The sequence below is a fragment of the Schistocerca serialis genome, chromosome 4 (assembly GCF_023864345.2).
Source record: "Schistocerca serialis cubense isolate TAMUIC-IGC-003099 chromosome 4, iqSchSeri2.2, whole genome shotgun sequence".
Lineage (NCBI taxonomy): Eukaryota > Metazoa > Arthropoda > Insecta > Orthoptera > Acrididae > Schistocerca > Schistocerca serialis.
The window spans coordinates 91319995-91464173 of record NC_064641.1 but is presented as its reverse complement, the minus strand read 5'-3'; the positions used below and the strand labels follow the sequence as shown (position 1 = coordinate 91464173).

The 144179-nt window shown below is 43.0% G+C and overlaps 2 protein-coding genes, 1 non-coding gene and 1 pseudogene across 5 annotated transcripts; 2 read left to right on the top strand and 2 right to left on the bottom strand.

The window, feature by feature from the left end:
- Positions 1–7522: 7522 nt before the first annotated feature.
- On the bottom strand, positions 7523–7594 carry Trnai-aau (transfer RNA isoleucine (anticodon AAU)). Its single transcript has one exon. It is a non-coding gene; the product is annotated as a tRNA-Ile (tRNA).
- A 32253-nt stretch (positions 7595–39847) lies between these two features.
- On the top strand, positions 39848–42706 carry LOC126473627 (cuticle protein 18.7-like). Its single transcript, XM_050100802.1, has 2 exons — positions 39848–39890; positions 42129–42706. The coding sequence occupies exons 1-2, from the start codon at positions 39879–39881 to the stop codon at positions 42579–42581; spliced, it is 465 nt and encodes a 154-aa protein (XP_049956759.1). The 5' UTR covers positions 39848–39878; the 3' UTR covers positions 42582–42706.
- A 9917-nt stretch (positions 42707–52623) lies between these two features.
- Positions 52624–52741, bottom strand: LOC126476034 (5S ribosomal RNA; annotated as a pseudogene).
- A 12308-nt stretch (positions 52742–65049) lies between these two features.
- Positions 65050–140246, top strand: LOC126473625 (cuticle protein 38-like). Of its 3 annotated transcripts, XM_050100799.1 has the most exons (3): positions 112003–112050; positions 113782–113935; positions 139799–140246. In XM_050100799.1, the coding sequence occupies exons 1-3, from the start codon at positions 112039–112041 to the stop codon at positions 140113–140115; spliced, it is 483 nt and encodes a 160-aa protein (XP_049956756.1). In that variant the 5' UTR covers positions 112003–112038; the 3' UTR covers positions 140116–140246. The 3 variants fall into 3 exon arrangements, with proteins under 3 accessions (XP_049956755.1, XP_049956756.1, XP_049956754.1); XM_050100798.1 differs by lacking the exons at positions 112003–112050; positions 139799–140246 and adding an exon at positions 65050–65063 and having other exon boundaries at positions 113782–114369; XM_050100797.1 differs by lacking the exons at positions 112003–112050; positions 113782–113935 and adding an exon at positions 137977–138065 and having other exon boundaries at positions 139645–140246.
- Positions 140247–144179: the final 3933 nt, after the last annotated feature.

The following is a 144179-nucleotide window of genomic DNA, read 5'->3' as shown; positions in this document are numbered from 1 at the left end:
TTTGTCCACGACTGTACTTTGTCTTCTCGAAGAAGACATGTAATGGTACTTCCTCAGCTGTGTCTGTGAATCGATCAGTCCTTGTGATTAATGAATTACTATTGCAGGCAAAAACGGCTAAGTCAGTATTTATTTAACTAAACTAATAATGTTTCTGGACTTAATACAGTCAAAATCACGATATATTTACATTTAGTAACAGGTTTAAGTTATACAACGATCTTCAGACCTATTTACTTTCTACGGTGAGACAGCCATTGTTGCTTGAACAAATGTATATTAATTTTTCGTTTCGGAGTCATTTGAAACAGCAAATTCCTCACAATATTGTCGGGCGGTTACGGGGTACGCTGAGAAAGGATATTTCAAAGAAAAACAGAAATATGGAACAATATAAAACGACCACACCACGTCTTGCATCACTTCCATGACTTGCGTAGTCTGCGACGTTTTAATCAGAATCTTTTTGACCATGTGTGTACTGGAAGTAAAAGCAAACCTTAATCGTGACATCAGTTCATTAGAGCCTGCTGTCTCTCCAGTCGTGACCGAGGTAGTGCGGATTGTGTTCGATATAAGTTTTTCAACCTTCGTCAGAAGTTTATTTGAAACTTTGACCGGGCGTGCGATGTCACTTTACGGTAAAAAGACTCGTCAGCACGAGAGGATGCTGAACTGCTGTTCACCTTCCGTGACGTCATTTAGCCGTTGTCGTGAGATACGAGACTCTGAATGCATATATGCCTCATAGTGCTCTCCCGAGCTCAACAATACTAGCTGGAGGCCGAAACACATAAATAACTGCTCATAAGTACCCCGCCGAGAATACAAAAACACTGCACGTTCTTTTTTGGAGGCAACTAGAAGGCTTGTATCAACCTAGGCAGTGCACAACCGACTTCAAATGGTCCATTTTAACTCTAGGTCTCCCTTACGAGACAGCAGCAATCCCCCAGCACAGTGGCCCGCAAAGACGGTAGGGAACATGGATCAACAGCACTGGTTCCTCGTCAGTAACGAGTGGAATATTTATCCGACTCCCGATTATTGTCAGAGATGGTTACTGCGGCGGACAGGAACCAATGCACGTGTCACGCTTGCAGCAGTTCTAGCTCAGAAGGGAGATGAGTAATGTTTAGGTCTGGTATCATTTACGTATGTAGTACGTATCTCATTATTATCGAGGGTAATGTGAGGGTGTAACAGAGCGGTTCTTTTTTCTCGTTACGTCGTTGTCACTATGCAGGCTGCAAATTAAAATCGACCAACCTCTGAACGGCGTCTGCTCGATGTCCATTACTCGGCAACGTAGATACTTACAAGATAATGTAAAAGCAGTGTTGATAAGAAACACCACCTAATATCTACAATTACTGAGCCCACACAACTTTAGCTATGAAAGAAAGTTCTGTAGAAAAACTGTCATTTAATTTTATCGGACAGTAAGAAAATGGATTGGTTCCTGGAAAATAATGTCGAAATTTCCACACAAAAATGTTTATTTTGTCCTTGATAGCAAAAACAAGATACTATTCAGTCCAAATTTAAACTATTGGCTATTTTCTTCCAGTTCACAACTCGTACACACATTTCACACGCACAGCATCCATAAATCTGTCCAAACCCGACTCTAATTAAACAACATTTTCACAGTAATTAATTTTACCACTAATTTAAGTTATTACATTCGGTCTTTCTTGTGAATTTCTAAAAAAGAAACTGCTCGCCAAAAATGCTAAGTGGTTGAATACTGAAACATGCCATGCGGATTCTATGAAGGCCGATATGTCACACGCTAATATTTGTCCAACATATTTAGTCAAAATCTCTGAAATTTCGCCAAGCAGTCCTCAAAAGCAAATGCTGTCGACTTAGCTCACCAATATCTCAAACACTAAGACATTCTTGATCCTACACATAATGTTGACTGGCACTAGTAACATGGCCGCCTGCGGTCAAAGCCAGCAAGGGAATTTCTTCTTCCAGCCTCTTTCCCAGTATCAGGTAACGAGCGGGAACCGTCTCAATTATGATTGGCTGACATACTCGCTGCCAATTAGAATGCTTGCTCATGATCATAATAGCGCCAAAACTGGCCTGTACCAATCCTTCCAATAATTCTGGAAATATTCTTTAGATACAGATTATACTCCAGCTGACTTTCTAGCTGCTCTGTTACAATATCAATCACACCTAGACATACGTCATCAGCACAGTGAGTAAATTCCCTAGTATCATTTTCCCACGACAGGCTTGCGTAACTCTTGCAAGTTACTTAAGACGGTATATAATGCAACACTGAAATTAAACGGATGTCCCACATACACACTCTCATTTACTCACATTTACTCCCACAACCATATTAGACACAAATAATAACTTTGTCTAACTTTTATATTACGAAAACGAAAAAAATAAAAGTTTTAATATGAAAATCTCAATTAATTATTTCTGCACACTGAGAGTTCGGTTTATGTTTTCCAATTATACCAGAAGATAAACTATAATGTTTCCTAACTGAATTTAGTTCCCTACGTGTCGTTTTTTTTTACTTTTTAGTAATTTTTTTATCTCCGAAACTATGATAGTTACAATGCTGAAATTTTTATACAATCTTCTCCTGAATAACAAAAGGTAGTTTACCGATTTTGAAAATGATTGAATAATATATAATATCATTTATTTAGGTTCTTATACGTAATAAATGTACGCGTCCAGTAAGAGACCTTGAATACCTTTCCCACGGCAGGCAGACAGATGCAAGTGTGTCTCCCGGGTAGGCCGCTAGATGTCAGCCTCTGTAGTTACATGCAGCAAGCTATCCTAAGACAAACGTTCGCTCGGAACAACTTGCGACGCTACAAGGGATTCGCAGTATTGGGACAATATCCTCTAACTCTTGTCCAGACCCACTGTCTACATTAAGGTCCGTCGTTCAGAACAATAATTCAGAAGCTCACCAACCCCACATACCGTATATCTTTCTCTTGCAGGCAGAGATCAACAGAATGTAATGTCCTGTTGACATGAACTTGACTGAGCTTAATCCGAACCACTACAACTTGTTTTCCGTCGTCGCGAGAGACCCTCTACAGCGCATTGGATGTCCTCAGGAGGGCTGCGGACTGGCTTCTACACTTACATCTCCACAGACACTCCGCAAACCAACGTGCGGTGCGTGGCGGAGTGCACCCTGTACCATTAGGTATCATTTCCTTTTCTATTCCACTACCAAATAGAGCGAGAGAAAAACGAATGTCTGTATGCCTGCTAATTTCTCGCATCTTCGTGGTCCTTACATCTACATGGTTACACTGCAATTCACACTTAAGCGCCTGGCATAGTGCTCATCGAACCATTTTCATACTACTGCTCTTCCATTCCACTCTCGAATGGCGCGTGGGAAAAAGGAACACTTAAGTCTTTCCGTTCCAGCTCTGATTTCTCTTATTTTATTATGAAGATCATTTCTTCCTACGTAGATGGGTGTCAACTAAATGTTTTCGCATTCGGAAGACAAAGTTGGTGATTGAAATTTCGTAAATAGGTCTCACCGCAAAGCAAACCGCCTTTGTTTCAGTGACTGCCACCCCAACTCGCGTATCATATCAGTGACTCTCTCACTCCTATTGCGCGATGACACGAAACTAGCTGCTTTTATTTGCACTTTTTCGATGTCCTCCGTCAATCCTACCTGGTAAGTATCCCACACCGCACAGCAATATTCCAGCAGAGGACGGACAAGTATAATGTGGGATGTCTCTTTAATGGGTTTGTCGCATCTTCTAAGTGTTCTTCCAACAAAGCGGAGTCTTTGTTTCCCTTTCCCCACAATATTCCAATTTAAATTGCTCGTAATTGTAATCCCTAGGTATTTAGTCAATTGATAGCCCTTAGATTTGTGAGATTTATCGTAGACCAAACATTTATCGGATTCCTTTTAGTAGTCATGTGGATGACCTCGCACTCTCTAGATCATTTTGTAATTAGATTGATCGTCTGTTGATTTTGCTGGATGGTAAATTACAGCGTCACCTGCAAACAATCTGAGGGGGCCAGATTACCACCTAGATCATTTATGTAAATCAGGAACAGCAGAGGGACTATGACACTAACATGCGGAATGCCGGATATCACTTCTGTTCCACTGGATGATTTAAAGTCTATCACTACGAACTGTGACCTCTCTGAGAGGAAATCACGAAACCAGTCATACAACTGAGACGATACTCCATATCCACGCAATTTGATTAATAGTCTCTTGTGAGGAGCCTTCTGGAAATCTAGGAATATGGAATCGATCTAAGATCCCTTGTCGACATCACTCATTACTTCATGGGAATAAAGGGCTAGCTGAGTTGCACAAGAACGATATTTTCTGAATCGGTATTGGTTTTGTATCAGCAAGTCATTTTCTTCTAGGTGATTAATAATGTTCGAGTACAGTATATGCTCCAAAATCCTACTGCAAATTGAGGTCAATGATATGGGTCTTTAATTCAAAGGGTTACTCCTAATTCCTTTCTGAATATTGGTGTGACCCGTGCTACTTCTAGTCTTCAGGAACAGACCTTTCGTCAAGTGAGCGGTTGCATATGATTGCTAAGATAGGCGCTATTGTGTCTGCACACTGTGAAAGGAACACGATTTGTATACCATCTGGACCGGAAGACTTGCCTCTCTTAATGTACGTTGGCGGCAGTAGAATCGTTCGGCAGTCAACTTCAAATTTCGGTTCTCTAAACTTTCTCAATAGTGTTTCCCTCCAGGGATTGCCATTTGAGTTCCAGAAGCATCTTCGTAACACGTATTGTCGAACCTACCGCTAACAAATCTAGCAGCCGGCTACTGAAGTGCTTTGATGTCTTCCTTCAGTTCAGCCTGGTACGGATCCAAAACACTCAAGCAGTACTCAAGAACAGGTCGCACGAGTGCCACATATGCTGTCTCTTTTACAGATGAACCACTCTTTCCTACAATTCTCCCAAGAAACCCGAAATCGACCATTCGCCTTCCTTACCACAGCTCTCACATGCTCATCCCACCTGACGCCGCTTTACAACGTTACGCCCAGATATTTAAACAACTTTACTGTGCCAAGCAGGACACCAGCAATACTCTTCCGTACATTACGGGTCTGATCTTCCTACTCGTCAGTATTAACTTACATTTTCGCACATTTAGAGCTAACTGCCATTCATCGCATCAACTGGAAAGTTTGTCTAAGTCGTCTTATATCTTCCTACACCTTAACATTCACAACGGCATAATCAGAAAACAACCGAAGATTGCTGCGCAACTTGTCTGCCAAATCATTTATGTATGTAGACGACAACAGCTGTCCTACCACAGTTTCCTGGCGCACTTCTGACGACACACTTATCGCTGATGAAGACTTGCTATCGAGAACAGCATACGGAGTCTATTATTTAAGAAGTCTTAGAGCCGCTCACATATCTGTGTACTTATTGCAGGTTTTAACAGCCTGCAATGGGGCACCGTATGATATGCTTTCCGGAAATCTAGAAATACGGAATCTGCCTGTAGCTCGTCATCCATATCATGAGGGAAAAGGACATGTTGAGTTTCGCACGAGCGTTGCTTTTTAAAACCTTGCCGATTCGTGAACATAAGCTTCTCAGTTTCAAGAAGGTTTATTATTCTCTAGACGGCTGGAGTGGCCGAGCGGTTCTAGGCGCTACAGTCTGGAACCGCGCGACCGCTGCGGTCGCAGGTTTGAATCCTGCCTCGGGCATGGATGTGTGTGATGTCCTTAGGTTAGTTATGTTTAAGTAGTTTTAAGTTCTAGGGGACTGATGACTTCAGAAGCCCCATAGTACTCAGAGCCAATTGAACCACTTTTATTATTCTCTAACTGAGAATATGGTCAAGGATTCTACAGCAAACGAAAGTTAGAGATATCTGTCTGTAATCTTGTGGGTCCGTTCTTTTGCCCTTCTTATATACTGAAGTCACCTGCGCTTTTTTCCAGTCGCTTGGGACTTTGTGCTGTGCGACATATTCATGATAAAAGCGAACTAAGAGAAGGACGAATCCCGTAGAGTACTCTCTGTAAAATCGAACTGGGATTCCATCCGGACCCGGTGATTTATTTGCTCTCTAATCTTTCAGTTACCTGCACGTAAGCTTAAGTTCGCCTTAACATCAGTATGAGTAGTTTCAGTAATAACATGAATAGTAATAGTAGTAAATTATTTATGAAAATAATCATTAGACAGTGATATAAGAGCTTTCAGTTTAATTAGGGAAAACAGAAGACAGATATACAGACGTATGGATACACACATTTGTTCAATGAGGACAGAACAGCCTTGTGGAAGGAAACCATCCAGGCGTTTGTTTAAAGCAGTTTTACAGATACCATAGAAAAATTAAATCGGTATGGCTGCACACATCATCTGTCTTCCCTAAGAGGCAAGTATCCTAACAAATCTACTACGGTTATTTTTCTGTTGAACACACTTGGAACAAGTTAGTTTAACAATATGAAAGATAATATTGTGTCGAAATAGTTTTACGTGCAGTCACTTTCAACTCAAATTTTGTGGTCTATGGTCAGGGATGGGATTGTTTGGGGGAAGAAACCAAACAGCGAGGTCATCGGTCTCATCGGATTAGGGAAGGACGGGGAAGGAATTCGGCCGTGTCCTTTTAAAGGAACCATACCGGCATTTCCTGGAGCGATTTAGGGAAATCACGGAAAACCTAAATCAGGATGGCCGGACGCGGGATTGAACCCTCGTCCTCCCGAATGCGAGTTCAGTGTGCTAACCACTGCGCCACATCGCTCGGTCTACAGTCAGGGTGGTTCGCGGTGTGTTCACCACCCGAATGGCTAGCAGTTGCGTGTATATCAACTGTAGCCATTACTTACACCATACTACTCGTTACAGAGCTTAATAATGGACAATCTGCCCCTAAGCTTGCTGCACAATAGAGCTTCAAATACACTGTCTCCACAAAGTATGATCACTCATTTAATCTAACTTATGGAACCTGTTTAAATTAGCGAAAGGTATAATGAGCATGGAGTATGGACTGAGAGGGAAATACAAAAGTAAAGAAATACAAAAGCAAAGAATAACAACAAGAATGAGATCAACTATAAATTTAGCATCGGAACTACTGGAAATTACAAAGTACGCTAAGGGAATGAACTATGCGCCCTTGGATGCAATATGTTGCATGGCGAACGAAGCAAGATGGATAGAGGACACGTACTAGCAAAGGAGACAAGGGGGTTCCTCAGAAAAGAAGTGTATTTTTTTTTTAAATTTTGTTCGATATAGTTCGTTGCCTTTGGTCTGGGTGGACGTCACAAGACATCCGTTCAAGTTGATCGTTGATTTCTTGACTCACTTTTTTTGTTACAGAGAGCACGCAGCACTCTGACCGAACATGCTAAGCTACCGTGCCGGCTCTGTTCTTATTAACCACAGGCCTTAAATTCAGGAAGAAATGCACTACAACGTTGGAAGCTGAAGAAGTGAATTGAAATTTATGCTGCGGCCGGGATTCGAACCGGGTCTTCTTGCTTATTAGGCAGATATGCTTACCATTACACCACCACAGCATTATCGTCAATATAGCTGCACGAACTGCCCAAGTCGAATACCCTCCCTAACACCAGTTACACATCTCCCCTGATATTGTCACTATTACCAGGGCTCTCCTGCATTTGAATAGCAAACCAGCATTGGACGTAATGGAGAAGTGCTGTATCACATGTGATTGTATAGATCTTAAATTAAATTTTCCCTGAGACATTTAAGTCTCTAATTTATGTACGATAACGTTGGAAGCTGGTTTGCTACTCCAATGTCGGAGAGCCCTGGTAATAGTGACAGTATAATGGGAGGGTATTCGACTTGGGTAATTCGTGCAGCTATATTGACCATAATGCTGTTGTAGTATAATGGGAAGCATATCTCCGCAGGAAGCAAGTAAGACACGAGTTCGAGTCCCGACCGCAGTACAAATTTAAATTCACTTCTTCAGCTTCCAACGTTATCGTAGATAAATTAGAGACTTAAATGTCTCAGGGAAAATTTAATTTAAGTGTCACAAAGTGACTCATAGATTGTGGAAAAACAAGAAAAGACGAGAATGTATGTGTGTAAGATGTGATAGAAGAACGCAGGAAATTAAGTGCTTTGTTAGCCAGAGAATCAACGCGGAAAGGAATATGTGAAATGAACTTAACGTGAAGAAGGGATCGAGTGATAGGCCATGCATTAAGACTTCAGGGAACAAATTCCACTGTTGCAGAGGGAAAAAGCTGTAGGGGAAGGAGGAGATGTGGAGCACAGTGTGACCAAAAAGTCCACTGACGTTTGAAAATGCACCGACTCACGGAAGTATGTAGGTATGCTTAAAATGCCATCGACTTTTATTGAAACCACTAACGAGTGCAAAAACCGGCCAACAGGCAGCGCTGGACAGCAACAGGTCAGCGATGCCGCGTGAGACTCGCGCGTAGAACAAGCTGTAATGAGATAAGAATACGAGCACTTCGTTTGGTGAGGATCGTGTGGTGAGCCGCCACTTTGGTCATTCTTGTCCTCCCAGGTCCGTGGGCCTCAATCGGCTTGGTTAATTATTGGTTGCAGGGTTAGATAAAGACGCAAGTCTACCGCGATCGTCCGACCTCTTTACGGACGCTAAAAGACATCAGACGGAAATTTCTCACCACACCTAATGATATGCTGTACAGTGCTCTTCACATCACTTTTCTCGACAGGTACGTTGATGAATAACAAATGACACGTTTAGTATTTCTTATAAACACATCGACTTCGCTAAAAATCATATGTTATGCTAATGATTGCATATTTATCATATGATGAGCTATCTGTTGGTCTTGAAACTTGAAACTTCCTGGCAGATTAAAACTGTGTGCTGGACCGAGACTTGATCTCGGGACCTTTGCCTTTCGCGGGCAAGTGCTCTAACAACTGAGCTACCCAAGCATGACTCACGATCCGTCCTCCCAATTGTACTTCCACCAGTACCTCGTCTCCTACCTTCCAAACTTCACAGAAGTTCTCTTCCGAAACTTGCAGGACTATCACTACAGGAAGAAAGGATATTGCGGAGACATGGCTTAGCCACAGCCTGGGGGATGTTTCCAAAATGAAGCACTTGCCCGCGAATGGCAAAGGTCCCGAGTTCGAGTCTCAGTCCAGCGCACAGTTTTAATCTGCCAGGAAGTTTGAAAATGAGCGCACACTCCGCTGCAGAGTGAAAATGTCACTCTGGAAATATCTGTTGGTCATTTTGTGAATTTTTTTTTTTTTTTGCTTTCGGTTAAACTCCATGTCATTTCAAGCATGTGTGCCAATTTTTTCTTCCTAACTACATTATTCCGTGAAATATTAAATTTTCAAATGTTAACGTACTTTGGGTTGCCCTGTACTTGGTTCAAATGGCTCTGAGCACTATGGGACTTAACATCTTAGGTCATCAGTCCCCTAGAACTTAGAACTACTTAAACCTAACTAACTTAAGAACATCACACACATCCATGCCCGACGCAGGATTCGAACCTGCGACCGTAGCAGTCCCGCGGTTCCGGACTGCAGCGCATAGAACCGCATGCCCACCGCGGCCGGCTGCCCTGTACTGTATATCCAACAAATAATCAGAATGTTGGGAACGATGTCGTGCCGGATCAAATCAAACCTACCAGATTACTGATGACAAAGTAAAGAAACCAAGAAGAAGGTAGAAGAAGATATCGGGGCGACGGAAGACTAGCGATCAACAGACAGTACCAGTATCCCAGTATGCTTACGTCATTCTAAAAAACATCTACATATCACATTGTGCTTAAGTATGCGGCACTGACTGTTTGCGATGAACTCTCTATGAGATGACGTACGTGTCCGTAGCAGGAGAACAGACTGCTGGCCGTTAAAACTGCTGCATCAGGAAGGATGTAAAATAACGAACATTTACTAGATCTGCGTATACAGTGTAATACGAAGAACAAAATATCATATTTATAGGTGGCTTTAGAATATACAGGCAGATACAGGTGCTCTATCGTGGCTGGATGTGGAGCCTGACTTAGCTTGGATGACAGATGTGGGTACATCTGTCCTTACTACTTCATCTCTAGTCCAAAATTCATAAACTATACTGAGTACCGAGTGGTGGCGTCAAACTCTCGACAGTACATGACAAAATTTTTCACTGAGTGAGAGAAGAGGACAGTATGCTGGACAGTAAAGTACTGATGCAGATCAAGGTAGCATGACGAACAAGCGTTCTGGCGATATCTTTCAAAGGTAACTTCACAGAAAAATTCGACAAAATGTACGGACACTACTACGAAAGCAGAGTACATCAAACTGTATTCTACCCCGCGCCCACTGTTGTTCAAGATAGTGCAACAACGCAATAATTTCGCATTCAGTGCACGGTTATGATTTTCTGTACCAGTTCCCTTTACACAGTGCATTAACATGTTGCGATGGAATGCGAGGATGTGTTCAACTATTTCTCTCAGTAAGCTCTCTTCATCACGCAGTAAATGATGTCGTTCAACTACCCCTCTCTTGCTGTAAGGAGAGAAAGGATTGCATCTCCCTGTGAGGTCGCTCAGTTTGCTCTGCTCTGCGTATGAATTCCAGGTGTCTTGGTTCGAATCTCGCTTCGTCAACTAATTTCACATAGTCAGAATTGCGTTCTTTCATCGGTTTCCTTATCAGTGTTTCTTACTTTACATTCGTTTGCGAGTGTTTTGCGTGGGGTGCGTTGCGTAAGCTAGAAAGTAGAGCTAACGTCCAAGGAAGACGTGGAGGGAAGGACACCCGCTAGTACTTTCACGCTAGAGCGGCGCTCGACTACGGTATAAATAGTGCGTGCTCGCAGTCAGTAGGCAGAGTTCAGCAGCTGCAACAGCCGTCAACCCTCACCGCCGACGATGAAGTCCCTGGTGAGTGTCAGTGGATACCCTAGTGTTCGCAGGTTTTCTGGATACGCGGTCACTAGGACGTCGTAAACCAAATCGTGTGGTTTTCTACAGTCTCGAACTCTTAGGAAGTGCGGTCGTGACATACAGCAGTATGGATTGTAGTGAGGGGATACTACGGCAACTTGAAGTTATGTGTCTGTTCGTGAGGCGTGCAGGACTGGCCACACACTAACATCGAAAGGAAGCTGAGTCTAATCTTGAACGAATATTCTGTAAGGATTACCACTGTCACAGAAAAATATAGCATTTGCTCTACAAACTACTACTTGGTAGGGAGTGACAACCCCTCATTACACTACTACTCACCAATGCTAGATATAGAAAATTGGGTTTTCACCTGGTGTTTGTCATTACTACTTAGCAGATTGAAAAAAAAGTTGTGGAAGGTACGGAGTAGAGATTTGTCATATCGTATTAAGAACGAAAGAGAGTGAAGTATAGCTTACCTGTGCTCTCGTTTACATTATCATCGTAGTGGAATGTGAATTCTGACTTGCAAGTGACCGCATAAACAAACAGTTTTTTGCTCAAGTTCTGATAGGAAAATTGCTCTTTACCTGATCAGACAGTAGAGGTATATAGCGCTACTTGTATACAACTGTTCGGTTGATAATTCACTAACAATAACTTCCCACACAGGCAATTTTGGTTGTCTAGAGGTGCTAGGTTGTTTACTGAATGTACTGCGTCTGCATGCTCCCCTGTCTGGTCTCACGGGTGGCATGATCCACCCACAGAGGGCTTCAGTTGCCACACACAGATAGTTCCCATTTAATTTGTGCCTCGAAAAGCCCTCTGTGGAACGGCCTTGCCGCAGTGGATACACCGGATCCCGTGAGATCACCGAAGTTAAGCGCTGTCGGGCGTGGTCGGCACTTGGATGGGTGACCATCCGGGCCGCCGTGCGCTGTTGCCATTTTTAGGGATGCACTCAGCGTCGTCATGACAATTGAGGAGCTACTCGGCCGAATAGTAGCGGCTTCGGTTAAGAATACCATCTTACGACCGGGAGAGCGGTGTGCTGATCACACGTCCCTCCTATCCGCATCTTCCACTGAGGATGACACGGCGGTCGGATGGTCCCGGTAGGCCACTCGCGGCATGAAGACAGAGTGCTTGAATAGCCCTCGGTGTTCATCTTTCAAATTGGTGGTGGTTGTCAAGGACGTACCCACTTTCAAATGGTTCAAATGGCTCTGAGCACTATGGGACTTATCATCTGATGTCATCAGTCCCCTAAAACTTAGAACTACTTAAACCTAACTAACCTAAGGACAGCACACACATCCATGCCGGAGGCAGGATTCGAACCTGCGACCGTAGCGCCTAGAACCGCTCAGCCACACTGGCCGGCGTACCCACTTTCGTTCCTGTAACTTATTTGAACACCAGCTTGATTGTTGATAATATGTAGCTCCAGGTAGAGATATCAGATACCTGGCGATGAAAAACTCTCATAAACGCATGTTACTGTTTTACTTACATATCTGACTTGAAATGAGAATGTTGCGCATGGCGGACTGTGTAGAACGTGTTGTTTCCTCAGATCATCCTGAGCGCGGTTCTCGCCGTGGCCGTGGCGAAGCCCGGCTTCCTGGGGGCTGGTCTGGCAGGCCCGGCCATCGCGGCGGCGCCGGCCATCGCAGCCGCCCCCATCGCCTTGGCGGCGGCACCGCAGCCCCCCGCCAACATCATCGTCGGACCTGGCGGCGTGCCCCTCGATACCCCTGAAGTGGCTGCAGCACGCGGAGCACACCTGGCCACCGTCGCCCAGACACGGGCCCGCGACGCCGTCGTCAACTCGGCCGCCATCCTGGCAGCCGCTGCCGCCCCCGCCGCCATCGCCGCCCCCGCCGCCGTCGTCGGCTCCCCCAACTATGCGGTCGGCCCCCCTGCGCTGATTAACGGCCTCGCTCCTTCCATCGCCGCTCTGGGACCACAGATCGCTGCCGCCGGCGCCGCCTCAGCCGCCTCAGCCGCCTCAGCCGCCGCTGCCGCCGGTGCCGCTATCGCCGCCGGCCCCGCTATCGCCGCCGCCCCCGCCGCCATCGCCGCCCCCGCTGCCGTCGTCGGCTCCCCCAACTATGCGGTCGGCCCCCCTGCGCTGATTAACGGCCTCGCTCCTTCGATCGCCGCTCTGGGACCACAGATCGCTGCCGCTGGCGCCGCCGGAGCCGCCGGTGCCGCCATCGCCGCCGCCCCCGCCATCGCCGCCGCCCCCGCCGTCGTCGCCGCCCCCGCCGCCATTGCCGCCGCTCCCGCCTACGCTGTCGGTCCCCCCGCGCTGGTCGGTGGCATCGCTCCCTCAATCGCCGCCCTGGGGCCAGCAGTGGCTGGTGCTCCTGGAGCCCTGGCTGCCGCCGCCCACCTGCACGCCAAGGCTGCCCTGCTGGGCTGAACTGCACTCAACAACGACCTCTGCTGTCCACCGACTGACCTTTTACAATCCATGTATTTTTCTCTTGGAGTGACAACACTGAGGTTACAGCAAATAATGTAGATACATATTTATAAATAAATGTGCCTTACTACTTTCACATCTGCTTATTCATAAACCTGTCCGCCCCCGGTAACTGAGTGGTCAGCGTGACAGATGTCAAACCTAAGGGTCCGGGTTCGATGCCCGTCTTGGTCGGAGATTTTCTTCGCTCAGGGACAGCCGGCACGGTAGCTCAGCGTGTTCGGTCAGAGAGCTGGTTGGCGTCTGTAATAAAAAACTGAGTGAAACGGTCAACAACGAACTTGAACGGATGTCATGTGACGTCCGCAACGACCAAACACAACGATCAACAAAGAATAAAATGATATAAAAGAAGAAGGACTGGGTGTTGTGTTGTCCTAATCATCATCATTTCATCCCCATCGACGAGCAAGTCGCCGAAGTGGCGTCAAATCGAAAGACTTGTACCAAGCCAACGGTTTACCCGACTGTAGGCCCTGGTCACACGACATTTTTTTATCAACATCCAACACAAAGTACAAACTTCGTCATCTGACGGTAAAAGGGTGGGTAGTTTGCATACAGTTCCACATACTTTTCGAGATATTACTCTCTCAGCTCAGTATACTCTGAAAGTTCTCAAAAAAATGGCTCTGAGCACTATGGAACTTAGCATCTGAGGTCATCAGTTCCCTAGAACTTAGAACTACTTAAACCTAATAACCTAAGGACATCACACACATCCATGCCCCAGGCAGGATTCGAACCTGTGACCGTAACGGTCACGCGGTTCCAGACTGAAGCACCTAGAACCGCACGGCCACACTGGCCGGCGAAAGTTCTCAGGTGGAGTCTTCACGCCCCTTCGCTCACCAGGATTGTCACTCTACGTGAGGAGACAAATACAGCCCTTCCCAAGAGGACGATTCGCCGTAAGGCTCGTCAACTATACAGTAAAGTGGACGCCCTTCGTGACACGGTCGCAGGACTCCAGACCATCGGCACCACAATTCCACGGCGCTGGCACCAACACCCCGTTCCTCTCACCATCCTGGAGGACTCGGATTCAGGCTATGACTGAGTATAGGCAAAATACGACCACGGTTTTCTGTCCATTTTCGTACAGTTACTAGCAGTGGCCTGTTCTCGTGCAGACCATAGAATTGGCACATTACTGCACCCCTCCTCTGTACATCCACGGTCGGAAGTTGGCACGGAACTTAAAGTTCCACCGCCACACCTTCAACGTGCTATGCTCGGCTGTTATTCAGCCGTTGCCTTGAGTCTCCTCTCACTTGTCCACCGAGACAGTTGGAGCGGACATGAACCGGTGACGCTGTGTGTTAGTAAACTGACAGAAAACAAAACGAAAAGTATACTCTGAAAAACGATCCTCTGACGGAAATATAACATTTGGATCATGCGTCATGCCAGAAGAATTCAGTGGGTAACTACACTGACTGTGTGATTGAGGATCTGTACTATGGAAAAATATGCACAAAGTAAGATGAAGTCTTATCGATTTTTATTTTCAGACATGCTGATCAGTATTTCTCCACGGTCCCCTTACGTTGACCATGTCAGATATTGTCGAACTCACTATCAGACTCATTTTAGATATGTGGATAATTTTAGAGGGAATCCTCACTTCTAAGACATTTTATTGAACAACTGAGAACTTAATGGAGTTGCTCTTTAATTGTACATAATGTGGTCTGGGGAGGGATAATTGACAAGTACGATGAAACGACATCGTGGAAGAACTGCGCAGTTTACCTTTCTTAGAATAAGACACATGCGTCGTGTGTAGTACAACGGTATAAACCACTTACTACGTTTTTAAGGGTAGTTTTGTACTCAGTGTTTCATGTATGTACAAAGACTTAAAATGGAGAAAGGTACATGTTATACAGCGTGCCTATCTGAACGTAACAACTAAATATCTCCGAAGATACGCATAATATGAAAAAAAAGTTCCAGATGGAAAGTTAATGGTTTCAAAGGTGACATTCATCTGTGCTAAAACTGGTTACCCCCTAACTCACGCCTCTCAATCACCCATGAGCAGGTGAACGCTTTTTTTCGGATGGGATCTCTTCGTTTTTCACTGCAGATACAAATTCTACGCAAAAAAAGCCTAGCGTTTATCTGGCACCATTTTTTCAGTTCGTGGTAGATGGGGCTATAAACGGTGCAGGAGTTACGACAGTTGGCAGGAAGAAGAACACACTGAAATAAGTCAGTCTGATCGCCAGATACGAGGCGACTCATCGAAATCAAGCATCCCGATGACGAGGGAACTCACCGAAATTAACAGAATTTTTAAATGATTAAAATGCTAAATTATGTACACATTACACAAGTTCTTAGATTTCTAAGTCCAATCTGTTGATCTAGTTGAACCCTTCAGGTGATGTTTGGTGGATGTCATTTATTGATCCCCCGAAGGCTCGTTTCGGGCATTCACCAACAATGTGATTTATTGTTTGCAGGGCAACTCCACAGTCACAATCTGGAGATGTTGGTTCAAATGGTTCAAATGGTTCTGATCACTATGGGACTTAACATCTGACGTCATCAGTCCCCTAGAACTTAGAACTACTTAAAGCTAACTAGCCTAAGGACATCCCACACATCCATGCCCGAGGCAGGATTCGAATCTGTGACTGTAGCGGTTGATCGGTTCCAGACTGAAGCGCCTGGAACCGCTCGACCACTGTGGCTGGCTTGGAGATGTTGCCCAGCCCCATTTGTGCTTTAGATATCCGCAGTTCGCTTGTCCTGTTCGGATGCGGTTGATAGTTCACCACCGGTGTCTGGGGAGTGTGAAATCTGGCACTCGCATTGTTGTGTACATAGTTCCGCGTAGTGAGCGCGTACACGACTTTCCCACTAGAGCGCGCCCCGCCAAGCACAACAGCGCAGGCGCAGCGCTCGTCCGTCTCCGCATTACGAGATGGCGCTGTCATAGAGACGGACCAAATTCAGCTTCCGCCGATCCGCGTATTAATTACATATTAATACGCGGATCGGCGGAAGCTGAATTTGGTCCGTCTCTATGACAGCGCCATCTCGTAATGCGGAGACGGACGCAGCCAATGAGATTGCTGCTAACGTAGAATATTTTCTCCTGCGGATCACACTCGCGCAGTGATACATGAACGCGCAAGGTATTATAATGAGTGTACAGACCTTCGATTAGTCAGTCAGGATTTGTCTGCACCAGTCTGTACCAGTCTGTACGAGTTCTACATTTGTCTGTACCAGTCTATAGTCAAGTTTCAGTCTGCGCCTAGTAAGATTACCATATTCCTGTACATAGCCATGAAGATAAATGTATAGACACTTTTGTCAAGTATCAGAGATATGTATGAGAATAACATTTACGTACCAATACCAAAGGAACTTCAGATTGTCAATTGTAAATAGCATCCAGAACCAAGTTAAGTAATTGTTATGCTTGTTATTATTGTAATAAATGTTTGTGAAAATTAATCAAGTTCTGTTTAAAGTTGGTCACCATCAATCTGCTACTCTAAGCAATTAAGTGGCATTTCTATCGTCTGACCTAACGGCAGAAGATAAACACGCCACGATAAGACCATGAGACATATTGCTGACTCTCGCCTACTTCGTTAGAGCGATAAGTCAAATAATCTGATGGTGTGTGTACTGAAGGAGTTACAGTACGCACACCACACGCATGCAAGGCTTTTCAAGAAGATAACCGATGAACACTGACGATTCTTCCCACTGACTTCTCCATACTTCGTTGATGTTCAAGTTGGAGGCTTCAAGATGTTTCGCAGTTCGCCGAGGTGGTTTCCTTGGCTTCAGACGCTGATGTTCTACTATCAATATATCGCTGTGTACGGGTAGCTGGGGTTCTTCTGAATGTTTCTCCAGATCTTCAGGAGAGCATCTGATCTTCGTATAGCCGGAGGTTGGATGTTACTTAAAGCTGGTAGCCATGCAGTTTGAGTGCTACGTATGCAGCCTGTCATAAGTTGCATCGTCTGGTTGAGTTGCACATCTATCTTGTTACAGTGAGCACTGGCCATCCAAGTTGGACAACAGTATTCAGCGACAGAGTATGATAGTGCCAAAGCAGTTGATCTTAGGGTCTGAGCGCTGCAACCCCAGGAGGTACTAGCAAGCTTGTGAATGATATTATTAAGGGTCTTCACTTTTCCGGCCACGTTGGACAGATGTTGTGGGAAAGTTAGGGACCGGTCGAGTGTTATTCCAAGGCACTTCGGTGTGCTCCAGTACTTCAAGGTGTGTCCTCGGAGTTTAACTTCTGGTTTATAAAAATGGTTCAAATGGCTCTGAGTACTATGGGACTCAACATCTTAGGTCATAAGTCCCCTAGAACTTAGAACTACTTAAACCTAAGTAACCTAAGGACATCACACACAACCATGCCCGAGGCAGGATTCAAACCTGCGACCGTATCAGTCCCGCGGTTCCGGACTGCAGCGCCAGAACCGCACGGCCACCGCGGCCGGCTCTGGTTTATAGCCAGAGGCTCCGTTCCGTAGGTGGAATGCTGAAGTAACAGTTTCTGAGGGCTTAGGCGGAGGCACCATTTACTGAAGTATGTGTCCAGGATTTCCATGTCGGCAGTTAATTGTGTACCTGTATTTTGTTTGTCATTTCTTACACTGCATACTCTTAAAATAATGTATTTGATCCAAGCTCTGTATCATCACACGATAAATAATAAAAAAAAAGTTTAAAAGTAAACGTTTTACCCAACAATTCAATTTCCAAAACTAAGTTTAATCTTTAACAATAATATCAGCTGTTTCGAAAATGTAAAGTAGAATCAAATGAGTCGGTTCTTCATTACAAAATACGAAAAATTGAGTTTCGTTGATATCAGCGCCGTCTACCACGGATGGAAAAATTTTTTTTAGGTATTTTTTGGCGTGGAATCCAAATCTGCAAAAAAAAAGAATGAGAGTTCCTGTTTGGAAATAGAAAGTTCACCTCTCCTTGGGGAGGATGGAAGGGGGGGTTTAGTTACGGCGTGGCCAGTTTTAAGACAAACAGATGTCACCCTTGAAGATATTAATTTTTTATCCGTAACACTTCTTGTACGATATGTGTTTTTCGAGATAGTTGGTTGTTCCAAGTTAAAAGAAAAACAACCTGTATAATACTTGTGCGGCGCGGGATTAGCCGAGCGGTCTAAGGCGCTGCAGTCATGGACTGTGCGGCTGGTCCCGGCGGAGGTTCGAGTCCTCCCTCGGGCATGGGTGTGTGTGTTTGTCCTTAGGATAATTTAGGCTGAGTAGTGTGTAAGCTTAGGGGCTGATGACCTTAGCAGTTAAGTCCCATATGATTTCACACACATTAGAACATTTTTTTATAATACTTGTTGTTAGATCTTTTGCAGGGGTGAAAATAGTAACCACGAGATGAGTTGTGAGAGGAATTCACTGGTAGTGTCGCGAACGACTGTCAAGAAGAGTCCATGCGAATGGCAGAGGGGCAAGATTAACAATGTACGACAATCCAGGATCCATGTCCTTCGGTATATATCCAAAAATGTCCAATCCCACTACACCCACACTCACCAGGTACTGGGTACCAGCCTCTATCCCCATTTTCAGCTTCTCTTTATCTTCGACTTTGGCAGGTTACATTGCGTTCTGTGCCATCCCGTAGATGAATTACTCTTGGAAAGAGGTATTGTGTGGCTCAAAGAATGTCGTGTTTTGCTGAATGGATTTAGAAACAATGAAATACTATCAGAAACCTACAGCTACACAAAAAATGTACACACAGATTTGCACTGTTTGTTCTTGTGCGTGTGAAAAACCGTTTTCTAAAGTACACAGCTGGGGACTGAAATTTCAGCTTCATGAAGGCGATATCCAACAAACGTTAAATGGATATTAAAGTTAGCGCATGCTTGGATATGGAAATGATCAGCGAATTTTCGTAAATGTAATAGACATCACCATTGTTACATTTTGATATCACGCAGTATTACTTGCCTATCCACTCCGCCTCCCATCTTCCTGTCCCCTTTACCCATCATCAATGACAAATGGATCTAATGAACGCCAAGTGTGATTATTAAGGTGCTGGACACAATTGAATTTAGTTGTATATCTGCTATACATATTTTCAGACTACATTATCTACTTAATCAGGTACAGTTTTATGAATTATACGTTTAAAGAATTTCGAATATTTTTTTAAAAAATATTCTTATTATTTGTTAATTAAGTGATCAAAATTACAAATGATTAGCATTTCGGAGAAACTGTAAAAATAGGTGAGAGTAAATCCAAGTACCTTCTGTGTATGATAAAAGGTTACGCCGAAACTTTCTTTTTGTGCGTTAATTAGGTTTTAATATAGCGTGGAAATTTACAATCATTATCAAAAGGAAAACCTTTACGAATTCTGTGGATCAGCCTTCCACTGCTTAACAGAATTGAGCAGTCATTTACACACAGGGTTTTTCTTTTAATATTTCCTGTTATTCTCCTTTGTTAAATTTTGTCAGGTCCACATAGGACAGGCCAAAGTGCAATGTTGGTCGGCAGTTCACTCGAGCAGGCCGGAGTGGCCGTGCGGCTCTGGGCGCTACAGTCTGGAGCCGAGCGACCGCTGCGGTCGCAGGTTCGAATCCTGCCTCGGGCATGGATGTGTGTGATGTCCTTAGGTTAGTTAGGTTTAATTAGTTCTAAGTGCTAGGCGACTGATGACCTCAGAAGTCGAGTTGCATAGTGCTCAGAGCCATTTGAACCATTTGAAGTTCACTTGATGGCACTTGACCGCGTGAGTGACTAATATTACTACACACGTATAAAATACTTTGCACACAAGATTATCGGACTTCGTTTAGAAAATGCAGATTCAGTTTAAAAAATAGAATATTTAACGATAAAGTACTAAAGGCGCCGGATTGTTGCGTCATCAACTGTGTCATCTCCAACTCAGTTTGAACGTTTCAGTCTCAAGAAATGTACACACATCAAAAAAAGGTTTGCATCACGTCGGTTCCGAGAGTTCCGGAACCTGTACAGCAAATTGGAATAGATATCACCACAAACATCATTTACACCATTTTTATTGCTCATGAAAACCACACATTATATGTAGTACCACCATACAGCGAGACCTTCAGAGATAGTGGCCCAGATTTCTGTACACACCGGTACCTCTAATACCCACCAGCACGTCCTCTTGCTTTGATACGTGGTTGTATTCATCATGACATACTATCCACAAGTTCATTAAGACACTGTTGGTCCAGATTGGCCCACTCCTCAACGGCGATTCGGCGTAGATCCCTCAGGGTGATTGGTGAGTCACGTCGTCAATAAACAGCCCTTATCAATCTATTCCAGCCATGTTCGACAGGATTCATGTCTGCAGAAGATGCCGGTCACTCTAGTCGAGAGACGTCGTTATTCTGAAGGAAGTCATTCACAAGATGTCCACCTTGGGAAACCGAATTTTCGTCCATGGAGATGAATGCCTGACCAATATGCTGCCGGTATGGTTGCACTGTCGGTCGGTGGATTGCATTGACGTGTCGTATAGCCGTTACGGCGCCTTCCATGATCACCAGTGGCGTAATTTGGCACCAAATAATGCCACTCCAAAACATCAGGTAAACTACACCTCGATGCACTCGCTGGACAGTGTGTCTAAGGCGTTCAGCCTGACCGGGTCGCCCCCAAACACGTCTCCGACGTTGTCTGGTTGAAGGCATATGCGACACTCATCGGTGAAGAGAACGTGATGCCAATCCTCAGCGGTTCCTTCGGCATGTTGTTGGGTCCATCTCTACCGCGCTTCATGGAGTCGTGGTTGTAAAGATGGACGTCGCCATGGACGTCAGAAGTGAACTGCGCATCATGCAGCCTACTGCGCACAGTTTGAATTGTAACATGACGTCCTGTGGCTGCACGAACCGCATTATTCAACAACTTGTGTATAGTATGTCACGACGAATACAGGCACGCATCAAAGAAAGAGGACGTGCTACTGGGTATTAGAAGTACCGGTGTGTACAGAAATCTGGGCCACCACCTCTGACGGTCTCGCTGTATGTTGGTGCAACATGCAATGTGTGGTTTTCATGAGCAATAAAATGGGCTGAGATGATGTTTATATTGATATCTATTCCAACTTGCTGTACAGATCCCGGAACTCTCGGAACCGAGGTGATACAAAACGTTTTTTGATGTGTGTGTATGCTGTTGGTCTGGCATATTACGGAATGAGTTTTTTTTTTTTTTTTTTAAAACGTTGAAATATTGCGTATTCGTTGCAAGCGCAGGCAGTCACTCTACAGCAGCAGCAATTATTGTGTAGAAGAAAAAACGAAATAAACTTTGTAACTTATATCCTGATATGTTTACTGTATTTTTGAACAGAAAAAATATGAATAAGCTGAAAGTCAGTGTACTGCTGTCAGTAAAATTTCAGTGTATTTTTGTAGCACATGAATATGTATTCGCTGGGTATAGAATAGACGTATATGTTCAAGCTGTCTGCTGGATGTGTTGTCCTTGCGCCGCAAAGTGGTCAAACTCGCTTCAAAACCTGGACAGAATAGAAAAAAATAATAAGGCACCTCTTCCGACTTTACTCTTGCGATATTTTGTTTAGATATCGATGGTTAGTATTTGTCTAAGGCTGCGGCGTCGTTCCAGTCTCCAGTCCATATGATTCGTGCCCTGACAGTTGATGGTAACCACTGACCGGGACAACACATTTTCTACTTTTGTTTGCGTGGCCTTTGTAATATACGACATCTACCCTGCCTAGCTGTCAGGCTAAAATAAGATGTGTATCACTCCTGAAGGTGTGTTTATGACATTCTTAATCGGTTTCACGACCTATATCGACTTAAAATTAAATTACCACCGATATTATCCGAAATCCTTGCCTCGTATATTTCCTCTTCATAGCACATATTTGTACGTTTTCAGTGGACGTTCATTTTTCTTCACTGCCGCAGTACTAATGAGTATTATATGCACAAAATATGTCACTCGGGTTTTCCGTAGAACTGTTGGGGAGCCAATCGGGATTGCGATCATAATTTTGCTTCTCAATTTGGTAAGTAACTTTGTACAAGATTAAAAGTCCCTCGTCAAAGTTCCACTATTCCAATTTTGTACAGAGGACTGTACAACTAAAACATATTTCTCGAAAGCATGGTACCAGCTCCACTTAACTCAGAATAATGCCCGATGCCGACATCAGTCCACATTCTTTTGATCCACGGATATGCCATAATCGAAGCTGCTCCGTTCCGGACTGGTTGACTATCTCAAGACGCGCAGGAAACTCAGAATACGGATATTCTGAGTTACCGAGGAGCTTTTATAAGCAAATATTCCCGTGAGAAAACGATGCATATCGTATTCCATCGGCATCTGGCCTTTTTGATACATTCATGTCGAGAGTTCAGGAAATGACAACTGAAGAAGATGAATAGATACCATTTGTGGTAAAAGTTCTGCTTTTCGATCCATCACCGAGTGTACAAGCCGCCAGCGACTCTTCTTAAAGCAGTAATGACACAAGTGACTATGATTTAGACTGCAAATTGTGAAATATCGAATAAAACATTCCAATTTGTCAGTTTCAACTTCTAATTCGTTACTGGCGACCTCACAATACTTTATACGCGAAGGTTTGCTCCAATCCGCTAAATTTATAATTTTCATTGCACCGATTAGGATCCACCATTTTCAGTTTACTAATTCCGACATCGGATTGCTAATCAGCGACCTAAAGAATCTGACAAGAACACAATGTTGTAGGATTTTATATCCATTTTTCTATTATACCCAGGTCTCGAAGCGAATTGGTCCACAGTGCGCCGTCTCAAGTGCAGTCCAACCAGTTTTCTCTAATACTTTATGAAAATGATTCAGACGAGAGACATTGTCTCCACATAGTTTCGGTAGGTTCAAATTCTGCTATGCTTCACTGTATTCTATTGCTTTTACTCGATGTATACTTGTCATACTTTATGCAATATTATTGCTCTGTTACTCATGTATGCTAGGTATTTTCTTATTGACGAAATACCGAAACGTATAAAGATAATAAAGAATTATCATCAAGACTTAAGTTTTATTCTCATGATTATCTATCTTTCTCATAGCTGGACGGCAGCAGGTGGTTGCGTCTATCGTCGAGTTTTCTGTGCCGTCATCTGTCCATCGAAACAACAAGAACCCATGTTGCACGTGTTGTTTTGACGTATTCTCCTACACAGCGGGTTTTCGACTGTCCAGCTAATTGTCCAGATCTATTAAACACTGTAAACATACGGTGACTGGTTGTTGACAGACTTCAACTTCATCACGCGGCGGCCAGTACAACCGAGGAAATTCGGCACGGAGTTGTAGCGTCGTTGAATGGTGTACTCGTAACTGTCGTTCAAGCTCCGTTAGGTCGACGTCAAGCCGGGTTAGAGGCCCTGTAGCTATCTGTATGCCCAAAAACCACACAGAAATGTGAGAAAGTATTTTTCCTTCCGTATTGCATAGCATAACTTGTAAAATTTAATATTTTTCTATCGTCAGTGGTGGAGCTATTTCATTGGTCAGCAATGTAATTTCCCGCAAGGGATATGTACGTCATTGAAAATTATCAAGTCAGTGGAAGCTACAAAATAATAAAACATCGAGAGAGTGCAGTGTAAGATTGCACGGGAGCTAGAAGGATATACACTAAAGTGACAAGTCATGGGATAGTGATATGCACGTATACAGATGTCGGCAGTCATTCAAGGGAAGGGAGAACGCATAAAATGTTCCTCCGAAATTTTCGATCTATCACCTTATTAGATCGGATATCAATTGAATATATAATTTAAGTATCGGGGAGTACCCTAATGTACTAGGCCGTCATTAACCGGCATATTTACGATTTGTTAATGAATCTCTAGTCTTCCAAACCACCGGCAAACAACACGAAACATTGCCTGCACCCAGACTTACATCAGTTCTACTCCCGGATACGCAACGCCATTTTTTCATCAAACCATTTACTTTAATGTACATATCATCTATAGTAAGAAACGCACCGAAACATAGATCCTCAGGACCACTAGGCTACAAGCTATCCTCCAGAAAATTTTTTCTTTAATTACACGAAAGTAATCCAAATGCGGTACGAATTTTTGAATGTACACAAAATGTTAGTCTTTTGCAGCACACAAACCAAAGTACTAAAGAGACACGTTGTAGTTGCCCACAGTATCGGCCAGCAACGTGCTTAAGTTACGATTTTAGGACGTATTCCAGAGCGGTAAACAATCACATACTAAGCCAAATACCCACTATACCAGGAGGCTGTAAGAAGAGTGCAATGTCACCAGTCATACGTCATCCATATTAACAACTTACACAGTCAAGGTAACCCTAGTTTGTTTCGAGGACACTGTGATGACATGGCTAATAACGAGATATTTCTTTTACTGCCTTGTACTCCTTAGATATACACTCCTGGAAATTGAAATAAGAACACCGTGAATTCATTGTCCCAGGAAGGGGAAACTTTATTGACACATTCCTGGGGTCAGATACATCACATGATCACACTGACAGAACCACAGGCACATAGACACAGCCAACAGAGCATGCACAATGTCGGCACTAGTACAGTGTATATCCACCTTCCGCAGCAATGCAGGCTGCTATTCTCCCATGGAGACGATCGTAGAGATGCTGGATGTAGTCCTGTGGAACGGCTTGCCATGCCATTTCCACCTGGCGCCTCAGTTGGACCAGCGTTCGTGCTGGACGTGCAGACCGCGTAAGACGACGCTTCATCCAGTCCCAAACATGCTCAATGGGGGACAGATCCGGAGATCTTGCTGGCCAGGGTAGTTGACTTACACCTTCTAGAGCACATTGGGTGGCAGGGGATACATGCGGACGTGCATTGTCCTGTTGGAACAGCAAGTTCCCTTGCCGGTCTAGGAATGGTAGAACGATGGGTTCGATGACGGTTTGGATGTACCTTGCACTATTCAGTGTCCCCTCGACGATCACCAGTGGTGTACGGCCAGTGTAGGAGATCGCTCCCCACACCATGATGCCGGGTGTTGGCCCTGTGTGCCTCGGTCGTATGCAGTCCTCATTGTGGCGCTCACCTGCACGGCGCCAAACACGCATACGACCATCATTGGCACCAAGGCAGAAGAGACTCTCATCGCTGAAGACGACACGTCTCCATTCGTCCCTCCATTCACGCCTGTCGCGACACCAATGGAGGCGGGCTGCACGATGTTGGGGCGTGAGCGGAAGACGGCCTAACGGTGTGCGGGACCGTAGCCCAGCTTCATGGAGATGGTTGCGAATGGTCCTCGCCGATACCCCAGGAGCAACAGTGTCCCTAATTTGCTGGGAAGTGGCGGTGCGGTCCCCTACGGCACTGCGTAGGATCCTACGGTCTGGCGTGCATCCGTGCGTCGCTGCGGTCCGGTCCCAGGTCGACGGGCACGTGCACCTTCCGCCGACCACTGGCGACAACATCGATGTACTGTGGAGACCTCACGCCCCACGTGTTGAGCAATTCGGTGGTACGTCCACCCGGACTCCCGCATGCCCACTATACGCCCTCGCTCAAAGTCCGTCAACTGCACATACGGTTCACGTCCACGCTGTCGCGGCATGCTACCAGTGTTAAAGACTGCGATGGAGCTCCGTATGCCACGGCAAACTGGCTGACACTGACGGCGGCGGTGCACAAATGCTGCGCAGCTGGTGTGTCCGCTGTGCCGTGCGTGTGATCATTGCTTGTACAGCCGTCTCGCAGTGTCCGGAGCAAGTATGGTGGGTCTGACACACCGGTGTCAATGTGTTCTTTTTTCCATTTCCAGGAGTGTATTTCTGATGACGTAGAATATTTTTCATTTGGTTCTATAGTAAAGAACATTAAGTATATGTGTTTACTGTGCTATTTTCTATACGAGTTCCTTGTGTAAAGATTTAGATTTTGTTTCTTGTGATCTTTCAAATAGTTTTATTGAATGTATCGTCTGAAACGGAATGCAGTGGGCAGTAGTTCTGTAAGAACTGTGGAGCCGGGTCGAACAGCGTGGCAGAGAGTGGCAGATGGCGCGTAAGCATGGCGGTACGGAAGCAAGTCCTGTGTGTAGTAATGGTGTGCGTTTAACGCGATATTAATACAGGAATTTCTTGTGTTCGAGCGGTTTGAAATTTGACTTTATGACGGATATTTTAATCGGAGGTTGTATTACGCAACCGCTGTTGGGTTTTGTAGAATGACGCTTGTGGAAGTGACAATGCACTCGTGAACAGACGGTATAGTCGCCGGTTTAGAATTGAGCTGCATTACATAATCTGTGAATTTAATATTGCTCATTGTCTTCACTACGCAGGAACTCCGAGTGTGGAAACTGTGAACCATGTTGCTACGTAAGTGACTGTTTTCGCGGGAACCGTGTTATTATGAACCATGAATATTAACAGTATATGCACTGTCTAACTTCGCAATTGGCAAGTTATAACTAATGGATTGTTAATTTAAACACGCCACATGGACTGTGCCAAAGTATCGTGTGTGAAAGTTGCAGTTCAGCTAATATGACCTTCAAGTATTGCATAAGCCGTTACTTCGTTGCGGCCTACGACAAATGGAAGCTACGCCACTTATTACCACCGTCAGCCGAATCAGGATGTAAGGAAAGAGGATATTTTAATGCCGAGGACACGACTACATCTACATCTACATCTACATCTTTCCGTACGGGCTCTGATTTTCATTATTTTAACGTGGTGATCGTTCCTCCCTATGTAGGTCGGTGTCAACAAAATACATTGGCATTCGGAGGAGAAAGTTGGTGATTGGAATTTCTTGAGAAGGTTCCGTCGCAACAAAAAACGCCTTTCTTTTAATGATGTCCAGCCCAAATCCTGTATCATTTCTGTGACAATCTCTCCCAAATTTCGCGATAATACAAAACATGCTGTCTTTCATTGAACTTTTTCGATGTACTCCATCAGTCCTATCTGGTAAGGATCCCACACCGTGCAACAGTATTCTAAAAGAGGACGGACAAGCGTAGTGTAGGCAGTCTTTCCCACAACATTTTCTAAGTGTTCCTTCCAATTTAAGCTGTTCGTAATTGTAATACCTAGGTATTTAGTTGAATTTACGGCTTTTAGATTAGAATGATTTATCGTGTAACCGAAGTTTAACGAGTTCCTTTTAGCACTCATGTGGATATCTCACACATTTCGTTATTTAGGGTCAACTGCCATTTTTCGAACCATTCAGATATCTTTTCTAAATCGTTTTACAGTTTGTTTTGGTCTTCTGATGACTTTATTAGTCGATAAACGACAGCGTCATCTGAAAACGACCTAAGACGGCCTCTCAGATTGTCTTCAAAATCATTAATATAGATAAGGAACAGCAAAGGGCCTACAACACTACGTTGGGCAACGCCAGAAATCATTTCTGTTTTACTCGATGACTTTCCGTCAATTACTACGAACTGTGACCTCTCTGACAGGAAATCACAAATCCAGTCGCATAAGTGAGACGATATTCCATAAGCACGCAATTTCATTACGAGCCGCTTGTGTGTTACAGTGTCAAAAGACTTCCGGAAATCCAGAAATACGGAATCGATCTGAAATCCCTTGTCAATATCACTCAACACTTCATGTGCATAAATAGCTAGTTGTGTTTCACAGGAACCATTTTTTCTAAACCCATGTTGACTGTGTGTGTCAATAGACCGTTTTCTTCGAGGTACTTCATATTGTTCGAACAGAATATGTGTTCTAAAATCCTGCTGCATATCGACGTTAACGATATGGGCCTGTAATTTAGTGGATTACTCCTACCTTTCTTGAATATTGGTGTGATCTGTGCAACTTTCCAGTCTTTGGGTGCGGATCTTTCGTCGAGCTAACGGTTGTATATGATTGTTAAGCATGGAGCTAATGCATCAGCATACTCCGAAAGGAACCTAATTGGTATACAGTCTGGACCAGAAGACTTGCTTTTATTAAGTGATTTAAGTTGCCTCACTACTCCGGGGACATTTACTTCTACATTACTTATGTTGGCAGCTGTTCTCGATTCGAATTCTGGAATATTTACTTCATCTTCTTTTGTGAAGGCATTTCGTGAGGCAGTGTTTAGTAACTCTGCTTTGGCAGCACTGTCTTCGATAGTATCTCCATTGCTGTCACGCAGAGAAGGCATTGATTGCTTCTTGCCGCTAACATACTTCACATACGACCAGAATCTCTTTGGATTTTCTGCCAGGTTTCGAGACAAAGTTTCGTTGTGGAAACTGTTATAGGCATCTCGCATTGAAGTCAGCGCTAAATATCGAGCTTCTGCAAAAGATCGCCAATCTTGGGGATTTTGCGTCTGTTTAAGTTTGGCATGTTTGGTTCGTTGTTTCTGCAACAGAGTTCTAACCCTTTTGTGTACCAAGGAGGATCAGCTCCGACGTTTGTTAATTTATTTGATGTAAATCTCTCAATTGCTGCCGATACCATTTCTTTGAATTTAAGGGGGGTAGGACGTCAAACGGGCCGACTTGAATCAGAGGAGGCAACTCAGGACATTTTAATTTCCAGTGCCTATACTTTTACAAATAAATTCATAAAACTTTGTCAGCATCAGCAGGAAGGATTCAGGATTCACACCCATTGCAGTGGAAGTTTAAAAACATGACAAAATTAATTTTTTTACGTGCGAAATTTAATCATTTTTTCACTTACTAATAGCATTTGTTGCTATAGGTACACTTTTCTTCATAAGTTAGAGAGATTCTTCGGTAAATTTTGCACAGCATATATACAATACTTACAGGTGTATGAAACTCTAAAATCTATTTAATTTATGAAAAAACGAATGAACTGTTATTTTTTAAACTTCATGTTTAGAAAAAACACAAATTTTATAGTTAATTACCTCAATTTTTACCACAGTTTTTAATATATTTGGAAAATTCTAGAGTTTCATACACCTTTAAATATGGTTTGTATGCTGTGCAAAATTCATCGAAGAATCTCTTTTTCTTATGAAGAAATGTGTACCTATAGCAACAAATGCTGCCATTAATAAGTGAAAAAAATGATGTAATTTCACACGTAAAAAAATTACTTCGTTATGTTTTAGAACTTCCACTGCTATGAGTGTAAATTCTGAATCCTTCCTGGTCATGCTGACAAAGTTTTATGAATTTATTTGTAAAAGTATAGACAGTGAAAATTGAAATGTCCTGTGGTGCCTCTCCTGCTCCAAGTCGGCCCGTTTGACGTCCTACCCCCCTTAAGTCACATCTGGTCAACAATTATTAATTTGGAATGAGTGGATGTTGTCTCTCAGGAAGGCGTCAAGTGAATTTTTATCTGCTTTTTTGAATAGGTATATTTTTCGCTTATTTTTCGAGGATTTGGGGATTACAGTATTCAATCTCGCTACGACAACCCTACGTTCACTAATCCCTGAATCGGTTTTAATGCTCATTATTAATTCAGGATTATTTGTTGCTAAGAGGTCAAGTGTGTTTTGACAACCGTTTATTATTCGAGTGGGCTCATGAACTAAGTGCTCGGAATAATTTTCAGAGATTGCGTTTAGCATACTTTCGGATGATATTTTACGCGTACCTCCGGAATTAAACATGAATTTTCGCCAACATATCGAGGGTAAATTAAAGTCACCACCAACTATTATCGTATGAGTCGGGTACGTGTTTGAAATCAGGCTCAAGTTTTCTTTGAACCTTTCAGCAACTGTACCATCTGAATTGGGAGGTCGGTAAAAGGATCCGATTATTATTTTATTCCGGTTGCCAACAATGACCTCTGCCAATACTACCTCACAGGAAGTATCTACGTATTTCAATTTCGCGACAAGTTAAACTACTTCTGACAGCAACAAACACGCCACCGCCAACCGTGTTTAGCCTATCCTTTGGGAACACCGTTAGATTACTCGCAAAAATTTCGGCTGAGCTTACATCCGGCCTTAGCCATCTTTCAGTGCGTATAACGATTTCAGCATCAGTGATATTAGCGCTTGGAGCTCTGGTACTTTCCCAACACAGCTAAGACAATTTACAACAGTTATTCCAATGGTTCCTGTATCTACGTTTTTCCTGTGTTCAGCCTGCACCCTTTGTGACTGAAGACCTTTTTGTGTTTTCTCGAGACCCTCTAACCTAAAAAACTACCCAGTCCACACCACACAGCCCCTGCTACCCGTGTAGTCGCCTCCTGCAAGTCGAGGAATCTGCAGCCTACACGGTCGCAGAGCCGTCTGAGCATCTGATTCAGACCCTCCATTCGGCTCCGTACCAGAGGTCCGCAATCGGTCTTGTCGATTAACCTGAAAATGGTCAGCTCTGCTTTCAAGCAAGACTGGCAGCCTCTACCACTTATGTTACCCGCTCGAAAGCAGAGAGAATCTCCTCTGATCCAAAGCGACACACATCATTGGTACCGACATGAGCAACCACCTGCAGTTGGCTGCACCCTGTATCTTCATGGCATCTGGGACGACCCTTTACACATCTGGAATGGCTCCACCCGGTAAGCACAAGTAGTTTACATAGGATTTCTTACCCTCCATGTCGGCCAGGTCCCTAAGGGGCCCCATAACGCGCCTAACGTTGGAGCTCCCAACTACCAATAATCCCACCCTCTGCGATTGCCTGGATCTTGCAGGCTGTTTCCTCAGAAACAGGACAGGCGACAGCATCCGGCTCAGCGACAGTGTCAGCCACAGACAGCACCTGGAACCTGTTTGTCAGACAAACCGTGGAGGCCTTACGTGCGGCCGCCTGGGAAGTCTTTCGCCGCCAGCTTCGCCCTGGGGCGACCTCCCACTCGACCACAGGTGAGGGGTCAGCCTCAGTGCCAGCAGTAACTGGGTTGGCCACCGGTGCTGGACGTCCGTTGGATTTCCACGCCCGGCCCACAACAGTGGTGCCCATCCAATGCAGCCTCAAGCTGTGTAACCGAAGCCATCACAGCCTGAAGCTGAGAGCAACTCGGAACGCATCCGCACACAACAATAGCAGTCCCTGTCCGTACTAAAGGTCGTGGAAAACTAAACTATGCAGATAAATGGACTATCGGCGCGTGCTGCATAACTCTACTGCAGACTCTGATGAAAACGCACGAATTGTGTGTAGTATAACGCAGATATTCAAAAACCTATCTACCGAAGCACTCAGGTGAAACTAAATAATTTGCCCCTGATTATGAACTTCTAATATGCCACAAAATCGGTTTACTTTCCGACGCAAACGAAAATTCGACAATTGTGGCTATTAGATATTAAATTTACACGTAGAAACACAAGAAACTGAGCCATTAAAGCACACAGATGGTATAATAAAATTCGCTCCTGGTTAGGAACTTGTTGTTGCTGTTGTGGTCTTCAGTCCTGAGACTGGTTTGATGCAGCTCTCCTTGCTACTCTTTCCTGTGCAAGCTTCTTCATCTCCCAGTACCTACTGCAATCTACATCCTTCTGAATCTGCTTAGTGTATTCATCTCTTGGTCTCCCTCTACGATTTTTACCCTCCACGCTGCCCTCCAATACTAAATTGGTGATCCCTTGATGCCTCAGAACATGTCCTACCAACCGATCCCGTCTTCTGGTCAAGTTGTGCCACAAACTTCTCTTCTCCCCAATCCTATTCAATACTTCCTCATTAGTTACGTAATCTCACCCATCTAATCTTCAGCATTCTTCTGTAGCACCACATTTCCTATGCTTCTATTCTCTTCTTGTCCAAACTATTTATCGTCCATGTTTCACTTTCATACATGGCTACACTCCATACAAATGCTTTCAGAAATGACTTCTTGACACTTAAATCTATACTCGATGTTAACAAATTTTTCTTCTTCAGAAAAACTTTCCTTGCCATTGCCAGTCTACATTTTATATCATCTCTACTTCGATCATCATCAGTTATTTTGCTCCCCAAATAGAAAAACTCCTTTACTACTTTAAGTGTCTCATTTCCTAATCTAATTCCCTCAGCATCACCCGACTTAATTCGACTACATTCCATTATCTTCGTTTAGCTTTTGTTGATGTTCATCTTATATCCTCCTTTCAAGACACTGTCCATTCCATTCAACTGCTCCTCCAAGTCATTTGCTGTCTCTGACAGAATTACAATGTCATCAGCGAACCTCAAAGTTTTTATTTCTTCTCCATGGATTTTAATACCTACTCCGAATTTTTCTTTTGTTTCCTTTACTGCTTGCTCAATATACAGATTGAACAACATCGGGGAGAGGCTACAACCCTGTCTTACTCCCTTCCCAACCACTGCTTCCCTTTCATGTCCCTCGACTCTTATAACTGCCATCTGGTTTCTGTACAAATTGTAAATAGCCTTTCGCTCCCTGTATTTTACCCCTGCCACCTTTAGAATTTGAAAGAGAGTATTCCAGTCAACATTGTCAAAAGCTTTCTCTAAGTCTACAAATGCTAGAAACGTAGGTTTGCCTTTCCCTAATCTTTCTTCTAAGATAAGTCGTAAGGTCAGTATTGCCTCACATGTTCCAGTGTTTCTACGAAATCCAAACTGATCTTCCCCGAGGTTGGCTTCTACTAGTTTTTCCATTCGTCTCTAAAGAATTCGTGTTAGTATTTTGGAGCTGTGACTTATTAAACTGATAGTTCGGTAATTTTCACATCTGTCAACACCTGCTTTCTTTGGGATTTGAATTATTATATTCTTCTTGAAGTCTGAGGGTGTTTCGCCTGTTTCATACATCTGTTTGGGACTTATAAGTGACAAAAGCCGTTCACTTCCCTGTTGCTGCGTCTGCCTTGGTCGGCTACTGCTGCCTGGATGAACGTATAAGATTCATATCAGTAACTTCAAACTGCTTCTACCACCGTCACCACATCACGCTGACCTAGAACAGATAATAATCAAAAACATTCCTTTCTTCGAGAAACACAATTGTAAGCAATTTAATTGCTTTATGCCTTGTTATGGACTATCTCTTAATTTTTCTCTCTGTAAATAAAAGTAGTGTATTGTGAAGACTGTTCACATTCAGTGATTTTTGACCCCACCCCTAACTGTTTTTATTGGTATCATTTATTCATTTTGCTTTTCATTGTATTAGTACAAGTCGTTGCATGCGTTGTATGTGTCTTTTGGAATGTGTATATTTTATGTGTTGCACTGCGAAATGTTGCCAAACGTGTAAGTTGTGTTATCCGCCATTGAAGTTATTTTCACTGACCATTTACAAATAAATAGCTTATTCGCCACTGGTTTAAGTTAACGTATTGGAGTGAGCTTTGAATCTGACAGTCGTCAAAGTACGCGATCTTTGTTTACATGCCACATAATGTCATACTCCCATTCATTCATGTTTATATCGAAATTTAACTGGTTTTAACTGTCACTGGCAAGCCAAATTACAGTACACTGTGTCATTATATATCAAATTAGCTTCAGATTGTTTCACTGTTTTCCAATATCAAAGTACTTTGTTATCAGGATTTAACAAGATTCGGAAATTTCTCATAAAGAGGTGTGCTTTTGAATTTTCCGGGAGTAAAACGGGTTCGTGGGGTTTACACAATATTAATTTTCTTCTTGCAGTTTTTCTTTAAACATTTTCTGATTACAAATTCACGGTCATAGTAAGTCTTCAGGAACCGTTTTCTTCACAGCAACCAACTTAACATTTATTTCCTCGACTTCCCAATTGCGTACGACAAAATGGAGTAACACAATCTTTGTTCTCGGTTGCAGTTTAAAAACTCAGTTGCTTAATCTCTAACAAATGTGTGCTCTCAAATCGATACTTAGGGGATTAAATTTAAAAGGGGTTAATGCATAGTTATCCCCTGTCAACCCTTTATACTCGTTGGCGGAGGACGGCTTTGAGGTTCACAATTCCTAAACTCTAAGCCGATTATGTAAAAGCTGTTTTAAATGAACACGAAAATCTATCCAAAGTGCTCCACGTCATTGGACAAAACCAACGGGATAGTGGTACAAATTTTAAATGTACAAAATGAATTTAATGTATATCAGTAGAGACACTTTCAACAAACTAGTTGGCATCCAAAGGCCACTAACAGGAAGTACACCTAGAGGCTCATCCACATGTAATGGGGCAGGCAACTGAAACAACAAATTAACAATTACCCGGGAAAATTTTCGTGAATACGGACCGTTTTTCATTAACTCCTATACACTACCGATTCCAGCATGTCGTCAAAATATACTCAATACCGTCAGCAGAAGTCAAAAGAACGGTAGCAGCAGTAGGACAGTTCACTTACGGACTCCATATTTTCGAGAAGCCGACTGACAACAAAGCGACAGCCCCGGCAATTGCGGCTTTGCTCGGTCGCATCCAGACCTCAGTTTGAGAATAATATATCTAAACGACACCTTCAACTTGTGAGCCGTGTGCGGCTCGCGTTGATGCCGTTCATTGCTTGGCAACTTTTAATAGCGATAGTAGCGTCTCGTTTTCTTAGTGTGTTCACTGGCGCCACTACGTTTGCTAGCCTTGTCTGTCAGTGAGTGGCAGCAGCAGCGCTTATCGGTAGCACGTACTGTTGTACCATCTTTGGAGCGGCCTCTAGTATTTCCGTGTCGTCGTGTGTTGATCAAGTAGAGTTGGGATGGAGCAGCAGTGAGGTCTGGACAGCCAGTACTCGCCCGATCGCTGGCGACACACATGCACTGTCCGACGGAAGGATGTGGTCGCGAGAGTGCACGATCACATCAAGGACCGGATTCAGCGAGTTTTAGTTAAATGGAGCGTGATATTCTAGTAGTGTTTGTGTGTGTTCGCCCGTCGAAGTGACGTCATGGCAATAAGTTGTCAGTCGACGATTTATACTGGGATCTTCCCCGTGCCTGACTTGAGCTGGGACGATCGTTGGTTGGTCCTTCGGTTGGTCGTCGCAAAGGACGACGTGTATTTGGTCTTCTCACCGCTTCTGGCTTCTTTGTGTTTGTGCCGACTTATAATTCGTCCGTGTTGTTTCACAGTGACTGATTTAGTAGTAAGAGTTGTTGCTGGAATTGTTTTCCCGGATCCGTGTGTATCTTGTGCTTTGATTGAGCAGCTATTTTAATGCTGTCTGCGTTCTGGATCTAAAAGGGGTTGCGAACAGACATGAGTTGGGGCTTCGGACGTAGCAGCGAGGAGGTCCGCAGCGTGAGGGCAGGCTGGGAGCGCTGGTGGCGTGCAGGCAGTGTCGGACTGAGGGGCTGTAGCCGACGACCGAACCCAGGACGTTTGAAGTTGAGTCAACCGTGTCCAGTACTGAAACCTCCACTGTTTGAGATCACGCTGTTGTTGGCATGTTGCTGCTCCCAGAGTCGGCGAGACCAACAGCAACTGGTGGAATAGGTCAGGTTGGCGGAAGTTATTAGCCACCTTCTACTCCTTGATGTTAGTTTGGATTTGGTATTATCCTTATTAGTGAAGTGCAACCATCGGTATTTTCTGCCTTGTGGCCGCTAACGCCCCAGTTACCTTCCCTGGAGGTTAGCGTACTTTCCCGTCAGTGTACCTTTCCTCGTCGTGTTGATGCTGTCCGACACAGTTTGTAGTTCGACAGCCTCTTGAATTGTACTGTGCATATGTTTTGGGAGGTCTACCTTGGTTCTAGTGTTTCCTTCGGTCTTGGGTGTGTTCCTGAAGACGTGGTGCTGTCCGTCTCTTTGCCCTTGCCTAAAAATATTCCGTCGTTGTACCGGTGATCGGACGTTAGGTGGATTGGTTAGTCGGTCTGTCGGCGCTTAAATGTTTGAGTTGCCATCCTGTTACGTGAGTACAACTTTTGGCTGCCTGTCTCACTGCTTACACAGCTGTAATCACCTTCCTCAGGTTGATCCAGGCAGCACTGTCTGCGGATCACTCCGTCTTATTTTGACAGGTTGTCATAATTGTTTAAAATTTACCCTAATGTTTAACATGTTATTGCCTTCCCAACTCGCAGGTTCGAATCCTGCCTCGGGCATGGATGTGTGTGATGTCTTTAGGTTAGTTAGGTTTAACTAGTTCTAAGTTCTAGGGGACTGATGACCTCAGAAGTTGAGTCCCATAGTGCTCAGAGCCATTTGAACCATTTGAACCTTCCCATCTGTGATTCCGGCCTTCAGCCGTTAATTGTTTGTAATACTGCTCGTGACCTTCAGCTGACAAATAATTTTCAATCTTGTTTTAGTGAGGCCTTCTGCCATCACTATAGCTTGTGACAAGTTATTAAGATTAATAGAAAGGGTTTTAGTATTTTGAAAAATGTAATTGTCCACCTTATTTGTAAATCAGGCCTTCAGCTCTTGTCTATTCTGATATTTCTTGTGGCTTTCAGCCCACGAATAATTTTCAAGCACCTTAAGCAGCCCTTCAGCAGTTGATTGTGTGTAACATTGTTTGTGGTCTTCAGACGATCAATAATTTACAATTTTTTCTTAATAAGGCCGTCAGTCATTACCATAGCTTGTTACCGTTTTGACTGTTAAGAAGAAAATATCTTAGTATTTGTTAATGTGTAACTGCCTTCCTCACCTGTAATTCAAACCTTCAGCCGTTGTGTTCTCTGAAATTGCTGCTGGCCTTCAGCCGTTAATTGTTTGTAACATTGCTTGTGGCTTTCAGCCGACAAATAGTTTCAGTTATGTCTTGATAAGGCCTTCGGCCGTGACTATAACGTGGTACGGTTATTAAGATTGTTAAGGGGTTTTTGGTATTTTTAAAGTGTAATTGTCCACCTTATTGGTAATACAGGCCTTCAGTCGTTGTGTATTTTTGAAATTGCTTCTGACCTTGACCCGACGAATAATTTTTGACCTTCTTAATCAGGCATTCAGCCGTTGATTGTGTGTAACATTGCTTGTGGCCTTCAGCCGACGATAACTTGCAATCCTTCTACTCTGTCAGCAGCCAGAGTAGTAAAATCTTTTAAAAATGATTGTTGAGAGTTTTGCTTTTACAAATAAAGTGTGTTTTCTTTGCACCCAACAGTAACTGATTAGGCCCCGTCAACACCTTCCCTGCTTTCCCTAAGTCCCACTTTTCAGCTAACTAAGGGTAAACACTAAACATTATTCAAACAAACTGCGGAAACGCTGCTGCGTGATGTCTTCGACACATGCCGATATTTCGATAGTTGAAGAACCCGTCACTTTAGAAGCACAGATACAAGAGAGAGCTGGGAAACTACATTTAACACCTCGGTATGCATGGGTACGCCGATCAAGAACTATAAACATTGGCCATCTTTGTTTACGTGGGGGCGCTAGCTTTTCACAGTGTGTGTGTGTGTGTGTGTGTGTTTGTGCGCGCGCGCGCGCGCGCGCGTGAGGGCGTGTGTGTGTGTGTGTGTGTGTGTGTGTGTGTGTGTGTGTGTTTGTGTGTGTGTGTGTACCTCGTCCTTCTCAATATGTCTCTACTGTAGTTCTTGGTCGGCGTAGCCACACATATGGGGGAAGTATGTTTTCTTGCACACAGTTCTCTCGTCGCATTTGTCCCTTGAAAATGATGGGGTGTTCACCTGACGAAATGTCAGCAGTTGTCTAAGAAATCGCACGGCTGCGTTCCCTTACATTGTTTCAGCATTTTATACTTGGGGAGAATTTCGAAGCACCCTTTTTCTATGAGTAGCATCTTTGATTCGTAATCAAAACGTTATGTTTCTGAAGTCTGAACTCAACCACCGCATAAGTTTTGAATAAAAATCAATCAGCAATGGCGGCCGTGGATTTTCGGCATTAGAAGTCACCACCACTCGGCCAACGACCTTGCAAAGTGGGTGTAGGAGAGGTCTCTCTTGACCCTTATGTGGGAAACTGCCACGAAAGGCGGGAGATTCAGCAATGAAGACGCAAAACACAATGGAAACCTCTACACAACCGTCGTATACTGTTCATCCACAGGACATGTGGCCTGTAATTGAAAAATGTAGTAATGATCTCTCCAGCGGGAAAATATTCCGGATTAGTACCACGTTTGGATCTCCGGGAGGGGACTGACAAGGGGGAGATGAGCATAAGGAAGAGATCTGATCATGCAAAATGGCTTCGAAACTCTTTACAGTGCTCTTAAGTTTTCATTCATAGCTATGCACGAGGTGGTGGTTTACACGTCATGGGAGTTGCTTGTAACGTAAAAATAAAAAAAAAAAAAAATTATAGCTTCTAGATTTGACATACGGTCTGAGACATTTGATGTCATTCGGCCCAATTCCTGAGGTACTTCATAATTGTTCGTGAAAGGCAAACTCATAATGCATTGGAGAGTACTAGATAGTCTGCATATGTTGCCCCAAAACTTAATGAAAGAAACTGTGCTGTTGATTTAATACCCTAAAGAGAGAATTTTTAAATGTTGTAGTCTTCAGTCTGATGACTGGTTCGATGCAGCTCTCCAGGCTAATCTATTCTGTACAGACTTCTTCATCTCCGCATAAATTCTGCAGTATACATCCATTTGAAGTTGCTTAGTGTGCTCAAGCTTTAGTCTCCCTCCAAAATTTGCCACCCCTCCCCCTCCCCCTCCCCACTTTCTTCCACTACCAGACTGACTATTCCTTGAAGACTCAGCCTGTGTCGTATTAAAAGATTCCTTCGTTTAGTTAAGCTGTGCCATATATTTCATTTCCCACATTAGAAATGCTTCTATTCTCTTCTTGCTGTGCTTCTTATCGTTTACTTTTGCACAAGGCTTCACTCTTACAAAAACTTTCAGAAAAGACCAATATTTAAATTTGTATTCGAAGTTTACAAATTTATCTGTTTTCCAAACGCGTTCCTTGCTAATGACGGTCTGCAGTGTAGTTGTCTCTCCTTCGACCATCGCCGGTATTTGGCTGCCAAATAGCAAAACTCATCTGCCTCGTGCCTCATTTTGTAATCGAATTTTAATAGAAGCACCTGATTTAATAAGATTATTTTCTATTATCCTTACTTTACCTTTGCTGATGTTCATTTTATAAACTATGTTCAGGACACTGTCCATTTCGTTGAACTCTGAAATTATTTATCTCTGGTATCTTGTATTCCTGAATTTCGCCAATGCAGAGAAAAATCACTCAAATCAGGGTACTACTGAAGCGTTAGCTCAGAATTCTTCTAACTGTATTTCTCCTATAGAAATATGGCGAAAAGCTATGGAAAGTATCTTCTACTAGCTATAAATAAATTCATTCATAGCTTATCATACGAGCAGCAACGACCTGGGTACCTTCGTCGCATGTAGGGTGTATTGCGTCAGCCGCAGTGCATAGTTAACGCCCAAGGAAGACGAGGCTGGAAGGACATTCGCAAGCACTTTCACGCCAGTGGGTCGCTGGACTAGGGTATAAATAGCGCGGGTGCGCTGCCCGTAGTCACAGTTCAGCAGCTGCAACAGACGACAAACCACAAAGCCTGCGATGAAGACCCTGGTGAGTGCAACTGTCTACCCTGATGTTCACAGAAGTTCCGGATGCGCCGCCTCTTGGATGTCGTCACCCATATCGTTATCACCTACATGGTGCTCATATCTGCAGTTTCGCTCCGGCGAGATGTGCTGCTGTATCCTGACAATAAATATGACTTCATTAAGCATCACAAAATACGATGGAGTTGCAATGTCGGTAGTTCACACTCTGTCCACAGTAGGACATAGAATACGACTTCTAATACTGACCACACCTATCTGATCCGAGGCATTCGTGGATTAATGTAATGCTGCTAAGTACACGGAAAGTTAGTACCTGGAAACAAAGGACGATGTGTATCCGAACTACAAATAAATAAGGTCCTTGGTCAAATGCAGCTCGAACTGATTTGCATTTAGATTTTCCAAGATTTAAGCTAATAGGAGAATGTAAAGGATTAATGCTACGAAAAGCGTAAGACAGAATAATTGCCCCCTTCTGATACCGCAAGACATCTGGTGATTTTTCCGGAAATCTGACATTAACACCAGCATCATAATTAAAGCTGCTACACCACGATGATGACGTGCTACGGACGCGAAATTTAAACGACAGGAAGAAGATGCTGTGATATGCAAATGATTAGCTTTTCAGAGCATTCACACAAGGCTGGCGCCGGTGCCAACACCTACAACGTGCTGTCATGAGGAAAGTTTCCAACCGATTTCTCATATACAAACAGCAGTTGACCGGCGTTGCTTGGTGAAACGTTGTTGTGATGCCTCGTGTAAGGAGGAGAAATGCGTACCATCACGTTTCCGACTTTGATAAAGGTCGGATTTTAGCCTATCGCGATTGCGGCTTATCACATCGCGATATTGCTGCTCGCGTTGGTCGAGATCCAATGACTGTTAGCAGAATATGGAGTCGGTGGGTTCACGAGGGTAATACGGAACGCAGTGCTGGATCCCAACGGCCTCGTATCACTAGCGGTCGAGATGACAGGCATCTTATCCGAATGGCTGTAACGGATCGTGCAGCCACGTCTCGATCCCTGAGTCTGTAGATGGGGACGTTTGCAAGACGACAACCATCTGCGCGAACAGTTCGACGATGTTTGCAGCAGCATGGACTATCAGCTCGGAGATTATGGCTGCGGTTACCCTTGATGCTGCGTCACAGACAGGACCGCCTGCGACGGTGTACTCAACGACGAACCTGGGTGCACGAATGGCAAAACGTCATTTTTTCGGATGAATCCAGGTTCTGTTTACAGCATCATGATGGTCGCATCCGTGTTTGTCGACATCGCGGTGAACGCACATTGGAAGCGTGTATTCGTCATCGCCATACTGGCGTATCACCCGGCGTGATGGTGTAGGGTGCCATTGGTTACACGTCTCTGTCACCTCTTGTTCGCATTGACGGCGCTTTGAACAGTGGACGTTACATTTCAGATGTGTTACGACCCGTGGCTCTACCCTTCATTCGATCCCTGCGAAACCCTACTTTTCAGCAGGATAATGCACGACCGCATGTTGCAGGTCCTGTACGGGCCTTTCTGGATACAGAAAATGTTCGACTGCTGCCCTGGCCAGCACATTCTCCAGATCTCTCACCAATTGAAAACGTCTGGTCAATGGTGGCCGGCAACTGGCTCGTCACAATACGCCAGTCACTATTCTTGATGAACTGTAGTATCGTGTTGCAGCTGCATGGGCAGCTGTACCTGTACACGCCATCCAAGCTGTGTTTGACTCAATGCCCAGGCGTACCAAGGCCGTTATTACGGCGAGAGGTGGTTGTTCTAGGTACTGGTTTGTCAGGATCCATGCACCCAAAGTGCGTGAAAATGTAATGACATGTCAGTTGTAGTATAATATATTTGTCCAATGAATACCCGTTTATCATCTGCATTTCTTCTTGGTGTAGCAATTTTAATAACCAGTAGTGTACTTCATTTCTAACTAGTTTCGAGGCTGCTAATGTCTGCATCAAAAATATATATCTACATGCTTCTCGCACATGTATTGTCGTGTAGATGTGAATTAAGTGCATAAAGCACACGAGGCCATTATTGAATGAGGCACTTCAGTCAGCAACATCTATCGAGTGTTATTATTAGTAGGCAAATAAATGTACGAGTGGAGTCAGTGGCATTGAAACACCAGAGATTAAAATGAAACAACTGGATTCATGACTACTGTGAATATAAATTAGTAACGATTCGTTCGTTTCAGATATATGTCTTTTTTCCTCCAGATCGTCCTGAGCGTGGTGTTGGCCGTGGCAGTGGCAAAGCCCGGCTACCTGGGCGCTGGACTGCTGGGTGCTGGTCTGGCAGCCCCGGCCATCGCAGCCGCCCCCATCGCCGTGCCGGCGATCCCGCAGCCCCCGGCCAACATCATCATCGGACCTGGCGGTGTGCCCCTGGACACCCCTGAAGTGGCTGCCGCGCGTGGCGCCCACCTGGCCACAGTCGCCCAGACACGGGCCCGCGACGCCATCGTCAACTCGGCCGCCATCCTCGCCGCCCCAGCCGCCATCGCCGCCCCCGCCGCCATTGCCGCCGCCCCCGCCTACGCGGTCGGTGCCCCCGCGCTGATCGGCGGCCTCGCCCCCTCGATCGCCGCTATCGGACCAGCGGTGGCTGGCGCCCCTGGAGCCCTGGCTGCTGCTGCCCACTTGCAGGCCAAGGCTGCCCTGCTGGGCTGAACTGCACTCTACAACGACCTGTCAGCAGAGTGACACTACGTATGTCACTGACCATTATTCTACACTCCAACACAGAGGCTACAGACATTAATGTACATATGTTTTATAAATAAACATGCAAAATTGCTTATCTATTTCATTTGACCATGAAACAGATTCCCATATGGACGCCATAATAACAATCGTACACGGCATACAGAAAGAACTGAAAGTTATGAAAGGAAATAATTCACCATGTCGGGATGGAATCCCTGTTCGATTTCAAAAAGAGTGCGCTATGGCATTGGCATTCATCACGACTATTTCGCCCAGCGAACAGTCCAAAGTGGCTGGAAAAAAGTACAAGTGACTCCTGCATAAGAGAAGAGTAGAAGTGTGTGTTTGTGCGTGCGTGTGCGTATGTGTATGTGTGTGTGTGAGTGTGTGTGTGTGTGTGTGTGTGTGTGTGTGTGTGTGTGTGTGTGTCTGTGTGTTTGTTTGGTGCTTGCCGAGCGGTCTGAGGCGCTGCAATGGACTGTGCGGCTGGTCCCGGCGAAGGTTGGAACCTCCCTCGGGCATGGCTGTGTGTGTCCTTGGATAATTTAGGTTACGTAGTGTGTAAACTTAGGGACTGATGACCTTAGCAGTTAAGTCCCATAAGATTTCACATACATTCGAACATTTTTTGTTTGGTGCTTACTGGCGCTCAACGGCGAGGTTATCAGCTCCCTTACTCCTATTCAAAGTAACGAATGTGACGGACGTAGTAAAATTTGACCATACACGTTAAGACAACGGGAAAGAAGAAACGATGCTTTACAGAAGGCTAAAACACAAGCGCCGGCCGTTGTGGCCCAGCGGTTCTAGGCGCTTCAGTCTGGAACTGCTCGACCGCTACGGTCGCAGGTTCGAATAGTGCCTCAGGTGGGGATGTATGTGATATCGTTAGGTTAGTTACTTTTAAGTAGTTCTAAGTTCTAGGGAACTCGTGACTTCATATGTTAAGTCCCATAGTGCTCACAGCCATTTGAACCATTTAAGACACAAGTAAAACGACAAAGGAGCTAAACTTAAGGCACAGGAAAATTTCACTGGCTGACCACTCAAATAAAAATGGGCGAGCCAGTTACCTCATGAACATATTAACACGAACTCCATAAAATCTTGGTAAGAACTTTGGACAGTTAACAAAACTTAAAAACTCGAACCACATTCATTTGATAATTATCGAAAATAGACAGTAGTTCCGTCAGCAAATCACCCGCTACCCGCTGGTCGGAAAATAAAATGCAGTCTCATAAAATGTGGCGCACGGTGATCCGTACGCCACGAGCGCCACACGTTGGAGGGTCCTCTTGCCGGAGCAAGAAGCAAATGCGTCATAGGGCTGTGAGCTATGCGAAGGCGAGTGAGGAGGACCTCGTCCCGTCGACGTGGCTTGAAGGAGGTATGCCGCGCTTTACGACACAGAGTTTATTGTTCGTTACTTCCAACCTCTCATCCTCCCACTGACGCAAGACTCTGGAGCTCAACAGTGAGGTCATAGCACGCAGGGGCATGGCGCACTGAAAGACCAGAGGCACGCTTCCTTGGCTGCTACATCCGCTCTTTCCTTACCCACAATTCACTGGTGCCCTGGTACGATGTAGAAAGATACCTCCTTCCCTGACTGTTGTAGGTGGAGGAGACCATCCTGGATAGTCTGAACTACTTCTGGGTACAAATGTTTCAGACTGAATGGTACTCAGAGAATCGGAACAGACAAGAATTTAACACTTGAGGAAAGTTTCATCTGCTCCAGTGCCCGCAAGGTTGCATACAATTTTGCATCAAAGACAGTAAAGATCTGAAGCAGTTTAACCTTGAGGACACAATCCGGAAAATCAACAGAGAAACCAACAGAATCCCCTGTTTCGACCCATCTGTAAAAACAGCGATATAGTCGTGGTGCTCAGATGATATGTCAGAGAATATTAAAAACGGAGGCAGGAGTGCTATCTTTCCTGTACCGCACCAAATCTAAAATCACTCTGGGCCTCCCCAATAACCTGGCCTGCACACTGTTAAAACCCTGGATCTGGAGTCGCACTGGCTCCAAACCGAGTGACTCCAGCACACGCTGCACGCCGATCCTAAACGGCATTGTGGCTCGTGGACGGTTGGAAAAAAGTGAAATCGGAAGTGCTAGGAACTTACACGACTGTTGCACCATGAGGAGCTGGCGCCAGGTGCTAAGTGGCGGTTCCCATGCGTCAGCACAGAGGCTGGGTGTGAGACTGGACCGATAAGAACCAGTGGCCAGCCGAATCCCCTCATGGCGGACAGCGTCAATGATTCGCAAGTAAGAGCGTCTCGCTGACCCACATACCGTGCGCTGGTAGTTCAGCCGTGAACGCACTAAAGCCCTATAAAGCTGGGGGAGACGCGCCCTGTTTGCTCCCCAAGGCCTGTGGCTAGGACACTTTAAGGTATTGAGGACCTTCAGGATTCTGACTTTCAGGTCTCGCAGGCAACCACGACAATCTGGAGACAAAAATGAGGCCCAGAAAACCACACTGTCTCTAAATGTAGGATGGTGTACACCACTTACAAGGCAGGTAAATTAAAAATACGACGAGAACGATTTAAATGAACACACAAACGCTTATCCACAGAAAACTGAAAACGCGTCTTTGCAGAGCACTCCTGTAACCGCCGCTCTGTAAGCTGTGGCAACTCTGGAGGAGGAACAGAAAGCAGCCAAATAAGGAGCACTATACAGGGCTCCCTACCGTACACCTGATACTGTTGATAGCTGTTGCAAAGAGGGTACCACTGAAAACACTGTCCTAAGGGATACCATTCTCATATTCGAATCGACTAACTCGGGTTCTAAAAATCCGGTGAGACAGGAAAGACCCCATGAAGATAGGGAGGTGACCACGAAAGTCCCATGCAATTGTGTGAGAATGCAGTCTCCATTCAGTATCAAATACCTTACAGTTATCAAAGAATGCACCGATGCAATGATGGTTGAGTAGGAAAGGCTGATGAATAGCCTCCTCTAGCGGGGTGGGTTGTTGACAGTGGACCGAAATCTCTGGAAGCCACACTGAGAGTGGCTAAGGAGTTGTCCGGTTTCTAACAACCACACCAGACAACGGTTAACCGTTCGCTCCAGCGTCTTTCCTACGCAGCTCGTTAAGGTGATTCTCCTGTAACGACTGGCAGACATACGGTCCTTTCCTGGCTTCAGTAGAGGTATCAGAACCGATTCCCTCCACGACTTCGGGTAGTTGCCTATCTGCCATATAAGATTGAAACGTTTGAGGAGGATTTCCTTTGACGCCGCTGCCAACTGGCGAAGCATGCAGTACCGTATTTGGTCGTGACCGAGTGCAGCATCACGAGGCTCAGACAGTGCTGATTCGAGCTCCCACACGGAGAAAGAAGACTTGTATGCCTCAGTACAGTTGGGTCTGAAGTCCAGCTTGCCCCACTCGACAGTTTCACGGTAGCGGCTAAATAAGGGTAGAACAACGCACCTGCAAAATTGCAGACCAATATCCGTAACATCGGTTAACTACAGAATCCCTGAACATATTCTCAGTTAGAATATAATAAATTTTCCTGAGACCGATAAGCTTATGTTCACGAATCAGCATGGTTTCAGAAAGCATCACTCGCGCGATGCTCGGTTTGCCCTTTTCTCACATTATGTACTGTGAACTATGAACGAACAGCCTCAGGCAGATTCCACATTTCTAGATTTCCGGAAAACATTTGACACGGTGCTCTATTGCAGGCTGCTAACGAAGATACGGACATGTGGAATAAATTCATAGGTATGTGAGTGGCTCGAAGACTTCATAAGTTATGGAACCCAGCACGTTGTCCTCGAAGGTGAGTTTTCATCGGAAACAAGGCTATTGTCAGGAGCGCCCCAGGGAAGTTGAAAGTACCGCTATTATTTTCTCTACATACATAAATCATTGGGCGGACAGTTAGGGCCGTAACCTGTGGTTGTTTGCTGATGATGCTATGGTGTACGGTAAGGTGACAAAAGTCATGGGTTACCTCATAATACGGTGTCGGACTTTTTTTGCCTTAGTACAGCAACTCGACCTGGTATGGACCCAACAAGTCTGAAGTCCTCTGCAGAAATATTAAGAGATGCTGCATCTATAGCAGTCCATTATTGGAGAAGTATTGACGGCGCACGATGTTGTGCCTGAACTGATCTCTCGATTAGGTTCCATAAGTGTTCGATGGGATTCATGTCAGGTGACGTGGATTGCCAAATCATTCGCCCGAACTGTACAGAGACTTCTCCAAACCAGTCGCGAACACCTGTGCCCCGACGACTCGGCGCACTGTCATCCATAAAAATTCCACCGTTGTTTAGGAACCTGAAGTCCATGACTGGCAGCAAACGTTCTCCAAGCAGCCGAACAGGAAATGGTTGGTTCAGTTGGACTATAGGAACCAGTCCATTCCATGTAAACACAGCCCACTCCGTTATCGAGCCACCACCAGCTTGTGAAGTGCCTTGCCGACAACTTAAGTCCATGGCTTCGTGGGGTCTGCGCCTCTCTACAAGCCGACCATCAGCTCTTACCAACTGAGATAGGGGATCATCTGATCAGTCACGGTTTTCCAGTCATCTAGGGTCCAATACTTAAGGTCACGAGCCGAGGAGAGGAGAGGCCGGCAGGCAATGTCGTACTATTAGCAAAGGCACTCAGGTCGGTCGTCTGCTGCCATATTTTACTTATTTATTTACGCCTAAAGTTGCGTAGGACTTGAGAAGCAAATCCCCAAGGTCATGGAACGTGTCAGTACACGAAATTACAACATGAAAGTAATAACAGATAAAAATAAATGTTCATGAACCCGAAAAACTCAGTCCAAATGTTTAAGTAAACGCTATCAGAAATACAATAAGAATCATCTTACTTTTTCAAGGAGCACCTCGACAGAAGGAGTGAACCTTGAAGAAACTTTTCAGTTTCTATCTGAAAGCGCGTGGATTACTGCTAAGATTTTTGAATTCGAGTTGTAGCTTATTGAAAGTGGATGTAGCAGTGTACTGTACACCTTTTTGGACAAGAGTTAAGGAAGTCCGATCCAAATGCAGGTTTGATTTCTACCGAGTATTAACCGAGTGAAAGCAGCTTGTTCTTTGGAATAAGCTAACACCTTATTTAGCCGCACTGTCCTGATGGAAACTTTGGTCGTACGTTGCACATTAATTTGTGGGGAAATTTCACGGGCTGTTACTTGTATTTTAACACTGACAACTCCACACAAATGCCTCTATTCTCGGTAGTTACGTGAAGGCCATCCGTCACTGCGTTGTCTGTCCTAAATTTAAATAGAGATGGGGCCCCTCCACGCCCGCACCAACGTGGTGACCAAACCAAAAGTTCTACTGTCACCTCCGTTAACATGTTAGTTGTCTAGTAAGTGGATTACAGGATGCTGGGCTGTGATGTTGTCCGTGCGCCTGGGTAAGGCTACGCATTAACACGGTCCATCAGGTGATAGATAGTGGACGAAACGCGAGTGAGGGTAGCGATTTGAAGAGCAGAGGGAAAAAAGTGCCATGGCTCGTTCCGTGGGAAAAAAACCTCTGCGACAGTGGAATGGGTAGTAAGAGCAGTAGTGGCTTACTAGCTGCGATAGCTCATGCAAGGTTGGATTTGTTAGTATAGGTATCATTCATCATTACCGTGACAAGCGATGGCGATGTGTCCCAGTTGCTGCGGCTGCTACATTCCTGGAACAATCAAGATCGTTATACAGTAGTGGGAGATCGGCCATAGACCATCTCACTGTGTGGGGGATGTGTGGAGCTTGTTTGCATGCAGTGTACGGTACGGCTTCCCTGTGTGGTGCCAGTTATTCGACAGTGTATTTCAGCTGGATATCCAGTAATGGCGTCTGATTAACAGGGGCTCGCCTGTGCCGTTATGTTTGCGTATGCTTGGCCATAGATGTTATGTCCTTACAAGTATATCTTTTTGTCTTTTATGTTTCCGTCTATGGTTGTGGTCGTAGTTCCCCAGATTAAGAATAAACGGGTTCTGCGAATGTCTGGAGTTTCTGTATAGTCTTGTGGTGAGTTTGTGGATTACCTCCGTGAGAGTCTCAAGTCAGTATTCCCGGTGAAGGTCCGCGATGCGTGTGTATCGTGGAGCATTGCTTATGATTTTGAGTACTTTGTTTTGTATGAGCTGCAGACGGCGCAGGCGCGTAGGCGCAGCGTATCCCCAGACAGGAGCTGCGTACGTCATTAGGGGTCGGATAAGTGTCATGTACATGGACCTCGACACCCTTCTGTTCAGTGTACTACGCCTGTTGAGCATAGGATAGAGCTGTTTGAGCCTCGCGCTAGCTCGGTTGGTCATGTGTTATATGTGGTCCCCCCAGAGTAATTTCCGGTCCAGCCAGACACCGAGGTATTTGACTTTCTCGCGGAAACGTATTGGGCGTGCATGTAGAGTTATTTATCTGTAGTAGCGGTGTTTGCGCAGTTGTTTCGGTCTTCTAGTGAACAGAACGGCTTCGCACTTGTCGACGTTTACTCTAACACGCCATTTCTCCAACCAAGGCTCGGCCACTCTGAGTGAAGTCTGTAGGCGTAACGTAATGTTTGATGGTTTCCAATCTTGCGCAAGGATGGCTGTGTCATCTGCGTAGATTGCCATCATTGTGTTGTGTGTGGTTGGGAGATCGTTTATGTAGAGGTTAAACAGTAGGGGCCCTAGGATGCTTCCCTGGGGTACACCCGCGTGTATACCGTGTCGTGTTGTCTGTCCTGAGAACTAATGCCTTAAATTTGATATTCTCGTCGCACGCTTGACACTGTGGATCCGAGAATACTGAATTCCCCGACGATTTCTGAAATCGAATGGCTTATGCATCCAGCACAAACTACCGTTCCATGTTCAAAGTTTGTTAATTCCTGTGTTGCGGTCACAATCACATCGGAAACCTTTTCAAATGAAACACCTGAGAATAGATGACAGCTCCGGTAATGCACTGCCCTTTTATACCTTGTGTACGCGATACTAACGCCATCTGTATATCTGCATACTGCTATCACTTTGACGCCTAAGTGCATTTACTTTTGTGCTGTCAATTACTTCTTTTATTGCCGCGATTTGCATGATGAAGCAATTTCTGGTCTATTCTGGGAACTGCCAATAACTCTCAAAACGTAGTTTAATGAGAAATTTCTGTATGTGTGATGTACAGTTCGAAAAGCAAAGTGTGTTTTTAGCTGTTGGACTATGCCAGGGAAATGTTGTTAATAAATTCGTTTGACAACGTGTAACCTCCGGCAAACTGTGTCCCATATTAACGCTAGTATTTTAAAATAAATTGCAACTGCTGGTAACTTTTGTAATAGAAACTACAGTCTTACGAAATGGTGATAACGGTAATGGCCTTTAAAGATTATTTAGCTTCGCGACCGAAGTGTAGTTGCGCCAGTATGTTTTTCCCCCTTTTTACCCCTTAGCGGGGAAGTACCACGATGTTGGGAACCATCGACCTGGAGTCTGGAGCCGCGCGGGATTAGTCGAGCGGTCTAGGCGCTACAGTCATGGACTGTGCCGCTGGTCCCGGCGGAGGTTCGAGTCCTCTCTCGGGCATGGGTGTGTGTGTTTGTCCTTAGGATAATTTAGGTTAAGTAGTGTGCAAGCTTAAGGACTGATGACCTTAGCAGTTAAGTCCCATAAGATTTCACACACATTTGGAGTCTGGACTGACCCAGTCTCGTCCTTTGCAGCTCTGTGGACTTGATTTTCGTGTAAAGCATGGTGGAAGCTGGAGTAGTATTACTACCAAGATGGCTATTGATTTATTCATTTGAACGGCAACCAAGGCTATCCGCATAGAGTTAGTGAATTAGGAACCAGCTCAATTTTGGCTGTACAAAAGCGATTGATTACGAGAAGACGAAAACTTTTCCACATGTACGGTAACAATCTACTACTTTCGTTGGTGTACACAATGAATTTGAACGATTTTCTCTAATAATGCTACATTTGAAAGAGAGGTGGATTTTATTACCTCAGCGGCTACCCCGTGGGAAGCAGGGATCAAATCTGTGAAGATGCAGTTCAAATGTGTCATTGCCAGTACAGTACTGACATTCGAACAGTTAGCTACAGTGGTAACTCAGATTAAAGCATGCTTATATTCAAGGCTGTTATCTGCCCTCTCTGACGACATAGATTCTCCATCTGCTGTCACTCCTGAACATTTACTCACTGGAGACACACTTTGGACCTATTCTGAACCCTCCATTCTTAAGATTCTCCCCAACCGGCTATGCAGGTGGCAACTTGTACAACCAGTTCTTTTGGAAGAGATGGTACACTGAGCTACTGCAGCAGTGCAGTGAATGGACGTTGAAAGGAGAATGGAAACCGCAGACCGGCGAACATCTGCTGATCAGGGAGGACAAATTTCCTCCGTTGGTGTGGAGACAGAGTCCCATCGAGCATCTGTTTCTCGGTCCTGTTGAGCATGTTGGTGTAATGACGAAAACTGCCAAAGGGCAGATTACGAAACCTATAGAATAATTGCGTTCCCTGTCGTTTGCGTGGTGTACACGACGAAAGCCCATCGCCAAACTGCTGTTCACACCAAAAATGTCGTAGCGCACTATCTCACCTTGAGAGACTGTAGAAACTTGCTTGTAGTATGACTGACTATTGTCAGTATCAATTTCTTAACGGTCATATTGTGTGCAGTAATATTTCTTTGTGTATTCAAAATGTTCGTGTGTTTTGTTTTATGTGTACTGGTAATGTGTGTAGAAATACTTTCATTGTGTTACATGATTTGCAGTTTACATTTTCGTTTTTTGTGTAACGGCACGATAGCCACGAGCCACTTAGTTGAGTGGTGAGGGTCTGGGTTAGCTAATAAACGCATAATACTGTAAAACACATTTATTACATATAAAATTTCCCAGAGGATGAATAGAATCTTACTTGTTCCTTTAATTGATCACGTCCACAACGGACTTAAGCAAGCAAGCACTAAAGACGAAAAATCAGTCCTAACTTCTCATTTCATCTTGAAACGCTCCGTTCACTTTAAACTTCAGAAAATTATTGCAGTTACAAGGCAAAGAGTCATCACAGTGACAAAATTTACTAGTGACCAAAGTAAAAGTGCAAGACAGAAAGTTGAAAACCAGTTAAAAGATGACACAGCATTCTATTAAATGAGGTACTTCCTAAGTCACTTAATGAACTAAACTTCACGCACTTACAAGGCCGCACGTTGTCTCAATAATTACAGTAATAACACACCCAGGCATTACGCCCAGAACCAGCGGGCGTATCTACTGGCAACAGGTGACTGAATAATTACGCGTAGTGGAGTCAAGGGACTACTAAGCCGTGACATACATAGCACTCCTCAGCCATCAGTAGAAGCTCAAGGATTTACAAGCACAATTATTGAGTTACATGGAACACACGGATGAAATTTGAGCACAGGCTCAGAACAAACGAACACACACTGGTTGAAAGGAGCCTCTTCGGATTTCCAGAAAGGAACAGAATTTAACTACCTGCACTTAACAACCTTCGTGCTGATTAAGGAACCGACTCAGAAAAAGTATTTAAATGTATCAATAACTCCGACCAGTGTCTTACACAATTAGGTAATTACTATACAACGTGAAAATCTCAGTTATCAAACTTGACCGCATTCAGCACACTTTAATTACTTCACAAGTACCTGGACTAATTTTATCACATCTCGGAGACTTCACGGTGCGAAACAACGAGAGTGCGATAAGGCTGGTAGGTTTCCCCATAACAATAATAGTTTCGCAAGGAAATTTATCAGGAAAAAGCACTCCATCTTCAGGCCACAAGTGGTCCATCAGGATCATCCCACCGCCGTGTCATCCTTAGTTAAGAATGGGGATAGGAGGGGCGTGTGGTCAGCACACCGTTCTCCCGGCCGTTACGATGGTTTTCTTTGATCGGACCCGCTACTATTCGGTCGAGTAGCTCCTCAATTGATATCACGAGGCTGAGTGCACCCCGAAGAATGACAACAGTGCATGGCGGCCCGGATGGTCACCCATCCAAGTGCCGGCCACGCCCGACAGCGCTTAACTTCGGTGATCTGACGGGAACCGGTGTATCCACTGCGGCAAGGCCGTTGCTAAATTTATCAGAGCTCACCATTAAATAAATGAAGTCTTCAGAAAAAGCCGACAAATCGAGTAGTAGAGACAGGACGTTCACGATCCAACTGAGGATCCACCATCACACCATGTAAAAACAGCCATTGCTCCTCTCAAGGCTTGCAGTAAAAGTTTCCGTCCGCTATGCCCCAGGTCAGCCAATCCTCTCGCCGTGACGCGCTTCAAAACACGACGGCAGTGCAGGCGTGCTCCATCCGTTCGCCACTCAAGTTCATAGCAAGTGCCCAGCATTCAGTTGTCGCGCACCAGAGCTCTCGCCATTCAACGAGCGTCATAGGCTTGTTTTTCTCTCCTGGTCGCTCACCCAGCAAGCGCTACCAAGCGTCCGCTCCCCTCTAGCATAAACTGTTGTCGCAACCAAAGACTCGACTACTACGATATACCAAGCAAAGAGGATACTTGAGCAAGGTAAATAGAATGTCCGCGTCACAGTTTTTGTTTGTTGAATTAGTGCTTATCTTGTAAACTGAGGAGATTCATTTTAGAATGGAAGTATGTTGAATTGTATCACTCACTTCTGCTACGCCTAGTGATGTCTGGTGACATCTTGCAAACTGGACACGCCTGTCCAACCTGCTCCCTGCCGACATGTGCTGCAGCGTTTTGTTCGGTGCACCGTTTGTTAAGGGAGGGCAGGTAGCGTGATGACACGGGCCAGAGCGGTCGCGCTCTCAGTTAGAAAAGTGCTGTGGTGGACAGGCTCCTTCTGCCCATTGTGAAGAAGTACCAGAAAAAACGTATCTTTATGTCGAATGTTGTGATCCTGTAATAGAGTGGAAGTGAGGGGAGGACAGTGAGTTGTCTCGAACGATACACTGTACTAACAAGGTCAGACGTCAAACGAGTAGTCTTGTGATTTTGTCTGTCAAATTTGGAATACAGGAAGCTTACTGTGTTGGGTTAAATACGTCGACCCTGAGAAAAAGATATTGATCGGACCTCTTACTTCACAAAGCATTTATTGTGACTCACCCATACTACATGAGTTACGCACGACTCATGTATGTTTACCAACATCTTTCTGTAGTGATAAATTACAGAACACTGAGAATACTCTTCTCGCACACGCCGACTTAAATTCGCTACCGCTGATTTGATACTTATACTTCTGAGTGTTGTCTTTGCAAACACACTATTTTAATCACACACAATACTTTTTACGCACGCTTCATGATGTGAATGAACTCCATGGCCACCTTCTCCAAGGGCACACAACATTCTATCACTGTGCTGTGCAATCTTAACAGTCCTGCTTGCCTCCCATTGGCTGGGTGACATTCCATCTTCTCTTACACAACTTTACATTAATCTATTATTCCTATCTTGGTCATGATCTTTTCTATATACATACTGTTCTGCATATTTTACGTTATTTCCTTTGTGATATCAATTTTTCGTTACGTTAAATTTACTTGCCATCCTTTTTTTATTTTAAAGTATTCTCATTTCCCACCGAATATTGTAAAATTGAGAAGCACTTGTAGGTACTAGACATTAACCTTACCTAAATCACGCGTTCCGCACTGCTTACCATATAAGGAAAAGTTGTGGTACAAAAAAAATTATTCAAATGGCTCTGAGCACTATGGGACTTAACATCTTAGCTCATCAGTCCCCTAGAACTTCGAAATACTGAAAACTAACTAACCTAAGGACATTACACACATCCATGACCGAGGCAGGATTCGAACCTGCGACCGTAGCAGTCCCGTGGTTCCGGACTGCAGCGCATAAAATCGCACGGCCACCACGGCCAGCCGTTGTGGTACAGTTAAGTTTTCCATTGCATGAATGAGGTAGACAAAGAACTGTCTAGTGAGTCTTCGGGACATTCCCGATGTCCAGCTCCCAACAGCTCTATAAATGTTACACACTGTCTCCGTGTAGGTGATGGCAATCTGCTGATGCCTACAACGCGGTGTGTTTGCGGTTCTGCTTCATGGGAAGATAAGTTAGCAACAATGTTCAGGTTGGCTTCTTTATTTTATTTTATTTTATTGGCTTTGGAAACTTGCCCTTTCAGTCACCCAGTCACAGGAAACGTGATCCTGCAAATGGTTTTGAGAATTCCTGGGGTAGACATTGTTTAAGTCGTCCCCTGGCACGATATAACAGAATTAACAAAGGACTGATTCATCACAAAATAAGATTTACAATCACAGTAATAGTATACAAAAACGACTAAACAAGACGAAAGTGGAACACGCGATACGCACTGCTAGTGTACTATAAAAATCATAGTGTTAACACAGTAAGAAATGATAAATCGCCGTTGGTACAACATTGAGGTATTCCCAATTCAGTCCGCGTTAGTGACTGTATGTCTAAATTAACAACAAAATTTCTTCGTACGGTCTGTTACAATTGTTTCAAAAGCTGCGGATAGAGAATTGAATATTTGTACAGGTCTGTGAGTTCCATCTAGACAGAATAAGATATCAGTTTACAAGAACAAGAGGTATGACAGCCACAGATACAGTTACACAGGTATCCAGACTAATACGCATTGAAGGTACAGAAGAGCTGAGCGTTCCATATTCGGTAGGTAGCAGGTGTGAATATAGTCAGTTAATTGATCTTCGGTGTTCTCCTGGCATTCTGTGTACCAGGAGTATTAGATTAACAGCACAGGGAGCTACATCTTCATGTTGCACAGTTGACGAACTCGTACAGTCGCTTATACGTTACAACATCGTTGGATGCTAACAAAATTTAGAGACTGTTTGGGTACTGATGACCGTGAGCTCGAAGAGTTTTAGGAAGGACGTTTATGTCGTGCGTGTAGAAATATATGATTAGGTTCTTGTTCCTTGTATACTGTGCTGGTTCCGAGAGAGGTTTTTCTTGCAGCTTTCCAATGCCTCGAATGGATGGATAAAGACCTGGAACTATTCTGGAATTGATGTCTACCATCGCCACCAAGAAATGACGGAGTCCAGCAATTCTACCTGCAATTCCAACTAACATGCAATCGCCACTACATTGCGCAATCACCGTAATGGAGCACTATAGTAATGTACAGTGAAGGGTCAGCACATTGGATGTTTTAGTGTGCACAAATATAAGGTAACTTATAACTGAATTCATGTACCTACCTTGAATTTTTCCCTATCACAACAACTCTCAGGTTCCTCTCCATTTGAACTATGATCACCGAGTGTCCTCGTTTGTGGAAAAAATGGAAGCCTCAAAGCCAAATAGTTAATTACATAATCTTGTTTGATCTTTGGTAAGAAGGGAGTATTCAGATTTACTGTGGATTTAGTGAAATTGTGGGAAGTAGTAAATGTAGTTTTGTCAAAACCTACCAGTGATGGAAACAGTCTAATTTAAAGTTTTGTGGAGTTCAAAGTCACCTACTTAATCATTTACTTGAAAGTAGAAGACTGTGGTAATAAAGACAATTCGCTGTTTTTTTGTTTTTTTTTAAAGATTAAAAATTCTTGAAACTGAGGCTTATAAGGTTTTGCTTAGTTGATGATCATAGTGCTGCTTGTAGTAAATTTTAAAAGGTGAGTCAGTTTCTTGCAAATTTGTCAACATTGTGTGTCACTGTACTAAAAGTGGAAAACTGCAATAGTGAAAAGTTATATACTCATGCTTGCTAAGTACTTGTTTCTTTTGGATAATGAAAGTGCATATTAATAGTATAACAGGATCCACAGTTTGTCTATTGTGTTAATGCTGGGTAACAAGTAACGGGAAGATTACTATGAAAAGAATTATTTCTTTATTCAAAAGACAGTGAGAAGTAACCTGTTAGTGAATTCCATTTAACTTTCATTCTAAATAGAAAAGTATTCAATTGGAGAGAGGCTTAACCTGTGATCAGCTCATAATTTTGCAGTGAACTACATTTATAATTTTATGTCAACTAGGAAAGTGTTTGAAAAATAATACTTAACCTGTGTCCAGTTTATGATTCTGCAGTGAATATTAATAGTAATGCTATAAAACTTATTCGGTTTGAATAAGCCCTGAAGATAATAGTGTGTTCTGTTATTTGTTATATTTATGCAAATAGTCTGTCCTGCTCTGTCAGCTTCCAGTCTCAACCATGAACACATGCAGGTGTCAGAGTTCATTGCACTCGCGTGTGGCAAAATATAGGTTGTGTTTGTCCGTTGAAGTTACTCATACCTATTTTCTTAAACAAGAATGTTAATCATTATCTTGCCTAATTACACTGGCGACCGTTTTCTTTATTCTTTAAACAGTGTAGAAAGGCAAAAATATTGTGTGTTACTGTTCGAATATTTACATAATTCTGACTTTTATTTCCGATAAGCCTTCGTTAGGTACAACACGGTCAACATAACAAAATTCCTCTCAGAGGGTAACACTGCTCTGTTGCTTTATACCATAATTACTCTAACAGTATAGTTCTATTTTACAAACTGTCTCCAGCTTCGAGGTTATGGTATAGCAGTAGCGGACGGAAGTGTTATAAGCTCTTCGTATATAATTATGCGCTCCGTGATAAGCCACGGCGAACATAAACCTATGTTCGTCAACTGTTTACATCTGCCGTGCACGGTAATATTCCTGTCACAGTTCCTTTTGGTGCACCGGGCGTTACGTTCGTCCCCCTATCAACAACGACGTGCAGGGATATGTTTGGTAAGGAATCTTCAGCCCATCAGCATCCTTTCTACTAAATTCTGCAAGCAAGATTTTATGAAGTACACAAGGTGACGGATCTGTTTCGAAGGAACTGAATAAACTTGTGCTTCGCTATCAAGAACCAAAAATCGACAATGCATTACCTTTGAAAATATTCCTGCAATCCCTCTCTCAAAATGGTATGATTTACACATTTTTCCATCCAGGTACGCTTCATTGTCCCGGTGAACTAATACAGACTTATTAGAAGAGGAACCAATTCATCAGCATGTACAATCTAAGGGAAACCTGGTCGGGCCCAGCAGCTATCTTCCAATTCTGCGGTGGTTTATTTTTATATATGTTACATTAGCACCTGTGTTGAGTATCACTGCATGTAATGTGACAATATCTTCTGATGTCTAACTCAAAGGCCGTGTCTTTCTACGTGCACTTAGAAGTCTTGTGCCTCGGTTACGTTGACTCACCGTTAGTCCGGTTTACACGGCCAAGTAAAGCAAAGGAAGGTCACCTAGCACAACACCTTCACAGCAAAACACTCTAGGTCGGTGAAACAGTCAATCTGTAGCAGTTCTTGCGCCAATATGGAACGAGATTAGACAATGTTTCTCCCATTCATTCGCAGCGATATTTTCGAATAGGCTCTGCTGTCTTCATGATTTGACAAGTTTATTTTTTCCTTAACTTTGTATACGGATGACCTTCCTGTTTCAATGGTCATTTGTGAGAGCCTAAGTGGGGAGAGGAAAGGGTAGTCAAACATTCCATCTGTCTAACATACAGAATACAGAACAAAGTTCGCACATACGTATAGTATTTTAACTGTATGTGTACCCTTTGTCTGATACAGAATTTGGAATTCAGCTCAGAGTTTCCTTAAAAGAACCTGTAAAACCACCTAAAGCCACTCTCTGATCGACCAGGGCACCATTTTCCCACAATTCTAACCGGTTTGGCTTGCCACCCTGCTCGTATGCTAGCATTAACTTACAATAGCAGGACAATAATGTCAGTTTCAGCAATTAACGAAGTTTTCAGGAGCATCTGGCGGCGGTAAGTCGTTAAAAAGAAACACACACTACTGGCCATTAAAATCTTTACACCACGAAGATGACGTGCTACAGACGCGAAATTTAACCGACGAGAAGAAGATGCTGTGATACGCAAATGATTAGCTTTTCAGAGCATTCACACAAGGTTGGCGCCGGTGGCGACACCTACAACGAGCTGATATGAGGACCGTTTCCAACCGATTTCTCATACACAAACAGCAGTTGACCGGCGTTGCCTTTGATAAAGGTCGGATTGTAGCCTATCGCGATTGCGGTTTATCGTATCGCGACATTGCTGCTCGCGTTGGTCGAGATCCAATGACTGTTAGCAGAATATGGAATCGGTAGGTTCAGGAGGGCAATACGGAATGCGCCCGCATCTCGTGGTCGTGCGGTAGCGTTCTCGCTTCCCACGCCCGGGTTCCCGGGTTCGATTCCCGGCGGGGTCAGGGATTTTCTCTGCCTCGTGATGGCTGGGTGTTGTGTGCTGTCCCTAGGTTAGTTAGGTTTAAGTAGTTCTACGTTCTAGGGGACTGATGACCATAGCAGTTGAGTCCCATAGTGCTCAAAGCCATTTGAACCATTTGAACCAATACGGAATGCGGTGCAGGATCCCAACGGTCTCGTATCACTAGCAGTCGAGATGACAGACATCCTATCCGCATGGCTGTAACGGATCATGCTGCCACGTCTCGATCCCTGAGTCAACGGATGGGGATGTTTGCAAGACAACAAACATCTGCACGAACAGTTCGACGACATTTGCAGCAGCATGGACTATCAGGTCGGAGACCACGGCTGCGGTTACCCTTGCCGCTGCATCACAGACAGGAGCACCTGCGATGGTGTACTCGCCGGCCGAAGTGGCCGTGCGGTTAAAGGCGCTGCAGTCTGGAACCGCAAGACCGCTACGGTGGCAGGTTCGAATCCTGCCTCGGGCATGGATGTTTTTGATGTCCTTAGGTTAGTTAGGTTTAACTTGTTCTAGGGTCTAGGGGACTAATGACCTCAGCAGTTGAGTCCCATAGTGCTCAGAGCCATTTGAACCTCTTTTTTTTTTTTTTTTTTTTGATGGTGTACTCAACGACGAACCTGGGTGCACGAATGGCAAAACGTCATTTCTTCGGATGAATCCCGGTCCTGTTTACAGTATCATGATGGTCGCATCCGTGTTTGGCGACATCGCGGTGAACGCACATTGGAATCGTGTATTCGTCATCGCCATACTGGCGTATCACCCGGCGTGATGGTATGGGGTGCCATTGGTTACACGTCGCGGTCAACTCTTGTTCGCATTGACGACACTTTGAACAGTGGACGTTACATTTCAGATGTGTTACGTCCCGTGGCTCTACCCTTCATTCGATCCCTGAGAAACCCTTCTGGATACTGAAAATGTTCGACTGCTGCCCTGGCCAGCACTTTCTCCAGATCTCTCACGAACTGAAAACGTCTGGTCAATGGTGGCCGAGCAACTGGCTCGTCACAATACGCCTTGATGAACTGTAGTATCGTGTTAAAGCTGCATGGGCAGCTGTACCTGTACACGCCATCCAAGCTTTGTTTGACTCAATGCCCAGGTGTATCAAGGCCGTTATTACGGCCAGAGGTGGTTATTCTGGGTGCTAATTTCTCGGGATCTATGCACCCAAATTGCGTTAAAATGTAATCAGATGTCAGTTCTAGTACAATATATTTGTCCAATGAATACCCGTTTACCAATTTTAATGGACAGTAGTCTACCTGTGGAGAACGAAACTTCCTGCGCTTCACATGCCCAACGAACGTCACCTATTCGTAGGTAACGACACGTTAGAGTGGCAAACGCACAAAGCGAGCCAACAACAATTTTACTTGACGTGGTACCTAAACTAACCGTGAACACATACGTTGATTGGTACACAACGTCCAAACGACAAATACTACTGCCTCTGTAAACATGCAAGCGGTTTGCGTACGAAACAATCTTCTCTGTTCTAATCCATATCTACATTACGAAAACTCTCGCAGAGGAACCAACACAAATTTCCGAATGCTGCAGAGCTGACTAGGAAAAGACACTCGAAGACTAAAACCACTGTGAAACCACGCTGCGTCAGCATGCCGAAGACTACAGCACTAAAGACTTACTGCTGCTGGTAGAATGTAGACATTCTAACCGATGTTCAATTAGTTTGCCACTTAGTAACCAAACAAGGAAAACACCGAGGAAAATAGTGAATGCGCGTCCGCTCGAGAATAACTCAGAACAGAATGCAGTTCGACTCAGCTACCTATAACGGCGCGATCGAAAACATGGCACAACAACTTCTACATCCGTGACTACACGCCTCCCCGACACAACGAGGGAAATTATCCAAGAACCGCTAAAGGCAGCGCATACTGGCGGCAGTTCCGCACTGCACCACTTGCTGTTACGAGAAAGGAGACAATGCCTCTGGTTGCTGTATTGCCTCAGGTCGTGGGAGCAGCCGCCAGAGAGCGTCACTCTGACAGCAACCTCGTACACGGCAGGTGGTGCGATTTAAAAATCGTCGCAAGTGGCGACCACTCGGCACAATGCGCTAATCTGCCCGACGTAAGGCTGTCCACACCCCTAAGGTATTCTGTACATCACGGGTGTTCTGAAGTCTAACAAATCTGGCAATTGTCAGGCTCGAACATTTAACGATTATGGTACCACTTTTATTTTGGAACCAATATAGTCTCTAATACTCTGTGATCATTTCCATGACTGTAAGTCAAAAACTTGATTTCGAAGATCATGAATCTTCGCTGATACATATTTTATAGAAAACAACTTAAAACAATGTTAAGCACATTAGGATAGCTTACGCTTCGTTTCGTATCGAGATAAAGAAAGACATCAGTAAAGTAAGATCCAAATACATAATTAAATTCCGATACTCATTAACTCACCTGTACAATATGTCACAGTCGTTTTCGTAGGTGCATGAAGGAATTCAGATTTTGATAAAGAGGTTACGTTCAATATTGAACCTGAAACTGAACGTCAATTGTAAGACTTTAAAGGTGTTGAACTTTTATATCTGGTATTGTAATCAGTATTTCGCTCTCTAGTTAGAAAGTAACAAATTTTATTAGAAATCTTCAACTTTTGTTGTCTTGTCTTCCTCAGTTGCGTGTAATATTACGGTATATTTATAATTTTTACTTATGGACCGTCTGACAGCAACTGAATAAATTTATTAAGTTGCTGTCAGACGGTCCATAAGTAAAAATTGTCAGAATACCGTAATTTTGTAAGAAAGTATGAGACAAAGTTAAGAGATGCAAAATATCTGTTTGCAGCCTGTTGTTTTCCCCTGTATGTTGCGATTGATAAATAGTCACAGATTTTCCCAGTGCACGTCAGCTCTTTTCCTTTTTTCTTTTATTCTGGCTTTGAACCTCATTTAAATGCTATGTGAATGCACATTAATCTGTGAATCATTCTAGATAAAGGTGATGTTTCCAATAGCCGGCCGGGGTGGCCGAGCGGTTCTAGGCGCTACAGTCTGGAACCGCGCGACCGCTACGGTCGCAGGTTCGAATCCTCATGGGTGTGTGTGATGTCCTTAGGTTAGTTAGGTTTAAGTAGTTCTAAGTTCTAGGGGACTGATGACCTAAGAAGTTAAGTCCCATAGTGCTCAGAGCCATTTTTTTTGTTTTTTGTTTTTTGTTTCAAATTATTATGATTATTACGAACCCTCACTGTGCAGCATGACAAATGAAAGTTTCATAATTCGATGGAGTGGCTTTCGGTTTTCTTCTGAGGAAGAAGCTATTACATGAAATTAAAATATTTTTTTTCTCTGTAATGGTTCTTTACTTTTTAAGTTCCCTGTGTATAGTCTACATCTACATCTGCATGCATATTCTGCAAATAACACTTAAGCGCCTGGCAGAGGGTTCGTGGAACGACCTTCACAATAATTCTCTATTATTGCAATATCGAACAGCTCGCAGAACAAACGAACAGCAGTATCTTTCCGTGAGAGCTCTGATTCCCTTATTTTATTATGATGATCGTTGCCCTTCGCAGGTCGGTGTCAACAAAATATTTTCGCATTTGGAGGAGAAATTTTGAAATTTCGTGAGAAAGCTTCACCGCGACGAAAAACGCCATTGATTAATGATGTCCGTACACATGTACCATTTCAGTGGCACTCTCTCCTCTATTTCGAGATACTACAAAACGTGCTGCTTTTCTTTGAACTTTCTCGATGTACTCCGTTAATTCTGTCTGGTAAGGATCCCATACGGCGCAGCAGTACTGCAAAAGAGGACGGAGAAGCGTAGTGTAGGCAGTCTCTTCAGTACATCTTTTACATTTTCTAAGGGTTCTGCCAATAAAACCTAGTCTTTGCTTTGCCTTTACCACAACATTTTCAATGAGTTCTTTCCTGTTCATAATTGTAATTCCTAGATATTTAGTTGAATTTACGGCATTTAGCTTTCACTGATTTATCGTGTACCCGACGTTTAACGAGTTCCTTTTAGCACTCATGTGGATAACCTCACACTTTTCATTATGTAGGGACAATTGCCAATTTTCGTACCATACATATATATGTTTTCTAAAACATTTTGGAGTTTGTTCTGATATTCTAATGATTTTACTGCACAATAAACTCCAGCATCATCTACAAACAACTTAAGATGACTGGTCAGAGATAAGGAACAGCAGAGGGCCTATAACACTACCTTGGACAACGTCAGAAATCACTCTTGTTTTACTCGATGACTTTGAGTCAATTACTACAAACTATAACCTCTCTGACAGGAAATCACGAATCCAGTCATATAAGTGGGCGATATTCTATAAACACGCAGTTTCACTGCAAGCTGCTTGTGTAGTACAAAGTCAAAAGCGTTCTGGATACCTAGAAATACGGAATCAATCTGAAATCCCTTGTCAGTAATATTCAACGATTCGTGTGAGTATAGAGCTAGTTGTGTTTCACAAGAACGTTGTTTTCTAAATTCGTGTTGACTCTGTGTAAATAGACCGTTCTTTTCGAGGTAATTCAAATATTAGTTATGACAAATGTTCATAATAACTCTTTATCATATTCCTAGTCGTCCATTTTCAACCAGTGGTCAAATACATTAATTCTAAAAGAAAAATGAGACATCATATACATTGACAGCTGCAACACAGGCACAAAAATCAGCAGTGGCACCGTAATTAGGACAAGCATGCTAAAATTATCCAAAAGTATCTTGAATTCCTTTCTCATTCGTCAAGTAAACATTCAATGACCGATATTGAAAATAAATAAAAAAAACAGCACCTATTTGTAAACAGTTAGCTGTGTGTAGCAAGTTGTATAGTTAAGGATCGTCAGTATCTCCATAAGATATTAATTGTTTTCAACGAAACAAAAATTCAGTTTCAATTTTAATTTAATAAACGGTTTTACCAGAAATAAATCCTTACAGGTTTTTATAGGTAAGGAAAACTATTTTCGAGTAGAGTGGTAGTTGTTAATGAGCGGTATTGACGATAAATATGTTTGATTTTAAACACTACTTATGTTCAAATGTTTTGAATAATGATCCTGAGGTATAGAACTACATTTTCTTATCTGTGTGTAGTTTTCTGCTATATTCTAGCACCCGAACTGACACTAATTAAGGGCCCAAAAATCTTATAACCGCAGCCTTTAAAGATTGACAAGCTGTCTGCATATATTCACTGTCAGAATTCTTAAGAATTTTGACATGTGCTTAAGTACGAAATTCTCGCAACGTTCTATTTGAAAATGGCCAAAGGTCGAAACTGCTATAATGGATTTAAAAAGAAATAATTTTTACAATCGACGGTGACAATGAAATCTATAAAATAAATTATATCTCAGTATCGTTATGTCTTGGCTTTTAAAGCAAATTCATAACCGTTTACTGACTAAGATGTTACAGGTCAGTATACTCTGGATGCATTCACGATCGTAGTCTTACTCATTAGCTGCTTACTATTAGCCACAAGCGCAAGAAACAGTCTTTGGTTTTATCATTTTGAATGTTTGTAAATCGTTCAAACACCTATTAATCCAATAGTTGTGTCTTGAAGTGGGACATAATCAAATATTTTATACAAACACCATAATTTTGAAGGTGGGAAATGTTTCAATTTATTGTAGCTGACACCTTTAAAGAAATAGTTATTTAAATTAAAAACTTATGTATTATATATATATATATATATATATATATATATATATATATATATATATATATCAGTTTGTAATATCTTCCAGCGAAATTTTCGTATTATGGAAATGACGGGTGGTAATAGCTTTTTTTGGAAGTATTTTCTGTCGATAAACTTTCCTACCGTGTAGTAAACGTCTTAAAACAAGAACAGTACGTTCATTTGGATGTATACTTCCTTACCAAAAGTGTGAAAGTTGTACGCAGGGTGTGTTGCATCAGCCACAACGTGCAGTTAACGCCCAAGGAAGACATGGGGGGAAGGACACCCGCTAGTACTTTCACGGCAGCACGCCGTAGAACTAGAGTATAAATATCACGAGTACGCAGACCGTAGTGACAGTTGAGCAACTGCAACAGCCTGCCTCCTAGCCGACCATGAAGACCCTGGTAAGTGCAGGCGCTTACCATAGAGCTCACAGCTGAGGTAGGGGCGTGGCCGGTACGACTGCACACACGCTCTCTTGAACAGTAGGTAGAATGTCCATTTCCGCCGACAGAAACTCTCAAACAGCTACCCGTCATCACATAAATTTGTAATTTCTATGGTTTGCTTCTCGTCCCAGGAACAATGTGGTTACACGACAATACATTTCTGATCACTAATAATGATTAGAAAATTTAATTCTAAGGTTTCCTTAAAGATGCAAGTCTATGGCTGCTCAGGTCCTATTGGCAGTTGTCGAGGAATCATAGTGCCGTGGAGATCGAGTCGAATTCAGAAATAAGTCGTTCAGAATCATTCCTCTGTAACCGGCATTTTAGAATTTATGTAACCCATCCAAGTAATTCCGTGAGAGAGTCAATCTTATACTTCTCAGCGGAAATGCCAATCGACATCAAACGATCTTTCCGGTGACTAGACGTTAATCCTAACGGCTAACACAGCTTAACAATAATACTTCTCTATTCGTGCTTGTATCTGAATGCTGTATTATTATTGTTACAAATTATCGAAAATTTAATTCACTGTGGAAAACAGGCTGTAAAGAATCATAAAATATAACAATTTTGACTGTAAACGTTTGCTGTAATCGTTTCACCATGAAAAGCCGATTTTTACACTAATGCAATTCTATTATTGAAAAAATTGTAAACGAGGCTTCAGTAATAACCCACTTTCTCAGGCAGTAGGAAAATTCTACTCCCATCTAAAACTGATAAAAGTTACCACTATTTGTTGTATGCAAGTTTATTCATGGATGTTACTGGGTACATAATGTCTCATCACATATAATGACCTCTGAATTAATGGAAACCAACATATCGCCAAATAGAAGCATTCCTTGGACTCTACAAAATGCTTCTTAAGGTGAATACTACCAATAAACCATTGTAATTCAACTAACTGAGAGGAATAAACATTTCCAATCAGATGAAAAGTAACTAGAACTACATATACGGAACATAGCAATGTATACACATAGGTCCCAATTTAACTGGTTAGCCTTTAGGTCTGAATAACAAAAGGGAGATGCATTCAATAAGAAATAAAGTATGAACCAGCTCTAAGAAGAAACGTACACTATCACAAAGCAACGCTGTCTGATCAGATATTATAAACTCTTAGATCAGGAGAATGCTGCCTAAAATGCGGTCAATTAAGAGGACTGGAGGCAGCACTTGGCTTCTTCAGACCAATATGTACAAGGGTTGTCCAGAAAGTAAGTTACGATCGGTCGCGAAATAGAAACCACAGTGAAAACCAGAAACGTTTTATTTGCAACAGTTAGGTACACCTTCACAGTCGCCGCTCCAACATCGAGTGTTGTCGTAGTGCTGTACCAACTTTCCATTATCCTCGTCATAGAAAGCAGCCGCCTGTGCTTTCGGTCAGTTATCTGCACTGGCATGCAGCCTGTTGTCTGTGGAAAAATTTTGTCTTCACAGCCAGCGGTTCTTGTCAGCAGAGGTGAGACTCATATGGAGCCAATTACGGACTGTATTGTGGGTGATCAAACACTTCTCATCGGAAACGCTGCAGGAGCGTCTTCATTGCCCCTGCAGTGTGCGGCCGAGAATTGGCATGAAGAAGGAACTGCTCGACAGTTGTGTTATGTGGGCTGCATGACACAGGCGAAATATCTAACCAGGCTCTCATACCTGGCGGGAGACGCTATTCTCTACGCATCTTTACGAGCTCACTGTTCACTCAAAACTGAAAAGAGAGATGCGACACGATGGACGGGCATACTAGAGACACTGCCCAACACATCTGTGCAAAGCTTTACCGGATTTTCCCAGTGGTTTCCGTTTCGCGACCGATCGGTTTAGGTCTATCCACATTCGTTCCTTTTAATGTGTGTCAGGGCGCTGATGACCTCGACGTTGAGCGCCCATAAGCCCCAACACACACACACACACACACACACACACACACACACACACACACACACACACACACACACACACACAGATCGGAACTTACTTTCTGGACATCCCTCGTATGTTATATTTCAGAATTCTCTGAAGGATTTCTTGGGGTGATGGCACAGGTAGAGGTTTCGCCACATTTCTTTTTTCGCATTACTCTTAACCAGACATACGTGACACTGCAGTCTGCATGGACTGCTCACAGTGTTCAAATTATGGCCTGACCTACAGACTCTATAGAAAATGAAGAAAAATAACTTGCTACTATGGTCAGGATATGGGACGTACAGTAGAGGAAAGTTTTAATATAGCCATAGGCCAGAAATACATAACTGTGGAGCTACAAGCATAACTACCTCAGCCAAAGATTTTGGGTTGGAGACGTTCAATGGTGTATAATTTTCTAAATAGCCGTTTGTCACAGATGTACCATTGTGGAGGTGAGGTCTAAACGACTGTCAATGATGACCACTAGGAAGTGTGTAAGTATAACCTATGTTTCCATGGCTAATAATTGTACTCGTTTCAGTATCCGCTATCCTGATCTGACCTTATCAATTACGCAAAAATGGCTTTAGAGGGCTGGCAATAATGGCAGAAACTATTCACAGATTTCGAAACATTTCATGTTAAAAGACTGTCGAAGAAATACTTTCAGAGGCTGCTGTTGAAGCTTTGTGCAAGCCTCTTGCGTAGGTTGTTATTTGTTTTGTCTACCTTTATCTCAAACTATAAATGGTGAAATCACTGGATGCGTGGGTTCCACAGATCATCCTGAGCGTGGTGCTGGCCGTGGCTGTGGCGAAGCCCGGTTACCTGGGGGCTGGACTGCTGGGTGCTGGTCTGGCAGCCCCGGCTATCGCCGCCCCCGCCGCCATCGCCGCCCCAGTCGCTGTCGCCGCTCCCGCCGTCATCGCCGCCGCCCCCGCCTACGCGGTCGGTCCCCCCGCGCTGGTCGGCGGCATCGCGCCCTCGATCGCCGCCCTCGGTCCAGTGGTGGCTGGAGCCCCTGGAGCTCTGGCTGCTGCCGCCCACCTGCACGCCAAGGCTGCCCTGCTGGGCTGAACTCGACAACACCGTCCTCTGCTGTCCACCGACTGACAGTCTCTATGTCCAATTGGAAGCAACAACACTGAGGCTACAGACAATGATGTATATAGATATTTATCAATAAATATGCAAATTACACATCATTTTCGTACAGAAATTTCTAATGTATTATCTATTGAGAAGCCATCACGGAACTGTATCGTGAATCGATACTAAGAATGTTGTGTACCGGCTATCAAATATGTGATATTTTCACCACAACACGTTTCAGTCTACATTTTCCAACTATCAAGTGCTATCAAACAAGGAAATAAATCGAGAAATCGCACCCTCACACGTACTGAGATGAAGATAAATTATTTACATTGTTCTGCATTATAATCTGCCTCAAAGCATCTATCCCATTAAGCACCATCAAAAGTAAAAATCCAGCAGCAAACATGCATGGTCACACATAAAATACTTCCTAGAACATCTCATGTTGGCGTGTTATACTCTCAAGGCAGTTGCTGTCATCTATCCAAACTCCATACCTCGATCGCAGGGGAACCAATGAGGCCAGTTATCAGAAGGAGAAACGGACCTGTAGGAAAATTAAATAGTTCAGCTAGATGCTTCGACAATGATACAGCTAAAATGAAACCTTTTTGGTTAAGAGTAGAAGGGAGGTGGCTCAACCGACACAAAACGACAAAGTATATGACGTTGCAAGGTTGGCTTCATTGAAAGTAACTAATTTGTATACATATGTGCCAGAGGAGGAAACGATAGACATGTTGGAAAACAATTTATGTCGGCATGGTAAAATACAAGAAGTTGAAATAGATGTATTTGCAGGATTACTAAAGATTGTCTTCTCATTTAACTATTTTAAATTTAATGTCAAATTTTATTTACAGAAGAACGGTTTAGCAAATGGTTTTTCAGTAGCAGGCCAGTTAATGGCCATCGTTTTCAAATGCGTATGACACAGTTTATTTAAAGGAAAATGATAAGTACAGTGACAGAATACCTATGCCCAGCAGATATGCTGACGTTCTGCTTATAGTGTATCAAGGATTTGAGAAAGAAACAACTGATCTTAACAAAATGCATAGGAATATAGTACTTACATTAGAGCATGAATGAGAGGGAGTTTTAAATTATTGCTTTGATGATCCAGAATAAGAATAACTGGCTTGAGATGGGAATATTTAGGAAATCTACGTTTACAGGTGCAGCAACTCGTAAGACCTGATGGCAACGCCATATACATAAACTGCCATTTTTCAAAAATATTATGCACGGCATTAATTCGATCCCGCTAATTCTCTTAGAACAAGGATGAAGGAACGAAAAAAACTTAGGCGAATTTCGGTAGAAAACGGTTTTGATTTAGCTTTAATAGATTGAATGGATGCAGCTATAGGGCGCAAAACCATCAAAACGCGAAAAAAACCGCAGAAATATAGAGACATGCCACACTGTAGAGTTACTTCATATGAAAACGGTAAGGTTATTTAACCAGAAAGGGCGAAACTTGGATTCAGGGTGGATAACAAACTTGAACCAAGCTGAAGCATAAGATTGGCGCAGGAGGGAACTGGATGAGGAAAGCGAGAGTTCGTGAAATGAACTGTCAGAACTATGGAATCAATTGAGTACTGGAAACGGGACGAAATTTGAAAGTAAGGTTTAAAGACCAAAATTATAAAGAGAAAGGCTCGTTGATAGTGGCGAAACACCTAAACAATGAGCAGAATTCGATGGGTAACATGAAGGTATTGCAGTTTGAGGATAATGCGTAGTTGTCAAATTTAGAGGAAGGGAAGATTGTTTGCACTTTACGCAGGGAATGCTTGAGCGTGGTAAAAGAGAAGACAGGTGTGCCCAAGGGGCATTTCTTAATACACTTTAGCGATGTCCTCCCTGCGAAACAGTTATCAGTATATTCGAAATAGCGACATTCTCAGTTATTCTCAGTTTTTTTTTTTTTTGTGTGTGTGTGTGTGTGTTATTGGTCTTCTGACTGATTTGGCGCGGCCCATCACGAATTCCTCATCCTGTCCCTTCTCCTTATCAGCGTTTTTCATATATTCCTTTCCTCTATGATTCTGTGCAGAACCGCCTCATCCCTTACCTTCGTTACATTCTGAGTACTGAATTATAATTTATTGGTTCAAATGGCTCAAATGGCTCTGAGCACTATGGGACTTAACTTCTGAGGTCATCAGTCCCCTAGAACTTAGAACTACGTAAACCTAACTAACCTAAGGACATCACACACATTCGTGCCCGAGGCAGGATTCGAACCTGCGACCGTAGCGGTCACGCGGTTCCAGACTGTAGCGCCTATAACCGCTCGGCCACCTCGGCCGGCATAATTTATTGGTCATGATGCAGTTGATGACAGAGTATATATGAATTATATGACGGACGTTCAGTAAGTAATGCAACATATTTTTTTCACGCCCAGTTTCAGCTGAAAAATTCTGGATTTCTTATGGGACGTCGTGGAATATTTCCGCTTCAGCCACTATAGTGTCATGAAGTCCTGATAGTGATGGGTCTATACACAGCCTTAAAAATAGCGTCTGTAGCGGACATGCGTTCCAAGCTGAGAGATATCAATGAGTTTCTTATGGCGGAAAACCAGAGCATCACAGATATTCGTAGGCGCTTTCAGAACGTCTACGGAGGCCTGGCAGTGAACAAAAGCATGGTGAGTCGTTGGACAAGGTATCTGTCACCATCATAACAAGATCGCGCAAACCTCTCCTATCTCCTGAGTGCCGACCGGCTGCATCCAGCTGTGACTCCTGCAATTTTGAAATGTGCTGACACTCCCATTCGAAGTGATCGACGGATCATAACCAAATACCTCGGTGCGCAACTCCACGTCTGTGTTGTTAATGCTGACACACCCGTTCACTAGTTGTGGTACTCAAAAGTATGTGCCCGCTTGGTTCCTCGCCGCATAACAGAAGACCATGAAGAGCTACAAAGGACCATCTGTGTGGAGTAGCTTGCGCGTTACGAGGCTGATCGATACAACTTCCTGTTGAACATGGTCACAGGTTACGAAACATGAGTTGATCACTCGAACCGGAAACAAAACGGCAGTCCATGGAGAAGCGCTGCACCATCTCTCCTCCGAAGAAAAAGTTAAAAAGCCATACACTCAGCTGGTCTTCTGGGAATCTGAAGGGGTTATTCTGTTTGATGTTCTCAATCATAGAGCGACGTTCAACTCTGAAGTGGATTGTGCTTCCCTTAGGAAAATGAAGAAAATATTTCAGCGTATTTGTCGCCACAAAAAATGACAAACGAACTTCTTCCTTTTCAATGACAACGCAAGGTTTTATGCAAGTCGGCGCACCCTAAAAGAGCTACAAAAATTCATTGGACTGTTCTTCCTCAACCACCCTATAGCCCGGATAACGCATCTTACGACTTCCCTTTGTTTTGCACACTGAAGGATGCACTTTGCTGGAGCCAGTACGTGGATCATGGTGAGGTTATTGGCGCAGCAAGACATTGGCTCCAACGTCGACCTGTAGGGTGATACCATACAGCCATGCAGACCCCCTCCCCAGTTTGGTGGTGTAAGGAGTTGCATGGAACAGAGATTACGTTGAAAAATTGGGTATGCAGCCAAAAGAGTGGGCAATAATATGCTGTCTTAAATCTTGAATAAAGCCGATCTGCTTTCAGGAAAAAAATGTATTGCATTACTTATTGAACGCCCCTCGCAAAACTTAATGGTGGTGGGAATTACAGGAGGAACTCCTGTAGATTGGCTACGAATGACTATTGACGCAAAGTTATATGCGGGAAGAAAATTGAGGCTCACTCAGTTCATAATAAATCAGTGAGAAAATGTTTAAAACTACAGTTTTCTGGCATGTATACACGAGTACGCGACGTTTCTTCCTCGACACACTTGTCTGAATGTCAGAGAAAGAAAATGTAAATAATTAAATACTGAGGCTTTGAACATAAAAATATGTCTGAACTAGCAGCAGACCCAGAGGAGATATAGTAGGAGATCATTTCCTTTCTGTTCCCAGAGATAACCGACGAAGTTAATGAATTTACCAAAAAACTTACCTAATATGTCATGTCACCCTGTAGCTTTATCTTGCCAGTGGTTTCCACATATTCCTTTCCTCGTCAGTTCCAGACGGGACCTTCTTCCTTCTAATATTATGAGTGGACTTCATTCTGTTATACCACATTTCTAACAGTATGATTCCCTTCTCTTCCGTGACTCACTTCAATAAATCTGTGCTCTAGATGTAAATTTGCAGAAATGTATGTGTCACATTTTATATTTGATACTGGTAGCCTGAATTAACCATGATAACCCTCTTTGCCGGCGCTAGTCAGACTTTTTACATATTCCTTTCATTGTCCCTATTACATTATTTTTCTTCCTAGAAATTGGAATAACTCCACATCGACTACTGCGTTTTTCCTGATTTTTATGTTATGTTCAATAAAGTCATTTTTGATATCGTTCAGGACTTTCTTCTCTCGTTGCATAATCCTCAATCAATATTCTGTGCTCAGTAGACAGTTCATTTCCTGTACTTCTTCCACAGTTCCATTAAAATTAGCAGAGTTATCAGCGATTGTTATCAGTAAGTTTTAATCTCTCACTTAGAGATTAATTTTGTTTTCGTCATTGTTTCTTCGATTCACATACCGGAGACATTACTACATGTTCCTCTTTCGTCGATCAACTTCAGTATTATTTTGACTGCTATTCCTTTCCCGACTGTTAATTTACAGTTACCTTCCTTGTAGATACATTTGTCTTCCCAATTGTGCGATTGCCCTATTTAGGGAAGTCCAGCTCAACTTAAATGTGTATTGTACTATTCTTTATCGTAGGGTCTAAAACTTCAGTATAGCCTTGCGGTCTTGTATCTGATTTGCGAATCTCTGCCTCACCCTGATGTAATGGAGCTGGGTCTTGAAGAGCCCCCAAGTGTTTTCTAAGTCTACCTTATCTTCTTGTGATTACTGAACAGTGAGTTTGCTGATACTAGCTGAAATTTACTTTAGTGCTGAAGAACTCTATTCTTTTTCATTCCTACTATCAGGCTCAAATTATGCTTTAGCTCTAACTTCTATTCCTTTCCTGACTATAGCGTTACAATCCCCTATGATTAATAGATTTTACTTTTTGAGTTACCGGCTCAGATCCTCATGTAATCACTCTGTCTCTTATTCATCTCTTTGTAATGTCGGCATGCATACCTGAAATGTTACTGTTAACACTGGGTTGCTGACGCTTCTGATGATAATACCACTAAATGCTACCTGTGTGTAGATATAGAATGATCAACAGAAAAACTGCAACGCAGTCTTTGCCCTATCTTCTTACTCATAACGAATCCTACTCCCATAATACCAATTTCAGAAACCTTTATTGGTGTCTCACAACTAGGTTTGGGATAGATTTAATGGAAAAACGTGGAAGGTGGGCCCACATATTTTGTCATTTGTTGTTTCACGTAATACACCTTATTACTTAAAAACAACATTAATATTACATTTTAAAAACTTATTAAAAGAATCGGAGTTCTCAATAAAGCTTGAATGGGCTAAAGTCATTATAAAAAACAACTCTAAGAAATGTACCATTAAGAGGGGGACATGAAGACTGGAAGTACAGAGTTCCCAAAAACAAGAAACCTCACGTAAACTGGGCGTGGCTGCAAGCAGGTTCAACATACAATTTTATCAACCAAATGAATTACAATAACAGCTGTTAAATGTACTAACAAATTGCAAGCATAGGTAACCGTCACACAACTAGGCAACTTTCATCTAAATACGGGAGCGATAACAAGAAATGCGACTGTTTGTAGCTTAGCCATGCATAATGCTTAATAAGGAAATGACTTAAGCAATAAAATCCATAGTCCCTCAAACAGACCAACTGGGTAGGTATAAAATTTAAACATAAATGCAAAACCGTATATTCCGACTAAACATTAACAACAACCCTCCATAAATGTACAGTTGGCCAAAGTTCACGATAAGTTGAAAGTACAGGCAATTCGAAAGTACTTCAACTGTTACATACCTGCAGAAACGCTGTCACTACCCTTAATAACTGTGCAATTACCCATAATTCAATGTAAGCTGAGAGCTGCAGCAGATGACTTCCACAGCCCGCCAGGAACGAGTAGCCAAATTTCACAGCAAGTGCAAAAGCTAATGACTGTGGATCAAGGTAAGGTCTGGTCGTTTATATTGATACGTAACAGATCTTAGGCTGAACGCGCTCAGAAGTAGTAATAAGAGTACCAGCTTTAAACAAATAGTTACAGAAGTACAATGAGGAAGAATCTCAGGTTTGATAAACATGCCTTCACATCGAGAGCTCTTTAATTCCAGCTAATAGATCCTGCTACTGGTTCCTGCTTAAATTGTGACAATCCCCCGTGTCACATGTAAAACGATCAACTTTACTTAACTTGAGCCACCGCGAGGCGACTGGCTAGGGGGGAGCTATGGGGGAGTTGAGGGGGGGGGGGGAGGGAAGACTGCCAATCAACCCAGACGCCGTGCGACGGTGCGAGTGCCACCGCGCTAACAAGCAAACATGCCTCTCCTCTGGACCAAGGGAAAGCCGCCGAAGCTACCCTGCCAACAAACATGCGCAAATAAAGCTTCACAGGAGAATGGTCAGGGAGTAAAAACAAACGTAAATTAATGGTAAAGCGGGTACCAATACAGATAAAATTTAACATTCCTTAAAATTACTAGCATTGACAAGAGATCATATCAGCGCCTGCTGTGCAAACATGCACATGTACTACCTTACCTAACACACAGATCACGCTACAATTTATTCCATTCACGGGACCTACAACAGTGAATTCTCATACAATTGCACGACAAATGGCCTAGAACACAAGCTGCAATAAGTGATACTGACCGATGGTAAAACGTTCATAGGCGCGTTAATATCCAGGATGGTCCGTTGATCGTGACCTGCCAAATATCTCACGAAATAAGCGTCAAACTAAAACTGCAAAAAACGAAACTTGTCTATCTTGAAGAAGGAAATCAGATGGCGCTATGGTTGGCCCGCTAGATGGCTCTGGCATAGGTCAAACGGTTGTCAACTGCGTTTATTTTAAAATAGGAACTCCCATTATTTATTACATATTCGTGTAGTACGTAAATAAATATGAATGTTTTAGTTGGACCACTTTTTTCGCTTTGTGATAGATGGCGCTGTAATAATCACAAACACATGGCTCACAATTTTAGACGAACACTTGGTAACAGGTAGGTTTTTTAAATTAAAATACAGAACGTAGGTACGTTTGAACATTTTATTTCGCTTGTTGCAATGTGATACATGTACCTTTGTGAACTTATCATTTCTGAGAACGCATGCTGTTACAGCGTGATTACCTGTAAATACCACATTAATGCAATAAATGCTCAAAATGATGTCCGTCAACCTCAATGGATTTGGCAATACGTGTAACGACATTCCTCTCAACAGCGTGTAGTTCGCCTTCCGTAATGTCCAGACATGGATTGGCAATGCGCTGACGCATGCTGTCAGTCGTTGTCGGTGGATCACTGCAGCAAATATCCTTCAACTTTCCCTACAGAAAGAAATCCGGGGACGTCAGATCCTTGAACGTGCGGGCCATGGTATGGTGTTCCGACGACCAATCCAACTGTCATGAAATACGCTATTCAATACCGATTCAACCGCACGCGAGCTATGAGCCGGTCATCCATCATGTTGGAAGTACATCGCCATTCTGTCATGCAGTGAAACGTCTTGTAGTAACGTCGGTAGAACATTACGTAGGAAGTCTACATACATTGCACCATTTAGATTGCCATTGATAAAATGGGGGCCAATTATACTTCCCACCCTAATGCCGCACCATACATTAACCCGCCAAGGTCGCTGATGATCCACTTGCAGCAGTCATCGTGGATTCTCCGTTGCCCAATAGTGCATATTATGCTGGTTTACGTTACCGCTGTTGGTGAATGACGCTTCGTCGCTAAATAGAACGCGTGCCGTCTCGAAGGTCGAACATTGGGCCAATGTTCTTTTCATAGATCAGTCCAGATTTAGTCTGGAGAGTGATTCTGATCGATTCGCATCTGAAGGGAACGTGAAACGGGAGTTTTGGAAAGCGACTGAGATCCAGGAGGATCCCTAATGATGTGTGCATGGGTTATGTTCGCCACTCGAACCCCTCTTCATGATATTATACAGGCAAATCAGCAAAGATTAGCTGCTGTCAGGTATCGTGACGAGGTCTTGGGACCACATCTGCGGTTGTTCCGAGGTGCTGTGGACCCAGACGTTCTACTGATGGACGACGTCATAGAGCATGGGTGGTTGACATTTTCTTGGAAACGGAAGATATTGCAGACATGGTGTGGCTCTTTCGCTCTCCCGACTTGAATCCTATATAGCATGTCTGGGATGTACTATGGAGACGGCTTGCATCACATCAGCATCCACCAACCTCTCTCCAAGGCTGCGAGCAGCTCTACAGGAAGGATGTGCGTTACCACCTCAACATGAGACTGATGACAATTCGCAGCATGATCCATCGTTGTCAGGCCTGTATTTCTGCCAGAGGTGGTCACACCCCATACTGAGCACATTAACCAGTTGTCGGAATGTGTGTGCAAATCTGTTAAGTTGGAAGAAACCGTTATGCATTTTGCAGTCATTTGTGTTTTGCATTCTTTACACTGTTTATAATTTACTATAACCTTTTTATAGTGTTTTGTGACAAAATAAACGCAACCCTGCAAAATTTCCGTTTATTACTTTGATTTTGGACACCAGTGTATGTACCAACCGATCGACGTCTTACTCGGCCTCTCATTTCAATCAGAATGTATGAATGTCTAAACAGACCACGTTAGGGCTTGTGCAATGGAAGGGTAGCAGGTGAATTTTAGAGGCTGCAGCGTCGTTGAAGTCATTCGGAATGTGTGAATGTCTTTCCAGACAATGTTAAAGCTTGTGCAATGAAAGTGTGGCAGTTGAGTTTTACAGGCTTGAGCGTCGTTGAACTCGGCCACAGGTCAGACCAAGAAGGTGAGCGCGAGTCAGAGTGGCTCTAACTTGGCTAGCCGCCACTACCGTGAGTTGCTTATCCTTGAGGCGTTGTGTTTTTTACTTTTCATCTATCTGGTAGAAACCGTTGAAAAACTTGGAAATCAGTGAATAAATTACAAACCGGTTTACGTTTATAATTGTAACTGTTCATTAAACCTATATTCATGTGAAAGCAACACAACAACAGACAGAGTCCTTAGCAATTACTGCACACAGTGTTACTGCAAAACTTTAATTTTCCTGTGGTTAACTGCTGAAAAATTCACAAGTCCACCCCGCTTCCATTTAAAGATAATATTCGCTGAAATATAAGTCACAAAGTTTTACATGTCCCAGCGTTTCACCAGGCTACCTACTGAAATGTTAGCAAATCCACACACTAACTACTCTGATGTAAAATCTACGGCACAGACTGCATGAAAGGACAGGTGCGTTTCTGTACTAAAGTTAAAGCTCGCCATTCTGTCAAAACACTTCCAAGTCTAATTTGATAACTGCTCAGTGTTGGAGTCCATAAACTAACTTTAGACACTGTACTAAGTTTTCAGAACTCCTGTGCACAATGTTACAAGTCAGCGTCACTGTCACCCTCAAAATCTCAACCACTTACGGCCCGGTCCTCATTCAAACGAGCCAAAAATAGGCAACGTTTGGAAATTTTTTTGAGACTGTCAAAGATATACAAAGGGGATTAGGATTGATCAAACTTTGAACTTTATTTTAGATTTTCAGCGGAAAAACTACAAAAATGGCACCCATAATTACGGTCTGATCAAGGGCCTGCGAGTTTGAAGTGCTCAGACTGCGTGCAGTGCAGCTCCTCAGGAGTTATCTGAAATAAAAAATGGATACAATCAGTCGATACTATATTAAATTTATGCGAGATTATACCTAAAAACAATGAAGCAGCCTTAAATTTAACAACACGGTTCTAACTTGAACTTTGAGTTCGATTTTTGAGAGTTTGTTAAAAATATCAGTAAATTTCATATATTGCAGTTACAAGCTCTCAAGAAATCTGTTTACTTTTCGGGGTTCAAAGGTAGAAGTTAACAGGCTTAATCTTCTTTTTTTATTCTGCACGCAACCTTCAAAAATTGTTTTTCGAGAAAAACCTGTTTAAAGTTTAGGGAAAACATTTACATGTATTAATATTTCAATTGCCATAAAAATTACACGTTATTATCTATTTTGATGTCGCCGAATACAAATCTAAAGTTAGTTTTTCAAAATTAAAAATGACTATTCCAGTATGATGGATCAAAAATTATGCTAGAAAATTTTGACGAAAATTTGACCAGAAAAGTGTTTTCGATATTTCCCTTTAGTCTTCAATTCCAGGTCCATCTATCAACACTTCCTCTAACTCGAATTGTTCCTGGAGAGCAATTCCCTTGTTCTTCTTGGCGAGAAAAGCCAGTCTGACTGACCTGGGTATGCTGCGTTCGGCAGCTTTCACATATTAATCGTCAGCTTTTTCGGCGAATAATATTGTGAGAGTGCGTCACGGCACGACAGGTTTTCTACGTGAACCTGGCGTCTTCTGCTGAGAGAGTATTACGGCGGCTGTGTCACTGCTTCGAGTAATGGGCTGGAGAGCATTCGGTAACGCACAGATTACAAAGCCTTTCAGTCCCAACATTCTAGACACATATACCGTTCAAAAAAATTCATTAAAAATCGAATTTTCGACCATTTTGAATGAGAACCAGGCCTTAAGAAGCAAATGTCATTGCACTCAAAAACCTATACATCTGTACTCGGCCAACTTCCAAAGTTAACTGTCCAGAACCAATATGACCGCATCCGTGAATAGACACAATCTGTCATTACGAAATTCCCAAATTTAAAGTTAACTTTTTGGTAGAATAGCCGCGCGGGATTAGCCGAGCGGTCTTAGGCGCTGCAGTCATGGACTGTGCGGCTGGTCCCGGTAGAGGTTCGAGTCCTCCCTCGGGCATGTGTGTGTGTGTGTGTGTGTGTGTGTGTGTTTGTCCTTAGGATAATTTAGGTTAAGTAGTGTGTCAGCTTAGGGACTGATGACCTTAGCAGTTAAGTCCCATAAGATTTCACACGCATTTGAACTTTTTTTTTTTGCTAGAATATTTATCACATAACAGTTATGACAAAAGACCATCAACATTGGTGTGATGTGGTCAGATTATAGCTGTGGTCCATAGTTCTCACGTCCGCCTCCGCAGCTGAATGGTCAACGTGGTTGATGCCCGTGTGGAGGACCGGGGTTCAGTTCCCAGACTCAGCCTTGTGAGGTCAGTTGAGCAGCTACTTGAATTAGAAGTGGAAGCTCGTACGTATGGAAAGACGACAAAGGTGAGGAGATTGGTGCGTTGACACTACGCCACTCAATACCACACCCAGAGCACGCCGTTGGTGAGGATGACGTGATAGCCGGTCGGTTCCGAATGGCTCGTCTGTGATCAGAGTGGTGGTGCGTCTTTCCTTCTCTTCAGTTTCTTTTATTATTCACAGTTGAATCAGTGAGACAGTACGAAATTTACATGACGATGGCGATGGCTACTGCGGCTTACTGATTCATACTTCCACAACGTTTACTGATTTGTAATTCATTTTGCGGAAGAATGCGTCCTTACTTCTCTTACTTACTCGTTCGGCATCACAGAGGCATAATTTACAATATTCTTATCACTATATACTAAAAAAGAAAACAATATAATTCTACACTATATTAGATATGTTTTTGAGCCACTCCATGGCTGAGTCACTGAGTCTATGTATGTCCATGAGTTCACCACCATAGCCATACACTTTGCACACGAGTAGATGGTACATCGTCTGTATTTCGCCGCACTCACATACAGCGCTGTCTGCCAGGCCCCACTTGTTCATCAGGTGTTTACATCTCCCAACACTCGTTCTGACCCGGTTTAGAGCTGTCCACACTCTTCTTGGTAGGTTGAAGCCATCAATCTTCTTGTTCGGATCGTGTACTAAATTTTTGTTCTTAAATTCACTTGCCGACCATACTTCGTTCCAGGCCGTTCTCGGCTCAAATGCTTGTAGTTCTTCACCGATTTTCCAAAAAGGTGATCTGGATTTAAGCCTGTTTGTCGGTATCAGATCTTGGTGGATAGGGATGTCCGGGTTGTCTATAATTTTCCTGTATGTTTTTAGGACTAGCTGTGATCGCCTGATTTCTGGAGGCTCTGTGTTCGCTAGTACAGGAAGCCTTGCACAGGGGGTGGCCCTGAGTGTTCCCGAGATTATTCGCATTGTCTCCCTCAGCTGGACATCCACTTTAGATACATGTGCACTTCTCCTCCAGACTGGTGAACAGTATTCAGCTACACTGTAGACAAGGGCTAGTGCTGAAGTTCTCAAAGTGCTCGCTCCACATCCCCATGTTGTTCCAGCCAGTTTCGAAAGGATAGCATTGCGGGATTTTAGTTTTTGCTTTGTGTCTTCGAGGTGTGAGCTGTACGTTAGGGTCCAGTCTAGTTTCACTCCCAAATATTTAGGCTTTGGCCATTCGAAGAGATCTGTAATTTTCTGTGTGTCTCTCTGTTGTTGAGGTGCATTATGGTGCTGGTTGTTTTGTTGGGGTTGGGAAGTAGGTGCCACTTGGAGTAATAGGTGTTCAGGACTTCAAGGTCTGCATTCAGTGTTTCGTCGAGATCGTTGTAGTCTTTACTCTGATATGCGATGGCCAGGTCATCTGCATATGCAAATTTGCGTGATTTAGTTTCTGGCAAGTCAGCTATATATAGATTGAAGAGAGCGGGTGCTTGTGCCGAACCCTGTGGCAGACCATTATTCAGAACCATGCTCTTACTGTTCGCACCATGGAGTGAGACCTTGATTTTCCTGTTCGTTGGTATGTTCTTGAGTAGTTTGTAAGTCAGCTTGCAATTTATGATTCTAGTTAGCTTAAGCAGTAACCCTTCAATTCATACTGTGTCGTAAGCTCGTGTGAGGTCTATGAGGACCAGGCTAGTTTTCATCTTGTTCTGGAAGCCTTTCTCAATATAGGTTGTGAGGGACAGCACTTGATCGCAGCAGTTTCTACCTGCTCGGAAACCCGATTGGTATGTTGGGAGGTTGGCTTCGATGTATGGAGTTAATATAGTCAGCAATATTCTCTCGAATAATTTATAGGAGGTACATAGCAGGGACATTGGTCTGTAATTCCTAGGATTATCTCCAGTCTTTCCGAGCAAGTCTTACTTCTCTGAATCAACAGTGGCGCCCACAATACGAAACGTATTACATTAATAAGAATTTAGAAACTACATTTCGACCGCAGTATAAAAGTTGTCCCTATTGCTGCTTGCTTCATTAAAATCGCTTAAGGTTTTGACAAGTTATTAATTTATTAATAACTGTAAAAGCTGTAGCGGGCAGTTGCTAAATCTTACACAGGTTACAGAAGATGGCTTTTAAGCTCAGTAGTTGACAGGAGTGGCATTTTTCGACTTACCAGCGACATATGATACGCTCAGTCAACAGCTACTATTAGTCAAGGTCTACAATCTGACCAAAGATTTAGGTGTAACTAGACTCATCGCCTCTCTTTTGTAGAATCACAGGTTATTCGTCGACTTTCAAGGACAGCGTAATCGATTGAGACTACAGAAGAATGGGCTCCGGCTAAGAAGTGTTTTGGCTCCAATTCTGTTTGATATACACATGAACGACCAACCTACAGCCCCAAACACCGGGAGCTTCTTGTATGCTGACGTCCTCGCTCTAGCCACCCAGAGCGAGCACAGATTTTGAATCAGTGGAGAACAGCCTCACGAATACTCTTGAAGATCTATCCAGATACTACAACACAAACCAGATTAAACCAAACCCTTCAAAGACCCAAATGTGTGCTTTTCATTTGGAAAACAAGGAAGCCACTCGCAAGTTGAAAATACTGTGGTCGGTGATCGAACTGGAACAGTACGAGACTCCAAAATACCTAGGTGTGACACTTGATAGACTTCTCACTTTCAAAAAGCACTGCATGAAATACAAGTCGAATGTTTCCACCATGAAACTGACCCGATCGCAGTGGGGTAGTCACCCTGAAACAATCGGAACGCCTGCAATTGCACTATGCTATTCTGTTGCAGAATATGCCTGTATTGTTTGTTATAATTCAACTCATGCCAAGCTGGTGGATGTAACTCTCAACGAAACATGCAGAATTATAACACGTTGCTTGAAAACCACTCCAGCCGAATGGTTTTACCACGTCGCAGAATAACACCACCACCTGTTCGAAGAGAGATGGCTGCAAACAAAAATAGAAGGGCAGTAAACAGGAAATTACCCATCCTCTGTATGGGCATGAACCGAATCTGCAACGACTGAGGTCAAGGAAGAGTTTCCTTACGCCATCAAAGGAACTTAGAACCACTGCTGAAAAAGCTAGGTATTAGCTATGGAAGGCTACGGCCTACCTTCCCCCTGATGGGAAAAGAGTTGTTGAAGCCTTATCTCTAGGCCATACCGGGAATGGACAATTTGGATTTCCCTGAATAGTCTGAGATCCAGAGTTGGAAGATCAAAAAATAACTTGCCAAGATGGGGATATACTGATCCAAATGGTGTTCGGTGTGACTGTGGAGAAAAGACAGCTCGGCACAAGCTTCAGTGTCAATTGTGCCCAGCCTCCTGTACAGAAGATGAAATTCAACAAGCAGCAGAAAATACACCGGAATTGGTCTAAAGTAATTTAATCATAAATGTGTAAAATGTATACTACTGGCCATTAAAATTGCTACACCACGAAGATGGCGTGCTACAGACGCGAAATTTAACCGACAGGAAGAAGATGCTGTGATATGCAAATGATTAGCTTTTCAGAGCATTCACACAAGTTTGGCTCCGGTGGCAACATCTACAACGTGCTGACATGAAGAAAACATCCAAACGATTTCTCATACACTAACAGCAGTTGACCGGCGTTGTCTGGTGAAACGTTGTTGTGATGCCTCGTGTAAGGAGGAGAAATGCGTACCATCACGTTTCCGACTTTGATAAAGGTCGGATTGTAGCCTATCGTGATTGCCATTTATCGTATCGCGACGTTGCTGCTCGCGTTGGTCGAGATCCAATGACTGTTAGCAGAATATGGAATCGGTGGGTTCAGGAGGGTAATACGGAACGCCGTGCTGGATCCCAACCGCCTCGTATCACTAGCAGTCGATATGACAGGCATCTTATCCGCATCACTGTAACGGATAGTGCAGCCACGTCTCGATCCCTGAGTCAACAGATGGGGATGTTTGCAAGACAACAACCATCTGCACGAACAGTTCGACGACGTTTGCAGCAGCATGGACTATCAGCTCGGAGACCATTGCTGCGGTTACACTTGACGCTGCATCACAGACAGGAGCGCCTGCGATGGTGTACTCAACGACGAACCTGGGTGCACGAATGGCAAAACGTCATATTTTCGGATGAATCCAGGTTCGGTCTACAGCATCATGATGGTCGCATCCGTGTTTGGCGACATCGCGGTGAACGCACATTGGAACTGGCATGTCACCCGGCGTGATGGTATCAGGTGCCATTGGTTACACGTCTCGGTCACCTCTTGTTCGCACTGACGGCACTTTGAACAGTGGACGTTACATTTCAGATGTGTTACGACCCGTGGGTCTACCTTTCATTCGATCCGTGCGAAACCCTAAATTTCTGCAGGATAACGGACGACCGCATGTTGCAGGTCCAGTTCGACTGCTGGTCAATGGTGGCCGAGCAACTGGCTCGTCACAATACGCCAGTCACTACTCTTGATGAACTGTGGTATCGTGTTGAAGCTGCATGGGCAGCTGTACTTGTACTCTGTTTGACTCAATGCCCAGTCGTATCAAGGCCGCTATTACGGCCGGATGTGGTTGTTCTGGGTACTAATTTCTCAGGACCTATGCACCCAAATTGCGTGAAAATGTAATCACATGTCAGTTCTCGTATATTATATTTGTCCAATGAATACCCGTTTATCTTCTGCATTTCTTTTTGGTGTAGCAACTATAATGGCCAGTAGTGTATGTTCATGTATCTGTATGTTTCTGACAAGAGAATACTAATAATTTATTAAGTCAGTACATATTACCAAATGTATACTGTCTTAAGTACTATTCTCTCTGCCGAGTGGAAGATTAGATGCCCTTTCTTGTCACGTTTTTATCATTTCTTTGGTGTTCATGTCTTGCTTGTAACTGTAATGATTCCAATTTTATATATTTTCTAGCGGTGAAATGCAGTTTTTGCCACTGACTCTGCATCAGGATGGTACCTTACACCACCAGCATGATGCCACCACCAAGTACATGGATTTTTACCTACCTCATAGTAACACTCCAGACTATAACCGCTCTGCTGTTAGCTAGCTTAATTTACGGCCCTTCATTCCCCCAAATGCGGAGTTGAAAGTGTCACTAACTATCAGAAATTTACAGTAGCTAGCTTCACGCAAATGATGCTCGCCTGTTTCCAAACTTGCGCTCCGCAACCACTTTCACCTATCAATTTCTCCATTTCTGCAATGCCTCGATTAGCCAACTTGCTACTCCAGAATGTAGAAAGTATAGTCGGAAGACGTATCAAATGTACCTACAATTCTGGCTACCAAAGAGTCGTACTTTTAGAAGTGCACAGGAGATTTTTTAAAAATGTTAAGCTGTAGCCCTTGAGACCCTATATCCCAGGAATGGACGTGGTGATCCGCATATGATATGTTGTAATGTTAGCAGCCGAATCTACGTTGTAACAGCGAACTGAGCGAGTTCTGGCAGCTGCGGCTGTCCCTGCTGAGTTGGACGAGCCTTGCACTGTCGTCAGTGGGCGGCGCCACCTTAGCGACACGATAATTGGCAGATCTCAAAGGACGAGAAATCCTGAGTGCAGGTCAGCTAGCTGAGACTCTGACCACACGGTTGGAAAAACCTGTACGTTAGAGCGGACATGGGACGGTAGCCGCCAAGGCCAAATGGACTGAATAAAAAGATGTTAAAAAAGGGAAACAAAATAAAAACTAAACCAAGCCATTGACAAAGAAGGCAATCACATGGTTTTAAGACACAAAGACGAGTGCACAAGTAAAGGCGCGCTCTCGATACTAGATTTAGTTTTCAAATTATTTAATGTCTTACATAAAAAATTATCTTTAAAAATCAATAACTCATTAAAGCCTTAAGCGATTCATACAAACATAGTGTCTATGGATAGGTCTCAGTGCGTACTTCTATACTGTTATGGTAGATCTTCTGTGAATATTACGTTGTTTAAATTACAGGCCGGAATGTATATTCCGTGGATGAAAAAAGGGGAATTTCTTCTAAATAAAACATGAAATGGTGAAATCAGGGAGGTATTCCTAAATAAATGTAATTAGTTTAGTTGTTCAATATTTACTGATGTTACGAGATAAAATAGCATCCGTATGAAGAAGAACACTAAACCATTACACCTACACAAAGACTACGATCAGCACCTAAGAGCTAATAATATTTGCGGTCAAATTCGTGAATTATACATATATATAACATCAGATTTATAGTTTAGGTATGTGTTCGGAAGTCAGAAGGGTACGAGTTTTAACCAACGTAATTGTGAGGTTATAAGTAGACGTGCACGTTTTCGCATGGGTCACTTTGCAGTCAAGAGTCAGACGGAGTGGCAACAGGTCGCATCTTGTGCGAGTGTGCATCACAAATATTTTCTAAGTATTTGACCATGGACTTGTAAAAACTTCCCTGAGACATTTTTAGCTTGTGAGAAAAATTAGCTTCAGGTGGTCTAGTTGCGTTGGGCCTTGTAATATTTCCCGTGTGTCAGTCAGAAAGACTTTGAAATATTATCAGTGTGAGGACTCTGAATAACTTCCGGTTAGGCGACTTAGTCTACATTTACAAGTACTGTTCTGCCGTTAACTTTGATAGTGATCTGCAATTAGAATATTGTCAGTTCGTGAGCTTGGAATTTCAACCTTAGATTCATGCACAAGCAACTTTAACTACTTTTCGTGGATTTTCGAAAGTTCAAGCAAATACTTGACACTGGTATAATTCTACTTAAACTCTGCATAGACAGATGTTATTTCAATAATGAACGAAGTAGGGTTAAGACGATGGATGCATTGGTTGGGCCCTGGATAGTAATGTAGCCAAAATTATGAAATCCATCCTCGCATCAGGACGCCCTGCGAACAGCGTTTATTCTTGTCTTCATTCAATTTTTAATTTGTTCCGTTGGACATGGTGGTTCCCAAATCGTTAAATGCTGATAGCAAAATTATTATCATTGTCCTCTGTCATTTATGTATCAAACAGGTACTAGCAAGAAGGACTTTTAATGAACATTCATTATCTTTTAAACACTGCGCATAGCAATCGACAGAAAATCTTCGCGTGAAACAGAAGTGATACCTCACATTTCCTAGAATTCACCAAGGAAGTGTTATAAAACCTCTGCTGTTCCTAATCCACATAAAGGATTTAGAAAATAATCTGAGCAGCCCTGTTAGATTGTTTACAGATGAAGCTGTCATTTCCTGTCTAGTAAAGTCATCAGAAGATCAAAACCAAATGCAGATTGTCTTAGGAATGGCATCTGAATGGTGCAAGAAGTGGCTGGCACTTGTTTCTCAGTGAGGGAAAGTGTGACGTCATCCACAAAAAGAAATCTATTAAATTTCGACTATTCCACAAGTCACACAAATCTAGGGGCTCTCAAATCGACTAAATACCTAGGAATTACAGTTACGAACAACTTTAGTTGGCTCGATAACATAGATAATGTTGTGAAGCAGCAAACCAAAGACTACGTTTTATTGGAAGGATACGTAGAAAATGTAACAGGTCTACTAAATAGACTGCCTGCATTACTTATGTGTGTCCTCTGCTAGAGCATGGCTATGCTGAGTGCGCTCGTTGTCAGTACTGTCGGAGGAAATCAAAAAATTTCAAAGAAGGGCAACTCGTTTTGTATTACCACGAAATATGGGAGAGAATGTCACGTGTATGATAAGCCACTTGGGATGGTAGTAATTGAAACAAACGGGTTTTTTCGTTGGGAGGAGGTATTTTCACGAAATTTCAATCAGCACCTTTCTCCTCTGAATGTGAAAATACTTTACTGTCGCCAGCCTACGTGGGGAGAAATCATCACAATAAAATAAAAGAAATCAGAGTTCATCAGAGCTGTTATAGAGTGGAATCGTAAAAAAATAATCTGAAGGTGGTTCGAGGAACACTCTGCCAGGCGTTTAAGTGTGAACTTCACAGAGTAGTCATAAAAATAGAAGTAGCTGTGGATAGATTTATGGGTGCAGGTCCGGGACTGGTTCTCAGTGAATCGACTCAGTACGCAGCGCAGCTTCGTGTCTCAAGGTAGTTCAGCGATCTCCAACGAACTTGTCGCCAAGTGCCGGGCAGTACCGGCTCGCTGCAATTACTGAGTGCTGAGCAGCCAGCTGCAGGGAAAAGTGGCGCGGAGCCAGCGGCGAGTTGCAGCCGCGGTCACTGTCAAACAGCACGCCAGGTCGCGCTGCACTAGACCAGTTCACCACAGCTGGCAACAGCAGCAGTCCTCAGCACTAAGGAGAGTGATTTTCAGCTCTGTTGCTAGCCACAGCAATGGATCACGAAATTTAGAAACCAACAGTTGACTGTGCGTCTATGGCTAGTAGTCCGTTCAGTTCCTGTTTTGTAAAAATTTTTTTTCCTCAGTGGTGTTTCTTCGGGTGCTGAATCCCGAATTGCATTTTGCTGCTTTGTAGAAGGTCGGATTCCCAACGAAAAAAGCAAAAGAAACCTCAACATTTTTACTCTTTTTCCAGTTACTTACTTATGTCGCGGAAAGAATACGTTTTGTATAAAATTAAAGAAGAAAAAAGCTCCTACACTGTTCGCTAGTACTGTTTGATGAGTGGATCGGCGCTACAGCGCTCTGAAAAGCAGCGATTTCTTCGGTAACATAAAAAACACCGAATCTCACCCTTTACAACTCGAAAAATATACGTGTTATCACTAGAGACCACCAGGCCACTAACATTAAATTTTCCTATAAGTAGGGAAGGAGACAAACGAAAATTACGAGCCGTGCGGTTCTAGGCGCTACAGTCTGGAGCCGAACGACCGCTACGGTTGCAGGTTCGAATCCTGCCTCGGGCATGGATGTGTGTGATGTTCTTAGGTTAGTTAGGTTTAATTAGTTCTAAGTTCTAGGCGACTAATGACCTCAGAGGTTAAGTCGCATACTGCTCAGAACCATTTTTTTGAAAATTACGAAAAGTGCCATCTGTACCCTACACCTTCTTTCTCTGGGCGGCCCTATACATTCGTTATACACTCCTGGAAATGGAAAAAAGAACACATTGACACCGGTGTGTCAGACCCACCATACTTGCTCCGGACACTGCGAGAGGGCTGTACAAGCAATGATCACACGCACGGCACAGCGGACACACCAGGAACCGCGGTGTTGGCCGTCGAATGGCGCTAGCTGCGCAGCATTTTCGCACCGCCGCCGTCAGTGTCAGCCAGTTTGCCGTGGCATACGGAGCTCCATCGCAGTCTTTAACACTGGTAGCATGCCGCGACAGCGTGGACGTGAACCGTATGTGCAGTTGACGGACTTTGAGCGAGGGCGTATAGTGGGCATGCGGGAGGCCGGGTGGACGTACCGCCGAATTGCTCAACACGTGGGGCGTGAGGTCTCCACAGTACATCGATGTTGACGCCAGTGGTCGGCGGAAGGTGCACGTGCCCGTCGACCTGGGACCGGACCGCAGCGACGCACGGATGCACGCCAAGACCGTAGGATCCTGCGCAGTGCCGTAGGGGACCGCACCGCCACTTCCCAGCAAATTAGGGACACTGTTGCTCCTGGGGTATCGGCGAGGGCCATTCGCAACCGTCTCCATGAAGCTGAGCTACGGTCCCGCACACCGTTAGGCCGTCTTCCGCTCACGCCCCAACATCGTGCAGCCGGCTTCCAGCGGTGTCGCGACAGGCGTGAATGGAGGGACGATTGGAGACGTGTCGTCTTCAGCGAAGAGAGTCGCTTCTGCCTTGGTGCCAATGATGGTCGTATGCGTGTTTGGCGCCGTGCAGGTGAGCGCCACAATCAGGACTGCATACGACCGAGGCACACAGGGCCAACACCCGGCATCATGATGTGGGGAGCGATCTCCTACACTGGCCGTACACCACTGGTGATCGTCGAGGGACACTGAATAGTGCACGGTACATCCAAACCGTCATCGAACCCATCGTTCTACCATTCCTAGACCGGCAAGGGAACTTGCTGTTCCAACAGGACAATGCACTTCCGCATGTATCCCGTGCCACCCAACGTGCTCTAGAAGGTGTAAGTCAACTACCCTGGCCAGCAAGATCTCCAGATCTGTCCCCCATTGAGCATGTTTGGGACTAGATGAAGCGTCGTCTCACGCGGTCTGCACGACCAGCACGAACGCTGGTCCAACTGAGGCGCCAGGTGGAAATGGCATGGCAAGCCGTTCCACAGGACTACATCCAGCATCTCTACGATCGTCTCCATGGGAGAATAGCAGCCTGCATTGCTGCGAAAGGTGGATATACACTGTACTAGTGCCGACATTGTGCATGCTCTGTTGCCTGTGTCTATGTGCCTGTGGTTCTGTCATTGTGATCATGTGATGTATCTGATCCGAGGAATGTGTCAATAAGGTTTCCCCTTCCTGGGACAATGAATTCACGGTGTTCTTATTTCAATTTCCAGGAGTGTATTACACTTAAAAGAGGTTGATTTGAATGAACTTAATGGCGCAGCATGTTGGATGAAGTCATTAACAAATTACATTTACAAATTTAAGGTACATGACACTGAAGAGAAAGACACATTTGAAATCTGTATGCAGTAACGTATCATGAAATGAGTGAATCTCGAGAGCAGGATCGGATCATCACTTCGAGTAGGTTCTCTACTTGTAAAAGAAAGAAGCATTTGCTGACAGAATGTATATAGAAAAGGCAGATAAGTAGTATAGTGAAAGTCCGCTGCTCGTGGTCGTGCGGTAGCGTTCTCGCTTCTCGCGTCCGGGTTCCCGGGTTCGATTCCCGGCGGGGTCAGGGATTTTCTCTGCCTCGTGATGACTGGGTGTTGTGTGATGTCCTTAGGTTAGTTAGGTTTAAGTAGTTCTAAGTTCTAGGGGACTGATGACCATAGATGTTAAGTCCCATAGTGCTCAGAGCCATTTGAACTATTTTGTATAGTGAAAAAAAACTATCGATGTATGAAGAAATACCGGCCAGTGGTAATTAAGTAAACTACTCTGTTTCAAAGATTGGTTGTCGCCAAACAGTCATACGAAGAAGTAGAGGATTGCTTAACCTAAAAATGAGCTCCACACACACTAGCTTTATTTGATCAGAGTGGAATGCGAAAAGGCACAACATCTGTTTTGTACAAAGGTTTTAAATCTCTTCCAGACGCTACACTGTTCAGCAGCAGTACGTTATATGTGACAGATGGTGCCGTTTTGTTGCACAAATTCGTATGGTCGAGTAGGCGTACAATCGAACAAATTTGCGTTATGCCCGACGAAAGTATAGTCAAAGTGCGACAGCAGTGTTAAATGGGTGCTCGAACGGGTGGAAGACTACCGAATCGACGAAGCACTTCTGCGGTCATCCAAAAAGCAGAATATGGAGGTTCACTTAAGTAGCACCATGAAGCCAAAAGTGTACAAGTAAATTTTCTGTAGAGTACGAAAAACGAGTACAGACTGATCACTACACTCATCACAAAAACGCAATGAAACAGGAATTGCCTCCGAGTAGTCAGATGGTTGCAGACACACAGATAGTGCTGACATCAGAATCTGACTTTGACCCCCAAGCTTGTCGCTATTTTCGGGAAAGATGTTGACTTTCCGGTCATCATAATGGGTTTCCAAACTCCCATCAATATTTAATCCCTCGCGCCACGGTGATTTACAACTCTCAGCTCCTCTACTATCCGAGAAGTACAGTGGAGAAGCGTGTTGCCAGCCACATGCTCTTCCCCATAGACCTCAAGCTCTTCCCCTACACAAAGAATGGTGGCGACTCTAAATCCACGTTAGTCAACCAAGGCAAGGTTAAATTTCTCTTGATCCTCTTCAAAAATCAGTATCTCGAATCATACATTACTAAATGTACTGACCTTTCAGCCTATCATTACGAAATAACAGTTGCCAGTGAAATATAACTGATTGCCCTTTATGGTAATGATCTCCCGACCACACACTCAACAATCTGAGGTACAAGCAGTATGTGACATCAGCATCGCAAAGCATCATCAGGAAGAAATATGGCATCCATACCTCCCACTGCAGCTCTACAACAGCTCTACAAATTTTCCATCAGATGCAGCAGTGGATCGGAAACTATGTGGATCCAGACCCATGAGGACAGAAGTTGCAAAAATATGGATTGGCTCCCATTACACACTGAATCTCCCTCCCCCCCCCCCCTCCTACCTCCTCTCCCCCCCCCCCCCCCCCCCACCAACATTTATGACGAAATTGAATGTTATAGTTGTCGCTTGTAGCAAATTTAATGCACTTTCACGTTCTGTATGGGTGTCTGTAGATAACGTGCACATTTTTCGAGTTTTAGGTTTCGGGAGTGGCCGTTATTTACGTTTTTGTAGCATGGTCAAATATCGTAGCTTTTCAGTACGCTCTAGCGCCGATACCGCTCTTCATAAAATTAAACTGGACTTGTAAATTTTGTAGGAAATAGTACCTAATTTTCTATGGGCTGTATATCTTCGAAAAAAGACATATTTTTTGAGATAGAATTAAAAAACTGAAAGAGTTCGAAGATTTTAAAGGTTTTTGTGTTCTTCGTTGTAAAGCCGACCTCCTACAAGGCATCATACATTCGGATTAGCACCCAAAAAAACCTATATAAATGCTGAGAAAGAAACTTCCGCAATTTTGTTATGGAAAAACCACCACTTGACTGAGCTGTACTCGGAGTGAACCTCATTGTCCGCAAGGCAGGAAGAGGTAGAGGAGCTGAACACGATGGAAATGCTTCGTTCACTGATGAGCCAGATGGACAGTTTAGATAGTTCTGCGGAAACAAAACATAAAATTCTATGGGGGTTTAATACAGTGAACTACAGGTTCGGTTGAAAGATTCTTGGACTTCAGAGAGAGAATGGATCAGACATTGCGTCATAAACCTGGCCTTGAGGGTAGCAATCAGTGAAACAATCAGAAGGATTACCATTATAATGTAAATGACAGAAACTGGGGAAACAATCCACAGAAACAGAATAGAAATAGGAGTCATAATGAGAGTTGGAGAGGGATCAGGGGAAAGTTCGGTGATGACTGCAGGAGCCAGAGGGGCCATGGGAAAGTAATTACAGGAATGAAGCAATGGCAATGAATGGAAATAAAGCTAGAAACTGAATAAAGGTGGCAACAGAGACACGATTGAGAAATCTGAATTCTGTTCCAACTAGTGTCTGCTTTGGGACAAGACGGAACGTAAGAGATTGGGAAAAAGAGACTGAAGAATGATATAGGCACAACAGCAAGAGATATTGTAGTAATGAAAGCAAGGAAGCAAGAGATGAGAGGATATATGTGACAGAGGCAGTCATAGGAAATAACAGTGTATTTTGATGCTGAATTAGGCAAGATGATAAAGGGAATTCTCATTAGAAAAATTTTGGTAGAGAAGATAGAGAGCAAGTGGAAGGAATTGATATTAGGCCCTATTTAATGAAAAAGATGATTGTATTGCGAATGCAGAGGAAAACGGTGTTGCTTTGGCATCTCTGTACAGTAATAAATCAGATTCAACTGTGGATCATGATCAATCAAATAAATGAGTGTTATGGTGTTGAAAATGAGAGTGTAGTTTGCAACAGAAATGATATTGAGCTAGGTGAAATGGAATCTACTATAGTGGAAGTAAATCTTAATTGTCTGGCGGCAATAGTGCCTGAATCTAACGTTGGTTTGAATAGGTGTATTCAAGGAGGCACCTGCTCCAGTGATGTGATGTGGTCAGGATGTTTTTCCTGTATCAAATGGCAAATGGCGTTGGTGGTGATTTTTGTGATATGCAGTATATAACTGCATATAATGATGATCTTTGTAGTCAGGCAGTGTTGGTGCTGTTTTTCGTAATATGCAGAATATTGCTGCAGATGATGTTGTTTTCCTATTAGAGACTATTAATCCTAATGATGTAAATTCTGTAGCAAATTGTATGACTGAAGAAGTGGGACATACATCTTTATTGTTGAACCTTGAGAGTAAGAATTAGGCTGATTTCGCTTCTAAGGATTGTACAGCCGGGTCCGAATGATTACAAAACTGGGCACCTGAAGATCAGAAGCCCAGTAGACATGAATATGTTAGGCAATTCAAGAAGCTAAGTGAAGAGAATTGTGAGTACAAGGACGTTTTGGAAGCTGTTGCCGGCCGGAGTGGCCGTGCGGTTCTAGGTGCTACAGTCTGGAGCCGAGCGACCGCTACGGTCGCAGGTTCGAATCCTGCCTCGGGCATGGATGTGTGTGATGTCCTTAGGTTAGTTAGGTTTAATTAGTTCTAAGTTCTAGGCGACTGATGACCTCAGAAGTTAAGTCGCATAGTGCTCAGAGCCATTTGAACCATTTTCTGGAAGCTGTTTTCAAACGAAATAAATAGGGATAGAAAGTAATTTTTATGAGAACATGGACAATAAGAAAAAATTTGAATTTTCAGTCACAGGAGTCAGAATAAAAAATGCTACTGGGAATTACAATGAGCCAATAAGAAAGGTAGTAGCATTGTTTGTAGACATCGCATTTCTTGCGTGCCGAATCTGAACATAAATATGGTGCCAGGCAAAGACTTACTGGGTAATCAAGGGGAAAACATTGCTTTTAAAGAAAAGGCACTTAAAATAAATGTTGGAGATGCCAGGAAGAAAGTTTAGTTTAAGACTGATTTGACTGGGAAGGAGTTGGTGGCCAGCTTATGTGTGTACACTGATAGTCTAAAACATTATGGCAACTGACCATCGCGTCGCTGGATGCCCCCTGGTGACTCTGCGGACACGTGATGCGGTAACAAAAGTATGTAAGCGGAGCAGACACTGACGAGAGATCACACTGGCGAAAGTATGGGCTGCAAATCGAGAAATCCATTGAAACAAGCGACTTTGACAAAGGGCAGATCATTATTGCGCAGCGCCTGTAAAAGAGTATCGCGAAAACGGCGAAGCTGGTCGAATGTTCACGCGCTACTGTCGTGAACATATACACAAGAGGTAGGAGGACAGTGAAGCTACCACTTGGCGGTAAATATATAATATTATACGAGTTGGAGAGGTAGAAAAGCTAGAAAATTTGGAAAGTAAGATGCAAAGATACAATGCATTTGTAATTGAAGGGACAGTGAAGTAAACAGAAAGGAGATAATCATTTCTGTTAAGAAGTATGTGCCGGCCGCGGGGGTCTAGCGGTTCTAGGCGCTGCAGTTCGGAACGGCGGGACTGCTACGGTCGCAAGTTCGAATCCTGCCTCGGGCATGGATGTGTGTGATGTCCTTAGGTTAGTTGGGTTTGAGTAGTTCTAAGTTCTAGGGGACTGATGACCTAAGATGTTAAGTCCCATAGTGCTCAGGGCCATTTTTGAAGAAGTATGTAGGATTATATTAACAGCAGCACAAGAGAGTATAAGAGGACTAGGATTTATTGTGCATAGGAAGATAGGTCAGAAAGTGAGTTACTTTGAGCAATTGAGTAATAAGATTATTCTCATGGGAATCAGTAGCAAACCAATCCTAACAACAATAATTGAGATATTAATACCGATGTCACAACCAGTAGATGAAGAGTATGAGAGAATATACGAGGGCTTAGAACAGGTAACTCAGTATATAAAGTGAGATGATAATCAATTAATTGTGGGGGACTGGAATGCTGTGGTGTTGAAAGAAACTGAAGACGGTGCTACGGATGAAATAGTGGTAAGAATGAAAAGGAGAAAGACTAATTAAACACTGCCAGTAGTTGCGAATACGCTGTTCAAATATAACGAGAGAACGAGGTACACTTCGGAAAGGGCTGGAGACACGGGAAGACTCCAGGTGGATTACATCAAGTGACAGAGAACGCGAAATGTGGCACTGGACTGTAAGGCTTAATCAGGAGCATTGCGCACATAGTACTAAATATCTACGGTCGGACGACGTATATAATAAATTATGCACACGAAACCTCCTCGTAAATCAGTCTGCCTGTTAGTGAAAACCGTATTATAATCCCTACAGTAATTCTTGAGATTAGTCTCCACATGCGGAAAGAAAAAGGCGGCAAGGTACTTTATATCGTCCGTCCAGAACGGTCATTGACTGATTCTATTCCTTGCGAATAAGCAACGTCAGAGCAGTGACTATGGTGGCAGTTTGGACTACATCTACATCCATACTCCGCAAGCCACCTAACGGTGTGTGGTGGAGGGTACCTTGCGTACCTCTATGGGTTCTCCCTCCCATTCCAGTCTCGTGTTGTTCGCGGAAAGAATGATTATCTGTATGCCTCTGTGTCGGATTTAATCTCTCTGATCTTATCCTCATGGTCTCTTCGCGAGATATACGTAGGAGGGAGCATTATACTGCTTGACTCCTCGGTGAAGTTATGTTCCCGAAACTTCAACAAAAGCCCTTACCGAGCTACAGAGCATCTCTCTTGCAGAGCCTTCCACTGGAGTTTATCTATCTCCTCCATAACGCTTTTGCGAGTACTAAATGATCCTGTAACGAAGCGTGCTGCTCTCCGTTGGATCTTCTCTATCTCTTCTATCAACGCTATCTGGTACGGATCCCACACGGGTGAGCAATATTCAAGCAGTGTACTGTAACCTGCTTGTTTTATTTTCAGATTGCGTCTCCTTAGGATTCTTCCAAAAATGAATCTCAGTGTGGCATCTGCTTTACCGACGATCAACTTTATATGATCATTTCATTTTAAATCATTCCTAATGCCTACTCCCAGATAATTTATGGAATTAATTGCTTCCAGTTGCTGACCTGCTATATTGTAGCTGAATGATATGAGATCTTTCTTTCTATGTATTCGCAGCCCGTTACACTTGTCTACATGGAGATTCAGTTGCCATTCCCTGCACCATGCGTCAATTCGTTGCAGATCCTTCTGCATTTCAGCACAATAACTGTAAACAACAGATGTGCATCCGACAAGTCAGTTGTGAGCAGGCAGTGTTAATCAGTGGAAATGTCACCGTAGTGCGCCAACGTTGTTGCCCCATAAAGTGCAATGCAGGAAAGTGTGAAGATATTCCGTTGAGTGTTTAGAAAAAGAGAAAAGTGTGAGCCAAGTTTTTATCGCACAGCTTGACTCCTGCACTAAAACAACGACGCGCTGATGACTAGCGCAACTTGTCTGAAATGAAGAACGCGCACAGTTCCTTTCTAGGAAAATCGTCAAGCGTGACGAGACTTGGTATTATTAGCACTAACCTGCCACAAAAAGACATAGTGCAGAATTTGGCGCTGAACGTTCACCAACACCGAAGAAGAAAAAAATTTAGCCTGCCAATGTGGCCGAGCGGTTCTAGGCGTTTCAGTCCGGAACTGCACTGCTGCTACGGTTGCAGGTTCGAATCCTGCCTCGGGCATGGATGTGTGGGAACCATTTCTTGAAGGAGCAAATTTGAGGCGAGGGTTGAACAACATTTCAAAGAAAGACCTTTGTGTCACTTTAACTTGTTTGTGTGAAAATTCTGTTCGTTTTACTAAAGGGAGAAGCGTTTTTATTAATCCAGTTTCGGAACTGGTTGGACTGACGAGGTGTATAAATTCTGGTCAAGCTCTGCTGCGCTCTGTAGCTGCGGCGGATCTGTACGTTACTGCTTTCCCAGTCTGATTCTGTCTCTGTTCTACAACTCCTTTCATAACCACAAGATTTCATTCCAAAATGCCTGTTAAATGTAGAACAGATAAATATACGTATGTTAAACTCACCTTCCTCGTGAATCAGTTTGTCTGTTAGTGATTACAGTAGCGATATCCCTACAGTAGTTCCTGAGATTAACCCTTACATACAGTCGGAAAAACACGGCGTGTGACTATAATTTTAACAGGTACGTATGCAAAAAATTCTGAGAATGTAGATCTGTGGTAGTGAAACATGGACTCTAGGAAAAACGGAACAGAGGAAAATCAGAGCATTTGAGATGTGATGCTACAGAAAAATTAGGTCGAAAAATTAGGTGGACTGGTAAGGTAAGAAATGGGAAGGGGTGTGTGTTTCCACGTAGATTCGTCGAGGAAGATAGAAATTGGAATACATACAGAAAATGACTGGGGACGTATGTTGGAAGTGCTACTTTGAGACGCAAAGCTTGGCATAGGAGAATTCGTCGTGAGCCGAATCAAACCAGTTGAAGGACTAATGACTAACAAAAAATAAATAAATAAAGAGTCCACTCAAATTAAAAGGTATCGTCTGGAAGAATCAGAGTGGAAAGAAGTGGGATATTCTAGGGCTGAGGAATGATGAGATGCATTCAAACTTCTCTGAGGCTGTAGATACAGGGACACTGAAAACTGAAGAAGGCATTTGGTTAAAAAAGAATGGACATCTCTTAAAAGGGCAGTCACACAACTTGGACGGACTAATATACTTACGAGGGAAGTAACGATGAAGAAACGCTGAGTAACAGAAGAAATATCTCAGCTGACCGACGAAAGAAGAAAGCCAAAAAACAAGAGAAAGAAGTCCAAAAATCCTCCGTAAAAGTCATGAATACAGCAATACAAGTCACTTGCAGATGAAATAAAGAAGAAGTGCAGGGAATTTAACGTGAAACGTCAGGAGAAAAAATGTGAAGTGGACGAGAAATAAATGGTCTTCGGAAGTACGCATTCAGCATTCAGGAGAGTATAAAAAATGAAAAGCAAAGGTGTGAACACTAAGACTGTAGTATGAATTTCGTAGTTAAATGTAGAGAGAGGAAGGTAAAAAGAATACAATGACGGCCCCTGCAAGGGGAAGGCACTGCCTGCTGTCGTGATGGAAGAAGAATTGTAAACTGATCTGGAAGACACACGTCCTTCAGTGTTACAATAAGAGTTTGACAGAGCTGTGGAATATGTGTTACTAAATAAAGTAGAAGGCACAGAAAACACTCCTTTGGAATTTTGATAATCACTGGGCAATGTGGAAATCTAAGACTCTTGAGGTTGATGAGTAGAATCAATGAGAGTTGAGAAGTACCATTAGACTTTCGGGAAAACATCGTCCACACAATTCCAAAGATATTAGGAACAGTTACGTGCCAGAATTAGCTTACGATCAACACAAAAGCTCTAGAATTGAAGTTGCTGACATGAATAATCCACAGAAAAATGGAAAAAAATTGAGGATCTCTTGGATGAAAATCATTTTGTGTTTAGGAACGAAAAAAGCACATGAGAGGCAGTCCTGGGCTTGATAGTTGAAATAAGGCTTTAATAAATCAAGACATGTTCGTACGGTTTCTCGTACAAGAAGCACAGTGTAAATGTATGCAAGCTGTTTGAAATTGTGAGGAAAATAGTAGTAATCTATGGGGAAATACGGATAATCTGCAATTTGTATAAGAAACAAGAACGAATAATCAGAATAGAAAAACAAGTACGAAGTGATCAGATTAAAAACGGTGTAAGACAGAGTAGCACATGTTCACCTCTTGCTGTTCGGTCTGCGCATTTGAACCGTGTCGTTGGCCACGGTTCCTGTTTTTCCCTTGGTTTACTCCTGTTTGGAGTTTCCGCGCCTCCCTAGAGGGCGTTGCGGAGCCTCCGCGAGCGCTCTGCTAGCGCGCCCGCTGGGAGGAGGCGCTGCGTGCCGTGCCGAGGGCGGACGAGAAGTTGAGACAAGTGTTTGGCCCTGGACGACCGTTTTGCAGCGGGACGCTCGGTCCCTCTATGCTAAGTCTGGATGGGCCCAAAAACCTGGGACGTGAGGACACAAGAGGCCATAAATCTGTGGACAACGTTTGGATTCCGTTCATGGTCTGGGAAAGTTATAAATTCAGTCTCCGGCTGCCAATGACCTCAAGAAGGTGGTGTCGTGACCAAAAAGTAAGATTTTTCATATGGTTACTGCAACGGTCGTCGTCTGGCGGGGCCAATCTCCCGTTGTTTTGGGAGCTATTAATAACTGTGTGGCAACGTTTGTCTGCTTTGAGTTTGTGATCGGAAATTGCCTTGCGTGTGCGTTACTGCCCCCTTGCATGATCGTGCATTTGAACGCCATGTTGACTTAAAGCCCGCGTCTTAAATAAAAAAAAGGAAATTTTTAGGCTGTGGACCTTCTGCAAGCCGTTGTTTTCACATGGATGGCATAGTCACTGTTTGGATAAGCACATTGTAAAATGTTGTTAAATAACCTTGTCCTGTCTGGCGGAGAGATAGAGCCAATTAATTTTATGGATGTCTGAAATGCGAGCATATGTTAATGTTCGCCAATATCTGTTGTGTTTTAGTACGTAGGTATATTTAATTTTAGTCGTTGTTATTGTGTATACATTCTTGTGTTAAGGAGTTTAGTCCCCGCGTCTACATCTACATCTACATCTACATCTACATTTATACTCCGCAAGCCACCCAACGGTGTGTGGCGGAGGGCACTTTACGTGCCACTGTCATAACCTCCCTTTCCTGTTCCAGTCGCGGCGTTTCAGGCAAATGCCGGGATGGTTCCTTTGAAAGGGCACGGCCGATTTCCTTCCCCATCCTTCTCTAACCCGAGCTTGCGCTCCGTCTCTAGTGACCTCGTTGTCGACGGGACGTTAAACACTACCCTCCTCCTCCTCCTCCAGTCGCGTATGGTTCGCGGGAAGAACGACTGTCTGAAAGCCGCCGTGCGCGCTCTAATCTCTCTAATTTTACATTCGTGATCTCCTCGGGAGGTATAAGTAGGGGGAAGCAATATATTCGGTAGCTCATCCAGAAACGCACCCTCTCGAAACCTGGCGAGCAAGCTACACCGCGATGCAGAGCGCCTCTCTTGCAGAGTCTACCACTTTAGTTTGTTAAACATCTCCGTAACGCTATCACGGTTACCAAATAACCCTGTGACGAAACGCGCCGCTCTTCTTTGGATCTTCTCTACCTCCTCCGTCAACCCGATTTGGTACGGATCCCACACTGATGAGCAATACTCAAGTATAGGTAGAACGAGTGTTTTGTAAGTCACCTCCTTTGTTGATGGACTACATTTTCTAAGTACTCTCCCAATGAATCTCAACCTGGTACCCGCCTTACCAACAATTAATTTTATATGATGATTCCACTTCAAATCGTTCCGCACGCATACTCCCAGATATTTTACAGAAGTAACTGCTACCAGTGTTTGTTCCGCTATCATATAATCATACAATAAAGGATCCTTCTTTCTATGTATTCGGAATACATTACATTTGTCTATGTTAAGGGTCAGTTGCCACTCCCTGCACCAAGTGCCTATCCGCTGTAGATCTTCCTGCATTTCGCTGCAACTTCTCTGTATACTACAGCATCATCCGCGAACAGCCGCGAGGGACTTCCGACACTATCTACTAGGTCATTTATACATATTGTGAAACGCAATGGTCCCATAACACTCCCCTGTGGCACGCCAGAGGTTACTTTAACGTCTGTAGACGTCTCTCCATTGAGAACAACATGCTGTGTTCTGTTTGCTAAAAACTCTTCAATCCAGCCACACAGCTGGTCTGATATTCCGTAGGCTCTTACTTTGTTTATCAGGCGACAGTGCGGAACTGTATCGAACGCCTTCCGGAAGTCAAGAAAAATAGCATCTACCTGGGAGCCTGTATCTAATATTTATTGGGTCTCATGAACAAATAAAGCGAGTTGGGTCTCACACGATCGCTGTTTCCGGAATCCATGTTGATTCCTACATAGTAGATTCTGGGTTTCCAAAAACGACATGATACTCGAGCAAAAAACATGTTCTAAAATTCTACAACAGATCGACGTCAGAGATATAGGTCTATAGTTTTGCGCATCTGCTCGACGACCCTTCTTGAAGACTGGGACTACCTGTGCTCTTTTCCAATCATTTGGAACCTTCCGTTCCTCTAGAGACTTGCGGTACACGGCTGTTAGAAGGGTGGCAAGTTCTTTCGCGTACTCTGTGTAGAATCGAATTGGTATCCCGTCAGGTCCGCAGCTTTTAAGTGCTCTATTTAATAATATTTAAGGTAGTGCTAGATTTTCTATTTGGTAATCCGCCTAGCCACGACTGATGTAGGTTGCTCGGTCTGTCTGAAATGTTGGGTCTACTGGACAGAGACCATTGTTGACTTTCTCTCCTCAGCTCCGAAGTCCTGTATTGATACTACGGCGGTAGTTCTGCCGTAATCTCACTTGCAGAAGTTATCAATTTTTGTGAGCACAAATAAAGCTACCTTTGCCTCTGTAATCTTCGTCTTCTGGCCAGCAAGCTTCGGTTAATGATTAAAATTCACCATCCTTGTCTTTGTCCAACCTAGTGGCTTGTGTTAGACGAGTTCCCTTTCCAGTTCGGGTAAATGTTTCCTGGTGGAGCCATCTTCTTTCCCGAGCCACGTTGAGGTAAGTTACCCGAGTGTCTATTGCCACTCAGTGTCCCAGGAGAACGAGATAAGAGGTTAATTATCTACTCCACCGTTATGCTTAAAAAGGCGAATTAGAGTAGTTCTGGATAACCTAAGTATTGTGCACTATTAAGATAGTTGTAGGTTTGGAGAAATTGCTGTCTGGTAAAATTAAGCCTTCTGTGTCGGTAATCAGGCGTATTCCACGATCCAAAATAGTTATAGAAATGAAAGATTTGGTTTTGATACATTGCTGAGACATGACTTAATTATTTGCTACTGATGTTAATTGTTTTAAATGAATCTTCTTTAATTTGTGGTTATAACTCTCAATGGGTGATCGTCCTTAATGGTGTAACATTTAATGTTCGTCTGATTGTCCCCTATGTCACTTACTGACTTCATTCGGAGACTGAAAATGTTTATGGGACTTTATTAACCGTTGATCTTTATTGTTTATGGTCTTAAAAATATTTTGATAAAAAGCAATAGTTTTAGATTCCTATTGCTTATTAAGTAATTCTTAATCTATATAGCAAATATTACGAGTGCAAATATTCTCTCATTGTTGCTTGTTCTGTGGTTTACACTGAAGGGTGTGACAATAAATACTAAATCTAAAGTGAAGCGTTGGGGCAAATTAATTATTTCCCTTGTCATTACCGTTAAAGATAACTGACTGTTTGTCGCTTGTTACTGAAATTGGTTGGGAGAACAGTTTATTGATTGACCCCGTAGAAAGAGTATGTCAACATCGAAGAAGCAATAACGGAAACTAAAGACAGGTTCAGGAAAGCGACAAAATCCTAGGAGAAAGAATGTCGATGGTAAGTTTCGCTGATGATATTGCTATCTTCAGTGCGAGCGAGTAACAATTACAGGGCATCCTGAATGTAATATACAGTGTACTGAGCAAAGAAAATGGATTGATAGCAAACCAAAGAAACATGGAAGCAATGAGGAGCAGGAGAAATGAAATTAGTGATAAACTTAATATCAAAATTTAGGTCCGCAAGTAGGAGAAGAGAAAGAATTGTGATATCTTGGAACCAAATACATGATAGACGAAGTAACGTGCATGTTGTTGTGGTCTTCAGTCCTGAGACTGGTTTGATGCAGCTCTCCATGCTACTCTATCCTGTGCAAGCTTCTTCATCTCCCAGTACCTACTGCAACCTACATCCTTCTAAATCTGCTTAATGTATTCATCTCTTGGTCTCCCTCTACGATTTTTACCCTCCACGCTGCCCTCCAATACTAAATTGGTGATCCCTTGATGCCTCAGAACATGTCCTACAAACCGATCCCGTCTTCTGGCCAAGTTGTACCACAAACTTCTTTTCTCCCCAATCCTATTCAATACTTCCTCATTAGTTATGTGATCTATCCATCTAATCTTCAACATTCTTCTGTAGCACCACATTTCGAAAGTTTCTATTCTCTTCTTGTCCAAACTATTTATCGTCCATGTTTCACTTCCATACATGGATACACTCCATAAAAATACTTTCAGAAATGACTTTCTGACACTTAAATCTATACTCGATGTTAACAAATTTCTCTTCTTCAGAAACGCTTTCCTTGCCATTGCCAGTCTACATTTTATATCCTCTCTACTTCGACCATCATCAGTTATTTTTCTCCCCAAATAGCAAAACTCCTTTACTACTTTAAGTGTCTCATTTCCTAATCTAATTCCCTCAGCATCACCCGACTTAATTAGACTACATTCCATTATCCTCGTTTTGCTTTTGTTGATGTTCATCTTATATCCTCCTTTCAAGACACTGTCCGTTCCATTCAACTGCTCTTCCAAGTCCTTTGCTGTCTCTGACAGAATTACAATGTCATCGGCGAACCTCAAAGTTTTTATTTCTTCTCCACGGATTTTAATACCTACTCCGAATTTTTCTTTTGTTTCCTTTACTGCTTGCTCAATATACAGATTGAACAACATCGGGGAGAGGTTACAACCCTGTCTTACTCCCTTCCCAACCACTGCTTCCCTTTCATGTCCCTCGACTCTTATAACTGCCATCTGGTTTCTGTACAAATTGTAAATAGCCTTTCGCTCCCTGTATTTTACCCCTGCCACCTTTAGAATTTGAAAGAGAGTATTCCAGTAAACATTGTGAAAAGCTTTCTCTAAGTCTACAAATGCTATAAACGTAGGTTTGCCTTTCCTTAATCTTTCTTCTAAGATAAGTCGTAAGGTCAGTATTGTGTCACGTGTTCCAGTGTTTCTACGGAATCCAAACTGATCTTCCCAGAGGTTGGTTTCTACTAGTTTTCCATTCGTCTGTAAAGAATTCGTGTTAGTATTTTGCAGCTGTGACTTATTAAGCTGATAGTTCGGTAATTTTCACATCTGTCAACACCTGCTTTCTTTGGGACTGGAATTATTATATTCTTCTTGAAGTCTGAGGGTATTTCGCCTGTTTCATACATCTTGCTCACCAGATGGTAGAGTTTTGTGAGGACTGGCTCTCCCAAGGCCGTCAGTAGTTCCAATGGAATGTTGTCTACTCGGGGGCCTTGTTTTGACTCAGGTCGAAAGACCTGCTCTGTCAAACTCTTCACACAGTATCGTAACTCCCATTTCATCTTCATCTACATCCTCTTCCATTTCCATAATATTGTCCTCAAGTACATCGCCCTTGTATAGACCCTCTATATACTCCTTCCACCTTTCTGCTTTCCCTTCTTTGCTTAGAACTGGGTTTCCATCTGAGCTCTTGATATTCATACAAGTCGTTCTCTTATCTCCAAAGGTCTCCTTAATTTTCCTGTGGGCAGTATCAATCTTACCCCTAGTGAGATAAGCCTCTACATCCTTACATTTGTCCTCTAGCCATCCCTGCTTAGCCATTTTGCACTTCCTGTCGATCTCATTTTTGAGACGTTTGTATTCCTTTTTGCCTGCTTCATTTACTGCATTTTTATATTTTCTCCTTTCATCAATTAAATTCAATATTTCTTCTGTTACCCAAGGATTTCTACTAGCCCTCGTCTTTTTACCTCCTTGATTCTCTGCTGCCTTCACTACTTCATCCCTCAAAACTACCCATTCTTCTTCTACTGTATTCATTTCTCCATTCCTGTCAAATTGTTCCCTTAAGCTCTCCCTGAAAACTTGTACAACCTCTGGTTTGTTCAGTTTATCCAGGTCCCATCTCCTTAAATTGCCACCTTTTTGCAGTTTCTTCAGTTTTAATCTACAGGTCATAACCAATAGATTGTGGGTGGTCAGAGTCCACATCTACTCCTGGAAATGTCTTACAATTTAAAACCTGGTTCCTAAATCTGTGTCTTACCATTATATAATCTATCTGATACCTGTCAATATCTCCAGGCTTCTTCCACGTATACAACCTTCTTTCATGTTTCTTAAACCAAGTGTTAGCTATGATTATGTTGCACTCTGTGCAAAATTCTACCAGGCGGCTTCCTCTTTCATTTCTTAACCTCAATCCATATTCACCTACTATGTTTCCTTCTCTCCCTTTTCCTACACTCGAATTCCAGTCACCCATGACTATTAAATTTTCGTCTCCCTTCACTATCTGAATAATTTCGTTTATTTCATCATACATTTCTTCAATTTGTTCGTCATCTGCAGAGCTAGTTGGCATATAAACTTGTACTACTGTAGTAGGTGTGGGCTTCGTATCTATCTTGGTCACAATAATGTGTTCACTATGCTGTTTGTAGTAGCGTGAATAGTATCCAAAAAAACTCTACTTTTATCAAACACTGGCTTTAATTTGAGGAAGAAATTTCTGAAAATGTACATTTGTAGCAACGAGTTGTATGAAAGTGAATCAGGATTGTGAGAATACTCTAAAAAGGAGAGACTCGAAGCATTTGAAATGTGCTGCTGCAGAAAGGTATTGAAAATGAAATGGACTGATAAGAGATGAGGAGGTTCTCCCCAGAATCTGTGAGGAGGGAAATGTACAGAAAACTGACTAGATATAAGGACGGGATGATAGGAGGGCCTTCGGGGCAAGTGGTAGTTAAGAGGCAGGCATAGCAGAGATAGCCGCGCTGGACTGCATCACTGCAGCCAGAGGACTGATGATATCACATCCACTCCACCGCTACCCAAAACAGTGTATTTAAATTATTCACTTAAAACTGTAATTTGTCATACTTGGTGTGATCAATGCTCTGTTTGATTATATGCGTAGTGAAAGTATCTTTGTTTCTAGTGTTTACAAACTAGTGTTCCTTGTGAACGATAGTTGTTTCCTGACAATGGTCGGAAGCCGATTCAAAATCAACAAACATTAGTAGAACGAAAACGCACTTAGTTTGTTTCTCAGTTTTAAATATCGGAATTGTTCTACCAATGAGAGACGGAGGAATCCACAATTATATTACAAGCAGTGTAAAGGTTCTGAATCAGTGACAGTTAGTGATACGGAAATTTATTAGGAGGAAATAAGGGTTCGTAACATTAGGATAAACAAGGAAGCAATTCGTACTGGAACTGATTTCTTACGTAACACCTAAATGAGGTAGAAGATAATTCCTCACTGAGATCAAACCAACTTCAGCAAACAGAAAGTGGAAAATTATTTTTCTTCTAATGTTGTAATTTGTGACACAACTGTTTCTTTCGAACTACTATGCACAATTTACATCAAATTTTATTAGAAAAATAATTATAATACAGCTACTGTTGTTGAAATGATCATAAGTGAATACGAAATATTACTCATACCACATCTTTCATTCAGCCTCTTAGGACGAGTGTACTGCAAATTTCAGATCAATATTATGAACCGCCATAGGAAAGTTAGCATGCCAGTGCCCTGCGGCTTGGATGCGTCTTATGGCCAAAAGTAAATAATACGCTGAGGAATTGTTGAATGGAGCGGCAGCTGATATGAGAGAAAAATAAAGTAGAGTAGACAAAGGGAAAAAGCGATTTGTTGAACTCTAATTCTTGGAAGACATAGTACTAAACGAGAGGAAATGATTACCGTATCAACAAAACAAGATTACGCAGCAAGAAAATAGGAGACGTCTGAAGCAGACTGCCCAACACGAGTAATATTTCCTTAAGCATCAAAAATTCAGATGCTCCCAAATCTTGATATGAAATGAAGAAACTAAATCCTGTAACAGGAGAAGTGAAAACAGGAAAAGGATCTGAATGTATCTGAAGTGTGCTGTAATAGCATTATGTTAAAATAAATGAATATTGCAGTACAGAATTTTAAGTAACATAAGTAATGTAATAATACAGAAATTTATTGAAAACCCTTAACAGCAAAAGGGACAGGGCAATATGACACACAGTCGAGTATCCAGTATTACTTTAACAGGACCTGGCGCGAACAGCAGATGTGGTAGCTGTAGCGAGATAGCTTATGATATGTGCGTCGAATTATTCTGGAAGTCTGGTGTAGAAGGTACGCAGAGTTACAAAATACTAGTACAGATCAGAATCCTACTAATTTGACAGATAATTACCAAAATAAAAGCAATAACAATACCAATACATCTCACAATGTTGTCATCTTATAGTAGAGGAATATTTCTGTAGTCATTCATGAGAGGCAGGCAAAAGCTTTACCTTGCCTGACGTGTTTTCATTGATTCGTCGTCTGACGGTAGGTATGTGATGATAAAGATAACGAAGTATTTCTGAAGAATGAGTGTTACGTTCTTTAATCGACTGGTGAATTGTTAAATAACTTGCATTACTCGGTTACAATATTTGGTGACATATTATGTATCGTTAGAAGAATACTAGTAAAATCATCTTGTAAACAGCCAAATATCTACCAGACATGACATTGTTTTGCTTGGACAATTTGCTGCGGTTAGTAAAGACAATGAAAGTTTATTAATAAACTATCTTCCAGTTATCATTTACGTCTGCCAAGGTGTACGACACTTGTATCAAGGGAATGCTCATATTTTTTGTCCAAGACAATCTGTATGAATAAACTGAACCACAAATCTATCTGCACTGCGGCGGTTTTTGTTGGTCTTTAAGGCAGAACAGAGACCTGCCAAAAACTGCAGTCGTATAAGAATTCCTTTACTTGTGATGAAATTGTACAAGCTTCCTAAGGAATCAAGATAGAAGAGAAAAATCTGTGCAGTCGTTTTCGTTGTTGCTTGTTGCACGTGGACCAGCAGGAGAGGAGACAAAAATTAGAGCGACAGTTGTTGATAGATGCTATCTGCTACCTCCCTCTATCTCTGAGATGGAATACTCATTCATTACAAATCTGGCTCCTATTGCATCAAACCATAACTGAAACCTTAATTCGTGTGATAGTTGAATGGTATACATGCAGGTGTTACACAGAGTTCGTAAGTAATTGAATAAAGAGTTGGAAACAGTCAAGACACGCTGAAAAATAATTATTTATAATTCTTTGTTCACTGACGGTTTCAGCTCTCTGATCACCTTCAGGTATCACGTAAATTTTTGAATAGTATGACATAATGGAAACTGGTAGTATATAAATGGTTACTTTATAAGTAGCTCTTGTCAGTTTCGAAATACACTAACGGAACACCGATAACTACTGTAGAGTAACGGAATTTCTGGAATACATTTGTCTAGGCAAAATATCTAACTGATATACATCGTAAGATAGCAGGCTAATGTAAGCTCAAGAAAATCCATTGCAACTGTGAAACGCTGGTACGTTGTTAACTGGTGTAAACTGTAGAATGCCGAATGGAAGCATGCAAACGTGCATGCATTGTGTTGTATATGTACCGGATGTCAGTTTGTGGGAAGGAGTTCCATACCTGTTGGACTTAGTCGGTCAGTACAGGGGCGGTTAATGCTGGATGTGGATAGCGCTGAGGTTTCGTCCGATGATGCCCATATATGCTCTCTTAGAGATAGATCTGGTGATCGAGCAGGCCAAGAAAACACGTCGACGTTTTGTAGTGTGTGTTGGGCCACAATAGCGGTATGCGGTCCTGCGTTATCTTTTTGGGAAACACCCCCTGAAATGCTGTTCATGAATGGCTGCATAACAGGTCGAATCACTAGACTGATGCACAGTTTTGTAGTCTGGCTGAGTGGGAAAATCACGAGAGTGCTCCTGGAGTCATACGAAATCACGCTGCAAACTATAGCTCCAGGTGTAGAGCCAGTGTGTCTAGCACGCAGGCAGGTTCTCTATAGGCCCCCAACTGGCCTCGTTCTAACCAACACATATCCATCACTGGCGCCGAGGCAGAACCAGCTTTCATCAATAAGCGCAACAGACCTCCACCCCGCCCTCTAATGAGCTCTCGCCTGACGCTATTGAAATTTCAAATAGCAGTGGTTTGGGGGTCAATGGAATACACGCTACACGGCTTCTGTCTCGGAGCAGTTCCTGAAGTAACCCATTTGTAACAGTTCGTTGTGTCACTGTGGCGCCAAGTGCTGCTAAAATTACTACTGCAGAGCCGTACACCGAACACCTCTCGGTAGCGCCACTTTGTCGTCCAGAGTACGGTCTCCTTGCGACCGTACATTCTCGTGACCAACGCCGCCAGAAATCATGTACAGTGGCTACATTCCTGCCAACTTCTTCTGAAATATCGCAGAAAGAAACTTCCAGCTCCTCGTAGCCCTCTTACAAGACCTCGTTTAAACTCAGTGAGGAGCTCATAATGACATCTTTGTCGCCGTAAAGGCATTCTCGAGTAATATGAGCACACCAAGTCCAATGTCAAAGCTAACTAACGCTCACGACCGTTAGAGCGTGCATTAAAATCAACCTTGATTTGCATCCTCATTGTGGCGCTACCAGCGTCACTCTTATGCGACTGGCGCGAAATCTGAATAGACATCATTATTCGGATGTAGAAGCACGCCTACCAACTTTCGTTTATGTTGCACCATTCACTCTTGGTGTTGCGATTTTCTTTCCATCAGTGTGTGAGGTTTTCCGATCATTATGTATCCATTCACTCTAGAGTACAGTGCACACACACACACACACACACACACACACACACACACACACACACACACACACACACATATATATATATATATATATATATATATATATATATATATATGTATATATACACACTAGGAGAAAGGATGATCTTCACTACTCAAGGTTAAATCTAACTTTGGCTCAGAAGGGCGTAAATTATGCTGCCACAAAAGTCTTTGGTCACTTACCGAATAGCATGAAAAGTCTGACAGACAGCCATATGGCACTTAAAAGGAAATTAAAAGAATTTCTTAATGGTAACTCCTTCTACTCATTAGATAAATTTTTGTATATAGTAAGTGGGTAATTTCCCCAAGCCCCACAAAAAATAAAAAACATTAAGTGTCATGCAATATTTTGTGTAATGTAATATCTTGTATAGACACCTTTTATTAACCTGACACGTTCCACATCATTACGAGGTGTCGTATTCATGATCTATGAAACAAGTACTAATCTAATCTAATCTCTCTAATCATTAAGGAGTCATTAACGTGATGAAGTATCTACATTTACATCTACACTCCGCAACTCACGGCGTGTGGCAGAGGGTACTTCTGGCACCATTAACTTTACTTCCATTCATGTTTTATTAGCGAATGGCTTATGCGTAAAGTAGCTGTCCGTAAACCTCTGTATCACCTCTAATTTCTTATATTTTTTCGTTATGGTCATTTCGCGACACGTATGTGAAAGACAAAAGTATGTGGTCTGTTCCTTTGCGGAACGAGCACTCTCGAAATCTGAACAGTGAGCCTCTCTGTGTTGTCATACGGCTATATTGTAGAAGCTCGCACGTAAGTTTCAAATGGTTCAAATGGCTCTAAGCACTATAGGACATAACATCTGAGGTCATCAGTCAGCTAGACTTAGAACTAGTTAAACCTAACTGACCTAAGGACGGCACTCACGTCCATGCCCGAGGCAGGATTCGTACCTGTGACCGCAGCAGCATCGCGGTTCCGGACTGAAGCGCCACGTAAGTTTTTTTGAGCATCGTAACACTCTCGCCCCGAATAAGCTATCTCTTGACGATCTTCTACATTTCATCAATTAACCCAATTTTGTTACGATCCCACATTAAGGATATACACAGAAGAATCGGTCGAACAAACATTTTGTAAACCACACCTTTTGTTGATAAATTACTTTTCCTTTACATTCTTCTAATGAACCTCAATCTGATGCCTGCTCTTTATAGTTTGTTTTATGTGGTCATTCTAATTTAGGTCGCTACTGGTGGTTGCTCCTAGATATCCTCCGCTGTTTACTGTTCCCAGTGATTTTTCGCCACTATTGTAACTGAAAAATAGTCAATTTCGTCGCCTACTTATGCGCCACATGCTACATTTATTTAGGTTCGGGGTTAATTACAGTCCTTCTGCAGGTCTTTCTGCAATTTGCTACAGTCTTCTGGCGTTACAACCTTCTTGCATACAAGCGCATCATCTGCCAACAGGCTCTTCCGATTTTATCCTCTGGACCATTTACATATATTGTAAACAGTAACTGTCCTATCACACTCCCTTTTGGCATTCCTGGAGTTATCGTACATCTTTCGATTTTTTTCCCTTAAGAGAGCCGTTCTGAGTTCTGTCACCAAGGAAGTCCGTAGTCTGTCACTCGGTAAGCACGCCTTTCGTTCAGTTAAGGACGGTACGGAACTGTATGAAATGCCTACAAGATATTAAGACATTTCGGTATCCATCTGGGTGACGATGTCTATAGAGACATGGATCTCATGGACGAATAGGGCGCGCTGATTTTCGCGAGATCTCTACTTGAATTTTATAGAGGAGATTTTTGTTCTCCTGAAACTTAACACGTGCACCTTGAACTAATTTCTTAAATATATATAAAAATATAGTAACTTTCATGATTGGTGCACACCTACACAAAAAGGTGAAATTGCCAACTGTACTACCAAACTGTCTGAGTGGGATTCACTTCCGTACAAATACTTCGAGTTCTAGCGAAATATATGCCTATAATTAATCATCACAGTGACTCGTAGACAAATTAGCCCATTCACCTCAGTACTATTGAGGAAATATCGCTGCCTTACGAGCGTTGTATGCACTGTGTGTTGCATCAGCCTCAACCCACGGTTGGCGTCCTAGGAGTACATGGAGGGAAGGACAGCGGCCAGTACTTTCACGTCAAGGCACCGCCGGACTACGGTATAAATAGCGTGATACCCGGAGCGCAGTCACAGTTCAGCAGCTGCAACAGCCAACAGCCCCAAGAGCCGACAATGAAGACCCTGGTGAGTGCAAGAGCGTCATAGAGTGTTCACAGCTGGTCTCGGAAACGTGTGATCACTATGATGTGGCTTGCCACACATACTTATGTAGTATGGAACACAAAATTTGTTTTTGTGGTTTCCATACTGTTCCATGCTAGGCATGTGGGAGGACAGTTTCTTAGAAAAAGCTGACTGAGGCAATACATTACAGCTCGAGTGCCTTCTAACCAGATTTCTTCTCACCATGGTTTATATTATCAATCGATTACCTAAACTACACAAAGAACTTTTGTAATGGTTCTAAGGAAACTGGTATATTGTAGTGTTATTGCTTCATCAAAATTATTATGAGATATTCTGCTAGGACTGCTTAGAATAAGATATCCATATGAGACAGGTTCAGTGCATGTTATATACACATTTACTTTGCCCATAAAGGCTAAACACACAACAACAGGAAATTGAGTTGAGTTTCTCCTAAAGGTATTACCATTATCAACTAATTTTAAAACCCACAAGCAAAATATAGCAAAATCATGAAATGAAGACTTCTGACATCGCTCTATTCTACTTTCAGTAAATTTAGGAGTGGGTTACTTTCAGAAACGACCAACGTGCAACAGAAATCCAACGTAATCTAGTATGAAATCATCATTGAGCCATTCAGGTACAACAAATTCTGCTGCGCTATCAGAATATAAATTTCTTAAGCAAGAGGAACTCTGATACAAGTAATAGAGGGTAAAAATAAATAGAGGATGTGGCTTATTTAGGCAGTGCTGGAATAGGCAGATTACGGAGTGAGACACTGAAGGTGGCATATGAGTTTTTGCTGTTTGGACACCAAGATAACTGACATATCAGAAATAGTATACATGTCGTGTGACGACGGCCTCCCGTCGGGTAGACCGCTCGCCTGGTGCACGTCTTCCGATTTGACGCCACTTCGGCGACTTGCGTGTGGATGGGGATGAAATGATGATGACTAGGACAACACCACATCCAGTCCCTGAGCAGAGAAAATCTCCGACCCAGCTGGGAATCGAACCCGGGCCCTTAGGATTGACAGTCTGTCGCGCTGACCGCTCAGATACCGGGGGCGGACATATCAGAATTAGATAGGGTATTTAATGCAAACTGGCACTAGAAAAAAATGGGTTTTGGACAAAGATGTGTGTTAACATGAAATACAAATTTATATACAACTGTATCGTTTATGGAGATATTTTTCAGGACTGTAACCTATTACACAAGCAAAACGAGTAAAATAAATCCATACAAGAAGAGAACAGAAGCTTGTGAAATGAGGTGCTGCAAAACCCTAATGAGGAGGAACTGAAAGGAATTATGAAAAAAAGTATGACATTAAAGCGATCGGTTGATGAGACTTATCCTGAGGAATCAAGGTATCACCAGTTTGATTACAGAGGAGAGCATGGGGCAAAAATGTTTAGAGGGATGCAAAAATTTGTCTACAGTAAGCAGGTACAGACGAGTGTAGGTTGCAGTAGTTATGCAGAGATCAAGAGATTTGCACAGGAGAGACTAGTGTGAAGACCTGTAGCAAGCTGGTCCTCAGATGAAGCACCACTACAACAGTATGAACAAATGGTTTTAGCTCAAATTCCTTTCGGTCTTAGATAGTTATGAATTCTTATACGTAATGAGTTTTCCACCATGCTTATATTTTGAACTGATCCGAAAATCAGAAGGTTAAAACACAATATTGAGTATGATTTTTCTGTCCCATAGATCGTCCTGAGCGTGGTGCTGGCCGTGGCAGTGGCGAAGCCCGGCTACCTGGGCGCTGGACTGCTGGGTGCTGGTCTGGCAGCCCCGGCCATCGCAGCCGCCCCCATCGCCGTGCCGGCGATCCCGCAGCCCCCTGCCAACATCATCATCGGACCTGGCGGTGTGCCCCTGGACACGCCTGAAGTGGCGGCAGCCCGCGGCGCCCACCTGGCCACCGTAGCTCAGACGCGGGCCCGCGACGCCATCATCAACTCGGCCGCCATCCTCGCCGCCCCCGCCGCCATCGCTGCCCCCGCCGCCATCGCCACCCCCGCCGCCATTGCCGCCGCCCCCGCCTACGCGGTCGGTCCTCCCGCGCTGATCGGCGGCCTCGCCCCCTCGATCGCCGCCCTGGGCCCAGCGGTGGCTGGCGCCCCTGGAGCCCTGGCTGCTGCCGCCCACTTGCAGGCCAAGGCTGCCCTGCTGGGCTGAACTGCACTCCACAACAACTTCTATGTCGACTGAGCACATATAAATATGTCATAGAGCTTTATATTAGAGCACCACACAGAGGCTACAGAGATATTTATAATTAAATTTACAAATTTACTTTCGTCTTCTCCTCTCTGGAACCTACTTATTTAATCCATAGTTGTACAGTGCAAAACGGTTGATCGTCTAAACGATACTGGATACACTGAATACACTATCGTTGCAATCCCTGCTAATCAGTCCAGAAAGGTGCCACGACCTTCTCCAAGATGTCAATACAGGTATACCTCTTCTTAAAGCACGCATTTACGTGAGTGCCGTTATTGACAATGGGTCTGGTTCAACAAGTTTTCCTGATATGATATACTTCAAGCTGCTAACAACGATACTCTGGTCAAATAATTTATCGGTATGCAGCCGCGTGATATCATCGGTAACTGCCGATGTTTTGACAGGTCACCACTATGTCATCTTCAAGGTAAAACTGCAGCACGTAAGCGCTATGCTAGTTATCTTAAAACCTCGATTTTCTGAGCAATTCCGGAAGGATAACACACAAGCATTCCCACACACATACACACACAGACACACACAAACACAAACACACACACACACACACACACATACACACACACACACACACATTGTCAGCGCCAACATGTCATCCAAAAATGATCCTCACCAATAAATTACTAACTAAGGTTAAGGTGGCATTAACTCTGTCCGTCTGCTTTTTGATAATGGAGAGAACAGGTTTCGAAGCAGAAGGAAAAACTTCAGTCTCTACTTGCAAAGTTAAATGGCTCTGAGCACTATGGGACTTAACATCTATGGTCATCAGTCCCCTAGAACTTAGAACTACTTAAACCTAACCAACCTAAGGATATCACACAACACCGAGTCATCACGAGGCAGAGAAAATCCCTGACCACGCCGGGAATCGAACCCGGGACTTGCAAAGTTACTTGCAGTTTTAATCTCAGCTGCTTCCTTAACAACACTATCCCAATAGATGCCCGAATCTCCGGGTTGTTATAATCCTTAGGATTTTCTGCAATAGCCGATTGTCTCGGATGTTGTAAGTCTATGTGACGCTTATGATCAATACACGTGTCTTCCACGGTCCTGATTGACCAATGTAAAACATGCCGCATCTGCAGGGAACTTGATAGACACCCAAGATCATTTTCAAGGGAACCTAAAAGACACTAATCTAGGATGGAGGTCAGAAAAAGACTGAAATCATATATCCTCGAAATGCGAACAATGTTATTGGAGATGATGTCTGCATAAGGCAGAAAGGCCGTAGACCTTGGCAGCAATTAGGTATTATCATCACTCATCTGGTTCTACGTTGGTCACTAGGGCAACGTACATCTCATCTGCCTTTCAGTATATCCATTCTGATGAAAAGTGTCCTAAAGAGGGTTCATAAGGTTGAAATGGCTTTGAGCACTATGGGACTTAACTTCTGAGGTCATCAGTCTCCTTGAACTTAGAACTACTTAAATCTAACTAACCTAAGGACATCACATACATCCATGCCCGAGGCAGGATTCGAACCTGCGACCGTATCGGTCGCGCGGTTCCAGACTGTAGCGCCTAGAGCCGCTCGGCCACTCCGGCCGGCCACGAGAAAGCAAGTTCCCTATACAACCCATATGTGACGATTAGGCTGGATTTAACACAGCGTGTACCGAAAACCTACACACAGGGACCCATACCTGCACAAACATTAAAATCACCACACGAGCCAGAAAAGAGGCATGATTAATACGATCGTAACGCGAGCAACGCGAATGTGTGAGCAGCAGCACATCAGACGCGAAATTCAACACTTAGGAAGTGTTCTGAGGAGCAGTGGGGTACTCCACAAGTTATATTACAAGTATAACAGAGCCAAATATTAGGCGAAGAGACAAATCGGAAAAATATGTCGGGTACGACCCTTCTGCCATACAATCCAAAAGTGACGGACAGAATTGGCCTATATTGCGCAAATAAGGCGAAAACACTATTTACGAACCGACAAAGATGATCGAAGGGTGTCTCAGATCAGCAAAGGAGGGAAAGGGACATTCTTGCAATGTCAGGAGTATACCGCATACCATGCACATGTGGCCAAGTTTATGTTGGAATGGTTCAAATGGCTCTGAGCACTATGGGACTTAACATCTGAGGTCATCAGTCACCTAGAACTTAGAACTACTTAAACCTAACTAACCTAAGGACATCACACACATCCATGCCCGAGGTAGGATTCGAACTGGCGACCGTAGCAGCAACGCGGTTCCGGACTGAAGCGCCTAGAACCACTCGGCCACAACGGCCGGCTAAGTTGGAATGACTGGAAGATCAATCAACACCAGGATCATAGAACATAAGCGACATTGCAGGTTGGGGCAGGTGGAGAAATCGGCTGTGACTGAGCACGCTCTGTGTGAGACGAACCACGTAGTAAAATTCACCGACACGGAAGTTCTGGCTGTAGAGAAGAACTATCACACCCGTTTGTCCAGAAAAGCTATAAAAATAAATAGCTTCAACAAGAAAGAAGAAAGGCTCAAGGTAAAGGATCCTGCTTCTGGTGCTGCAGCGAACGACTGTCGCAGGTAACAAGAGAACCACAGCGGAAATGATCGCTGAGAAGCCCTCGGACGTTGGTGCGCCGCGTACAGTCGTGGACAATACGAGCGACACCCCTCGCCTTTTCGTTATGCTGATCCGCACAGCTTGTAACCTTCCCACAGAATAATTATTAACTGAAAATCGACCATGAACCACACAGTAATATTAATTAAATAGTGAACCAAGAACCATGAATAAACTTCCCACAAAATTAATAATTAAATGAATTTTTCTAATATTGTAACCTCAGAACAAAATTGATTTTAATATAACCTCTGAACAAAATTGGCTCACAGCCATTTGAACCATTTTTTTGCTTTCTGGGATCGCTAGACAACATACAAACAAATCGTGTTAAAGAATTTTATTACAAACTGAAGAAATACCAGTCGGGCGCGGCGCGTATGTCCTCTTCGCATAGGGGCCGTTGCTGTCGCGTTGTCATCCTGGAGAGGGGTCGTTCCGTGCAGGATTGGCTGACGTTTTCCCACAGCCCTCTTTGCTCTATCGTTTTCTGCTGGCGTGCTGGTGCTTGTCTTTACACAGTAACATTCCTCCTCCCCTCCCCGCCCCCCCCCCCTCCGTTTCCCAAAGCGAAGGACCGTCGTCGTACAGGGAGCACGACAACGGCGGAGGGGGTAATAGCGTGGGACGTTGTGAGATGATGATGATGATGATGATGTTGGGGTTGTGGGGCGCTCAACGGCGTGGTTATCAGCGCCCGTATAATTATCCAATCTTTGCTCAGCCCAATTTCGCCACTTTCCTGGATGATGATGAAATGATGAGGACAACACAAACACCCAGTCATCTCGAGGCAGGTACGTTGTGAGGGACTAGAGGCTGTGGCTGATGGGGACATCAGTCTTCCAGTCCTATCCAGCCTTCGCTCTGGTGGAAACATCACTCGAAAAACAGCCACAGGATTCAGAAGACTGAATTATGGTCCAACTAGTGTTCGCTTTTGGTCAAGACAAAATGTAGGAAATAGGATCAAGAGATGGAATAGTGATTATAGGCACAATAGCAAGATATTTCGTAATAATAACAGCAAGGAAGTAATAAAAAAAGAAGATATATGGGATGGAGGCAGTCATACATAGGAAATACTAACTTTTTTGGAGGTAAGATGATATAAAGAATCCTCATAAGAGAAGTTTTTGAATAGAGGTTAGAAACCAGTGGGGTCTATTTAATGAAGGTGATGGTTGTGTTAGAAAGGAAAATAGTATTGGTTTGGCATCTCTTCTAAATAATGAATCAGATTCAGCTGTGGATCCTGAGCAAATAAATGAGTATTGTGATGTTGACAATGAGAGTTTAATTCGCAACAGAAATATTATTGAATTAGAAGAGATGGAATTTCCTATGGTGGGCGTAAATATTAACTGTGTAAGGGGCAATAAAGTCTGCATCTATGGTTCTTTCAAGCGGGTATCTCCAAGGAGGCACCTGTTCCGCTAATGTGGATGATTTTAATAGGGCCAAGTAGTGTTCCTGTATCAAATGGTGTTGATGGTGACTTTTGCCATATGTGGTATATAGCTGCAGATAATGATGATCTTTGTGGTCAGGCGGTTGATCTTGTGTAAGATGATGTAGGTGGAGATTTTTGTAATATGCAGAATATAGTTGCAGATAATGAAGTTTTTGTGTTAGAAGCTGTGAGTACAACCAGTAATATTATTGATGAAAATTCTGTTGCAAATAGTATGAATGAAGAAGTGGGACAGGCACCTTTATTTGTTGAACCTTGACAATAAGAAGGGGGCTGATTTTGATTTTAGAGATTGGACAGCCAGGGCCAAGTGGTTTCAAAACTGGGTACCTGAGGATTAGAAACTTAGTAAAAATGACTATGCTAGGCAGATCAGGGAGGTAAGTGAAGAGAACTGTGACTACAAGGATATTTTTAAAGAATTATTTAAATGGGACAAAAAATTTTAAATTATTTTGGCGAGATTGTGCATTTATGATGAGGAAAGGTAGTATGGGGAATGATAGCAGCGAGGGTAACAATCCATTCAGTGAAAATGATAACAATGATGATGAGATTCAAACCTTTTTGATATTGGATATTATTTGAAAACTTTCACCAGCAGTTGATACTAGGCACTTGGAAGAAAGGAAGTTATGATTTTGGGAGAATGTCAGGGGTATTAAGTGTAGGAAATTAAAAATTTGAAGAAGCTTTTCATATGTTAATTGCTGAGTGTGATGAGATAGAACCATTTGGTGTCAATGAGATGTGTTCTATGATAAAAGACTGTGTACAAGAGGTGGAGTAGGACCTTTTAGCAGAGAGTAAGATATAATTTTGTTGATAAGGTTCAGCCTTTAATAAATACTGAAGTGGGGGAAGTATATGAGATTGCTTTTCTGGATACTGGGAGTTCTACTTGTGGGACAGCAGACTATTTTTGTGAGCACATTAAGTATGAGAGAACAGTTGAATTTTCAGTCACAGGAGTAAAAATAAAAAATGCTACATTGAATTACAATAAGCCATTAAGAAGAGAAGTAATATTAGTTGTAGACAATTCATTTCGTATGTACCGATTTGAGCATAAATATGGTGCTAGATACAGATTTACTGGGTAATCATAGGGCACACATAGATTTTAAAGAACAGGTATGTGAAGTAAATGCTAGAGTTGAGAGAAAGAAAGTTAAGTTTAAGACTACCTTGACTGGGAAGGTCTTGGTGGCCAACTTATGTGTGTACACTGACATGTCAGAACATTACGATCAGTGCCCACTGCGAGGCTGGCTGCCACCTCGTGGGGCTGCGAGCACGTGACGCAGTAACAAAAGTATGTAGGCGGAGCAGACACGGAAGGGAGATCAGGCTAGCGAAGATATGGGCTACAATTGGTGAAACCCACTGAGGTAAGCGAGTTTGACAAAGGGCAGATTATTATTATGCAGAGCCTGTGGACGGATATATCGAAAACGGAGAGGTTGGTCTAATGTTCACGTGCTACTGTCGTGAGCACGGAAAGAGGTAGAAGGACAATGGAACTAACACTAGGGGCGCAATGGTTCGTCCACGACTGTTCAGAGAACTAATGGTTCGGTGGCTTGTCTGTTCTGTAAAGTAGTGCACATAGTAGAGCAAAAGTTAGCTTGTAGTTGACTTGACTTCTGTTTTTGAACAAAATTATGTGTATGTGTTTAGGGATAAGATTTTTGGGGAAGCCGTGAGAGTGAGGCTACACTATGCAAGGAGCAGATGTTAACAGCCAGAGTGGTGTTGAATTAAGATGATGGCTGTTTGAAGTGGATAATTTTCTTGTGATTATGTTAAAATTCTGTGGATCTTATTGCCTTGCGTGTATGTTTTGGGGACAAGTTTATTGTATATAGTATGTTAAGTTTTATATTTTTGGAGGTGTATTTTTTGTTGTAATATGTCTCTTTCGTGGGTATATTTTGGGGGTAAATCTCTTGGGAAATTGTTAGATGTAAGAGTTTTGGATGGGTTAACATATGCATTTTTATTTGATTGTGGGGGTTGAAAATATGAGCTACAAACCAAAGAGAGAGAAAAGTGTTGTTCAATAAGCTGCAAAAGCTGTAATTATAGAATGATAAATGAAAATGTTAATATGAAAATACAAAGAGATTGAATTAAAATGAGAATTATTGCATAGTTTAGTTACATGGTTAATTTTGATTTGGACACACCAATACTTCTTTTGATGTGTGGGAGTCCAGCAGGTAATTGAGGAAGGTCTGCTGATGATTATGTAAAGAATATAACAGCGATATGAAGCTGTTGCTTACGATGCTTGGGTCACTTTAATTTTTGCGAAATATATTATTTTGGTTTGCGGGGTTGTCTATTCTTTGTGGTTTGATTATGTTCAAATACAGTATGTGTGCTGCATAGTTTAATATGTTTTTTTTGTCATTGTCAATCAGCTATTAAGATACAGCAGTCAAATTTTGGTTTGCTTAAACTAAGAATTAGTTTGCTTACTGACAATCGCTCATGACACCATTCATCTGTTTAACATTATGAGTATTATTATTTACACCACATTTTGAGTTCACTTTAGATGGAGAAACTTGACAGTGGCTTGGGCTATTCTAGCTTCGAAAGGAACACGTTATTGCTACAGAAACAGAAAATGTGAATTTGGCATACATTCTTTGCGACTACTACAATCGTTCTAAGATTTGGTTTTAGGTTTTCTAAAGTCTGGATAGCAGAGGGGGGTGGGTTTCCATCCAACCTGCCTTTGGTATTCCGACACATGTAAATAACAGGTTTATAAACGCATCACGAGTTGCGCGATGGAAATACGACTAGGTTGATATGTGCAACATACATTAACTTAAACGAACGTTTGAAAAAATCATGGTACCTACTTGAGATGCTGAAACAACAGTTTCGGTCGACTGACCATCACCAGATTCATAAAAAGTATTCACAGAATCATGTTACGTGAAATATAAAATCATTACCGTCAGATGATAAAACAATGAATTAGATACTGTTATCCTAATAGAAATTATGTTGTCAATATATAAAAGCTGTTTTAGCTAATGCACTTATTCATGTTATGACTGCAGTCAGCTTTAGCACTGTGAACAGGTTCATATAAAATTTTAAATGGCGAAGCATCATGTGAACTGAGTGGAACTGAGAAGCGGTCACTTCAGCTATTAGGAGGGGAGAGAAACATCTATTCATGAAGTTGTTTGCTGGGCACTGCTGCAAACGGCCATGTGGGCGAGTGTCATGAGATGAGCAGTGAGATAGTTTTATGTGGACTTGGAAAATTCGTCGTAGTTTACTAAGTCATGAAACAGAATATTTTGGATGATGTTAAATTTTCTATATTTTGGCAGGCACTGGTGATATTTGATAGTTAATAGGTCTCGGGACCTATAAATATTGCGATTTTCTTTGGATTGACAGTTGTCGAATTAGAATTATGCAAGTTCCCGGAGATGTGGGTTTCTCGGAGGCTGCTTTGGACGTTAAAACCTTTTGGACCAAGTTGGACATGGAATACTTTCACACGAAGCATGGATAAGGCATCAAATAGAGCGTTGATCATTGGTCATGGTAAGAACATGGGATTTGCATCATGTTACTGTGTTGAGGAACTAATACTTGCAGAGGTAATTTAGTATTTCTTAAAAAGATCCCTTTCACTGCATTGTAATAAGAGAGGCGTCACAGTTACAGTGACTGATTACTCCTTTAGATTTCATTGGGGAAGAATTTGTAAGTGAACCTTTCCTCTCTGGGCCTCCTAGACAACCCTAATTAATAGAGCCTTACATTATTGATAACTTCTCATTAAGAGATGAGCATCAAGGTCGAGGCATGCCCCAAAATAGTGATACTCAACTACTATTTTCTCACATGTACAGGGTGTTACAAAAAGGTACGGCCAAACTTTCAGGAAACATTCCTCACACATAAATAAAGAAAAGATGTTATGTGGACATGTGTCCGGAAACGCTTAATTTCTATGTTAGAGCTCATTTTAGTTTCGTCAGTATGTACTGTACTTCCTCGATTCACCGCCAGTTGGCCCAATTGAAGGAAGGTACTGTTGGCTTCAGTGCTTGTGTTGACATGCGACTCATTGCTCTACAGTACTACCATCAAGCACATCAGTACGTAGCATCAACAGGTTAGTGTTCATCACGAACGTGGTTTTGCAGTCAGTGCGGAGTTGGCAGATGCCCATCTGATGTATGGGTTAGCGCGGGGCAATAGCCGTGGCGCGATACGATTGTATCGAGACAGATTTCCAGAACGAAGGTGTCCCGACAGGAAGACGTTCGAAGCAATTGATCGGCGTCTTAGGGAGCACGGAACATTCCAGCCTATGACTCGCGACTGGGGAAGACCTAGAACGACGAGGACACTTGCAATGGACGAGGGAATTCTTCGTGCAGTTGACGATAACCCTAATGTCAGCGTCAGAGAAGTTGCTGCTGTACAAGGTAACGTTGACCACGTCAATGTATGGAGAGTGCTACGGGAGAAGCAGGTGTTTCCGTACCATGTACAGCGTGTGCAGGCACTATCAGCAGCTGATTGGCCTCCACGGGTACCCTTCTGCGAATGGTTCATCCAACAATGTGTCAATCCTCATTTCAGTGCAAATGTTCTCTTTACGGATGGTCAAATTGTAAATTTTCACAATCAACATGTGTGGGCTGACGAGAATCCGCACGCAATTGTGCAATCACGTCATCAGCAAAGATTTTCTGTGAACGTTTCGGCAGGCATGGTTGGTGATGTCTTGATTGGGCCCCATGTTCTTCCACCTACGCTCAATGGAGCACGTTATCATGATTTCATACGGGGTACTCTACCTGTGCTGATAGAACATGTGCCTTTATAAGTGCGATACAATATGCGGTTCATGCACGATGGAGCTCCTGCACATTTCAGTCGAAGTATTCGTACGTTTCTCAACAACAGATTCGGTGACCGATGGACTGGTAGAGGCGGACCAATTCCATGGCATCCACGCTCTCCTGACCTCAACCCTCTTGACTTTCATTTATGGGGGCATTTGAAAGGTCTTGTCTATGCAACCGCGGTACCAAATGTAGAGACTCTTCGTGCTCGTATTGTGGACGGCTGTGACAATACGCCATTCTCCAGGGCTGCATCAGCGCATCAGGGGTTCCATGCGACGGAGGGTGGATGCATGTATCCTCGCTAACTGAGGACATTTTGAACATTTCCTGTAACAAAGTCTTTGAAGTCACGCTGGTACGTTCTGTTGCTGTGTGTTCCCATTCCATGATTAATGTGATTTGAAGAGAAGTAATAAAATGAGCTCTAACATGGAAAGTAAGCGTTTCCGGACACATGTCCACATAACATATTTTCTTTCTTTGTGTGTGAGGAATGTTTCCTGAAAGTTTGGCCGTACCTTTTTGTAACACCCTGTATAAATGCCTAGGGGATAACGACGGAAGTTCGACGAGACTTTTTCGCGGATAATGATGTTATATATAAAGAACTCGCAAGGGGAGAAAACTGTGCCAAGTCGCAGGAACACCTGCTGAGGACCGTCGTTTCGTTCAGTGATTGGCAGTTGACATTCGATGTGAACAAACTGAAGGAATCTCAGATAACGAAGCACAAACATTCTTTAGTGTATAATTAAACTATCTCAGAACAATCAGTGGAGCAGTCACATCCATAAAATGTCTGGGAGTATAGGTATGGAGTGATTTAAAGTGGAGCCATCTCATAAAACTAATCGCGGATAATTTAGATGCCAGATTCATATGAAAAATTCTCAGGAATTGTAAGCCACCCCAAAAAGGAGTAGTTTACAAAACAATAACTCAACAAATACTTGAATAATGGCGACCAATACTTGAAAATTGCTCGTTAGTCTGGGATCCGCACCAGATGGCACTGAGAGCTTGAGTGGAGAAGATCCAAAGTAATACAGCGCCTTTCGTTGCAGATTCATTTAGCAAGCAGGCGCCTATGGAGAGTATCAAATGCCTTGGGTCACGATCTCGACTGGAACAACTGCTTGAATTTTTGAGCCGTGGCGACTGGCGCTAGTTATGCTCCACTTGCGTCGCTGATATCGACACTCGTGTGGTCTTGTATCTCTGACTGTTCCGCCTTTGGTTTTCCGGCTTGGCGTGTGGCTGAGTGCTCTCTCTGGTCGGCGTTCAGCGAGGCAACGTGTTTTGAAGGCAGGCCCCCACCTCTATCCGCTGGGCCTGGGACTCGCTGTCCCTGCCGTCACTGCCGTTTTGCTGTGAGCCGGGTAGATGGAGCTGATTAGTCAGCGCGATTGCGTGCGAAAAGGTGGCGTCTTCTCATCGCGTAACTGGAAGCATTAAGTTACGTATGATTCGTATTCTGCTGTTAACCTGTGAAGATTTGTGGGACTAATGGTGACGTGTTACATCTACCGGAGATCCGGTAAGGATGGTTCTGAATAAGAGAGTGTTATACGGAATTTACGAAGTCTACGGGTTGGAAGTGTTGTTTCCGCGGAGCTCAGTTTAACTAAAGTTTTACTGATTGTTTTCAAAGTTTCTTGCAGTGTTAATTTTTGTAGTATGTTAATTAGTGTGCTCTTCGCCCAGTTTTGATTTTAGACTTACTTTGATATATGAAGAGCAGAGCATTCGATTAGTCAGTTTCATTGTGACCACTGATAAGCCTTAAAAGGCCTTTGTAGGATTAGACATTGTCACATGATCCTGCCCGTCTTACTCTCACACCCTCTATGGGTGCTGTACTTATGTAGTATTCCCTTGTGTGTATTTGGTCTGCCACTGTGTATTCTGACTTTAGTTTTAGTCTTCTATAGATGACGGAAGCGCTCTTTCTGGTCTGGCCTGTGGTCAGTTTGCCTTGCCGTGCGGATCCGGCCCTTGCTTCCCTGGCAATAGTGTTGGCGTCCTACTTGACAGTAACCTCACTGCGGGTCCATGCGGAGCCTTGGCCAACTACGTAATTAGCTTAAACATTCTATTAGTGCTGTATTTCAGTTGGTGTTGTTAACCTTTATCATGAATATGTTTACAAGGCAACTTCATCCAGTTGTTTTTTAAGAGCTGACCTTTTCATTTGTTGATGCAGCTAGCAACTGATTTAAATCAAAGTTCTGAAGATTCTGAATTTGTGTGCTTTTACGTTTGTTAGAATCATTATCTTCACGGGTGTAAATAATTTAGAAATTTAAGTAGAAGCTTCTGCCATTTGTGAAAGCCAGTTGTATATTTTCTTAAGGAGACAAAGGTCCGAATTAAAATTTTGTATTGTTATTCTGAAATTTGTTCTTTAGTTGAAATTGAAGTTATGTACCAACCACAAGTTGGTCCATCCGTAAAGATCCCTGGCATCCTAGGACCTCTTACTTGAATATTGCTCGTCAGACTGGGATCCGTACCAGATGGGATTGAGAGCGTGAATGGAGAAGATCCAAAGTAGTACAGCGCCTTTGGTTGCAGATTCATTTGGTAAGCATGTGCCTATGGATAGTATCAAATGCCTTGGGTCCCGATCTCGACTGGAGCAACTGCTTAAATTTTTGGAAAAAAAAAAAAGATTCTTTAGCAAGTACGGCCGAAGACTTACGCATCAGTTAGCACCCTCGTCCTACCCACTACCACATAAAAGAGAGCGTTGCAGTGGTTGGAGGGTCCGGATGGCCCCTTTCCAATGGGGTGATATAGTTCCATTAAACTTGGAATAATCTGCAATGATCAACGGCATCGTGAGGCAGAAGATATCGGTAACCGCTCCGTTACAGGTGCATAATTTGTGTACTCAGGTAATGTGGTCCACAATGGAGAAAGCGTCATGATGACATCTCCATTGCCGAAACATTCCGAATCAGTTCCCGATTCGGATCCGTGGGACAGAATGACGAGGGGGAGGCAACAACGAGAAAAAGATTGAATAACTAACATTCTACAATTTGGAGGCCAGGGAAGCTAGAAAATTTGAAAAGTGAAATTCAGAGGCACTGTGCAGGTGTAGTGGGGTCAGTAAAGTAAACAGAAAGAAGATAAGCATTCCTGTCTTGTCGTAAATATGATAATATGAACAGCAGCAGAAACGAGGATAAGGCTACTAGGAATCTTCGCAAATAGGAAGGTAGGTCAGAGAATGGGTTACTTTGAACAATTGAATAATAAGATTATTCTCACTAGAATCGCCAGAAAACCACCCCCAGCAAAGATAATTCAGATATAAATAACGATCTCACAACCAGAAGGTGAAGAGATTGGGAGAATATATGAAGGCATAGAACAGGTAGCTTATTGTGTAGAGGGAGATGACAACCATTTAATTGTGGGGGACAGGAATATTGTGGTGTTGTAAGAAACTGAAAATGGTGTTACTGGAGAAATTATGCTAAGAATGAGACCTCCGCCAGTAGTTGGGAATACGCTGTTCAAAAATCTCAAGAGACCGGCCGAAGTGGCCGTGCGGTTCTGGACGCTGCATTCTGGAACCGCGAGACCGCTGCGGTCGCCGGTTCGAGTCCTGCCTCGGGCATGGATGTGTGTGATGTCCTTCAGTTAGTTAGGTTTAACTAGTTCTAAGTTCTAGGGGACTAATGAGTTGAGTCCCATAGTGCTCAGAGCCAATCTCAAGAGGAAGTGGTACACTCGGAAAAAGGCTGGAAACAGAGGAAGACTCCAGTCTGGTTACATCAAGTAAGAGAGAACTCGAAATGAGGTACTGGATTGTAAGGCTTAATCAGAAGCATTGTGCAGGTAGCACTAAGTATCTACGGTTGGCCTACTTATATAATACATTATATACACAAAACCTCCTCGTAAATCAGTCTGTCTGTAAGTGAAAACCGTATTATAATCCCTACAGTAATTCCTGAAATTAGTCCCCACATACGGACAGAAAAAGGCGGCGAGTTACTTTATGCCGACCGTCCAGAACGGTCAGAGACTGATTCTATTCCTTGCGAATAAGCAGCGTCAGAGCAGTAACTCTGGTGGCAGCTGGACTAAGAACTGTAAACAACAGAGGCGCCTTCGACATGCCAGTTGTGAGCAGGCAGTGTTAACCAATGGAAATGTCACCCTAGTGTGTCAACGTTGTTACGTCACAAATTGCAATGCAGGAAAGTGCTGAAGATATTCTGTTGACTGTTTAGAAAAGGAGAAAAATGTGATCCAAGTTTGTATCGCACATCTTGACTCCTGAACTAAAAACAACGATGCGAAGATGACTAGTGCAACTTAAATGAAACGAAGAAAAATCATCGAGTGACGCGTCTTGGTGTTATCAATACAAACCCACTACAAAACGACGTAGTGCAGAATTTATCGCTGGACGTTTTCCAACAGCGAAGAAGGAGCAAATGTGACGCGAGAGTTGAGCGACATCACAAACAAAGACCTTTCTGACACTTTCACCTGGTTGTATGAAAGTTCTAGACTTTTACTAAAAAGAGGAAAAATTTTTAATAATCCAGTTTCAAAACTTCTCGGACTGACGAGGTGTATAAATTCTGTTCAAGCTTCACTACGCTGTGGAGATGCGGCGGCTGTCTACTTTAGTGCTTTTATAGTCTCATTCTCTCTCATATCTGTCATATATCTCCTCTCATTAATACAAAGTTTCACTTCAAATGCCAGTTGAACACTCATCACTACTATAATTATAAACAATAATTGTAAAATGTACGCAGCATAGAAACCTTCCTCGTGAATCAATTTGTTAGTGGGAATCGCATGAAAATCCCTACAGTAATTCCTGAGATCAGCTCTTAAAAACAAACGGGAAAAATGGAGGGGCCTTTAATTTTACTATGTATAGATGAAAAAATTTCTGATACTGTACGTTTATGGCACTGAAATATGGAATCTACGAAAACGGAACAAAAAAGTATCAAAACATTTTCGATGTGGTGCTGCAGAAGAATGTTGAAAATTAGTTGGACTGAGAAGGTAAGAAATGGGCAGGGTGTTGGGGGAGAGGGTGGGGCCAAGTTCTTCATAGAAGAGTCAAGGAAGAGAGAGATTGCAATACATCAAGGAAATAATTGAGGACGTATGTTCGAAGTGCTACTCAGAGACTCAAAACTTGGCACAGGAGAAGAATTCGTGGTGGACCGAATCAAACCAGACAAAAAACTTATATCTCAATTTAAAAAAAAATTAAGAGTCGGCAGAAATTTAAAGGTCTCGTCTGGATGAAAAAAGTGGAAAGGAGTGGGAAACTAGGCATTATGATGTGCATTCGAACTTCTCTGAGGCTGTAGGTACAGGGACACTGAAAACTAAAGAAGGACTTTGGTTAAAGAAGAATAGATATCTCTCAAAATGGCAGTCACTGAAGTTGGACAGACTAATATACTTGCGTGAACAATTTTCTGGGGTTGGATGAGACAATTCAAGTTTATCAGTTAAGTGTATTTCAATTACCATTTACGTCTGTTAAGGTCTACGAGATTCGTATCAAACCAGAACTGATATTGTTTGTCCAAGAAAATCTATACAAATAAACTGATATACAAATCTGTCTGCTCTGCGGCCGTTTTTGTTCGTCTTTAAAGCAGAACAGAGATCTACGACACACTGCAATCATATAAATATTCCTTTACTTGTGATATAATTGTACATGTTTCCTAAAGGGTCGAGATAGGCGAGAGAAATCTGTGCAGTCGTTTCCGTTGTTGTTTGTTACGCCTGGACCAGTAGGAAGGGAGACCAAAATTACAGCGACTGTTGTTGATAGCACTCTCTGCTCCCTCTCTCTCTCTCTCTCTCTCTCTCTCTCTCTCAGAATTGAAAACTTACAAATATGGCCTATATTCCTGCAAACAATACCTGCAATCTCTATTCGTATGATAGTCGAATAGTATACGGTGCAGGTGCTACTCACACCTCGTAAGTAATTGAATAATGAGTTGGAAACAGTCAAGACATGTTGAGAAAGTAATGGTTTTTTTTACAAGTACAATACTTTTGTCACTGCTGGTTTCAGTCCTTTGGTCACCTTCAGATATCAGGTAAATGATACCTGAAGAGGATGGTATAATCGAATCCGGTAGTATATAAACAGTTACTTTATAAGTAGCTCTTGCCAGTTTAGAAATACACTAAAGTAACAAAAATTGCAACAATAAAAATAATTAATGTAGAGTAATGAAACTTGGGGGTTATATTTTTCTAGGCAACATATTTAAGTGATTAACATTGCAAGATGACAGCCCAATGTACGGTCAAGAAGAGACATGGCATCTGTGCAACGTTGGTACAATGATAAGCCTTGCAACCGCCAGAATGTTGAACGCAAGAATGCAAACGTGCTTGCATTGTGTTGTACATGTGGCGGACGTCAGTTTGTGGGATGGAGTTCCATGACTGTTGCACTTTGTCGGTCAATACAGGGGCAGTTAATGCTGGATATTGATTACGCTGAGGTCGTAGTTCAATGATGCCCATATGTGCTCGACTGGAGATAGACCGGGTGATCGAGCAGGACAAGCAACATGTCGACATTCTGTAGAGCATGTTGGGTTACAATAGCTGTATGTGGGCGAGCGTTATCCTGTTGGAAAGCAGCAACGGAAATATTGTACATTAATGGCAGCATAACGAGTCGAATTACTAGACGGGTGTACAATTTTGCAGTTACTGTGAGTGGGATACTCACGAGAGCGCTCCTGCTGCCGAACGAAAACACACTCCTGACCATAACTCCAGGTCTAGGTCCGGTATGTCTAGCACGCAGACAGGTAGTTTATAGGTCTTCAACTGGCGTTCTTCTAACCAATCTACAGCCATGGCTGGCACCGAGGTAGAACCGCGTTTGATCGGAAACGTGATAGGCTTCCAACCTGCCCTCACATGAACTCTCGCTTGACTCCATTGAAGTCGTAAATGGCGGTGGTTTGGGGTCAATGGAATGCACGCTAGAACACGTCTGGAGACGGAGTTGTCCTTGAAGTAACTGATTTGTAACAGTTTGTTGTGTCGCTGTGGTGTCAGCTGCTGCTAGAATTACTGCTGCATATACAGTGCGACGCACTACAGCCATACACAGAGGGCGAGGCTCTTCAGTCTCTACAGTCCACGTGGCCGTCTGGAGCGACCACTGCTGTCAGCAGCCATGTACAGTGGCTTCAGTCCCGTCACGTTTTTCTGGAATATCGCAGAAGGAACTTCCAGATCCTCGTAGTCCTCTTACAAGATCTCGTTCAAACTAAGTAACGTGTTGTTCATAATGGCGTCTTTGTCACCGTAAAGGCATTCTTGATTAACACCAACTCACCATGTCCAATGTCAAAGGTAACTAGCGCTCAGGACCGTTCCTGTGTGTATTTAAAGCAAAAATGATTTGCTCTCTCATAGCGGCACTGTAGCGCTCCTGTTACGCGACTGGCGCCAAATCAGAATAGATATTATAATTCAAATGTAGAAACAGACATAGGAACTTTCGTTTATGTCGTACATTTCCTTCTTGGTGTTGCGACTTTGTTATCGTCAGTGGCTGATGTTTTTCTATCATTATGTATCCATTCACTTAGAGTACAATGCATCAAAGAGGCATTAGCATGATGAAGTATCTAAACTTACATTGGTAATTACTGCAGAAACACCTCTGTCTATGACCATGCAACAAGAGATAAACTCAGCTTACATTTATAAGAAAAAATAAACATAAAACCCAAAACAGCATTTTCTACCAAGGAATAAACTGTACAATAAATTAACAAGCGAGATTAAAGAAATTGCAAAAATACAATTATTTAAAAAGGCAGCTAAAAGGTACATGTTATGCAATATATTTTATGCATTGATGCATTACTTAGATAAAACAGAGTAGTGGTTTGATAAAAAAACTGTTTTACAAATAAATAAAAATGATAATGATTATAAAGCATCCAACGTTCCACATATACCCTTACTTTATGTTTTTTTTCCTTCTTTTTCCCTTTCTTGAAATACTTACCCCCAAGCTATGCTTAGCACAATACTAACACGTCTTCCTCTTTCTGGGCTCAATATCTCACTCATTATGAATGGATGCTGACTCAGTTTTTCAGGATAGCAGATGGGAAGCTGCGGTGCAGAAAATGGCCCAGAGATCAGCAGTGTGTATGTTTGTATGTGTTTGTGTGTGTGTGTGTGTGTGTGTGTGTGTGTGTGTGTGTGTGTGTGCTGTGTGTGTGTGTTTGTGTGTGTAGTGAGTGGAGCGAGTGAAGTGTTATGAAACAATGTGTGTATAGTATGTGTAGTGACTGATAGTGAGGTATGAGTGAACAGTGTGGCATTACATTATTTAATAACTTCTTTGTAAAAAAGTATTGTATACCAGGAGTAAATCTAATGATTTTCTCTAACTAGAAGTCTGTAAATATATATGTATACGAATTAGCTTATTTTAAATTGATCTACACTTGTAAATACTTTGACACGTCCTGTATCCTTGTAAAAAGAGATCTACGGATGAATAAAGCTACTACTACTACTACTTCTACTACTACTACTACTACTACTACATCCACACTGCGCTACCCATGATACGTGACAGAGGGTACTTCTGGCACCATTAACTTTACTTCCCTTCAGCGTTCCATTGGCGGACGGCTCGTAGGTAAAATAACTGCCAGTACACCTCTGTATTAGCTCTAATTTCTCAGATTTTTTCGTTATGGTCACTTCACGAGTCGTATGTGAAATGACGCAATATGTCATCTGTCCATTCCCGGAAAGAGCATTTTCGAAATGTAAACATGAAACATCTCTGTGTTGCCCAACGGCTCTAATGTAGAAGCTCTCACGTATGTTTGTTGAGCATCGTAACACTCTCGGCCCGAACAAGCGATCCTGTGATGAAAGTGCCGTTCTTTGTCGGATCTTCCCTGTCTCACCTATTAAACTAACTTTGTTAACGATCGTACTCTGAGAAGTAAAACAGAAGAATCGGACGAACAAACGTTTTGTAAGCCACACCTTTTGTGGGTAAATTACACTTTCTTTAGTTTCTTCTAATGGGTCTCAGTCTGGTACCTGCTTTTCATACAGTTTGTTTTATGTGTTCATTCCACTTTAGGTCGCGGCGCGTGGTTGCTCCTAGGTATTTTACGCTGTTTACTGTCTCCAGTGGTTTTTCGACACTTGTGAAACTGCACAATAATGAATTTCTTCGCCTATTTATGAGCCATATCCTACAATGATTTAAGTTCAGTATCAACTACCAGTCTCTCTGTAGGTCTTTCTGCAATTTGCTACAGTCTTCTTATATACATCTACGTCATCTGCCAACAGACTTACGGCTCTTGCAATGTTATAAACTGAGTCATTTACATATACTGCAAACAGTAATTGACCTGCCGCACCCTCTTCTGGCATTAAGCCGTGAGTGGCTCATGTTTGGCTCATGTTTCCACCATCATGTATTTTACACCCTGTTTTTGACGTACTTCCACCTCACTACGTTAATTTAAATTACTACTGTCACTGCGTCGTGGCTTTGCCTGAACGTGGGCGGCGTTAGCAGCGCGTATCGATGTATCCCCTCTCGTAGAATCTTTGCTCGACTGCTATTTCTTCCCAGTCGTTGTCTGTCGTATGGAGTTCGGGTCCCGGAGTTCGGGCTGCCAGTCAGTTGGAGCGCGGCTGGAACGCAGTCCGGACCTGCCTGTCGGGGAGTTGTAATACGGCACTGATGCAGTCGGATTGGAGCAGCAGTGAGGTTTGCGTCGACATGGCTCGCCCGACCATTGCCGCCACGCATCACTTGAGCTGGGCCACAGTCTTGGTGGATCGTCGGTCGGTCGTCCTACCGGACGACACGTTTTGGCTCGCCGATCGTTCATGAGTCGGCTGTGTTTGTGCATCCATTGCTGATTTGTCTTAGTGCGTGCTTAGTTACTGATGGGTATCGTTCTGGTCTTCGTGCAAGTGTTTGTCAGGTTGTGTGTGTAGTTAGCGTTATTTGCACTGACGACTATTCTAGATGATGTCGGCATTCTGAGGGAGTCGGTCGGTTGCTGCGGACCAGGGAAGTTATCTCCACGCGGTGCAGATGGCTGGGTCCACTGACGGTCCCTGCGCAGTGACGCAGGGTGTGAGGAGCTGTCCAGTCGCTACGAGCTTCGTGGTTCACCTACCCAGGACGTCAAAGTTGAGTAGTGGTTTCAAGTAACGAAGCCACGTCCATTCATGTTGTGTGGTTTGTTTCGGTGGTTCGCTGTTGGGGAGGTTTTCCTGTGGGCAACACCGAGTGTTGCTATTGCTCAAATTTAGCCGCCATGCGGCGTAATTAACTATATTGTTTGATTGCAATTCAAGTGCACCAGCGGAATTTTCTGTCTTGTGGCCGTTAGTGTTTCGGTTACCTGCCCTGGCCACTAACCTAATTTGGGCCAGTGTTCTTTCCTCACCCGTTGTCGCTGTCCAACACGGTGTGTAGTTTAACATATATACATATTTCATTGTGGATAATCACGTCCGTAACATTTTGTGTTTGATTTCTCATGTACCGACTGGTGGCAAGCAAGTCCTTTGTTGGTCGGTCCGTGGCTGTCCCTTGGATGGGATTCGACGGATCAAGTGTAATTGGGCTCACCACCTGTGTCACTTGAACGATGGCAGACCGACCCCCTGGAGGTTCTGAGTGCTGTTTACTGTCTTTCTCACCAGTATTTAATTGTCTGTTTATAATCGATCATAGCCAATGATTTAAAAAATTCTTGGTTTTACTGTGTTTTATGTAAGTAAGTCTGAATTCCGGCAAGTAGATATTGGCTGCAAGCTTATTGCCGTTGTATTGTCTTTTCCTCAGACCCGTTTCAGCTACTTGTAACTTAAGGCTTATGGTTATATTTTTTTTTTTAATTTTAGAAAATTAATTGTTGGCCTTCAGCCTAGGATCCTTATTCTTAAAATTACCTTTCAAGCTTAAACGTTGCAGCCTTCTGCCTTGGAAAGGTTATGGTAATTTATTTTAAAGTCTTGAAAGTTTTACTGTCTCCCTTCAGCCGTTTGTACTGCATCTTCATTATGTTTGCCTATCCACCCCTGCCTTGAGGCTTTCAACCTAGCTGTGTTATATATACATACATACATACATACACACACACACACACACACACACACACACACACACACACACACACACACACATATATATATATATATATATATATATATATATATATATATATATATATATATATATATATATATATACTTACTTATCGCGAATGGACCCAGAAGGATCACGCAAAGCTTTCTGACGTCGTTTCTTCCATACTTCTTTCATTCGTTCTCCATGTTTTCTTTTTCTTTCTTCTGTCCATTTTGTTCCTGGTCTCTTTAGTGCTTCCTTCTACGACAATACAATGCACTTTTCCACCTTATTTCTAAAAGTTTTTCTATCTTTGACATCTTTAAGTTCAATATTTGCTTTTTGTAAATCTAATTTTACTTGGGTAATCCATGGTGTTGTTGATTTGACTTTTTCTATGTAAGTGAGAATTCTGTTGGTGAGTCGTGTGGGGGGAAGTCTAGTGACATGTCCATAAAATTTTAATCTTCGCCTTCTTATGTCTGCTGCCAGGTTTGATATAGTTTCTGTGGTTCTTCTTGATTGTATCCGGTATCCTTCTTCTGTTAATTTTGGACCTAAAATCTTTCTCATAATTTTGCGTTCTTCTTTTAGTATTTTTTTTCTAAATCACATTTTGTGTGGAGTGTGAGCGTTTCACTAGCATATAGTGCTGCTGGCTTAATTACTGCGCAGTAGTGTCTGATTTTTGTGTTCGAGGAGATGCATTTTTTATTGTATATTTCATGTGTCATACCATATGCTCTCTTCATTTTCTGTTGTCTGATCTTCTGTGCAACTTTCTCTCCTCCAATTGGCTCCAAAATTTCACCTAGGTATTTAAAATGTTTTACTCTATTTATTTTTCCATATTTTGTGTTCAAACTGAGTATATGTAATTTCGTACAGAAAAATTGTCTTTTGAAACGAAATTTGTAAACCTACTTTATCCGCGCATTCCTTAAGGATCTCTATTTGTTTGGTGGCGATTTCTTCTTCATCATCATATATATATATATATGTTGTTGTTGTTGTTGTTGTGGTCTTCAGTCCTGAGACTGGTTTGATGCAGCTCTCCATGCTACTCTATCCTGTGCAAGCTTCTTCATCTCCCAGTACCTACTGCAGCCTACATCCTTCTGAATCTGCTTAGTGTATTCATCTCTTGGTCTCCCTCTACGATTTTTACCCTCCACGCTGCCCTCCAATGCTAAATTTGTGATCCCTTGATGCCTCAAAACATGTCCTACCAACCGATCCCTTCTTCTAGTCAAGTTGTGCCACAAACTTCTCTTCTCCCCAATCCTATTCAATACCTCCTCATTAGTTACGTGATCTACCCACCTTATCTTCAGCATTCTTCTGTAGCACCACATTTCGAAAGCTTCTATTCTCTTCTTGTCCAAACTGGTTATCGTCCATGTTTCACTTCCATACATGGCTACACTCCATACAAATACTTTCAGAAACGACTTCCTGACACTTAAATCTATACTCGATGTTAACAAATTCCTTTTCTTCAGAAACGATTTCCTTGCCATTGCCAGTCTACATTTTATATCCTCTCTACTTCGACCATCATCAGTTATTTTACTCCCTAAATAGCAAAACTCCTTTACTACTTTAAGTGTCTCATTTCCTAATCTAATCCCCTCAGCATCACCCGATTTAATTTGACTACATTCCATTATCCTCGTTTTGCTTTTGTTGATGTTCATCTTATATCCTCCTTTCAAGACACTGTCCATTCCGTTCAACTGCTCTTCCAAGTCCTTTGCTGTCTCTGACAGAATTACAATGTCATCAGCGAACCTCAAAGTTTTTATTTCTTCTCCATGGACTTTAATACCTACTCCGAACTTTTCTTTTGTTTCCTTTACTGCTTGCTCAATATACAGATTGAATAACATCGGGGAGAGGCTACAACCCTGTCTTACTCCCTTCCCAACCACTGCTTCCCTTTCATGCCCCTCGACTCTTATAACTGCCATCTGGTTTCTGTACAAATTGTAAATAGCCTTTCGCTCCCTGTATTTCACCCCTGCCACCTTCAGAATTTGAAAGAGAGTATTCCAGTTAACGTTGTCAAAAGCTTTCTCTAAGTCTACAAATGCTAGAAACGTAGGTTTGCCTTTTCTTAATCTTTCTTCTAAGGTAAGTCGTAAGTTTAGTATTGCCTCACGTGTTCCAACATTTCTGCGGAATCCAAACTGATCTTCCCCGAGGTCCGCTTCTACCAGTTTATCCATTCGTCTGTAAAGAATTCGCGTTAGTATTTTGCAGCTGTGACTTATTAAACTGATAGTTCGGTAATTTTCACATCTGTCAACACCTGCTTATATATATATATATATATATATATATATATATATATATATATTAATTATTTTATTTGGTATTATATTATATGTATATATATTAATTATTTTATTTGCTATTTTAACTGTATTTTTAGCTTGTTGATTTTTAAGATTTCTTGTTTGGAGGCCTTCAGCCGTGAAAGATTTGGAGTCTGAAACTCGTTGTTGTAAAAGTTCGGCTATGTGCCGCTTTGGTTGTAATTGTGTTATTAAATTAAAATAAATTACAATTTTAAGGTGAAACTGACTCCAACCTTAATTGGCCCTTTCCACAATCCTAATCACATGTTCTTTCCACCGGGATTAGCGGGCGTCTCTGGCATTCCTGGAGTTTTCCCTACATTTATCGGTTTTATTCCGTTAAAAGAGGAATGTTGAGTTCTGTCCGCAAGGAACCCTTAGTCTACCAAATTTCTGGTCCGATACTCGGTAAGCTGACCTTTCGCTCATTAAACGGTGTTACGGAGTTCCAGTGCCTTCCAAAAATTAAGAAGTCTCTGGATCCATCTAGGTGCCGGCATTTATACAGCCGTGGCTCTCACAGACTAATAGAGCGAGCTGATTTTCGCAATATGTCTGCTTGAATTTTTATCGAGAAGATTTACATCCTCCTGAAACATAACACGTGCACCTTGAAGATGTTTCTTAAATTCATAAAAGCAGTAGTTACCTTTACAATGTCCGCCTCCGTAGCGCAGCTGTAGCGTTATCGCCTATCATGCAAGGGGGCCCGGGTTCGATTCCCGGCAGAGGAATGGGTGTTTCATCATTATTGACATGCAAGTCGCCAAAGTGGCGTCAACTAAAAACACTTGCAGCACGGCGGCCGAACGCCGAAGGGGACATCCCGGCCAATAAATGCCATACGATCATATATACATTTACGATTGGTGGAAACCTCCACAAAGAGCTAAGATTGGCTACTGTACTAGCAAACTGTTTGGGTTGGAATCGTTGTTATATGAATACTTGGCATTCTAGCGAAATATATTCGTAGAATTTGTCATCCCAATCACTCGACAACGAATTAGTCGATTCACCTCAGTACAATATAGGCAATATCGCTGCCTTACGAGTGTTGTATGCACTAAGTGTTGCATCAGCCTCGACGCACGGTTCTCGTCCAAGGAGTACATGGAGGGAAGGTCAGCGGCCAGTACTTTCACATCAAGGTGCCGCCGGACAATGATATAAATAGCGTGGTAGCTGAAGCCCAGTCACAGTTCAGCAGCTGCAACAGCCAACAACCCCAAGAGCCAACAATGAAGACTCTGGTGAGTGCAATAGCGTCATCTAGTGTTCGCACCTGGTCTCGGAAACGTCGGATCACTATGATGTGGCTTGCCACACATACTTATGTAGTATCGAACCGACAATTTGTATTTGTGATTTCCATTTTGTTCCATTTCTCAGTAAAAGCTGACTGAGGTGGTACATTATAGCTCTAGTGCTTTCTAACCAGATATGTTGTCACCATGATTTGCATTATCTCTGGACTACCTAAACCACACAAAGAACTATTCTACTGGTTCTACGAACATGAAATCACTAGTAATTTGGAGCATTATCCCTTCGACAAGATGGTCATGAGTCAGTCTACTAGGACTATTTAGAATAAAATATCCGTATAATACACGTTCAGTGCATGTCATGCAGTTGTGGGCTTTGCCCATAATGGCGTAACACACAAAAACAGGAAATGCAATTAAGCTATCCCTAAAGGTGCTATCACTATCGACTAATTTATAGCACAGATACGCATAAAATAGCATCATCATGGAATGATCATTTCTGACATCGCTCTACCGTACTTTCAGCAAGTTTAGCAGTGGGTTACTTTCAGAAACGATCAACGTGCAACAGAAATGCAACGTAATCTAGCATGAAATCGTCATCCACAAATTCAGATATAACAAATTCTGCTGTACTATCAGGACATAAATTTCATAATTAATAGGAACTCTCATACAAGTGATAGAGGGTCAAAATAAATAGAGGATGTGGGTTATTTAGGCAGTACTGGGGTGGTTAGGTTAGGAAGTGAGACATTGAAGGTAGTATATGACTTTTTACTATTTGGACAGAAAGGTAGCTGACAAATCAAAGGTAGAGGGGGTATATAGCGCAGACTGGCACTAGTAAAAAACGGGTTATGGAAAAATATATCTTTTTTAACATGAAACTAAAATTTACGATCAAGCATATCTTTTCTGAAGGCATTTGTGAGGACTGTAATCTTTTACACACGTAAAACGTGTAAAACAAATCCATACAAGAAGACAACAGAAGCTTCAAGCTTGATTACAGAGGAGATGATGATAATGATGCATGGTTTGTGGGCAGCTCAAGTGCGTGGTCACCAGTGCCATTACAAAGTCCCAATGCTTACACAGTCCAATTTTTGTCATAGTCCAATATAGCCACTGTCATGAATGAGGATGATGATGATGTTGAAATGATGAGGACAACACAAACGCCCAGTCCCTAGGCGGGGAAAATCCGCCCGGGAATCGAACCCGGGTCCCCATAATCCAGAGGCAGCTATGACAGCCACTAGACCACGAGCTCTTGACTACAGAGGAGAGTATGGGGCAAAAACGTTTAGGGGGATGCCAAGAGTCGCCTACAGCAAGCGGGTTCAGATGAGTGTAAGTAGCAGTACTTATGCAGAGATCAAGTGAGTTATGTTGTAGAGAGTAGGACGGAGGACTATTGCAACAGTATGAACACACGGTTTTAGATCAAATTGCTTTCTGTCTTAGATAGTTATGAATTCATATGCTTCTATTTTGAACTGATCTGAAAATCAGAAGGCTAAAACACAATAATGAGTATGATTTTTCTGTCCCATAGATCGTCCTGAGCGTGGTGCTGGCCGCGGCAGTGGCGAAGCCCGGCTACCTGGGCGCTGGACTGCTGGGTGCTGGTCTGGCAGCCCCGGCCATCGCAGCCGCCCCCATCGCCGTGCCGGCGATCCCGCAGCCCCCCGCCAACATCATCATCGGACCTGGTGGTGTGCCCCTGGACACCCCTGAAGTGGCGGCAGCCCGCGGCGCCCACCTGGCCACCGTAGCTCAGACGCGGGCCCGCGACGCCATCATCAACTCGGCCGCCATCCTCGCCGCCCCCGCCGCCATCGCCGCCCCTGCGGCCATCGCCGCCCCCGCCGCCATTGCCGCCGCCCCCGCCTACGCGGTCGGTCCCCCCGCGCTGATCGGCGGCCTCGCCCCCTCGATCGCCGCCCTGGGCCCAGCGGTGGCTGGCGCCCCTGGAGCCCTGGCTGCTGCCGCCCACTTGCAGGCCAAGGCTGCCCTGCTGGGCTGAACTGCACTCCACAACAACTTCTATGTCGACTGAGCACAAATGAATATGTCTTAGAGCTTTATATGAGAGCACCACACAGAGGCTACAGAGATTCATGTACATAGATATTTATAATTAAATGTACAAATTTATTTGTGTGTTCTCCTCTCTGGAACCTACTTATTTAATCAATAGTAGTACAATGCAAAACCTTCAATTATCTAAACGATATTGGATAAACGGAATGCACTATCCATTCAACCACTGTTAATCTGTGCAAAAAGAGTCCCATATCCTTTTACTAGATGTCAATACAGAAAAACGTTTGTTTGCAGCAATAATTTAAGTGGGTGCCGTTGATGGCAATGGGATCTAGTTCAACAAGTTTTCTCTGGAATGATACATTTCCAGCTGTTGAGCTCTTGCGACGCCATCGTTTATTGGAACACTCTCTGGTCAAATAACTTATGGGAATGCAGCTGGATAACGTCATCAACAACTGCCGATATCTGGACAGGTCAGCAACCTGTCATTTTCAAGAAAAATTTGCAGCATGTAGGCCCTATGCTACTGAACTTAAAACCTCAGTTTGCAGAGCAATTCCGGAATGATAAAATACATACATACACACACACACACACACACACACACACACACACACACACACACACACACACTGTCAACGCTAGTACCACTACATCCTAAGTGCGATCAACACCAGAAGTTATTGATAGTCAACATTACTAAAGAACAGGTAAGATAGCATTAATTCAGTCTCTCTGCTCTTAGACAATGGAGGGAGCAGGTTTCCCACCAGAATTTAAGGAAAAACTTCAGTCTCTATTTGCAAAGTTACTTTCTAATCGCCGCGCGGGATTATCCGACCGGTCTAAGGCTGGTCATGGACTGTGTGGCTGGTCCCGGCGGAGGTTCGAGTCCTCCCTCTGGCATGGGTGTGTGTGTTTGTCCTTACGGTAATTTAGGTTATGTAGTGTGTAAGCTTACGGACTGATGACCTTAACAGTTAAGTCCCATAAAATTTCACACACATTTAAACATTTTTGAACTTGCTAATTAAATCTCAACTGATTCCTATATAACACTAGAATTTCCATGTTGCTATATACCATAAGATGACCGGTGCCGAGACATTGTTCTTCAATAGCCCATTTACTCGGCTATTGTGTAAGTGAATGCGACTCTTTTGCTCAAATCACTCGTCGTCCACAGTCCTGGTAGTCTGACCGATATAAGACATGCCGAAACTGCAAGGAATACGATAGACACCCACTTTACGTAAACCAATACCATCTTTAAGGGAACATAAAAGACGCTAATGTTGGATAGAAGTCGTAAAAATTCATATAATAGTTCTCGAAATACGATGTCTTGTTGGAGATGATCCCTGTGGAAGGAATAAAGGCCGTAGAGCTTGGTACCACCCTGGTATTATCGTAACTGTTCCGGGGCACGGTTAGTCGATAGCTCAATGTACTTCTGATCAGTCTTTCACTGTATCCATTCTGACGACTGGTGGCCTCAAGATACGCTCACTGTGAAAAGGCAGAAAGGCCTTGTGAGACCTGAGTCGCACAGTACAGCACATGCAGTACCATTCAGTATTCCATAGTTCGGAAATACAATCATAATTGATACACTGGATATCTGGTGACAACAGTGGGGAAAGGTGATTTGGGAGATCGTAGTGAAAGCCACTACTCCATGTCGTTGTTTTACATCGATTTTGGGAGAAATCTCAACGATGCAAGGTAGAACAAGATGTATGGAATTCTGAGACGAGGATGGATAAAAAGATGCAATAACGAAGAAATTCTAATTGTTGCGATTAAGGTAAAAAATCGAGAAAGTTTAATGGAATGCTTGTAACGCTACTTGTCTCGGCCGTTGACTTGCTTATATTTGAAGGAAACAATGTAGGTAGTCAAAGAAAGTCCCAGGATCTGGTTACAGAAGGTAATTAATCTAATGTTCCGTAGCTGAAATGGTCCACTTAGTCATATCGACAAGGATGCAGACTTCAATTCGGGAAAAGCACATGCGAAGCAACCATTTCGGTTTTCGTCTGAAGTGATCTGGGAAAGCCACGAGGAATCTGAACCTGGATGGATAAACCAAAAAGTGAACACCATATCTCTAGAATACCGGCGCAGGATCCTAACCAATGCTCCGCCTCAATTGGTGATACCCAACAAAACTATTTGGAGGAGACATACCATTTCTATGGCTCACTCTGACAGAGCCTTCAGTGTAAAGTACACGTGTAATCTAATAGCCCTGCTTAGCAAAGGATTTAGTTAATTCAACCCAAAACTATTATGAAAGTGCCAAAGAATGGAACCATTTGATAGTTAATTTATAAAGATCAGTACACAGTGATAAGTCAATAAATTCTCATATCTTGAGAACTCTAATACACCAGACGGATAAGTCAAGGAAGATCTCAGAAACAGATCTACATGTACATCATAATCCGCAAGCCACCTAACGGTGCAGCTGAGGGATACGTCTGCTACCACTAACTGATTCCCCCTCCCCTGTTCCACTTGCGAATGGCGTGTCGGAACAGTAGTTGTCGATGTTTCTATCTTATGTAATTTCGCAAGACGTATATGAAGGAAGTAATATGTCATCCGACTCTTCGCGGAAAATGCTCTTTCGAAATGACAATAGTAAACGTCTCCGTGATGCATAACGCCTCTCTTGTATCGTCTTCCACTGGATCTTATTGAGCACCTCTGTAACACTCTCGGTCAGACGAAACGTTCCATAACCAAACGCGTCGCTCTTCGTTATATCTTCTATGTCTCTTCTATCAGACCTATCTGGCAAGAATCTCGGATTGAAAAACAATACTAAAAAATTGGTCGTACAAGCGCCTCGAAAGACACTTCCTCCGTGGCTGAGTTACATTTCCTTAACATTCTTCCCATGAATCTCAGTCTTGCACCGATTTTTCCTACTATTTGTTTTCTACATCCACATCTACATCGATAGTTTGCAAATCCCATTCAAGTGCCTGGCAGAGTGTTCATCGAACCACCTTCACAATTCTCTATTATTCCAGTCCTGTCTAGCGTTCGGAAATGAACACCTATATCTTTCCGTACGACTTCTGATTTCCTTATTTTATCGCGGTGGTCGTTCCTCCCTATGTAAGTCGGTCTCAACAAAATACGAGTATTTTCGCATTCGGAGGAGAAAGTTGGTGATTGGAATTTTGTGAGAAGATTCCGACGCAACGAAAAACGCTTTTTTTTTTTTTATTTCCAGTCCAAATTCTGTATCAGTTCTGTGACACCCTCTCCCATATATAGCATTAATACGAAACGTGCTGCCTTTCTCTGAACTTCTTCGATGTACACCGTCTGTCCTATCTGGTAAGGATCCCACACCGCGCACCAGTATTCTAAAACAGGACGGACAAGCGTAGTGTAGTCAGTCTCCTTAGTAGATCTGTTACATTTTCTAAGTGTCCTGACAATAAAACGCAGTCTTTGTTGAGCCTTCCCCACCGCATTTTCTGTGTGTTCCTTCCAATTTTAGTTGTTCGTAATTGTAATACCCCGGTATTTAGTTGAATTTACGGGTTTTAGATTACACTGATTTATCATATAACAGATGTTTAGCGAGTTCCTTTTAGCACTCATGTGGATAACTTCACAATTTTCGTTATTTAGTGTCAACTGCCACTTTCCGCACCATTCCGATATTTCTCCTAAATCGTTTTGCAGTTTCTTTTGATCTTCTGATCACTTTATTAGTCGATAAAAACAGCGTCATCTGCAAACAACTGAAGACGGGTGCTCAGATTGTCTTCCAAATCGTTTATATAGATAAGGAACAGCAAAGGGCGTATAACACTACATTGGGGAACGCCAGAAATCACTTCTGTTACTCGATGACTTTCCGTCAATTACTACGAACTGTGACCTCTCTGACAGGAAATCACCAATCCAGTCATATAACTGAGACGGTATTCCATAAGCACGCAATTTCACTACCAGCCGCTTGTGTGGTACAGTGTCAACAGCCTTCTCGAAATCCAGAAATACGGAATCGTTCCG

Coding starts and splice junctions, on each gene's coding strand:
- LOC126473625 (XM_050100799.1), top strand. Junction 113,936..139,798: donor TGCCAACATCATCATCGGAC/CTGGCGGTGTGC, acceptor TCATCATCGGAC/CTGGTGGTGTGCCCCTGGAC.